Source organism: Ammospiza caudacuta, chromosome 25 (genome assembly GCF_027887145.1).
Source record: "Ammospiza caudacuta isolate bAmmCau1 chromosome 25, bAmmCau1.pri, whole genome shotgun sequence".
Classification (NCBI taxonomy): Eukaryota; Metazoa; Chordata; class Aves; order Passeriformes; family Passerellidae; genus Ammospiza; species Ammospiza caudacuta.
This window is the reverse complement of record NC_080617.1, coordinates 5,964,424-6,068,332: the sequence shown is the minus strand read 5'-3', so window position 1 is coordinate 6,068,332 and position 103,909 is coordinate 5,964,424. Positions and strand designations below refer to the sequence as shown.

Below are 103,909 nucleotides of genomic sequence, written 5' to 3'. Positions count from 1 at the left end.
GGGGTCTGGGGGCTGCAGGGATGGGGACAGCCCTTGGGGACAGCCCAGAGATGCTTTAGGGTCTGGGGGCTGCTCCTATGGGGTCTGGGGGCTGCAGGGATGGGGACAGCCCTTGGGAACAGCCCAGAGATGCTTTAGGGTCTGGGGGCTGCTCTTGTAGGGTCTGGGGGCTGCAATGATGGAGACAGCCCTTGGGGACAGCCCAGAGATGATTTAGGGTCTGGGGGCTGCCCCTGTAGGGTCTGGGGGTTTTCCTGTTGGATTTGGGGGCTGCAGTGATGGGGGCAGCCCTTGGAGACAGCCCAGAGCTGATTTGGGGTCTGGGGGCTGCTCCTATGGAGTCTGGGGGCTGCAATGATGGAGACAGCCCTTGGGGATAGCCCAGAGCTGGTTTAGGGTCTGGGGGCTGCCTCTGTAGGGTCTGGGGGCTGCAGTGATGGGGACAACCCTTGGAGACAGCCCAGAGCTGATTTGGGGTCTGGGGGTCACCCTTATGGGGTCTGGGGGCTGCCCCTGTGGGGTCTGAGGGTTCTCCTTTGGGGTCTGGGGGTTCCAGTGATAGGGACAGCCCTTGGGGACAACCCAGAGCTGATTTAGGGTCTGGGGGTTGCCCCTGTGGGGTCTGGGGGTTCTCCTGTAGGGTCTGGGGCCTGTCCCTTCCATCCTGCAGCACTTTGGCCTTCCCAGGACGTGGAAATTCCCCTGGGATGTTCCAGATGTGCATCCCATGGGGTTCAGCGTGAAGGGGCTGAGCTCCCTCAGCTGCAGCAGGAAAATCCTCAGGGCTGGGGGATTCCTGGTGGGAACAGCAGGAGCAGGGATCTGTGACCTGAGCCATGCAGGGAATCTCTGATCTGGGCCAAGCAGAAATCTGTGATCTGAGCCAAGCAGGAATCTCTGATCTGGGCCAAGCAGGAATCTCTGTCCTGGGCCAAGCAGGGAATCTCTGATCTGAGCCAAGCAGAAATCTGTGATCTGAGCCAAGCAGGAATCTCTGATCTGGGCCAAGCAGGGATCCCTGTCCTGGGCCAAGCAGGGAATCTCTGATCTGAGCCAAGCAGAAATCTGTGATCTGAGCCAAGCAGGAATCTCTGATCTGAGCCAAGCAGGATCTCTGTCCTGTTCCAAGCAGGGATCTCTGCCCTGGGCCAAGCAGGAGCTCTGGGCACAGCTCCTGAGCTCTGATTTGCACCTGGGAAAATCCTCCTGGGGCAAGCCCAGCTCTCCTGGGAATCCAGCAGGGTTCCCAAATCCTTCCTGCCCCGGGCAGGGCTCCAGCCCGGGAGGCCGTGCAGAGGCTCTGCCTTCCCATAGAAACCATGGAAGGGCCTCTTCTTGTGTTTGCCAGAGCCCCAGCCACGTCTGGCTGTGCAGATCCCACGGCAACCAGCGCCTCCTCAAACTGCCCTGCTCTTCTGGGCAGCTTCTCTCTCCTGTGGGATCGTCCCATGGGATCAGCCCTGCTGTCCTGGGCTGCTTCTGCCTCCTGTGGGATCATCCCATGGGATCTGCCCCAGCCAGGGCCTTTCCCAGCCCCTCAGCCCTGCCCCGCTCCTGCTGGAGGTGCTGGGAGTGACAGAGCAGGGAAAGAGAGAGGAATCTGCTCTGTGTCTTATCTCGGAGCCCATCTGCTCCTCCTTGGGGTCAGGAGTTGGGATCTTTGTAAACAGAGCCCAGTCCCAAACTCAGAATTGGGATTTTGCAAACAGAGCCCAGTCCCAAACCCAGAATTGGGATTTTTGCAAACACAGCCAGGTCCCAAACCCAGAATTGGGATTTTTGCAAACAGAGCCCAGTCCAAAACTCAGAATTGGGAATTTTGTAAATAGAGCCCAGCCCCAAACCCAGAATTGGGATTTTGGCAAACACAGCCAGGTCCCAAACTGCGAATTGGGATTTTGGCAAACACAGCCAGGTGCCAAACCCAGAACTGGGATTTTTGCCAACAGAACCAGGCCCCAAACCCAGAATTGGGATTTTTGCAAACAGCGCCCAACCCCAAACCCCTCCAGGCTCCCCCTCAGGCCAGACTGTGCACCCCAAGTGACAATGGGGACACCGTGTGACACTCTGGGGCATTTTGGGGATCAACACCCCCACACTTTCCTTTCCCAGCCCGCAGATCCCTCTGGCACAGCACAGGAACCCCCCAAGGCCCTGGCCCGGGCACTGCGCTCATCCCCCGTCCCTTATCTCCCTCTCCCGGCTGATAAGCGCCGCCTGACCCTGAGCCGCGCTCGGAGCTCTGCGGAGAGCCGGGAATGTTCACCCAGCGGGGCTGGGAGGGCTCGGCTGCCCTGAGCGGGCAGGGAGAGCGTCCCGAGCATCCTCGCTGCCCTCGGGGGAGTTGAGAACGGGAGCGAAGGCCAGGCCCGCTCCAAGTGCGGCTTTTCCCGTGCTGTTTCCTGGCTCCCGCACGCCATGGAGACACAGGGCCGGGCAGGAGGGGTGGGTGTGATTTGGGATCCCGATATCCCGATATCGCAGCCAGCCCCACAGATCCCATGGATCACACAGACCCTGCAGACCCCACAGATGTCACAGATCCCACAGACCCCATGGGTTCCATAGATCCCACAGATCCGAGAGACCCCATGGACCCCACGAGTCCCACAGACTGCACGGACCCCAGAGATCCCACAGACCCCACAGGTCCCATGGACCCCACAGATCCAGCAGACCCCACATAATCCATTGGCCCCACAAGTCCCACGGACCCCACAGGTCCAACAGATCCCAGAGATCCCACAGGTCCCACAGACCCCACATATCCCACAGACCCTATTGACCTCACAGGTCCCACAGATCCCAAAGACCCCCACTGATCCCACAGGTCCCATAGACCCCAGAGATCTCACAGACCCCAGAGATTCCACAGACCCCATGGACACTCCAGACCTCACAGGTCCCACAGGTCCCACAGGTCCAGCAGACTCCACAGGTCCCATGGATCCCAGAAACTCCCAGAGATCCCAGAGACCCCATGGACCCCCCAGACACCACAGACTCCACAGACCCCACAGGTCCTACAGATCCCACAAACCCCACAGGTCCCATGGACCGCAGAAACCCCCAGAGATCCCACAGGTTGCACAAACCCTACAGACACCACAGGTCCCACGGCCCCACAGACCACAGAGATGCCACAGGTCCCACAAACCCCACAGACCCCACAAACTCCACAGGTCCCACAAATCCAACAAACGCCACAGGTCTCACAGACTCTACAGACCCCACAGATCCCGTGGACCCCAGAGATCCCACAGACCCCACGGACCCTCCAGACCTCACAAACTCCACAGGCCCCACAGGTCCAACAGATCCCACAAACCCCACAGACCCCATGGAGGACCCCACAGGTCCCATGGACTCCAGAGACCCCATGAACCCCACAGACCCCACAAGTCTGACAGATCCCACAGACCCTACAATCCCCAGAGACCCCATGGGCCCCACAGACTCCGTAGGTCCCATGGATCCTACAGGTCCCACAGGCCCATGGACTCCACAGACCCCAGAAAGTCCCAGAGATCCCACAGGCCGCACAGACCCTACAGACCCCACAGGTGCCATGGACCCCAGAGACCCCATTGACCCCACAAACCCCACAGACCCCTCAGACACCCCACCGCGCCCTTCCCGCCACTTTTGCCCCGTCCCCGGTGCCGGTGACCGCCACGGGCCGGGAGTGGGCCCGGAACCGGGCACTGAGGGACAGGGAATGGGGCAGGGACCGGGACCGGGCACTGAGGGACAGGGAACGGGGCAGGGACCGGGACCGGGCACTGAGGGACAGGGAACGGGGCAGGGACCGGGCACTGAGGGACAGGGATCGGGGCAGGGACAGGGATCGGGCACTGAGGGACAGGGAACGGGGCAGGGACAGGGAACGGGCACTGAGGGACAGGGAACGGGGCAGGGACCGGGCACTGTGGGACAGGGAACGGGCACTGAGGGACGGGGAACGGGGCAGGGACCGGGACCGGGCACTGTGGGACAGGGAACGGGCACTGAGGGACAGGGAACGGGCACTGAGGGACAGGGAACGGGGCAGGGACCGGGCACTGAGGGACAGAGATCGGGGCAGGGACCGGGACCGGGCACTGTGGGACAGGGACCGGGCACTGAGGGACAGGGATCGGGGCAGGGACAGGGATCGGGCACTGAGGGACGGGGAACGGGGCAGGGACAGGGAACGGGCACTGAGGGACGGGGAACGGGGCAGGGACCGGGACCGGGCAGGGACCGGGCCCGCTCTGCCTCCCCCGGGAGCCCCGCCGTGTGAGGGCCCCTTTCTCCCCGGTCTCAATGCGGGTTTTTGTTGCGCTGCCGGGGCCGATAGCGCCGAGCGGGGCCAGACAATAGGAGCCATTGTTCCCTTTCAGCCACATCTGACGGGCCCGGGCGCGGGGAAGAGGCCGCTGTGTGCCCGGCATGAGGGGGGAAGGGACAGCACGACGGACAGGGACGCACAGACCGACCCTGGGTGTCAGCAGAGGGATGCTGGAGCCTAAAATCACCTCGGTGTGGGTTGGAAAGGAGTTTGGGGAGTGTTCGGGTTTTGTTTGTGGTGCTGGGAAATCATCCCCGAGAGCCACGGAGTTCCCACCCCGCTCATCCTGGTGGAATATTAATTATCAAATTAAACCTGCGACATCGACGCCACCAACGCTCCCCTTGCTGCTCCCTCTCCCCCAGGTCCTGAGGGAAATCCAGGGAAAAACCTCACCCCGAAATCCCAAAAACCCCGCACGGGTGGAGTTCGGGGGCTGCAGAGGAGCCGTGAGCGGAGCCCGGGCTGGGGAATCCCGGCCGTGCCAGGGCTGGCTGCAACTTCCCACCAGAAATCCCCTCCTTCCCTCCATGCCGGGCTGTCCCCGGCCGGGATTGCTCCATCGCCGCCCTCACAATTCCCCCTTGGCCTCCGAGAGCTCGGGGGGGGCTCCGGGGGGGTTTTGGGGAGCGCTTTGCCCTCCCAGCCGTGCCCTGGGAGCTCCATCCCCCTGCGATGGGGCACGGAGGGGTTCCCAGCCCCACATTCCCGCTCGGCTTTCAGGGTCGCGGGGTCCCCAGCGGTCCCCCCGGCTCTGGGCGAGCCCCCGAGGGGTCTCCAGGAGGGTTTGGGGTCTCTCGGGCCGGGCTGGGGGCAGCGGGGCCGTCCCCGCCCCCACGGCTCGCTGGGATGCAGCGGCGGATGCAGCTCGGCCGTAACCATGGCAACGGCAGCGCGGGGGGATGCGGGGGGTGGGAGGGGATGCGGGAGAGCCGGGGGGACCGGGGGGACCGGGGGGACCGGGGGGAACCGGGGGTAACCGGGCAGAGCGGGGCGGCAGCGCTGCCATCGCACCCAGGGCCGGCTCGGCCGCCTCTGGGGTCACCCCACATCTGGATTTGCTCACATCTGGATCCGGCTTTTCCCGGGTCTGGATTCACCCATTTTTGGATTTATCCACGTCTGGTTTAACCCAGGTCTGGCTTTTCCCGGGTATGGGCTCGCCCAGGTCTGGTTTTGCTCCCCATCTGGGTTCTCCCCACATCTGGGGTCACCCTACATCAGGTTCGTCCCCCATCTGATCTTTGCCAGGTCTAGGTTCGCCCCCCAATCTGTTTTTGCCCATGTCCAGATTCACCCCACGTCTGGGTTCGCCCCCCATCTGTTTTTTTTTCCCCGTGTCTGGGCTTCACCCCACACCCGGGGTCACCCCACATCAGGATCCCCCACACATCTGGCTTCTCCCAGCTCTGGGTTCGTCCCCCTTTTGGCTCTCCCCAGCTCTGGGCTCACCCCACATTTCTGTCCCCCACAGGCCTCCCTTCACCCCACATGTGCCACCACCCCAAACCCTCCTTGTCCCCTCTCCGTGTCCCCCCGGGCGGGTTCCCCGCCCTCCGCAGCGCCCACACGGGGTTTGCCCCCATTGTGCCCCCATTGTGCCCCGTTCCGGGGTCCGGGGCGGTTCAGAGGGCACAGAGGGCACCCATGGGTGCCCCCAAAGCCGCCGCTGTTTGCTTTGGCGCGGCCGCGCTCGGGCTCCTCGCTCCCTTTGACCCGCGGCCGTTTTTCCTCCGCAGGACTCTGAACCTCGGGGTGCTGCCCTGAAAAGCGGGGTGCTGCCCCCCTTAACCCCCCCAACACCATAGGAGCTGCAGAGACCCCTCCCCACAATTTGGAACAGCATCCCCGAGGGGATCGCGCTCCTCCCCGCTTTGGGGACACCACGGGGACGCTGGGGGTGGCAGTGCCAGCCCCGCGCTGCCCACCTGCCCGCCCCCCTTGCCCGTGCCAGCCCCAGCGCCGCCAGCCCCGGCCGCGTTTGGCAGCGCAGCGGCTGAGCTGGAGAAAAGCCTGCGGCGCTGGAGTGACCCACTAACCTTCTTCTGCTGAAAAATGCATGAAATGCAGGCGGGGGCTGCACACGCAGCGCGGCGGGCACGGCAGGGTGGGCACCGGGGCGGGCACGGGCGGGCACCGGGGTTGGAACGGCAGGGTGGGCACCTGGGTGGGCACGGAAGGGTGGGCACCGGGGCGGGCACGGCAGGGGGCTCCGTGGGCACCGGGGACTCGGGTGGGCACCGGGGTTGGCACGGGGGAGCCCTTTAGGGAATGGAAGGAGGGAAAGGGGGGTGCGATGCTCTGGCTGCCCAAAATTTGCAGCAGATTTTGGGGTGAGGTTTTTCCCCTGGGGCTGGCGGGGTTTGAGTTGAATTTGGCGGGGGTGGCACGGCGCTGCTGGCAGCACCATGTGGGCACGGCATGGCAGAGCGAAACCCCCCCCGGAACGTCAGCAGAGAGCTCCAGGGACACCCCAAAGCGCCATCCCAGCTCCTCGGTGCCAGGGAGGGTGGCACGGCAGGGTGGCACGGCCCTGGCACAGCCATCCCAGCCCTGACCTCGTTTCTCTGCGGCTCCTCCTCGCCTCCAACACGGCCGGAGCAGATGGCAGCGAGCCGGGAGGGGCAGCGGGGGGGACACCGAGCCCCCCGTGTGCCCCCCCGGGCTGGCAAGGGTTAACAGCTCCTGTCGCATGAATTGAATTCGGGTCTCTTTGCGTGGCTGATCGCGGCTGGAGACGCGCGGGGATTTTTGGCCGCTGCGGCTGCGGCCGAGCCACCCCCGGGGCTGTGTCCGACCCCGGCTGTGTCCCCTCCGAGCGGCACAAACACCCCCGGCCTCGGCTGGGAAGGGAGGAGGATTTGCAGGATTAAAGTTTCGCCTTTGTTCCTGCGGTCACAGCCCTGTCTGGAGAACGAGAAACAACCTCGGGAAGCGGCAGCAGCGCAAGCTGGATGGAGTAAACAACTCCGGATCCGTGTTTCCCATCCCTTTCCCTCCCAAATTCCCAGCCTGGCCTCCGAGTGCTGCTGCTGCCGGCGCCCGAACAGGCTCAGAAATGAGGAAATCACAGCGCGGGGGTTTCCGGGGCGTTTCGGAAATCCCGGGGGCTTCCTGCGGGGTCTCAGCCCTGGCTCAGCGCGGGGAGCTCCGCGCTCCTGCCCTGACACCCCCAGCCCCACGCGTGTCCCCCCCCCCCTTCCCCAGCCAGGCGGCAGCGCCAGCAGCGTCTCCACTCCCTCCCCCCCCACGGCTAATTAACATGAGTTGACGCTGATTAATTAACCGTCCCGCCTCATTAGAGCCCGGATGCGCATCCTGGGAGCAGCAGGCGGCCGAGCCCCGTTATCAGCTCACGGGGACCGCGTCCCACCCGTGCCAAGCACCGGGCACCGCTGTCACCCCCCCCAGCCCTGTCACTGTCCCCATCCCACGGCCCTTGCGACACTGCCAGCAGCGATAACGAGATTGGCTCCTAATCCACTTATTCGTGGCTGGAGCAGCCGCTCCCAACACCCGCAGGGCGCTGGGAGGGGGAAAACCAGAGACCAGGAGGGGTAAAAACGCGGCTGGTCCCGGTTCGGGAGGGGCCGGTGGCGCCCCCGGAGCGCTGAACCCTCGGGGATGGCGCCACCATCAGCAGCGCGGCCCTGGGGAGCAGCAGGATGAGCAAATCTTGGGAGGGAGATAAGAGCCCGGCCCAGCCCTCAGGCGGGTGCAGGGGAAGGTCACCCCAAGGCGGTGACACCCAGCTCGGCGGGAGGAAGGAAAAGGAAAAAATTTTCACTTCCCTGTTCGCCGGTCCCGTCCGGGGCTGAGTCACCGCTTTGGTCACCGTGTCCCCCGCGTGTCACCGGTTTGGGGGGCTCAGCGTGGGAATGTCCTGCCCTGAGCAGCCCTGGGGGTCTCAGCTCCCCCAAATCTGCGCGCTGGGAGGGTGGGGATGCTCTGGGAAAGATCCCGCTCGTTCCCAGCGACCTGCGAGCCATCCCCGAGCGGGGATTGGAAACTGGGGCAGCGGGGGAGCTCCAAAAATGATTGGGATTGGGAATTGCAGCTCCCTGGGGTAAACCCGGGGACAGATCCGTGCTTTTCCCGATGGGCTGGGAGGAAGCTGAGGGAGGAACGGGGACAGGTCTCACGTGGAGCTTTGGGGTTCGAGAAGGGCTCAGGGACCTGGGACAGCGTTGGGGACACACATCGAGGCCTCGCATCCCCCTGCGTGGGGCTCGGGAAGGATGGAGAAGCCGGGAACGCTGAGCCGGCGGGCAGGAAGCGGGGCCGGGGCAGGAAGGCGGCTCCGGGCTGGGCGGAAAAGCGGAGGAAGAGCGGAGGAAATGCGGAGGGGGGACCAGGGGCGGGAGGATCCATCTGGCCCCGGCCCGGAGCCGCCATCTGGTCCCCAGGAGCCATTGAGGGGAGCCGGGGCGCTGCGGGCGCTGTCCCCGCTGTCCCGCAGGGGTTTGGTGGCCTCGGGTCCCCTCCAGCTCCTGGGGCTCCTTTGAGTGAGGAGATGAGGACGTGGCTGTGATTGTTAATGAGGATGTGTGGATGCTAATTAAGGGTTTGTAATTACGGCAGGATGGGTTCGTGGCCTGCCCAGGTTTTACCCAGCCCGGCTCGGTGCAGCAGCTCCGAAATTTGGGTGTCCCAAGGGGACCCCGCGGCTCTGGGGATGCTCAGGGGTCCCCTGACAGGATCAGCTCTGGGGTATTTTCCCCTCCCTGATGCTTTTCCCCACCTTTGTCTCACCCCAAACCTGCTGCAGCGTGAGTAAATGAATCCCTAATTAACCACTTCGGGGATTTGGCTTTATTAATGTAAAATATATTTATTAGCGAGGAATGTAAGCTGCCAGTCTCTGGGTGCAGGGTGGAACCGTTCAGGTGGCATCACCTTGAGTTTTGGGGGATGTTCCTGTCCTTTCCCACCTTCTTGTCCCCATCAGGAGCTGCTGGGTGCTGGATTTGGCAGTGAAGCAGCCAGGGATGGGCTGGGGGGTTTGGGAGGACCCCAGTGAGGGGGTTGAGCTGCAGGATCCCCCAGAAATCCAGCAATCCTCCATCCGTGCCGAGCTGCGTGGAATTGGAGGCTGGAATTGGAGCTCCCAGGAATTGGGATAAGAGTGGGAACCGCGGCTTCCCAGGAATGCTGGGACGGGATTTTAGGGGAAAACAAACATTTCTCATCAGCTGCATCCGCTGCGAAGCGGGAGGGGATTCCCGGGGGCAGCAGGAGGGTGAAGCTTTCCCATTTTGGAGGGAATTTCTGCCGGGAATTTTGCTCCAGCGCGGCCGCTGCGCTTGGGGACACCCCAGGCTGGCTCCTGGCAGATGTGACCTCCCTGCTGGGAGCCCAGGCTGGGGTGGGATCGGCCGCAATTCCCGCGCTTTGATGCCACCTCCTCCTCCCCAGGGATCCTCGCTACCTGCGGCAAACCTGCCCGGGGCATCTGGCTGCTAATCCCGGGATTAGCGGGGCGGGAGCGGCAGATGGAGCCGGGACCCCCCCGTGGGGACAGCCCGCGACCCCCGGGGTGACAACGGCAGCGGAGCCGCCTCCGTGGTGTGCCGGGGGAATTCCCAGCGGGATCCCCCTCTCATCCCGGGGCATCATCCCCGCCCCGGGAAAGCCCCGGTTCACGGGAAATGAGGCGGTGACAGCCCCCGGTGACAGCTCTGCGCGGCGTTTCTGGGAAAGCCGAGAATCCCCGTGCCCAGCCAGAAATACCCGCGGCGCTCTCGGGGTGGGAAGAAGGGAAGGCGAGGAGGAAATGGCCGCGTGTCTCCATCCTGCGCCCCCTCCCCAAATCCAGCTCCTTCATTCTCGGTCAGAGAGGGGAATAAGGAGATGCCCCCAGGGTTGTGTCGGGGGGCTCTGCCCCCCAATTCCCAGCCAGGCCCCCCGTCCCGTCCTGTGCCCCACGGCTGCGTGCTAACCCCAGGGTCCCCGCTCAATGGGAGGAAGGAAATCCTCATCCTCGGGAAAGGCTGGACACGGCCGTTTCCTCCCGCCGTGCCCCGACATCACCGGGGTGGAAATCCCGGCCGGACACCGGGCTCGGTGCTGCTGGGGCCACACGGGAAACGGGGACAGGCGGGGGGGCCGCTCTGCGCCCCCAAACCCGCAGCATCTGCCGGAGCCGCTCGGTGTCCCCGGGAATGGGGGATCCCGCTCGGTGCCGGTCCCGGTCCCGGTGCGGGGCGGGGGTGAGGGAAGGCGCAATCCCACGGAGGGCGAGGCCGAGTCTGGCTCCCCTCCAGCCTTCGCCGTTCCCGCTGCTCCTTCCTCCTCCTCGCCCTTTGCCCGCTGACGGCAGCGCTGAGAAACGGCGGCGGCTCCGCTCCGGTGGCCTCCGGTACCGCCCTGTCCCCGCCGCGTCCCCGCCGTCCCTCGGGGCTCTGCCGGGCACCCACACCCCCGTTCCGCTCCCCGGGCCACAGACGATGCTGCTCCCGGTCCCGGTCCCGGTTCTGCTCCCGGTCCCGGTTCCCCGGACCCGTTCCGATGCTTGTTCTCCGCTTTCAGCGGCAAAAATTCCCCCGGCGTGGTCGGGGCTGAATCGGGAGCGGTGTCGGAGGCGGGACCGGGACCAGAACCAGGATCGGGATGAGAATCGGGACCGGGACGCGAACCGGGATCGGAATCCGGATTAGGATGGGGGTGGGAATCGGGACCGGGATCAGGACCGGGACCGGGATCAGGATCAGGACCAGGACCGGGACCGGGATCAGGACCGGGATCGGGATCAGGATCAGGACCGGGATCAGGACCGGGACACGCGCCCCTGGCGCCCCCTGGCGGCCGCGTGGCCCTGCCGGAACAAAGGCCGGAGCCGGGACCCCCCCCGAGCCCCCCGGGACCCCTTTGGGACCCCCAGAACCCCTTTAGGACCCCCGGGACCCCTTCTGGGACCCCTCGGGACCCTCCCAGGGCAGGGGGAGCCCGGAGCCCCCGCAGCGGGGACGGTCCCCGGGCCGCGGCTCTCGGGGATGCGCTGCGTCCCTTCCTCCTCATCCCCCTCCTCTTCCTCCTCTCTTCCTCCCCCTCGTCCTCTTCCTCCTCCTCCTCCTTCCCCGATCCTGACGGGCCGGAGGAGCATGGGGAGAGCACCCAAACCGCGGTAAAGGAGCAAAGGGGGCGCTGGGGGTCCCCCAAACCCCCTCAGCTCTCACCGTGTCCCCTCACCCACAGGGGACCCCTCAAACCAAGGCACTGCAGCAGTTGGGGCTCAGCAATTTGAAAATAAACATCTCAGAGAAATTACATCACCTTTCCTTACACAGGGCATGGGGAGGGGGCACATGGGGACCCCCAAAAGGACAGGATGAGGGTTCACCCCCTCCTAAAGGAACTCATTTGGGAGCTTTAACACACCTGTAACTCTCACCTTCCTCCTCCCTCTCCACCATTAAAAAAAATCCCCTCCTCACACCCAAACAGCAGCAAACCTTCTGTCAGAGGCGAATCCAAACAACAAACACACAAACAACTTGTTGGGAGTAAAAAAATATGTTTTTTCTTTTTTCCTTTTAATTACATCAGTTATCAAAGAAAACGACAACAAAAAAAAAAGCAGTGGTAACAAAAATACAAAGCTCTGAGGGTTTCTCGTTTTTTGTTTGTTCTGTAATAGGCTGAGAGAGAGCATCAGTGCAATTGTTTTAATTTAACTTCTGCTCTGAGTCCCTGCTGGCAGCATAGGAGTAGGCTTTGCCCAGCACCAGGCGGTCCCGCAGCAGCTTGAAGAAGGCGTAGTAATTGCTGAAGAGGATCAGAGCCAGGGAGATCGTCTGGTGCCACTTCTCCGAGGAAATCAGCGAGTAGAGCTGGTAGAAGATGACAGCTCCTTCCAGCAGGATCAGGATGTTGAGGATTCGCAGTGGTTTGCTGAAAAAGAACTGTGGGGGAGCGGGGTGAGGCACCGGGCGGGAGGGGAAAGCTCTGGGTGAGGATTGCTCTGGCTCTGGATGGTGGTTGAGATGCCACCCTGGGCACTGCCACCCCCGGCTCCACCAGCCTGAGGTGGCCAGGCCAGCAGGAAGGAGCAGGGCCCTGCTGGGGGATCCCTGTGCCAGGAGGGACGGGGGGCCTTACGTGGAATCTGAAGTGCGACACGTCCGAGGGCACGGCCACGTTGTAGTGACCCACGGCCTTGTAGACGTTCTTGCTGTGCTTCACCAGCACCCCCTGAGGCCACATGCACTCCTCAGTCCACCTGCAGGGCACAAGAGATGCTTTAATCCCACCTGTAGTGACCAAGAGATGCTTTAATCCCATCTGCAGGGCACAAGAGATTGTTTAATCCCACTTGCAGGGGACAGGAGATGCCTTAATCCACCTGCAAGGGGACAAGAGATTCCTTAATCCATCTACAGGGGAAAAGAGATTCTTTAATTCCACCTGCAAGGGACCAAGAAATTCCTTAATCCCACCTGTAGGGAATAAGAAATTCCTTAATCCACGTGCAGGGGACAAGAGATTCTTTAATCCCACCTGCAAGGGACCAAGAAATTCCTTAATTTCACCTACAGGGACCAAGAGATGCCTTAATTCACCTGCAAGGGACCAACAGATTCCTTAATCCACCTGCAAGGAGCAAGAAATTCCTTAATCCCACCTGTAGGCAACAAGAAATTCCTTAATCCCACCTGCAAGGGACCAAGAGATGCCTTCATCCCACCTGCAAGGGGACAAGAAATTCCTTAATTCCACCTGCCAAGGGACAAGAAATTCCTTAAATCCCATCTGCAGGGGGCAGGACATGCCTTAATGCCACCTGTAGGGACCAACAGATTCCTTAATCCACCTGCAGGGAACAAGAAATTCCTTAATCCCACCTGTATGGGGCTCTGCTGCCTCCCTGCCAGCAGTGAGGAGTATGGGAATTGTGCTCCCATTTGGAATTGTCACCATGGCAGTGACAACCTGCAGGCAGCTGTGGCCAGGAGCAGCAGGCACCGTGCCAGAAACCAGCCCTGCCTGGCAGGGACAGTGCCCAGAGTGTTTGTGCTGCTGGATGTGTCAGCCAACACCTCTGCTCTCACTTTTCCCTGGTTTATTTCAGGCTGAGCTCCCCACCCACCCACCCACCCAGCAAAGGGAGAACTCCAGGAGAGAATTCCTTACTGGTGCTGCAGCACGTTGGAGCAGAGGGCAGGATCCACCTTCTGCCAGCAGCCCAGGTGTGCTGCAGCCTTGTGGAGCAGGTCACAGTAGCGGGCAGGGAGCAGGTACTGCATGAGGATCACCGAGGTGCTGATGGAAACCAGCAGGAAGAGCTCGCAGGACCAGCGCTTGTCGTAGTACTGCGTGTTCTGGGGGGACAGATGGGACACTGGGGGACACTCTGGACAGCCTCAGCTGCCCAAGGTACCACCACACAAAGCACTCAGGTAGGTAAAGCATGGGCTGTGTGGAGCTGTTGATACAGTGTGGAAAGGAAGAGCCCATGTGGGATGGAGAATTCCTGCAAAATATTTGTGCCATCAGCACCAAAACCTGGGAGGCAGCTCCTGATGCTCAGCTGATGGAGCACCAGCACCTCAGGGCACAGGGACTCACCCCATTCACCACCAGACATTCAGAATTCAACCACCACAAGGAAGGCCTGTGACCCCTCATGGTGCCCCTGTGTCACCACAAGCAAGGACTGTGACCCCTCATTGTGCCACAAGGAAGGACTCTGGCCCCTCATTGTGCCACAACCACCACAAGGAAGAACTGTGGCCCCTCACTGTCCCCCCAGTGTCACCACAAGGAAGGACTGTGACCCCTCATCGTGCCACAACCACCATAATCAAGGACTGTGACCCCTCATTGTGCCACAACCACCACAAGCAAAGACTGTGACCCCTCCTTGTGCCACAACCACCCACAAGGAAGGACTGTGGCCCCTCATTGTGCCACAGTCACCACAATCAAGCACTGTAACCCCTCATTGGCCACAATGACCACAACCAAGGACTGTGGCCCCTCACTGTGCCACAACCACCACAAGCAAGGACTGTGGCCCCTCCTTGTGCTACAATCACCACAAGGAAGGACTGTGGCCCCTCCTTGTGCTACAATCACCACAACCAAGGACTGTGGCCCCTCACTGTGCCCCTGTGTCACCATAAGGAAGGACTGTGACCCCTCCTTGTGCCACAACCACCACAACCAAGGACTGTGACCCCTCACTGTGCCCCAGGGTCACCTCCCAGCCAGGCCTCACCTTGACAAACCACACAGGCACGAAGGCCACGTAGTAGGCACTGAGCATGGAGCTCACCAGCACCTCCTTCATGCGCCAGTTGAAGTCCATCTTCAGGAACTCCACCTCGTTGCGGATCAGGTCCGGGGACAGGCAGCAGGCGTGGCTGGGCATGGCCTCCATGCCGTACATCTGCCTCGTGTGCTGCTTCCAGGTCTCCTTGAGCACTGTCAGGTAGTCCCTGCCCCGGGCTGTCACCTCTCCCGTGTCCCTGGGGCCAATGTTGGTGACCTGGGTGAAGAGCCCGGCCTTGCGAAAGTCACAGTTCAGCTGGAGGAAGGGGATGTACATCCCAAACCTGGAAAGCACAGAGCTCTGGGATCACCATCCTCAGTTCCCCTGTGGGGTTCTGGAAAGCACAGAGCTCAGGATCTGCATCCCATCCCATCCCATCCCATCCCATCCCATCCCACTGGGATCACCATCCCCAGTTCCCCTGTGGAGTTCTGGATGGCACAGAGCTCAGGAGCTGGAAATGTACAGAACTCAGGATGTGCCTTCCATCCCACTGGGATCCCATCCCAAATTCCTGTGGGGTTCTAAAAAGCACAGAGCTCAGGATCTGCATCCCATCCCATCCCATCCCATCCCATGCCATGCCATCCCATGCCATGCCATGCCATGCCATGCCATGCCATGCCATGCCATCCCATCCCATCCCATCCCACTGGGATCACCATCCCCAGTTCCCCTGCGGGGTTCTGGAAAGCACAGAGCTCAGAATCCGCCTCCCATCCCACTGGGATCACCATCCCAAATCCCTGTGGGGTTCTGGATAGCACAGAGCTCAGGATCTGCATCCCATCCCACTGGGATCCCATCCCAAATTCCCCTGTGAGGTTCTGGAAAGCAAAGAGGTCTGGAGCTGCTTCCAATCCCACTGGGATCCCATCCCAAATCCCTGTGGGGTTCTGGAAAGGCACAGAGCTCAGGAGCTGCATCCCATCCCACTGGGATCCCATCCCCAATTCCCCTGTGGAGTTCTGAGCTGGATGAGTTCAAGGTTTGGAGCAACCTGGGATAGTGGAAGGTGCCCCTGCTACTGCTGAATAATCCCAAACCAGTCTGGGATTTCATAATTCCAAAGGGAAACTCCCAAAAAGAGCTCTGAGCTCAAACACAGGCAGCAAATCTCTGGGGATATTTCCCCTTCCAGCAAATCCCTGTGGATGTTTCCTCCTGCAGCAAATCTTTGGGATGTTTCCTCCTGCAGCAAATCTCTGGATGTTTCCTCCTGCATCTACCAGGGAGGAGGGATCCATTTCCACTCCCAACATTTCCTTTTGATAAGTAACAAAACCCAGGAGCTGTTTGAACCCCTCCACCTGGCAGAGGAGCCCAGGAACAAAGGGAAAACAAAGCCCTGAGTTTTGTCAGCGCCATGGGAAAATCACACAACCCTTTTAGTGAGTAATAATTAATGCTGACATCAAGCTGAAAGAGAGGTGAGTGTCACAGATGTGTCCTGCCACCATGGAATGTGGCACAGCAGGAGGGAGAGGTGCAGGATAAACTCTGCGTCCATGGGCAGGGACACCTTCCACAAGCCCAGGCTGCTCCAAGAACCCCACATTGCTGCAGGGAGCCTCCCCCTGGATTTTTGGGGGGGATCCCCCATCCCTGAGGCAGGGATACTCACGGGTAGCACAGGAACAGGAGGTTGAGGAAGGAGTAGGTTCTGAAGAGGTGGATGATGGAGCGACACAAGCTCCAGCCCGTGCCCGTGAGCACGGCGAAGCGAGTGAGCACCAGCAAGATGGAGCGTGGCAGGGACACCTTGCCACTCTGGGAAGCCTGTGGGACACAGGGGACATCAGGGCACAGCTGGGCACTGCCTCTTCTTAAGGAGAAAATACTGTGTAAAATCATGGCTAGGAAGGAAATGGCAGTGCCCAGCTGGCACCAGGACAGGGAGGGTTTCTGTGGAATTTGGGCTCTCCAAAACCTCTCTGGAATCTGGGAGTGAGGAGGGATTCCAGGTAAGGTCTGGAAGGTTTCTGTGGAATCTGGGCTCTCCAAAACCGCTCTGGAATTTGGGAGTGAGGAGGGATTCCAGGTAAGGTCTGGAGGGTTTCTGTGGAATCTGGGCTCCCCAAAACCTCTCTGGAATTTGGGAGTGAGGAGGGATTCCAGGTAAGCTCTGGAGGGTTTCTGTGGAATCTGGGTCTCCAAAACCTCTGGAATCTGGGAGTGAGGAGAGATTCCAGGTAAGGACTGGTAGTCACCAGTGCCCAGCACACTCTCCTGGCACTGCTCCCCATGGGATGATTCCAGTGAGCATCCCTGGGGAAAGCTGGAGTGATGGAGAGAGCAGGAAAAGAGGCAAAAGGAAGGAGAGAATCAGTCACTACAGTCTGGCTGAGACAGAAATTCAGAGACAGACCCAGCAGGTCTGGGGAGCTCAGTTCTGTTCTCTGCTCCTCCCACTGGAAACCTCACCTGAGATTCTGACTTGGGAACACCACAGAGGTGTTTAGGGGAGGATGGAGGGGTTTGGAATGGCAAAAGGGACCCAGAGCTTTCCAAATCTCTGACTTTACCTCCTTGACGACAGCACCAATGAGGCGCCGTGCCAGGACGATGGTTGTCACCGTCAGCACGTTGAAGTCAATGAGGTGAAAGTTCTGTGGGGACAAAACCAAAATGATTCCATTTCCACCAGCACCAGGAACCCACATTCAACACAGAAATAGTCCCAAATTATTCTCTTTGGGAATCTCTCTTCCAAGAGAATGCCAAAAAGACAACAAGAGCCCAAAATGTGGGAAACGGAGTGAAGGGTCAGCTAAGTTTTTATCAAACATTATCTCTAAAACTTTAGGTTTTGTGACCTAAAAGACAGCCTGGGAGCTCCAGCTGCCCTTTGGTGCTTACCAGGGAGGTGTGAGAAGGAGGGTGGGAGGGAGGGTACCACCACACTGTCTTGTAGATGTTGATGTAGTGGACGAAGAGGGCGACCAGGTGGCAGAAGAAGAGCTGCAGCTCGAACAGGACGCTCCTCTCCACGGGCAGCTCGGGGATCTTGCAGTGCCGCAGGGGGACGACGGTCTGGGCTGCCAGAGGGGGGCTGGACAGGCCTGTCCCCGAGCCACTCCTGCCAGGGGGAGCCAAGAGTGAGCAGGGGGATGTCCTCCAGCTCCCCCCACAGCTCTGAGACTGATGGGGAAACTGGAGCTGTCAGTGGTTGGCAGAAATTACAAATTTCAATCAGATGCGAGCAGGGGTTTGCCCACACAAAATTCCCGGATCCACGAGGGAGAAATATTTGGACCCAGGACATTTGATAACAAATCCTCTGTGATGTTCAGAGCCAGGGCTGAGCAAGGAATGTCCTCCAGCTCTGAGATTGATGGGAAAACTTGAGCTATCAGTTGCTGGCACAAATCACAGATTTCAATAATATGTGAGCAGGGATTTGCCCACACAAAGGAATATTTGGACCCAGGACATTTGATATTAATTCCCCTGTGTTGTTCAGACCCAGGGTTGAGCAGGGGAACATCCTCCAGGCTCCCTCCACAGCTCTGAGATCAGTGGGGAAACTTGAGTTATCACTGTTTGGCACAAATCACAAATTTCAATCAGATGTGAGCAGGGATTTGCCCACACAAAGCAACATTTGGACCCAGGATATTTGATATTAAATCTCCTGTGCTGTTCAGACCCAGGGTTGTGTTGTGCTACTCAGTGGCTCTCTTAATTAATTGGAAGCTTTCAGAGCTCAAGTTGGTGTTTACATATCTAAGAGTGCTTGAACATGAAAGGCAGAGCAATTACACACAAGCCCTTGTTCATTCTTCACCTTCTGTTCACCTGAGGAGGAAAAACGAGTTTAGCCAGAGGAGCCTCTTCGTGTGTGAGCAGGCACAGGATCCCAGACTGATCCTCTACATCAAAGGGAATTAATATCTCCCAGATTGAGCTGCAATCTCTAAATAAAAACAGGCAAAGGAATCTGGGTGTGGGCCTCAAAGGAACTGCAGAGCACAAAGTGTCCCCGTAAACTCCCAGATTGAATTTGGGATCCAGGGGGATGCAGGGGGATCAGGCCATGGTTTAAAAGAGATGGAGAACATGAAACAAGGCCATGAGTGAGGGGAAAGCTGAGGAGTCTCCCTGAAATGCCCAGATTCCCAAAGTCATGGACTGATAAACCATGGAATCACAGAGTGCTTTGGGCTGGAGGGGACATCGGGGATCACCCAGGCCATGGGCAGGGACAGCTTCCCCTGTCCCTGGTGGCTCCAAGCCCCAGCCAGGTCAGAGAATGGGATGGGCTTTAGGATCAGGGAATGGGATGAGATTTATGGCTGGGGAATGGGATAAATGCTAAGGTCAGAGAATGGGACAAGCTTTAAGATCAAGAAACGGAATGAGCTTTAAAATCAAGGAATGGGATGAGCTTTAAAATCAGGGAATGGGATGAGATTTAAGGGAATGGGACAAGTTTTAAAACCAGGGAAGGGGATGAGCATTAGGGTTGGGGAATGGGATGATATTTAAGGTCAGGGAATGGGACAAGTTTTAAAATCAGGGAATGGGATGAGCTTTAAGACCATGGAATGGGATGAGTTTTAAGGGAATGGGACAAGTTTTAAAATCAGGGAATGGGATGAGCTTTAAGACCATGGAATGGGATGAGATTTAAGGCTGGGGAATGGGATGAGCTTTATGGTCAGAGAATGGAATGAGTTTTAAGGTTGGGGAATGGGATGAGCTTTAAGATTAGGGAACAGGATGAGCTTTAAGATCAGGCAACGGGATCAGTTTTAAAGTTGGGAAATGGGACAAGCTTTAAGGTCAGGGAATGGGACAAGCTTTAAGACCAAAGAATGGGAGAAGTTTTAAGATCAAGGAACGGAATGGTCAGAGAATGGGATGAGCTTTAAGATCAGGGAATGGGACGAGCTTTAAGACCAGAGAACAAGACAAGTTTTAAGATCAAGGAATGGGATGGTCAGAGAATGGGATGAGCTTTAAGCTCAAGGAACAGGATGAGCTTGAAGGTCCAAGAATGGGATGAGTTTTATGATCAGGGAATGGGATGAGCTTTAAGATGAAGAAATGGGATGAGGTTTAAGGCTGGGGAATGGGATGAGCTTTAAGATGAAGAAATGGGATGAGGTTTAAGGCTGGGGAATGAAATGAGCTTTAAGATGAAGAAATGGGACGAGGTTTAAGGCTGGGGAATGGGATGAGCTTTAAGCTCAAGGAATGGGACAAGCTTGAAGGTCAGAGAACAGGAAAAGCTTTAAGGTCAGAGAATGGGATGAGCTTTAAGATTAGGGAATGGGACAAGCTTTAAGATCAAGGAATGGGATGGTCAGAGAATGGGACAAGCTTTAAGATCAGGGAATGGGATGAGTTTTAAGGTCAGAGAACAGGACAAACTTTAAGGTCAGGGAATGGGATGAGCTCTGAGATCAGGGAGAAGGACAAGATTTAAACTCAAGGAATGGGATGAACTTTAAGGTCAGAGAATGGGATGAGCTTTAAGGTTGGGAAATGGGACAAGCTTTAAGATTAGGGAATGGGACGAGGTTCAAGACCAGAGAACGGGACAAGTTTTAAGATCCAGGAACGGGATGGTCAGAGAATGGGACAAACTTTAAGGTCAGGGAATGGGATGAGCTTTAAATACAGAGAACAGAACGGGATGAGCTTTAAGGTTGGGAAATGGGTCGAGCTATAAGGTCAGAGAACCGGACAAGCTTTAAGATCAGGGAATGGGAAGAGCTTTAAGACCAGAGAACAAGACAAGTTTTAAGATCAAGGAAGGGGATGGTCAGAGAATGGGATGAGCTTTAAGCTCAAGGAACAGGATGAGCTTTAAGGTCAGGGAATGAGATGAGTTTTAAGGCTGGGAAACGGGACAAGCTTTAAGGTCAGATAATGGGAAGAGCTTTAAGGTTGGGGAATGGGAAGAGCTTTAAGGTCGGGGAATGGGAAGAGCTTTAAGGTCAGGGAATGGGATGAGCTTTAGGCTTAGAGAATGGGACAAGCTTTAAGATCAGGGAATGCGATGAGCTTTGAGATCAGGGAGAAGGACAAGACTTAAACTCAAGGAATGGGAGGAGCTTTAAGGTCGGGGAATGGGATGAGCTTTAAGGTCAGGGAGTGGGATGAGCTTTAAGCCTGAGGAATGGGACAAGGTTTCAGAGCAAGGCCCAAGAGGAGGTGCAGCCCCCATCCCAGCCCTGCCCCGTGCCGTACCTGGTGCGGGAGCGCACGCCGGTGACCGAGGAGCCCGAGGAGTGCCCGGCAGCCCCGGCAGCCCCGGGCTCGCACAGCGGGTTCCGGCAGTAGGAGCTCCTGTTGGGACCCCGGCGTCCCCCGGCCATGCCCGGGACTCAGGGGGGTCCTGGCTGCTCACTGAGGGCTGGGCTCAGCCCCCACCACTGCAGGGACACACCAGAGGGCTTAATTAGCAGGGATTCATTAGCGTTCCTTATGGAGCCTCGCTGTCACCACCCCGTCGATCCCAATTTCTCCAAATTCGATTTTCGGAGCTCGTCGCTCCACGACGATCCAAATTTCTACAAATTCAATCCTTAGAGCTCATCACTTCCATGATAATCCAAATTTCTCCAAATTCAGTTTCTGGAGCTCAATGCTCCAAGTTAATCCAAATTTCTCCGCCTATTTTTTCCCTGTCTCCCACATTTCTCCAGGTCAAGGATGCAAAATCAGGGAGCTCCGGCCTTGCTGAGGTGCTGAGATTTGTCACTTTACAGGGAATTCCATCTGCACCCCTGTGGTGGAATCATCAGGGTGTGTGGTCATCCCTGTTTTCCATATTAATGAGCATGTATTAATTAGCATTTCTTATGGAGCATTCCAGGCCTTGCTGTCACCAGGACAATCCCAATTTCTCCAAATTTCATTTCTGGAGCTTGTCACTCCAGGATAATCTAAATTTAATTCGTGGAGCCTGTCACTCCAGGATAATCCAAATTTTTCTGCCTATTTTTTCCTTTGTCTCCCACATTTTCCAGACTCAAGAAATGCTCAACAATTTGCCCCAAAAATTCAGAAATTTGGGATATTTTGGTATCATTTAGTGTTGGAACTGAAGGTCACAGCTTTTTAAAATTGTTATTTTATTTTTGGCTCTTTAGGATGGGAAGCAACAACACATTTTTAGGGTATTTGTTGATTTTTGTTTTGATGGCACTGAGCTCAATGGGGTGAGCCCAAATTCAGCTTTCCCAGTCCTTGTTTGCCACACATAAAACTCATCCCAAGCTTTTCCAAACTTCCTCTGGATCCTGTTAACCTCAGGAGAATCCACAGCAGCGATAAAAAATCCCCATTTCCCAGTGAAACCTGAGCTGGGAGGGGAACTCAGGCACATTCCTGCTCCTGGTGGATCATTTCCAGCTTTGGAACTTGCAGCTGGAACCACAAAATGTGTGCTGGAAGTTTAGAAACCCATCCCAAGGGGGTTTTAAAGCTGAGTTCTCCAAAATCCCCGTCCTGGAGCTGGAGCTGGAGGGAGCTGCTGATTTTAGGAGACGCTGGGATGGATTTGGGGAGCTCTGGGAGCAGTGGAAGCTCGGAGGGCAAACAATGAGGGGAATTTGGGGTCCAGGAAGGAGCCAGGAGGCTCCAGGAGGGAAACTGGAAACGTGGGGGCTGTAAAGGGAAATTTGGGGGTAAAATTTGGGGTCTGGGGGAGCAGCTGGGGCTGTGCAAGGGAAATTTGGGGGCACAAATGGGGGTGCAGGGGAACACTGGGGGTCCCAGGAGCGGTGAGGGAGAAATTTGGGGGCTCTGAGGAGAGCACTGGGAGCTCTGGGGGAGCTGTGAGGGAGAAATTTGGGGGCACAAATGGGGGTGCAGGAGAACATTGGGAGCTCTAGGGGAGAAATTTGGGGGCACACGTGGGGCTGCAAGAGAACTTTGGGGATCCCAGAAGCTCTGAGGGAGAAATCTGGGAGCTCTAGGGGAGAAATCTGGGGGCTCTGAGGAGAGCACTGGGAGCTCTGAGGGAGAAATTTGGGGGCACAAATGGGGGTGCAGGAGAACACTGGGAGCTCTAGGGGAGAAATTTGGGGGCACAGGTAGGGCTGCACAACACTGGGAGCCACAGGAGCTCTGGGGGAGCTCTGAGAGAGAAATTTCGGGACACAAATGTGGCTGCAGGAGAACACTGAGGACCCCAGGAGCTGTGAGGGAGAAATTTGGGGGCTCTGAGGAGAGCACGGGGGAGCTGTGAGGGAGAAATCGGGGGTACAAGTGGGGCTGCAGGAGAACAATGGGGACCCCAGGAGCTCTGAGAGAGAAATCTGGGGGGACTGGTGAGGCTGCAGGAGAGCACTGGGACCTCTGGGGGAGAAATTTGGGGGCACAAATGGGGGTGCAGGAGAACTCTGGGGACCCCAGGAGCTCTGAGGGAGAAATCTGGGGGCACACGTGGGGCTGCACAAAAGCTCAGAGGGGCCCTGGCGCTCTGAGGGCACACCGGGACCCACAGCGGCTCTGAAAACCCCACCGAGCTGCTCCGGACCCGCCCGGGAGCGCCATGGAAAGCTCCGTGAGGGCTCCCTGAGCCCGCGGGGCTCTGAGGGGCTCCGGGCGAGGCCGCAGCGCGGGAGCCGCCCCCATCCCCGAGGCGGGGCGGGGCGAACCGCGGGGCTCTCCCGCGCTCCGCCCGCCGCCCGTGCCGCTCCCCGCCGGCTGCCGGGCGGGTTCCCCCCCTCAGCCCGTTCCGCCCGTTCCCTCCCCGGCCGCGCTGCCCCCGGCCCGGCCTCCCTCACCCATCGCCGGCCGCCGCTCCGCCTGCGCCGGGCACAATATGGCGGGCGGGGCGCGACGGCGGCCGGCGTGGGACAAGCTGGTGCGGGGCGCGAACGCGCGGAAAGCCACGCCCCCTTTGTGTGGCCACGCCCATCGGGCAGCGCGGTGTCACCTCCCGGTGTCGCCTCCCGGTGTCACCTCCCGGTGTCACCGATGGGAACGGCGGCAATCGCAGCCGCCAGATGTCCCGGCAACCCGTTATGGCAAGGGATGAGTAATCCTGGCACCTGCGCGGCTCCACCTCCGCTCCTGGAGGGGTTTCAGCATCTCTGCAATTTTGGGTTTTTTACCCCAATTATTTGTTGGGATTTGTGGGGTTGGTGGTTCAGCACTGATGGTTTCAGAAAGATGAGAGACAGCCCTGCTTAAGGTGGAGGAAAATCAGCCCTGGAATGAATGGACTTGCAGAAAGTTTGCTGGATTTTTGGTATTTCTTTTTTTAGCTGGAGCGCCCAGCCCTGGAGGTGTCCAAGGAATGACTGGTCACAGAGCTTGGAGGGCTCTTCCAACTTATATTGATTCTGTACAAAAGCATAAAAAATCAGGAGTGGCCACACACCTGATGTTTAAGGGAATCCTCTAAAGGTACCAGGATATCCCTAAAAACCCAGTCAGGCCAAAAAATGCATCTGGAACATGATGGATGAACCTTTTTTGCTCCAAAATCAGTGGTAAAATTCCAAATTCAGCGGTAAAATGAACACCTCCACCGGGAAACAGTTTATATTTCAGTTTTCCAACAGGCAGCTGGAGATCCAGGGGAGTTCCCAGGATCCAAGGGAGGCTCTGGTGTTCTCCAACACTCCCAAGAAAAACCTGGCAGATTCCCATTTTCCACTCACAGCAAACAGAGCTTGAACCGATCCTCTGGAATCAGCTCCCTCTTGGCAAAAGGAGCAAAAGGAGCGTGGAAAAACATTCCCATGGGAACATATGGAGGGCTCAGCTGAGCTGTGCTCACAGCAGGGAGATTCCTGAGGGGAAAAATGAGGGAAAAACATCTCCATGCCAGCTGGGAGCCCCATGGACACTGCCCAGCCCGCAGGAATTCCTCCCCCTCATCACCCACAGCTCATCTGAGGGGCTGGAGGTTGATCCATGGCGGAGAAATTTCCTTATCCATGAGGGTGAATTTCCTTATCCATGAGGGAGGAATTCCTTGATCCATGAGGGAGAAACTCCCAGATCTATGGAGGAGAAATTCCATGATCCATGAGGGAGAAATTCCCTGATCCATGGAGGAAAAATTCCTTTATCCATGGAGGAATTCCCTTATCCATGGAAGAATTTCCCTGATCCATGGAGGAGAAATTCCTTGATCTATGAGGGAGGAATTCCCTGATCCATGAGAGAGGAATTTCCTGATCCATGAAGGAGGATTTTCCTGATTCATGAGGAAGAAATTCCCTGATCCATGGAGGAGGAATTCCCTGATCCATGGAGGAGGAATTCCTTGATACATGAAGGAGAAATTCCTTGATCCATGGAGGAGGAATTCCCTGATTCATGAGGGTGAATTTCCCTGATCTGTAAGGGAGAAATTCCCAGATCCATGGAGAAGAAATTCCCTGATCCATGAGGGAAGAATTCCTTGATCCATGGGGGAATTCCCTTATCCATGGAGGAAAAATTCCCTGATCCATGAGGGAGAAATTCCCTCATCCATGCAGGAGAAATTCCCTGATTCATGGAGGAAAAATTCCCTGATTCATGAGTGAGAAATTCCCTCATTCATGGAGGAGGAATTCCTTGATCCATGAGGGAGAAATTCCCAGATCCATGAGGGAGGAATTCTCTGAATCATGAGGGAGGAATTCCCAGATCCATGAAGGAGAAATTCCCTGATCCATCAGGGAGAAATTCCCTCATCCATGGAGGAGAAATTCCCTTATCCACAGTGGAGAAATTCCCTGATTCTTGGAGGAATTCCCTGATCCATGAGGGAGAAATTCCCTGATCCATGGAGGATGAATTCCCTGAGAAATTTTCCTTCCCAAAGCTCCAGCTGGAGCCTTCCCTGCTCTCCTCCTCCTCCTCCAGGGTCTCTCCACGCTGCTGGAACCCCCCTGATCCCAAATTTTCTTTGGGAGAGCAGCAGGAGGGGTTAAGGAGGTAAAAATGCACATTTTTTCCCTTGGCTCTGCTGGTGGCAGATGCTCTCATCTAAAATTCAAATTTGTTCAGATCTGGACAGGGAATCCAGCTGTACTCTCCAGCTCTGCTGATCCAAGCTGGAATTTTGGGGGTAAAATATCAAACCACTGTGCTTTCAGTGAGGCTGGGAGAAAAAAAAAAATCCCAGAAAAGCTGTGAAATTCCCATTCCTGGAGTGCTGGGATAGTGGAAGTGGCCCTGCCATGGGGACTGGAGCAGCTTTGAGGTCCCTCCCACCCCAGAGCATTCTCTAAATTCATGATTCCATAAAATAAAGCTCGGAGCCACTGGTTTTATTGAAATAATGCAAACAGAAAATGGAAGGCAGGGGTAAGGAAGGGGCAGGGGATGAGGCTCCTTCCAGGAAAAGCTGCTGGGGACACCTCTGGAATTCCAGCTGGAGCGTTTTCCTTGGATTCACTCCTCACAAAGGACAAAATGCAGCTTTGGGCCAGCTCAGAGCAAGGCCAGGCTGGGGTTTTACACCCCAGGGCTGCACTGGAGCTGTTCCCACCCAGGGAAAAGGTGAAATGAAATTTCACCATGAAATTTTCTAAAAAAATCCCTTTGCCACGATTTTTCTCCTGAGAAACTGAGAAACCTCAGAAAAAAATATAAACAATAATTATCTGATTGCTTAGAATGTAGTCTGGAGGTTACCAACAAGTGCATCTTGGATTAGTTCCATGTTAATTTTTTTTAATTAATGATCAATCTCAGCCAGCTGTGTCAGACTCTGGTCAGTCATGAGTTTTTATTATCATTCTTGTTTAATCTTCTGATGTCTCTTTTTCTTTAGCATAGTTTTAACATATAATTTTTAAAAAATATAATATCATAAAATAATAAATCAGCCTTCTGAAAACATGGAGTCAAATTCCAATTTCTCACCTCACAAACACCACAACAGCCTGGGAATGCTGAGCCATGGAGCAGGGGGGTGTTCCCAGCCTGACAAAACCAGGATTTTATTGGGAAACACTTCTAGAGATGTGAACAGAGCCAAGAACAATGGGGGGATTCTCTCTGGAATGGGGTCTTGCCCAAAATCCTACAAAAATAACAAGATGTGGATGGGAAAACAGGGAGAGGAAAAAAATCCCTGGCACTTGGGAGCAGAATTCCAAAAAAATCCCAAAATTTGGGAAGCACAGAACCTTCCAGATTTCTCTGTGATTCCATGAAATCCCTGCATCCCAAAGCACAAATCCCATCCCAAAAATCCCTTAAAATCCCCCAAAAACTCAGCTCAGGAGCCTCCTCCACGCTGTGACCTCAGGGAAGCAGCTTCTCCCTTTTTATTTTTTGGTGTGGATCCAAGGAAAAAAAATTGGAATTTGGCAGCTCAGATGGTGCCACCCCCACGCTGGGAACTCAACAAGGGGTTGTAAAAAAATCCCCCAAAACTCAAAACTCACCCAGCTGGTGCTGGCCCTGCTCTTCCTCCTCCTCCTGTTGAGTCACAGCCCCAAATTCCTGCAAATCAAAGGAAAAAAATTGTGAGGATCCTCGTAAAGGGATGCAAAAAATTAATTAAAAATAAAATAAAAAAAGGGAAAAGAAAGAGAGATTCCTGCATGCAATTACACATGAAGGAAAAACATGCAACTTCAGCTGAGCTATGGACATTTCACAGGAAACAGCAATTCTGGGGGGGCTAAAAATTGAGATTTTCAAACAACTGAGCAGAATTTGGGTTTGGTTTTTTTTTGTTGTTTTGGCAGTAGCAGGACTAGCTTGGATTCATGTTCATTTTACATCTTTTATCCTTTCAAAATGCAGGATATTTAAAGATCCCTTTTGGCCCACATTCCATCCCAGTGCATCTGCCAAGGGCACATTATTAAAAGTTATTGCTAATTTATGCCACGTGGGTTGGTTTAAATCTTTATATTTAAAACATTTTTTTTTTCTTTTTTCCCTTTTTTTGGTTTTTTTTCCCCTTTTACATGAAATTACCATCTGAAGGGTCGGCTGGGTAAGAAGTTTACGTCACAGGTTTATGGAAAAGAGAAATGTGCTGGATTAAAATCAGACATTTAGGGTTTTACCTTTTGGGCTTTGCGGTGCCTGTTTTACACATCCTGAATTCTCCTGCTGATAATTTTCCTTTAAAAGGGGGGGCATAGGCTGAGCTTTTCATCACATTATGCCCTGAAAGCTGACTCCAAACCAGTGTTGAAAATTCAGTTATTTGCATTTTAATAACAATCTACAAATACAACTTTTGTGTGTGGTTTTTTTTTTTTTTTTAAATTATTTTTAAATATTCCCCTCCGTTCATGCGCTGCAGTTTTTGGTTTTTTTTGTGATTTTTTTTTTTTTTCCCTAAAATTTTATTTTTCACCCCCGAGCAGTTTAATCCTCTTCCCCTTAACATTCCAAATTCATCTGCTGGATGGGAAATAACAAACCAATGAAGCATTGATTTTTTAAAAAATAGAAATATTTTTTTAATTAAATATCTCTACATGCACACCCTCTCACAAAGGATTTAAGGAGCAGCTGCAGCACTGTCCACCACCAAATATTTCATTTTTTAAGGGTCTTTTCCAAGGAAAAGCAGCAAAGGGGGGGGTTACAGAAAGGAAATTCCTTGGAATTCTCAGCATTCCTACTTAAACCAGCCTCTGGAATATTCTCTGAGGCCACCTGAAATCTGAATCATCAAGCAAAGAACCATCAAATGCTTCCCCAAATTCAGATTTCTGGCTCCAAAACTGCTTTCAGCAACTTCCAGGGGGTGAAAAACAATTTTTTTTTTTGGTATTTTTCATATTTTTTAAAGTAAATTTAAGCTCGACAAGCTCGAAAAATTTTTGTTTTGTCACGAGAATTACCAAAAAACCACCATGTTTTAGAAATGCCTCCACAATTTTAAATGAATAAAAATAATAACAAAATAAGAATAATAATAAAAAAAGACAAATTAAGTTTAGCATGGATTTAGAGTTGTTTGAAAAAAGAAAAAAAGAAAACCTCCAAAAACAAATGACAATTCATCACATTTACTTTGATTAAAAAAGGACTAAACTTTATTGACAGATTGAGACAGACATTTTGACACGTTTTGAGCTACCTAGTTAGGCAGACTTTACACAAAATGTTGCATTTTTCTCTTCCAGAACAGAGTGGGAGGACAGTGTAACAAATCCAATTAGGACTTTATCTTTATGTACAAAGTGAAATTTGGGTTGTTTTTTGTCTGTTTTTTTTTTAATTTTGTTTTTTTTTTTGTTTTACAGCTGCAGTGTCCCTTTTTATGCAAAGCTCGTGCTGAGATACACTTGAAGAAGTGGCTGGGACTGCTTGAAAATGAGATTTTTTTAGAGTGAGGTTGAAATTTTCATCATTTTCTGCCTCAATGGGCTACAAAAAACCAGAATTTTACAGGTCTACACATGGAATATTCTTTTTATCAAACACTGGGTAATCAGAGCCATATTTTGGTTTTTTTCCCTCAAAAATTGTTAATTTAGAATTAAACTAAAACCCCTTTCCACTGGAAAAATATTCCCAAGCATATCTCAACACTGCAGGGGGGGCTAGATTTCAAAATCCACATAAGAAAAGTCAATTTTTTACCAACCTAATTTTTCTTTTTAAGTCAATTCTCTTTAGAAAATGCTATTTAATTTGTTTGGAGGATCCTTTGGGTTAAAATTTAAACTTCAAGATTCACCAGCAATCTCCTTTTTAAAGGTTTGGCATCTGAAGTTATTTTTTGGTTTGTTTTTTTTTTTGTATTTTGTTTTTTAAATGGTGGCAGCCACTACTGTTACATTATGATTTTAATTCTTAAAAAATAACCCTGAATTTTGAAATGTAGCCTACTTTGGGATTCTGCAACTACAACCTTTATGGGTTCCTTTAAAACAAACTTTAAAAGTTTTAACAAAACCTTAATTTCAGCACTAAGCAAAGCATGTCACTTTTGGAAACTAACATTTTTTTTAACTCGCTTTTTAGGATATTTTTTTTTGTCTTTTTTTTCCTTAAAAAAGGTACAGTTTGTTTTTTTTTTTTTTTTTAACCTAAAAACGACAAAGAAAGAAAAGCCATCTACACACTGAAAGAAGAAAAAAAAAATTAAAAATAATAAAAATTAAAAAGTTGTTGTTGTGTTTTTTTGTTTTTTTTTTTTTTCCCCCCCTTCTAAATCTATTTGAAAATTCATCAAGAAATCACTACATACAGAAGCCAAAATGCAGGGTGAGGATGGAGTGGGAGGAAAAAAAGGGCCGGGAAGAAAAACAGGGAGACAATTACTTGTCTGCTGTGGGTAAAGCAACGGGAATCCTGGGAGATACAAGAACCAGAAACAAGAGTTTGCTCCTAAATTGGGGTTTTTGGCCCCGTTTTTGGGGTCAGTAGCGGCCATAGGGGTGCTCTCTGTAGCCCCCCTTGACTGGCCGGGCTGGGGGCGCCTTCAGGGAGGGCCGGGTTCCATTCCAGTCGTCTTGGCCTGTGGGGAGAAGGAGAGAGAGAGAAAAGGTCAGGGTTGGGTGGAGGGAGGTGGGAAAGGGCTGGAAATGGGGTGGGAGATGGAGGAGGGAAGGTGGGGATGGGGGAGAATGGCTGATCAAAATGGCTCCTCAAAACAGGACCCACAAAACAGCTCCTGATCCCCAAAGCCAGCTCCTGATTCCTCAAAATAGCTCCTCGAAACAGCTCCCCCAAACGAGCTCCTGATCATCCAAAAACAGCTCCCCCAAAACAGGTCCTGATCCTCCAAAAACAGCTCCCTAAAACCAGCTCCTGATCCCCCAAAAACAGGTGCCTAAAACCAGCTCCTGATCCCCAAAACCAGCTCCTGATTCCTCAAAACCAGCTCCTCAAAACAGCTCCTGATTCCTCAAAATAGCTCCTCAAAACAGGTCCTGATTCCCCCAAAATAGCTCCTCAAAACAGGTCCCACAAAACAGCTCCTGATCCCCAAAACCAGCTCCTCAAAACAGCTCCCCAAAACCAGCTCCTGATCATCAAAAACAGCTCCCCCAAAACAGCTCCTGATCCCCAAAAATAGCTCCTCAAAACAGCTCCCCCAAAACAGGTCCAGATCCCCAAAATCAGGCCCCCAAAAACAGCTCCTGATCCCCCAAAAACAGCTCCTCAAAACAGGACCCACAAAACAGCTCCTGATCCCCAAAGCCAGCTCCTGATTCCTCAAAATAGCTCCTCAAAACAGCTCCCCAAAACCAGCTCCTGATCTCCCAAAAATAGCTCCCCAAAACAGCTCCTGATCGCCAAAGCCAGCTCCTGATTCCTCAAAATAGCTCCTCGAAACAGCTCCCCCAAACCAGCTCCTGATCATCAAAAACAGCTCCCCCAAAACAGCTCCTGATCCTCCAAAAACAGCTCCCCCAAAACAGGTCCTGATCCCCCAAAAACAGGTGCCTAAAACCAGCTCCTGATCCCCAAAGCCAGCTCCTGATTCCTCAAAATAGCTCCTCCAAAACAGCTCCCCAAAACCAGCTCCTGATCTCCCAAAACCAGCTCCTGATTCCTCAAAATAGCTCCTCAAAACAGCTCCCCAAAACCAGCTCCTGATCATTAAAAACAGCTCCCCCAAAACAGGTCCTGATCCTCCAAAAACAGCTCCCTAAAACCAGCTCCTGATCTCCCAAAAATAACTCCCCAAAACAGCTCCTGATCGCCAAAACCAGCTCCTCAAAACAGGTCCTGATCCCCCAAAACAGGTCCTCAAAACAGCTCCCCAAAAAACAGGTCCTGATGCCCAAAACCAGCTCTCCAAAACAGCTCCCCAAAACCAGGTTCTGATCCCCAAAACCAGCTCCTCAAAACAGGCCCTGATCCCCCAAAATAGCTCCTCAAAACACGTCCCACAAAACAGCTCCTGATCCCCAAAGCCAGCTCCTGATTCCTCAAAATAGCTCCTCAAAACAGCTCCCTAAAACCAGCTCCTGATCTCCCAAAAACAGCTCCCTAAAACCAGCTCCTGATCCCCCAAAAACAGGTGCCTAAAACCAGCTCCTGATCCCCAAAACCAGCTCCTGATTCCTCAAAACCAGCTCCTCAAAACAGCTCCCCCAAACCAGCTCCTGATTCCTCAAAATAGCTCCTCAAAACAGGTCCTGGTCCTCCAAAACAGCTCCCCCAAAACAGGTCCAGATCCCCAAAATCAGGTCCCCAAAAACAGCTCCTGATCCCTCAAAACAGCTCCTCAGAAACAGCTCCTGATCCCCCAAAACCAGCTCTTGATTCCTCAAAATGGCTCCTCAAAACAGGTCCTGATTCCCCCAAAACAGCTCCTCAAAACAGGTCCTGATTCCACCCAAAAACAAAAAACAAACCTGATCCCCAAAAACAGCTCCTGATTCCTCAAAATAGGTCCTGATCCCCCAAAATAGCTCCTCAAAACAGGTCCCACAAAACAGCTCCTGATCCCCAAAACCAGCTCCTGATTCCGCAAAATAGCTCCTCAAAACAGGTCTTGATCATCACAAACAGCTCCCCCAAAACAGGTCCAGATCCCCAAAATCAGGCCCCCAAAAACAGCTCCTGATTCCCCAAAAACAGCTCCTCAAAACAGGACCCACAAAACAGCTCCTGATTCCTCAAAATAGCTCCTCAAAACAGCTCCCCAAAACCAGCTCCTGATCTCCCAAAAAGCTCCCCAAAACAGCTCCTGATCCCCAAAAACAGCTCCTGATCCCTCAAAACACCTTCCCAAAACCAGCTCCCCATTCCCCAAAATCCAGCTTGTGACCCAGCAAAACATCTTGACCAAAACAGCTCCTGATCCCCCCAAATCCAGCAAAACAGATGCCCCCAAACAGCTCCTGATCCCCCAAACAGCTCCTGATCCCCCAAACAGCTCCTGATCCCCCAAACAGCTCCTGATCCCCCCTAACACTTCCTGATCCCCCAAACACTTCCTGATCCCCCAAACAGCTCCTGATCCCCCAAACAGCTCCTGATCCCCCCTAACACTTCCTGATCCTGTGACTGTTCCAGCCACATGGAACTCCACACCTTTGGCAATCTGGGATGTCACCTGGGCAGGAAATTTGGGGTCTCCTCCCAAATTCCCTGTGTGAGGAGCAGGAACGGTTCTGGATGTGCCCAAACCCTGCCCAGCAACAACAAAACTCCAGAGCCAGTCCCAGAGCAGCCCTGGGGAGGGAAATGAACTCTGGCCAGCCCAGAGCACCTCTGGGGACAGGGGACAATGGTTCCCTCTCTCTCTGTCACACCCAGATGCCATCCCCAGCCTGGAGATGGGAACTGCTCCCAAAAATAAATAAATGGGGACAGGGGACAATGGTTCCCTCTCTCTCTGTCACATCCAGATGCCATCCCCAGCCTGGAGATGGGAACTGCCCCCAAAAATAAATAAATGGGGACAGGGGACAATGGTTCCCTCTCAGTGCCACATCCAGATGCCGTTCCTAGCCTGGGAATCCCCTCAAAAATAAATGGGGACAGGGGACAATGTCTCCCCCTTCTCAATGCCACTCCCAGCCTGGAGATGGGAACTGCCCCCAAAAAAAATCAGAGCAGCCACAGCTGAAGGCAGCAGGAGGCAGGGAGGGACCTCTGGAATGTCTTCCCAAGGAATTCCTTGGTTTATTTTGCCTTTTTTTTGGTGAATTTTATCCCAGCTCGTTCCTCCCCTCACTTTTACCCTCCCAATTCTCTCCCTATGGGTGGGGAGTGACAGCAGGGCGTGGTGGCCCTTTGGGGTTAAATCACCAAATTTTGGCTCAGCCCAGCTTAAATTGGGAGTTTTACATAATTGAGATTAGCTAAGCTTTGCTTACTGAGTCAAACTGGCTCCAGAGAGCCAAGGAGAGGCTCCCTCATGACATTTAAATCCAATTTTTAAGCAGATTCACAGAGTCAGGGTTTGTGAGGATAAAGGAAGCAGATGGAACCACATAAAACCCAGCCCATGAAAATCAGACTGCAGCACAAGTGCTGTGGGTGGAAATCCAGACCTCCTGAAATATTCTAAAGCTACAAGGAAATTTAAACATTTCCAAAGATAAAAAATGGATTTTTTTTTAAAGAAAAAAAATCTTGATTTTGAGAAAATCAAGCTTGAGAAGAACCTAAACCCACAGAAAAGTTGTTCAAACCTAAATAAAAACACCCCTCAATTTTTTATATCCAGACATTGGAAAACAGCAAAACTGACCACAAGCAATTCCCAACCCCTCCCTTATCCCAAAATTCCCAGACATACCATAAGCTTCATAGGTTTCCTGTGCCTCCCCATGTCCATAATCATAATATTCTGTATCCCTGCAAAAACAACGAGGTGGTTACACACAGGGAAATCCCATTCCCACACTGCCACCAAAAACAGGGAAAGAGAAAATGCTCTGAGCCCTGGATTCAAGCAGAACTCTGCAGCTCCACTGGCTTCAAGTGGGATTAAAAAAGGGAAAAAAAGGGGGAAAAAGGGGGAAAAGGGGAAAAAAAGGGGAAAAAGGGGAAAAAAAGGGGGAAAAAGGGGAAAAAGGGGAAAAAAGGGGAAAAAAGGGGAAAAAAGGGGAAAAAGGGGGAAAAAGGGGGAAAAAGGGGGAAAAAGGGGGAAAAAGGGGGAAAAAGGGGGAAAAAGGGGGAAAAAGGGGGAAAAAGGGGGAAAAAGGGGGGAAAAGGGGGAAAAAAGGGGGAAAAAAAGGAAAAAGGGGAAAAAGGGGGAAAAAGGGGGGAAAAAAAGGGGAAAAAGGCCATGCAGGATTCCTTTGGGAAGAGGGAATCCAATTCACCCTTGGCCCCGGCTGTAGCAGCTCAGGAATGTTTCCATTGGTTTCAAATGGGATTTAAAAAAAAGGGAAAAGAGGGAAAAAAGGGAAAAAAGGGGGGAAAAAAGGGGGAAAAGGCCATGCAGGATTGCTTTGGGAACAGGGGATCCAACCCACCCTTGGCCCTGGCTGTAACAGCTCAGGAATGTTTTCATTGGCTTCAAATGGGATTTAAAAACAGGGAAAAGAGGGGAAAAAGGGGAAAAGAGCGGGGGGAAAGGGAAAGAGGGGAAAAAAGGGAAAAGAGGAGGAGAAAAAGGGAAAAGAAGGGAAGAAGGCCATGCAGGATCCCTTTGGGAAAAGGGAATCCCACTCACTCCTGGCCCTGGCTGTAGCAGCTCAGGAACGTTTCCATTGGCTTGGAATGGGATTTGAAAAAAGGGAAAAGAGAGGGAAAAAGGGGAAAAAAGGGAAAAGAGGGGAAAAAAAGGGGGAAAAAGGGAAAAAAAGGCCATGCAGGATTGATTTGGGAAAAGGGAATCCCACTCACCCTTGGGCCTGGCTGTAGTAGCCCTCGTAGCCCTCATAGCTCTGCTCTGCGTACGCGTCATCGTAGCCCTGTGAGCATGGGGACAGAAAAGTGTCACCACCCCAACACCATACCAGTGGTCCCTGGTGATCCCAGAACCATCCTAAAGGTTTCTGGTGATCCCAGAACCATCCCAATGGTCCCTGGTGATCCCAGAACCAGGAGTCAGCGGGATCCCAACACCATTCCCAGCAGTCCTTGGTGATCCCAGCCCCACCCCACTGATCCCTGGTGATCCCAACCCACCCCACTGATCCAACATTATCACACTGATCCATGGTGATCCCAACACTATTCCCACTGATCCATGGTGATCCCAACACCATCACACTCCCCCCTGGTGATCCCTGGTGCTTCCAGGCCTATCCCACTGATCCCTGGTGATCCCAGAAATACCCCACTGATCCCTGGTGATCCCAGCTCCATCCCACTGACCCCTAGTGATCTCAGCACCACCCCATTGATCCCTGCTGATTCCAGCATTATCCCACTGATCCCTGGTGATCCCAACACTATCTCACTGACCCCTAGTGATCTCAGCACCACCCCATTGATCCCTGCCGATCCCAGCACCATCCTACTGATCCCTGATGGTCCCAACATCATTCCCACTGATCCCTGGTGACCCCAGCCCCATCCCACTGATCCCTGGTGACCCCAGCCCCATCCCACTGATTCCTGGTGACCCCAGCCCCATCCCACTGATCCCTGCACCATCCCACTGATCCCTGGTGATCCCAGGACCACCCCATTGATCCCTGGTGACCCCACTGATCCTTGGTGATCCCAACCCCATCCCACTGATCCCTGGTGATCCCAGCTGATCCCAGCACCACCCCATTGATCCCCGGTGATCCCAGTGCCACCCCAGCGATCCCACTGATCCCCAGTGACCCCAGTACCACCCCAGCGATCCCACTGATCCCCAGTGACCCCAGTACCACCCCAGCGATCCCACTGATCCCCAGTGACCCCAGTACCACCCCAGCGATCCCACTGATCCCCAGTGACCCCAGTACCACCCCAGCGATCCCACTGATCCCCAGTGACCCCAGTACCACCCCAGCGATCCCACTGATCCCCAGTGACCCCAGTACCACCCCGCTGATCCCACTGATCCCCATCCCACCACCCCCCCACCCCCCCACGGCCATCATTAACCCACGAATGCCCACAATGAAGCCCCGCTCACGTATTCCTCGTAGCTCTCCGGCACGGGGGGCGGCGGCAGGGGTATCCTCTGGATGCCAGCTGCCCGTGCCCGGGGGGCAGGGGCTCCCCTCACGGCCGGGGGCGGGGGCACCCCCCGGGCCATGGCAGCGCCCCGGGCCAGGGCCCCGCGCACGGGGGCGCCCCGCACCAGGGCACCCCTGGGAGGAGGAGGAGGAGGGGGCCCGACCCCACGGCCCCTGCGGAGACACAGAGAGGTTGGGCAGGAGCTGCTGCTGCTCTGGGGAGACCCAGCATGGGATGTGTCATTGTCATGTTCTCTGGAGAGTCCCAGCATGGGGATGTGGCACTGTCATGTTTCCTAGAGAGTCCCAGCATGGGCATGTGGCACTGTCATGTTTCCTAGAGAGTCCCAGCATGGGCATGTGGCACTGTCACATCTCCTGGAGAGCCCCAGGATGGGCATGTGTCACTGTCCTGTTTTCTGGAGAGCCCCAGGATGGGGATGTGTCATTGTAATGTTTTCTGAAAAATCCCCTTTGCCCAGGATTGGGATGTGTCACTGTCCTGTTTTCTGGAGAGCCCCAGGATGGGGATGTGTCATTGTCATGTTTTCTGAAAAATCCTCTTTGCTCAGGATGGGGATGTGTCACTGTCATGTCTTCCAGAGAGCCCCAGGATGGGGATGTGTCACTGTCATGTTTTCCAGGATGGAACCATGGATGGAACCATGGATGGAAACCATTGATGGAACCATGGATGGAAACCACTGATGGAACCATGGATGGAACCATGGATGGAACCATGGATGGAAACCATGGATGGAAACCATGGATGGAACCATGGATGGAACCATGGATGGAAACCATTGATGGAAACCATTGATGGAACCATGGATGGAACCATGGATGGAACCAAGGACAGAACCATGGATGGAAACCGTGGATGGAACCATGGATGGAACCATGGATGGAACCAAGGACAGAACCATTGATAGAACCATGGATGGAACCATGGATGGAACCATGGATAAAAGCATTGATGAAACCACTTATGAAACTATTGATGGAACTATTGATGGAAACCATGGATGGAACCACTTATGAAACTATTGATGGAACCATTGATGGAACCATGCACAAAACCATTGATGAAACCATGGATGGAAGCATTGATGAAACCACTGATGAAATTATTGATGAAACTATTGACGGAACCACTGCTTAAACCCAGCCCAAATCCCCCCCAGTGTTGGAAGACACCCCAAACACGATGCCCTGGGCCAGAAGCCCAAAGCCAGGCCTGGCCAAGCAGCAGTTTAACCCCTGTGAGAGCCCAGCTGAGGGTGAGGGCAGCATTCCCAGGCTGGCATTTTGGGAATACCTTGGCACAGGGGGAGGGGGAGGTGGGGCTGCCCCCCGGCCCCGCCCGGGGACGCCTCGGCCGCGGTTGGGCTCCGGGACCCCGTTGAGATAGGAGAGCTCCAGGAACTGCTCCTGGCAAATATCATCCATCATGTCCTGAAATGAGGATAAAAATGAGGATAAAAATGAGGGTAAATAAGGAGATAAAGAAACAGCTCTGGGATATCACAGCCTGGGATGAAACAACTGCATGGGCCTCAGGAAAATCTGCTTTTAGTGGGATTGGCTGCAGCTTTCTCCAAGGTTCCAGCCCTGCAGCTCCAGGTGGTGTTCCCAGAATGCCAGGAGGATTTATGGGGACAGCCCAGGTAGCTCTGAGCCCACAGCTCCTGTTAAAGGGGCAGTGAGCCCACGGAAGGTGACCCTGCAGTGCTCCCACTCCCAAAGGAAAGGGTGGGATGCAGATATCCCTTCCCAAACCCAAGGGGGGTTTTCAAATTCTGAGGGGTGCAGAGTGTGCCGGGCAGATCCCTGCAGATCCCTTCCCTGGGGACCAAGGGCCAGAGGAGATCATCCAGAACCATCCCAGTGATTCCCAGTGATCCCAGAACCATCCCAGTGACCCCAGCAGTTCTTGGAGGTCCCAGAACCATCCCAGTGATTCCTAATCCATCCCAGAGCTCCCTGGAGATTCCAAAACCATCCCAGTGATCCCAGACCCATCCCAGTGCTCCCCAAACCATTCCAGAGCTTCCTGGTGATCCCAGGACCATCCCAGCGATCCCAAAACCATCCCAGAGCTCCCTGGAGATCCCAAAATCATCCCAGTGATTTCTGAACCATTCCAGTGATCCCTAGAGATCCCAGCACCATCCCAGTGGTTCCCAGTGATCCCAGCACCATTTCAGTGCTCCCTGGAGATCCCAAAACCATCCCAGTGGTCCCTGAACCATCTCAGAGCTCCCTGGAGATCCCTGAACCATCCCAGTGATTCCTGGAGATCCCAAAACCATCCCAGGGCTCCTTGGAGATCCCAGCATCATCCCAGAGCTCTGTGGACATCCTAAAACCATCCCAGTGATCCCAGCATCACCCCAGAGCTTCCTGGAGAAGCCAGAACCATCCCAGTGATCCCTGGACATCCCAGACCCATCTCAGAGCTCCCTGGAGATCCCAAAACCATCCCAGTGATCCCAAAACCATCCCAGAGCTCCCTGGAGATCCCAAAACCATCCCAGTGCTCCCTGGAGATCCCATCATCATCCCAGAGCTCCCTGGAGATCCCAAAATCCTCCCAGTGGTCCCTGAACCATCCCAGAGCTTCCTGGCAATCCCAAAACCATCCCAGTGATCCCTGGAGACCCCAAAACCATCCCAGTGGTCCCTGGAGATTCCAGAATCATCCCAGTGATCCCAAAACCATCCCAGTGCTCTCTGGAGATCCCAAAATCCTCCCAGCGGTCCCTGAACCATCCCAGAGATCCCTGGAGATTCCAGCACCATCCCAGTGATCCCTGGAGACCCCTAAACCATCCCAGTGGTCCCTGGAGATCCCAAAATCCTCTCAGTGGTCCCTGAACCATCCCAGAGATCCCTGGAGATTCCAGCACCATCCCAGAGCTCCCCGAAGATCCCGGTGATGATCTCCCAGCCGAAGCGCGAACCTCCCCATTTCCCCCCCCCCGAATTTTAACACCCAATTTGAATTTGAATTTGAATTTTGGAAGAAGCTCCCTGAAGGAGCAGGGAACTCACAGGGACCAGGAACTTCTTGACCTCCTCCATGGCGTGGGCCATGAGGGCGTAGGCCTCGCACGGGGGCCCGAACACCTCGATGAACACGTGCAGGTCCATGTGCAGGTGCGCGTACTTGGGGTCACCGCCCTTGCGCAGCTCCTCCTCCTGCAGAAACCCCACAAATTCACAAAAAATGGAATTTGTAAGGAGTTTTTAAATTTTATAGGAATTAGGAATGAGAATTGATGGAAACCATTTTAGATGGTTTTGTACATCTGTGGGCAAACACTGAGATATATTGATATTTGGGATCCTCCCCTTTGCGCAGCTCCTCCTCCTGCAGAAACCCCACAAATTCACAAAAAATGGAATTTGTAAGGAGGTTTTTAATTTTATAGGAATTAGGAATGAGAATGGATAGGAAACCATTTTATATGGTTTTGTACATATGTGTGCAAACACTGAGATATATTGATATTTGGGATTCCTCCTTTGCGCAGCTCCTCCTCCTGCAGCAACCCCACAAATTCACAAAAAATGGAATTTGTAAGGAGGTTTTTAATTTTATAGGAATTAGGAATGAGAATTTATAGGAAACCATTTTAGATGGTTTTGTACATCTGTGTGCAAACACTGAGATATAAATATATTTGGGATTCCTCCTTTGCGCAGCTCCTCCTCCTGCAGCAACCCCACAAATTCATAAAAAATGGAATTTGTAAGGAGGTTTTTAATTTTATAGGAATTAGGAAACCATTTTATATGGTTTTGTACATCTGTGGGCAAACACTGAGATATATTGATATTTGGGATCCTCCCCTTTGAGCAGCTCCTCCTCCTGCAGCAACCCCACAAATTCACAAAAAATGGAATTTGTAAAGAGGTTTTAAATTTTATAGGAATTAGGAATGAGAATTGATGGAAACCATTTTAGATGGTTTTGTTCATCTGTGGGCAAACACTGAGATATATTGATATTTGGGATATCCCCCTTTGTGGAGCTCCTCCTCCTGCAGAAACCCCACAAATTCATAAAAAATGGAATTTGGAAAGAGGTTTTTAATTTTATAGAAATTAGGAATGAGAATTGATGGAAACCATTTTAGATGGTTTTGTACATCTGCGTGCAAACACTGAGATTTACTGATATTTGGGATATCCCCCTTTCTGGAGCTCCTCCTCTTGCAAAAACCCCACTAAATTATAAAATTAATTTTATTCATTATTTTACTTCTTTATTTTATAATTTTTTTTCAAGATACCTTGAAGATATTTCTCTTTTTCTGGCTGTTTTGCAGTTATTTAAGAAGCTACAATCTGAAAGTACAAAACCTTTTTGTGCTGCTCAAGTAAAATCAGAATTAAGCTACAGCTCTGTTCAAAATAAGCAGGAAAAAATAAAAATAATATTTTTCCCATTTTTAAAAATATTTTTTTGCTGTTTGAAAACCTCTCCTGGTACTTTGTGACCCAAAATTATTCAAATTTTGGTAACCAAAAATTATGAGGAACACATTGCTCCAACATCCCCACTGAACCAGAAGAATTTAAAGATTTCAGAGCAGCTAAAAAAGGGATTTTTATCTTTTTATAGACAGGAAAAATATCCTTTTAATGAATGGCTCTTGAGAAGAAGAATCCTTATTTTATCAATTTTTTAATTAATCTTTAATTGAAGTTTTTTCTAGTTTAATTTTTAAGAAAAACGCTTGGAGAGCTGTTAATTCTCACCAAAATAAATGGAATTTTGGTTTTCCTCACCTTGGCTTTGTCCCTCATGGAGCCTTTCCCCAGCACAGAGATTTTAGCACCAGTTTCTTCCTGAAGTCTCTTAATGGTGTTGCCTTGGGGTCCCAAAATCTTCCCAACAAAGTTGAACTAAAAATTAAGGAAAAAACAAGAAAAATAAATCAGCTCCAAAACTCCAAAAATGTTTCTGAATCTTCTGTTGGTTGACCAAAAAAAAAAAAAAAAAAAAAAATCACATTCCCACAGGAAAATTGAAGTTTTGAAAGGAAAATTTCAATTTCAAATGGGAAATTCAAGTTTCAAAAGGAAAAATTAAGTTTCCAAAGGAAAATTCAAGTTTCAAGAGGAAAGTTCAAATTTTAAAAGGAAAATCCAAGTTTCAAAAGAAAATTCAAGTTTCCAAAGGCAAATCCAAGTTTCCAAAGGAAAATCCAGCTTTGAAAGGAAAATTCAAGTTGTTTCCAAAGGAAAATCCAAGTTTCTGAAGGAAAACTTAGGATTCCAAAGGAAAAATTAAATTTAGAAAAGAAAATTCAAGCTTTGAAAGGAAAATTCAGGTTTCAAGAGGAAAATCCAAGTTTTAAAAGGAAAAATTAAGCTTTGAACGGAAAATTCAAGCTTCCAAAAGAAAATCCAAGTTTCAAAAGGAAAATCAAACTTTGAAAGGAAAATTCAAGTTGTTTCCAAAGGAAAATTCAAGTTTCAAGAGGAAAATTCAGGTTTTTAATCTTTCTTTTAATGAAAAAGCCAAATGTTCTAGCAGAAAAAAATAAGTTGAATTAAGTTGTTCAACCCCAACATCTGCAGCAGCTTTCCAGCAAATCTTTAAGGAATTAAATGTAAAATAAATATAAAAAAAGCTCCACCCATGGAATTGTCTGTTCCAGCAATCCAAGATCCCAACGTGCGTCACCACTCATCCCAAAATATTCCAAAAATTCAATATATTACAAATAAAAACCCAAACTACTCCTTATTTTTCCAAAGAAACCTCTTGAATTTTGGTTGGAAATGAAGATTTCACTCCTGCTGCCACAAAATCCCACAGAAAAGAAGAAAATCTCAGAGATTTGGTTGATTTTTTCTGGCCTCACCTTGGGGTATTGTTTGACAGGGATCAGAACTCGTTCCTTCAGCTTCATATTCTTGTGGGAAAATAAATCCAGGTAGTTTTCCTCCTCATCCTTCTTTGTTGTCTCTCCTTTCTGAATTTTTTCAATTTCTAAATAAAAATAAATCAATATAAATAATAAAATTAATATTAATAATAATATAAAATTAAAATAACATTAAAATATTATAATGGTAAATATAAATATAACAATAGGATTATAAAATTTATAAAAATAATATAAATAATGATATGAAAACAAAATAAATATATTATTATAGATAGAAATGATAGTATTATAAATAATCATGCATAATTAATAACATACATTATAATTAGTAATATAAATATAATAATATAATAAATATAAATATTATAAATAGAAATAATGATCTAAAAATTGGTTTTTATTTTCCTTAAACAAACATCAGATCACAGATGGAATCACAAGGACAGAACCCTACAAATACCACAAGGAAATTCCTCTGCTTTCCCCTAAACCCACAAAGAAACCACCCCAAAATACATTAAAATTCAATATTTTTGCTAAATCAGGACAAAAATCAGGAAGAATTTGATGAAAAGAAAACAAAATTTAAAAAGCAGCAGCAGAGGAATTCCAAACTTTGGGAATTCCAGGTTCGGGGAACTTTGAGAATTCCAAGATCTGGAAATTTCAGGCTTTGGGAATTCCAAATCTTGGGAATTTCAGGCACTGAGAATTCCAAGATCTGGGAATTCCAGGCTCTGGGAATTCCAAGTTTGAGAATTCCAGGCTCTGGGAATTCTAAATTTTGGGAATTCCAAATTTTGGGAAATCCAAGTTTGAAAATTCCAAGCTTTGGGAATTCCAGGCTCTGGGAATTCCAAGTTTGGGAATTCCAGGCTCTGGGAATTCCAAGTTTGAGAATGCCAAGCTTTGGGAATTGCAAGTTTTGGGAATTCTAAATTTTGGGAATTCCAAATTTTGGGAAATCCAAGTTTGAGAATGTCAAGCTTTGGGAATTCCAGGCTCTGGGAATTCCAAATTTAGGGAATTCCAAAATTTGGGAAATCCAAGTTTGAGAATGCCAAGCTTTGGGAATTCCAGGCTCTGGGAATTCCAAGTTTGAGAATGCCAAGCTTTGGGAATTCCAAGTTTGGGAATTCCAAGTTTTGGGAAATCCAAGTTTGAGAATGCCAAGCTTTGGGAATTCCAGGCTCTGGGAATTCCAAGTTTGGGAATTCCAGGCTCTGGGAATTCCAAATTTTGGGAATTCCAAGTTTGAGAATGCCAAGCTTTTGGAATTCCAGGCTCTGGGAATTCCAAATTTAGGGAATTCCAAAATTTGGGAAATCCAAGTTTGAGAATGCCAAGCTTTGGGAATTCCAGGCTCTGGGAATTCCAAATTTAGGGAATTCCAAAATTTGGGAAATCCAAGTTTGAGAATGCCAAGCTTTGGGAATTCCAGGCTCTGGGAATTCCAAGTTTGAGAATGCCAAGCTTTGGGAATTCCAAGTTTGGGAATTCCAAGTTTTGGGAAATCCAAGTTTGAGAATGCCAAGCTTTGGGAATTCCAGGCTCTGGGAATTCCAAGTTTGAGAATTCCAGGCTCTGGGAATTCCAAATTTTGGGAATTCCAAGTTTGAGAATGCCAAGCTTTTGGAATTCCAGGCTCTGGGAATTCCAAATTTTGGGAAATTCAAGTTTGAGAATGCCAAGCTTTGGGAATTCCAGGCTCTGGGAAATCCAAGTTTGAGAATTCCAGGCTCTGGGAATTCCAAATTTTGGGAATTCCAAGTTTGAGAATTCCAAGCTTTGGGAATTCTAGGCTCTGGGAAGGAAAGGTGAGATTTGGGATGGGGCACAGAGGGAGAAACTCCTGGGATGGCAACGGGAATGGGCACTGAGGTGGGAATGGGAGGGGAGAATGGCCACTGAGGTGGAACAGGAGTGGCCACAGCTCTGGGAATGGTCACTGAAGTGGGAATGGGCACAAAGGTGGGAACAGGAATGACCACAAAAGGGAGAACGGCCACTGAGGTGGAATAGGAGTGGTCACAGCTCTGGGAATGGCAACAGAGGTGGAACAGGAATGGCCACTGAGGGGGGAACGGGAATGGCCACTGAGGTGGAACAGGAATGGCCACAAAGGTGGGAAGGGGAATGGCCACAGCTCTGGGAATGGGAATGGCCACTGAGGTGGGAGTGGCCACAAAGGTAGGAATGGGAATGGCCACAAAGGTAGGAAGAGGAATGGCCATTGAGGTGGGAAGGGGACGGGGCAGAGCTGCAGGAATGGCCACTGAGGTGGGAATGGGCACGGCCACAGCTCTGGGAAGAGGAATAGTCACAGCACCAGGAATGGGAATGGCCACAAAGGTAGGAAGGGGAATGGCCACTGAGGTGGGAATGGAAGTGGCCACAGCTTTGGGAATGGCCACTGAGGTAAGAATGGGAATGGCCACAGAGGTGGGACAGGAGTGGCCACTGAAGTGGGAACGGCCACAAAGGTGGGAATAGGAATGACCACAAAGGTGAGAATGGCCACTGAGGTGGGAATGGGAATGGCCACAGCTCTGGGAATGGGAATGGTCACTGAGGTGGAACAGGAGTGGCCACTGAGGTGGGAATGGCCACAGCAGCAGGAATAGCCACAAAGGTGGGAAGGGATATGGCCACAGCTCTGGGAATGGCCACAAAGGTGGGAATAGGAATGGCCACAGAGGTGGGAATGGCCATGGCCACAGCAGCAGCAATGGGAATGGCCCCACAGCACTGGGAATGGCCCCTGAGGCAGGAACAGGACTGGCCACAACTCTGGGAAGGGGAATGGCCACAAAACCGGGAAGGGGAATGGCCACCGAGGTGGGAATGGTCACTGAGGGAATGGGCATGGCCACGGCAGCAGGAACGGGAATGGCCCCTGAGGTGGGAACAGGAGTGGCCACAGCTCTGGGAATGGGAACGGCCACAGTAGCAGGAATGGGAATGGCCACTGAGGTGGGAACAGGAGTGGCCACAACACCAGGAAGGAGAATGGCCACTGAGGTGGGAACAGGAGTGGCCACAGCTCTGGGAATGGGCATGGCCACAGCAGCAGGAACGGGAATGGCCACTGAGGTGGGAACAGGAGTGGCCACAGCAGTGCCAGCTGTTGAGAACGTCGCCACGGTTGAACAAAACAAAAACTGAAAAGCGCAAACTGAAATGGTTTCAGAAGGACCCAGCCTGAGACAGCAGGGGACAGTGTGAGGGGGCACTCTGGGGACAGGATTTCCATGTGGAAGGACAGGAATGAGGGAACCTCCACCAGGAGAGCCTGCACTGCACTGAAGGAGCTCCAGGGTGAGCCCTGCACCCTCAGTGCCCTCAGCCCAGCCTGGATCCAGCAGGGAATCCCTTGTGGGATCTCAGCACCTCAGGATGGAGGTGCAGAGAGGCCGAGACCACCCTTGGGGGGCTCGGGAATCCTGGAATGTTGCCAGAAGCGTCTGGTGGCAGGATTTTGATCCTACACAGGAGATGAGACCTGTATGAGGACTGGGAGGAATTCACTGGGTGAATGGTGAAGGGATAAGTTAGTTAAAGTGTAAAACACAGGGTTTAGGATTTTGGTACAGGGGGGTCTAAAGAAGTAAGATGGAGGAATTGGGGCGTGTCCTGTCCTTCTTCTTCTTCTTCTTGGCCTCCATCTTCTGTGGTGATGGTGGCACTTTGGGATTGGTTATTACTAGAAGTGCACCGGTTAATAAGGGTAGAAGGTATTGGGGAGAAATGATAAATATTGTACACGTGACTTCGAGTATAAAGATAAGTGACCGCCCCGGGGGCTCGCAGTGTGCCCATGGCTGACTTGCTGTGCAGACCTCTGTCGGGCTGAAAGAAAATCTTTTAGATAAACAATTAATAAACACCAAGACCGAGACAAGATCAGAAGTCTCTCCTCGTCCTTTGAAGCGTCGGCTCTTCAAGGCCATCCCTGGGCCTTTCCAGAACACCTAAACAGCCTAAAACAGCAGCAGAAAACCTTACATTCCTGGGGGCTCCCCCAGCCCCTCCCTGCTCCCATTCCCAGCTCTCCTGGAATGACACCGCTCACACATCCCTGGGAAATCCAGCCTGGAGCTTCTCCGTGAAATAAACCCGAATAAAATTCCCAAAAATTCCCCAAAATCCCAAATCCCGCAGCTGGGATATCTCCTTTTTCCCAAAGGGAAAGCAGAGAGAGCTGTGCCCTTCACACCTCCCCTGCTCTTTCAAAAAGGATTTTCTTGTTCCTATGGGAAAGGAAGGTCACACAGACCCCAAAGCCCAGGAGGGAAATGTGGATTATATTTGAAAATGCAACAAATCCCAGATTTCAGTTTCTCTTTAGGATCACAGAACTCTCAATGCAGCCACTTCCACACCAGAGTCCATGGAATCAATAAGAATCCCAACACTGCCAGGCCCTTGCTCCCAAAAAAAGCCAAAAAATCACAATTTCCCCATCTAAAAATACAGAACCACCACAGCATTTTAGACAGCTTTAAAATGTTGTTTAAAGAAATAAATGCAGAATTTCAGCAGGGTTCCCTCCCCGAGGCAGCCTGAGCAGCTTCCACTTCTGGGAGGGGAAAATGGATGGAATGAGAATTTTGCTGACACTCAGGAGCATTTGTGGCTCTGGAAATGATTTTTGTGCAGCACAGCTTTGGCCCAGGCTGAAATTCCAAGGAATCCAGAGCAATCTGGGGCTCATCCAGGCCAAAAAATTCCCCTAAATCCATCATTTAACCTCAAATTCTTCCTCATTGTTTTCCTGCTCAGCTCACCTTGCACTGGGAAGAATTTATTATTATTATTATTATTATTATTATTATTATTATTATTATTATTATTATTATTATTATTATTATCATCATCATCATCATCATTTTATAGTAATATTATCCCAATTATTATAATATATAATAATATTATTATCCCCCCAAAAAAGTGATTTTCAAAATACCCACAGCTGGAGCCGCTCCAATTTTAAGTCCCCCACAGCTGCAATCATTACATTAATAAATTAATAAAAAATTAATTAATTAATTAAAAACCCTCCTAAATCCTTGTTACACCCTGAGGCTTTGCAGATGCTGCTCTTTGTGGGGGAATTTGCAAATTTTTTGGATTTCCTTTGCCTGGGAGGCATCAGAGCTGAGCTGGATGAAGAATCAAAACTCTGCATTTTTAAGCCCTGACACAATAAATAATTAAAAAAAAAGCAGGCGGAGAAAGAAATAGTTTTAAAAATTCAAATTAATAGCTTTTAAATTATTAATTAGAATGATTGAATGAAATAATTATAAAATAGCTTATTATTAAATAAATTACTATCAAACAATTATTGAATAAATCATTATTGAATAAATTGCTATTTAATAAATTATCGTTAGATAATTTAATTATATGTAAAATTTAATTGAAATCATGTAAATATTTCAATAAATATTTTTTAAAATCACAATAAAAAGTAATACAATTAAATAAATTACTAATACTCTTATTAATGATAGCAATGATAGCAATATTATTAACAATAAAATAGTAAGAATAAAATTAAAATAACATCAATTAAATAATAATGATAATAACAATGATAATTATAGTAATAGCAATAACAAGAATAATTGTAAAAGCGGGGGGGAAAAATTTTTTTAAAGTAGTGGTGGAAATAATAATGACAATGGTAGTAGTAATAATAATAGTAATAATAGTAATAATAAGTGGGGAAAATTTAAGCAGTGGCAGAAATAATAACAACAGGTAGGAAATAGTAATAATGATAATATTAATAGGAAAATAATAAAAATGATAATATTAATAGGAAAATGATAATAATGATAATATTAATAGGAATAAGTAACTTAAAAAATCACGGATGGAGATGAAATCTGAACAGATCCTTGCATGGAAAGCAGAGATTGGGAATTTTTAAACTGATTCCTGTTTTTGAGGGGGGGGGGAAGGGAAGGGAAGGGAAAAGGAAAAAGGGAAAAGGAAAAAGGAAAAAGGGAGAAGGGAGAAGGGAGAAGGGAGAAGGGAAAAGGGAGAAGGGAAAAGGGAGAAGGGAGAAGGGAGAAGGGAGAAGGGAGAAGGGAGAAGGGAAAAGGGAAAAGGGAAAAGGGAAAAGGGAAAAGGGAAAAGGGAAAAGGGAAAAGGGAAAAGGGAAAAGGGAAAAGGGAAAAGGGAAAAGGGAAAAGGAAAGGAAAAAGGAAAGGAAAAAGGAAAGGGAAAAGGCAAGGAAAAAGGCAAGGAAAAAGGCAAGGAAAAAGGCAAGGAAAAAGGCAAGGAAAAAGGAAAGGAAAAAGGAAAGGAAAAAGGAAAGGAAAAAGGAAAGGAAAAAGGAAAGGAAAAAGGAAAGGAAAAAGGAAAGGAAAAAGGAAAGGAAAAAGGAAAGGAAAAAGGAAAGGAAAAAGGAAAGGAAAAAGGAAAGGAAAAAGGAAAGGAAAAAGGAAAGGAAAAAGGAAAGGAAAAAGGAAAGCTCGGCTGGGCACAGAACAAAGGCTGCCATTTCCATTTCCATTTCCATTTCCATTTCCATTTCCATTTCCATTTCCATTCCAGCAGGGAAAATTCCCCGCGGCTCTTTCAGGTTCTGTTTCAGCTCCTCTGTCCCCGGGGGTGCAAGGGCTGCCCTGATTTCGCCTCCTGCTCTTCCCCACAGCTGCTTGCAGGGATTTTTCTGGGAATCACGTTTCCAGCAGCCTGGTGCGCCGCTGCCTTTAACCCTTGTGGGGAAAGGAGAGGAGATGTCCCCAAAGCAGGACAGGCCCAAAGGGACACGGCATGCCCAGGACTGGCACTGCCACCCTGGATCTGCAGGGAGCTCGGGGATGGGTGCTGAAGAATTTGGCATCAATGCTTCTACTCCCTCCCAACATCACAATTACCATTATTAGGAACATATTTACTATTACCACCATGTTTTTTTTCAATTATTAAACGTTTCTCTCACAGGTTTTCAATTATTAAATGGTTCTCTCACTGCCACCCTGGATCTGCAAGGAGCTCAGAGATGGGTAGTGAAGAATTTGGCACCAATGGTTCCACTCCCTCTAAACATCACAATTACCATAATTAGGAACATATTTACTACTACCATCATGTTTTGTTTCAATTATTAAACGTTGCTCTCACAGGTTTTCAGTTATTAAATGGTTCTCTCACTGCCACCCTGGATCTGCAAGGAGCTCGGGGATGGGTGGCGAAGAATTTGGCATCAATGCTTCTACTCCCTCCCAACATCATAATTACCATCATTAGCAACATATTTACTATTACCATCATGTTTTGTTTCAATTATCAAACGGTTTTCTCACAGGTTCTCAATTATTAAACGGTTCTCTCACTGCCACCCTGGATCTGCAGGGAGCTCGGGGATGGGTGGTGAAGAATTTGGCATCAATGCTTCTACTCCCTCCCAACATCACAATTACCATAATTAGGAACATATTTACTATTACCATCATGTTTTGTTTCAATTATTAAACGTTGCTCTCACAGGTTTTCAATTATTAAACGGTTCTCTCACTGCCACCCTGGATCTGCAAGGAGCTCGGGGATGGGTGGCGAAGAATTTGGCATCAATGCTTCTACTCCCTCTAAACATCACAATTATCATAATTATCAGCATATTTATTATTACCACCATGTTTTGTTTCAATTATTAAACGTTTCTCTCACAGGTTCTCAATTATTAAATGGTTCTTTCACTGCCACCCTGGATCTGCAGGGAGCTCGGGGATGGGGGGTGAAGAACCGGGCATCGCTTGTTTCTCCATCCAAACATCCCAATTACCATAATTAGCAGCGTGTTTACTATCACCGTCACGTTTTATTTTGATTATTAAACGTTTCTCTCACGGATTTTCAATTATTAAACGCTTCTCTCCCTGCCACCCTGGATCTGATGATCACCCATCATCTGGGGTGATGAAGAATTGGGCATCACTTCTTTCTACTCCCTGCCGACATCACAATTATTATTTATCAGCGTATTTATCACTACCATCACGTTTTATTTCACTTATTAAACGCTTCCCTCAAGGGTTTTGATTCTCTTCATTCTCCCATCTGCCTGAGGCCACACCACAAGCGCTAACACAACATAATACAGCAAAACCACCAATAAAACACACACAAAACTCGCGGCTCTGCGGATTAAGCTGCGATTACACAGGGAAATATCTCATTTTAACAGGGAAATAGCTCATTTTAACAGGGAAATATTTCAAGGAAATATCTCATTTTAACAGGGAAATAGCTCATTTTAACAAGGAAATATTTCATGTTAACGGGGAAATAGCTCACTTTAACAGGGAAATATCTAATTTTAACACGGAAATAGCTCATTTTAACAAGGAAATATCTCATTTTAACAAGGAAATATCTCATTTTAACAAGGAAATATCTAATTTTAACAAGGAAATATCTAATTTTAACACGGAAATAGCTCATTTTAACAAGGAAATATTTCCTTGTTAAAATGAACTATTTCCTTGTTCAAATCATATATTTCCTTGTTAAAATGAGATATCTAATTTTAACAGGGAAATAGCTCATTTTAACAGGGAAATAGCTCATTTAACCCCGGAGCCAGAACGGCCATGGGGCCCCGCCCGTGCCCGGTGCCGGTACCTGCGGTCAGCAGCTGCATGGCGTGCGTGAAGGACGGGTCCAGGCTGTCCTTCTCAGCCATCAGCTCGGGCAGATATTTGTTCTCGGGCTCCATCTTACCGGCGCCTGCGGCCCCACCGGACGGCGGCTGCGCTCCGCTGGCGGCCCCGCGGGCCCCTCCGCCACGGGGCGCTCGGCGCGGCGGCGGCGCGCGGCCACCGGGGCCCTGTCCCCGCGATAAGCGACCGGCGGGGTCGTCGCGACGCTGCATGAGGCGGTGGCGGGGAGGGGAAGCGGCGGCCGGGCCGGGCCGGGCCGGGCCGGGGACGGCGGCGGCGGCGGGAGCGCAGCGGCCACACCGCCCGCGCAGCGCCCGGGCCGGAAGTGCCGCGCCGGAAGCTCCGCCCCCTCCCGGTGTCGGTGTCTCTGTGTGTGTGAGGGGGATCCGCGGCGGGAGCGCCCCGCGCATGCGCCGCGTGCCCCCGCGGGAATGGCGCGGAGCCGGGAGCGGCGGCGTGAGGGGAGCTGTTGAAAAGGGGGGTGACGGATGCAGGGAGTCGTGGATGCGGGAAGGGAATAATTCATCCAGTCCGCGCAGCGCTGCTGTTGGAATCCCTCAACCGCGCCTCTAAACGCGGGGACTCCATCGCCTCTCCAAGCAGCTCCTCCCAGTGTCTGGTCGCTCGAAGGGCGAAAAAAATCTCAATTATTCTGTGAATCTGCCCTGTCTCAGCTTGAGGCCGTTTCCTCTCACTCTTCACACAGTAGAAGAGATCGGCCCTGCCTCAGCACAAGCTCCTGGCATTTTGTGCCTGGTTTTGTACGTGGTTTTGGCAGGTGCTTGTGGAGAGCAATGAGGTTTCCCTTAAGCCTCCTCTTAAGACTAAACCCAGCTCCCCCAGCCCCTCCTCACAAGGCATTTTCTTCGATCTTTCACGAACCTTTGAGGGGCCCAAAACTGTACTAGAGTCCAGTTATTATCTTTATATATATAATCTTTATCCATGGAATCATAAAATCAAAGTTGTGAGAGAGCCGACGACGGCATGGGGAGTGCGGGCGGGATTCGAACCCGCGGCCACACGGGAACCCCCGAGTGCAGGACTCGAACCCGCGGCTCTGCCCGCACTGCGCCCCGGCGGTGCCGCGCATGCGCGCTCCGCATTCCCGCCAGGCGGCGGCGCTGAGGGGCGGGAAGGGGCTGAGGGGGTACCGGGACCAGGCCATGGGGACCGAGATTTGGCCTGCCCGGGTCGCAGCGCTGCCCTGAGGTACAGGGGTAGTGCTGCTGTGAGGGCTCAGTGTGGTCCCTCAGTCTCCAGATCCCGGTCCCGCCACAGGCTCAGGGAAGCGGAAGCCGTGGGAACCCACCGGGCGGACCGAACCACTGACGGCAGTGGGGAGGAGCGGGCTGTACCACTGCACTGGCGGGGGGGGGATGCTGGCGTGGAAGGCTCCGTGTGCACGTGCGGCCAGAGGGCCGGTCCAAGTGTGGGAAGGCTGCGGGGGGGTCCGGGATGTACCAAGAGAGGACGAGTCGCCCCCGGGCTATACCAGTGCCCAAGGGGGGGGGAAGAGGCCTGTACCATGGGATATAAGGGGGAATTGCTATAAAAGCAGCGGGATGGAAGGATGCGTGCAGAGGGGGGCACCACCCGCTAGAACGGGTTGCTCAAGGTATTATCTAACCTGGGTGCGAACAATTCCAGGCTCGGGGCATTCCACGCCCCGTGCCAGTGCCTCGCCACGCTCACAGAGAGGAACTTCCTCCCAATGCCTAACCTCTATTGTTGCCTGTCTTATCACTGCAGCTCGTGACGAAGGATTTCCCTGGAGGCCCCTCCAGACACTGCAAAGTGCTACGAGCTCCTCGCGCAGCCCTCCATTCTCACTTCCCCACCCCTCTCTCCACGCCTCCAATGGTCGCGCCCAGCGCGCTGCCCCGGGGCGTGTGGGGGCGGACCGTACCACTTTGGCGGCCGTGGGTGTGAGGGGCGGGCCGTACCACGGCGCGGCGGGCGGGAGGGGGGGGGCGCGGCCTGTGCGCGAGGAGCCGTGTGGCGGCGCGCGGGCTCTCGGTGTCTCCGGCCGGACCGGGCCCAGCGCAGCCCCAGCCCCGTCACGGGCCCCGCCGCCCGCCCGCGACCCTGCCCGACCCCGCCCGGCCCCCGGCCCGCTCAATGCCCACGGTGAGGCGGCAGCCCAGGCGCTTCGGGGGGATCGGGGCAGGCCGGAGGCCCCGGAGAACGGGGAGGGGAATCCCGGGCGTGTTTGGAGGGGATTCCCCGCTCTGAGGGGGCCTCGCTGGCCTGGAGAGTCTCCTCAAGGCCTTGCGGGTGCTTTGGAGGGGTTTTGTGCTCTGGGGAGGGTTTTAGGGCTGCGGGAAGCTGAGGCGTTGGTTTGGGGTGGGCTGGAGGGTGCAGGAGGCTCCCTGAGGGCTCCAGGGGGATTTGGAGGGGATTTGGGGCTCCACGAGGCTCTGCCCTGGCACTCGGGGACTCCTTCCTGTTGTAGAGGAAATTCCCGGCCTGCGGGGTTTGTTTGGGGGGCTTTGAGGGCTCCCTGTGTGCCAGGAGGGGATTTGGGGGCAGCTCAGACCTGTGGGCTCCTTCCTGACCTTTGGGGCTCCAGAGGTTGGGGACCTTGGCCCTGACCTGCAGTTTTGGGGGTCCCATTTCCTTGCAGGGCTGTTTTATGGGCTCCTCCCTCACCTGTGGGATTTGGGGGGGCTCAGTGCCCACCCCCAGCGTTGTGGGGTCCCCCAATTCCCCCCTTGCAGCCGGTTTTGGGGGGATGATCAGGAAAGGGGGGCATTTCCTGGGGGATTCAAACAGGGAGGCCGCAGGAGGGTTGAATTTGGGGTTTGTACCTGGGTTTGGGGGGAGTTTGTGCCTGGTTTTTGAGGGGTTTGCACCTGGTTTTGGGGGCATTTGTACCTGATTTTTGAGGGGGTTACACTTGGTTTTGGGGGCAATTTTTACACCGTTTTGGGGGGGAGTTTGTGCCTGGCTTTAGGAGGAATTTGCACCTGGATTTGGAGGGAATTTGCACCTGGTTTTTGAGGGGGTTGCACCTGGTTTTGGCGGTAATTTATACCTGGTTTTGGGGGGAATTTGTGCCTAGTTTTAGGAGGAATTTGTACCTGGCTTTTGAGGGGGTTACGCCTCGTTTTGGGGGGAATTTATACCTGGTTTTTGAAGGGGTTGCACCTGGTTTTGGGGGCAATTTTTCCATGGTTTTGTGGGGAATTTGTACCTGATTTTTGAGGGGGTTTGTACCTAACTTTGGGGGGAATTTGCGCCTGGTTTTGGGGGGAATTTGTACCTGATTTTTGAGGGGGTTGTACCTAACTTTGGGGGGAATTTGCACCTGATTTTTGAGGGGGTTGTACCTAACTTTGGGGGGAATTTGCACCTGGTTTTGGGGGGAATTTGTACCTGATTTTGAGGGGGTTGTACCTAACTTTGGGGGGAATTTGCACCTGGTTTTGGGGGGAATTTGTACCTGATTTTGAGGGGGTTGTACCTAACTTTGGGGGGAATTTGCACCTGGTTTTGGGGCTACTTTGCGCCTGGTTTTGGGGGGAATTTTATCTCGTTTCCATTTTATTTTTACCTGGTATTGGGGGACATTTGTATCAGTATTTTGAGGACAGGGCTGTTACTGATTCCCGTGTACACGAAGAACAAGTTTGATAAAACCTGGGGGATTTTTTTGGGGTGAGAAAGGGAAACCTCGAGGCGACCCATAAAGGATGAAGGGATTTATTTATGTACTTATATATTTATGTATGAAGGGATTTATTTAGAGCTGGAAAAAGCCAGGGCTGCCATTTCTCAGGCTGCAGAGGGGGCAGGAAAGGAAAAGGGTGTCCAGGATGTGCTGGTTTTCCTGGGCTGGCAGCGGGGGCAGGGCTGTGGGGCCGCTCTGGCTGGGTAAAAAGGGGGTGCCCTGTGGGGTTTGGGGGGGCCGATGGATTCTGGGGTGAGGAGGGGATGGGATTTGGGGGTTTGGGGGATTTGGAGCCCAGCTGAGGCTTTGGGAAGTGCTGGAAGTGGTTCCTGGCTGTGATTAGTCACCATTTTCTGCATTTTCTCCCGGGGCACTGTGTGTGTGCTCTCTGCTGGTTTCGGGGTGAGGAGGAGGAGGAGGAAGGCAGAAATTTGGCTTTGGAAAAGCTCCTGTAGAAATGGAAACTCGCCTCGAAACTCCCCGAATGAAGCAGGCAGGGGCTGACTCAGAGCTGCAGTTAGGATTTGAAGGAGAGGAAAAAAAAATTAAATAAATAAAGATAAACCCACCACTAGCAGCAGCCAGAAAACTCTGTCTCCTTATGACTCAAAAATTAAATAAAAAAATAAATAAATAAAGATAAACCCACCACTAGCAGCAGCCAGAAAGCTCTGTCTCCTTATGACTCAACTTGGATTTAATCAGCTCAGCTGGAGTGAAGGTAGGAGTGAGGAATGTGGGTCTGGTTGTGATTTTTAATTCAAAATAAAAAAAAAAAAAAAAAAAACCCTAAAAAACCAAACTGTTGAAGTTGAGAGAGGTGAATTCCCTGCCGAGATCCATCCTCCTCTTCCTCAGTGCAGGGCAGAGAGAGCTCAGGGTGCTCCTGCCTGCACTTTGTCCCCTCTGGGATTGCAGGGCTGCTCCCTTGGAGCAGATCCAGGGGTGCAGGGCCAGCAGGGAACTTCGGGGTGAGAGGGAATTTTCAGGATGAATTTTCAGGGTGAGAGGGAATTTTGGGGTGAGAGGGAATTTTGGGATGAGTGGGAATTTTCAGGGTGAATTTTCAGGGTGAGAGGGAATTTTCAGGGTGAGAGGGAATTTTCAGGGTGAGAGGGAATTTTCAGAGTGGGAGGGAATTTCAGAATGAGACGGGAATTTTCAGGGTGAGAGGGAATTTCAGAATAAGAGGGAATTCCAGGATGAGAGGGAATTTTCAGGGTGAGAGGGAATTTCAGGGTGAGGGGGAATTTCAGGATGAACAGGAATTTTCAGGGTGAGAGGGAATTTTGGGATGAGAGGGAATTTCCAGGATGAGCAGGAATTTCCAGGGTGAGAGGGAATTTCAGGATGAGCAGGAATTTTCAGGATGAGCGGGAATTTCCAGGGTGAGAGGGAATTCCAGAATGAGAGGGAATTTTCAGGGTGAGAGGGAATTTCAGAATAAGAGGGAATTTTCAGGGTGAGAGGGAATTTCAGAATGAGACGGAATTTTGGGATGAGTGGGAATTTTCAGGGTGAGAGGGAATTTCAGAATAAGAGGGAATTTTCAGGGTGAGAGGGAATTTCAGGGTGAGGGGGAATTTCAGAATAAGAGGGAATTTTGGGATGAGAGGGATTTTCAGGATGAGCAGGAATTTTCAGGGTGAGAGGGAATTTCAGAATAGGAGGGAATTCCAGGATGAGAGGGAATTCCAGGATGAGAGGGAATTCCAGGATGAGAAGGACACCTCCACACCCTGGACCCCCTTTTCCTTTCCTGCCCCCCTCCACCCTGAGAAATGTCACCCCTCAGTCCTGAACATTTTTCCAGCCCTAAACACAAAAATAAACCCTTCACCCTTCACAGCCACCTCGAGGTTTCCTTTTCCACCCAAAAAACACTGACAGAAATTTGGATGTGAGGGAAGGAAGAATTCCCAGTGAGGTGATGAAGGATGGGATTAATTCCCAAGTCCACTGGAGTCACCTGGAACTGTTCTAAACCACCTGAACCGTGCTAGAATTCCAAATTACGTTTGTGGGTTGTGTATTTTGGGAGGAAAACCCCATTTTTAGGGGCACGGGGGCGTTGCTGATTCTTGTGTGGATGGGGAACAAGTTTGATAAATCTGGGGATTTTTTTGGGGTGGGGGAAAGGGAAACCTCGAGGGGTGAAGGGTTTTTTGGGGTGCCATTTCTGAGGCTGGAAAATAAACACAGAAATAAACTATTCACCCTTCACAGCCACCTCGAGGTTTCCTTTTCCACCCAAAAACCACTGCCAGAAATTTGGATGTGAGGGAAGGAAGAATTCCCAGTGAGGTGCTGAAGGATGGGATTCCCAGAGAAGCTGTGGAATTAATTCCCGAGTCACCTGGAACTGTTCTAATCCAAATTACGTTTGTGGGTTGTGTATTTTGGGAGGAAATCCAAATTTTTAGGGGCACAGGGGCGTTGCTGATTCTTGTGTGGATGGGGAACAAGTTTGATAAATCCGGGGATTTTTTGGGGTGAGGAAAAGGGAAACCTCGAGGTGATGTGTGAAAGGTGAAGGGTTTTTTGGGGTGCCATTTCTGAGGCTGGAAAATAAACACAAAAATAAACTCTTCACAGCCACCTCGAGGTTTCCTTTTCCACCCAAAAAACACTGACAGAAATTTGGATGTGGGAAAGAATTCCCAGTGAGGTCATGAGGGGTGGAATTAATTCCCAAGTCCACTGGAGTCACCTGGAACTGTTCTAAACCACCTGAACCGTGCTAGAATTCCAAATTACGTTTGTGGGTTGTGTATTTTGGGAGGAAAACCCCATTTTTAGGGGCACGGGGGCGTTGCTGATTCTTGTGTGGATGGGGAACAAGTTTGATAAATCTGGGGATTTTTTTGGGGTGAGGAAAAGGGAAACCTCGAGGTGATGTGTGAAGGGTGAAGGGTTTTTTGGGGTGCCATTTCTGAGGCTGCAGGGGGCAGGAAAGGAAGGAAAAGGGTGCCCAGGATGTGCTGTGGGTGCTGTGGGTGCCTCTGGTTTCCTGAGAGCATTGGAAATGAAGGGATTTATTTAGAACATTGGAAATGAGCCCCATGGCCTGGAGCTCGCTCTTTTAAATGAGAAATCCCAAATCCCCTTGGAGTGTCCGTGCCCTGCTATCGTTGTCATCTCCCCTCTCTGTGCTGCTTCTGCGTGTGAAATGTCCTTTCCCAGCCCTCAGAGCTCCCAGCTTGGCTCTGCTGTCACTTGGAGCTTTTTGTTACCTCTCGTTTCTCTAAAAAACTTCATCTCTGTGCTGGAAACGCCGAGGATGGGCCGAGCCTGGGAACAATTGGGACTTTGTGGAGGGCAGGGACATTTATCAGCAGCCCCAGGCTCAGCTGTCAGCCCGATGGAAACCCGAATCAGGGTGTGAGTGACTCAGCTCTGCGCTTTCTGTGTTTGCTGCTGATTTCTGGAGTTGCTTTCAAGTCCCGCTCCGCTCGTTAATGGCTTTTGCTGCTGGGTTTGATATTTCGTGTGAGGATGTTTAGGCAGGGCCTTGTTTTCAAAGCCCAGCTTAGACAGCTCAGCCCTCTGATTTTTAGGAAAATACTTCTTGATGTTGCAAACAAATTGCTGCAAGTTATTTTGATTTCGCTTGAATGTAATCCGTGGTTTAAACAGGATTGTGGCTCAAGTTTTATTTTTTTTTAGCAGCAAAGCCTTTTGCTTTTGACTTCAAACACGTTAAACAACTTTGACTTCAAACACTTTTAGCAACTTTCAACTTTTAGCAACTTTCAGCTTTTTGGGTATGGAATGCAAATACCATTCAAACACGGTAATAAGTGATGGGTGGGGAAGGTGTTTTGTGTTTTTTTAAAGAATAATCCCAGTGTCAGAGCAGCAACAACAGGGAAGAGCGTGAAGCATTTCCTGGAGGAATTGTGGCAGTGTCCAGCTATTCCCAGGGTGACTTTTCCATCCATTCCCGTCAGGAATTCAGCCCAGCTTTGGCAGCTTTGCCTCAGCCTTGTCCCCTCCATGAGGTGACAATTGTCACCATTTCCTGAGTGTCACTCGAGGCTTTCTTTGAGGCTTTTTTGTTCCTGCTGGGGCAGATCCGTATCCACACTTATTGCTGAAAGTAATTTTTGATTTCACTTGACTATAATCCATGGTTTAAACAGGATTGGAGCTCAAGTTTTAATTATTTTTTTTAGCAGAGCCTTTTGCTTTTGACTTCAAACACGTTAAACAACTTTGACTTCAAACACTTTTAGCAACTTTCAACTTTTAGCAACTTTCAGCTTTTTGGGTATGGAATGCAAATACCATTGAAACACGGTATGAAGTGATGGGTGGGGAAGGTGTTTTGTGTTTATTTAAAGAATAATCCCAGTGTCAGAGCAGCACCAACAGGGAAGAACCGTGGCAGTGCCCAGCTGTTCCCAGTGTTCCCAGGGTGACTTTTCCATCCATTCCCAGTCAGGAATTCAGCCCAGCTTTGGCAGCTTTGCCTCAGCCCTGTCCCCTCCATGAGGTGACAATTGTCACCATTTCCCGAGTGTCACTCGAGCTTTCTTGTTCCTGCTGGGGCAGATCCATATCCACACTTATTGCTGAGAGTTATTTTTGATTTCACTTGAATCAGACAGGATTGGAGCTCAAGTTTTAATTATTTTTTTTAGCAGAGCCTTTTGCTTTTGACTTCAAACAGTTTAAGCAACTTGGACTTCAAACACTTTTAGCAACTTTCAACTTTTTGGGTATGGAATGCAAATACCATTCAAACATGTCCTTTAAATACTAAAGTGATGGGTGGGGAAGGTGTTTTTATAAAGAATAATCCCAATGTCAGAGCAGCATCAACAGGGAAGAGCATGAAGCATTTCCTGGAGGAGCTGTGGCAGTGTCCAGCTATTCTCAGGATGAATTTCCCAGGGTGATTTTCCCATCCAGGATGAGTTTCCCAGCTGATTTTCCCATTCAGGATGAATTTCCCAGGGTGATTTTCCTATCCAGGTTAAATTTCCCATCCAGGTTGAATTTCCCAGCTGATTTCCCATCCAGGTTAAATTTCCCATCCAGGTGGATTTCCCAGGTGATTTCCCATCTAGGATGAGTTTCCCAGCTGATTTTCCCATCCAGGTGAATTTCCCAGCTGATTTTCCCATTCAGGATGAATTTTCCAGGTTGATTTTCCCATCCAGGTGGATTTTCCAGCTGATTTTCCCATCCAGGTGAATTTCCCAGCTGATTTTCCCATCCAGGTGAATTTCCCAGCTGATTTTCCCATTCAGGATGAATTTCCCAGCTGATTTTCCCATCCAGGTGAATTTCCCAGCTGATTTTCCCATCCAGGATGAATTTCCCAGCTGATTTTCCCATTCAGGATGAATTTCCCAGCTGATTTTCCCATCCAGGTTAAATTTCCCAGCTGATTTCCCAGTTGATTTCCCATCCAGGTGAATTTCCCAGCTGATTTTCCCATCCAGGTGGATTTCCCAGCTGATTTCCCACTCAGGGATTCAGCCCAGCTTTGGCAGCTTTGCCTCAGCCCTGTCCCCTCCATGAGGTGACAATTGTCACCATTTCCTGAATGGCAGGTGACAATTGTCACCATTTCCCGAGTGTCACTCGAGGCTTCTCTGAGGCTTTCTTGTTCCTGCTGGGGCAGATCTGTATCTGCAGAGGAAACGAGTGAGTCAGCCCCGGACTGGGAGGGGGTGGACAGGGTGGATCAGTGACATTTTTTGACCTCGCCCCTCTGCAGGCACGTGGCAGTCTGAGCAAGCTTCCTTCAGCCCGGAGTTCACCCTGAACCATTCAATTCCAGCTGTTTTTTCTCCTTGAGAGGATATTTTAGAATTTTTTTTTTTTTTTTTTTTCTGGCTGATTTCATGTGTGAATTTCCAGAGATTTCGGGGAAAAGGAAAATCCAGCAGCTCAGGAATTCAATGTGGATCCTCCCTTAGGGGAACAGAATGATTTGGGATTGCCTGAGGCCCTCAGAGGAACAAAATGGTTTGGGATTGCCCATCCTCCCTTAGAGGAAAGAAATTATTTGGGGTTGCTCATTCTCCTCTAGAGGAACAGAATGATTTGGGATTTCTCATCCTCCCTTAGAGGAACAGAATGACTTGGGATCCTTTAGAAGAATGAAATGATTTGGGATTGCCCATCCTCCTTTAGAGGAATGAAATTATTTGGGATTGCTCATTCTCCTGTAGAGGAACAAAATGATTTGGGATTGCCCATCCTCCCTTAGAGGAATGAAATTATTTGGGATTGCTCATTCTCCTCTAGAGGAACAAAATGATTTGGGATTTCTCAGCCTCCCTTAGAGGAACAGAATGACTTGGGATCCTTTAGAAGAATGAAATGATTTGGGATTGCCCATCCTCCTTTAGAGGAACAAAATGATTTGGGATTGCCCATCCTCCTTTAGAGGAACAAAATTATTTGGGATTGCCCATCCTCCTTTAGAGGAACAAAATGATTTGGGATTGCCCATCCTCCTTTAGAGGAACAAAATTATTTGGGATTGCCCATCCTCCCTTAGGGGAACAAAATGATTTGGGATGGATTATTATCATTATCCCTCAGAGGAACAGAATGGTTTGGGATTGCCCATCCTCCCTTAGAGGATATTTTAGAAATTATTTTTTTTTGCTTCTTGGCTGGTTTGTGGTTTAGGTTTTAAGGCTCCTTTTGGAGGTTTCACACAGAAAATGGTGCAGGTGGAATATTTTGGCAGTGTGGGGATAGAGAGGGGAATTTTCAGGAAGGGGAAGTAAAACCTGGCATGGGCAGAGTGGAGGAAAAGCCAAAATCCTGAGGCAGGATGGAAATGTGATGGGATCCACTCATGGTGCTGATTTCATGTGTGAGTTTCCAGAGATTCCAGGGAAAAGGAAAATCCAGCAGCTCAGGAATTCAATGTGGATCCTGCCTTAGGGGAACAGAATGATTTGGGATTGCTCGTTGTCCCTTAGAGGAACAAAATGATTTGGGATTGCCCATCCTCCTTCAGAGGAACAGAATGATTTGGGATTTCTCATTCTCTCTTAGAGGAACAGAATGATTTGGGATTGCCTGAGGCCCTCGGAGGAACAAAATGATTTGGGATTGCCCTTCCTCCTTTAGAGGGATGAAATGATTTGGGATTGCCCTTCCTCCCTCAGAGAAACAGAATGATTTGGGATTGCTCGTTATCCCTTAGAGGAACAAAATTATTTGGGATTGCTTATTCTCCCTCAGAGCAACAAAATTATTTGGGATTGCTCATCCTCAGAGGAACAGAATGAATGATTTGGGATTGCCTGAGGCCCTCCCCAGGCTCCCTTGAATTCTCAATAACAAATTAGCAGCCGTGCTGTGCATCCTGTGCCGGGGGGAGGATCCCGGTTCCCTTTGCAGGGGAATCCTGTTCTGCATTCCCTGCATTCCCTGCATTCCCTGCAGGCTGCAGCTGTTCTGGGCTGTTCCTTGTGGTGGAACTGGGAATTCCTCACGTTGTCATTCCCTGGGTTTCCTCACGTTTTCATTCCCTGGGTTTCCTTTCCCCTCACGTTTTCATTCCCTGGGTTTCCTCACGTTTTCATTCCCTGGGTTTCCTTTCCTCTCACGTGTTTTCATTCCCTGGGTTTCCTTTCCCCTCACGTTTTCATTCCCTGGGTTTCCTTTCCCCTCACGTTTTCATTCCCTGGGTTTCCTTTCCTCTCACGTGTTTTCATTCCCTGGGTTTCTTTTCCCCTCACGTTTTCATTCCCTGGGTTTCCTTTCCCCTCACGTTTTCATTCCCTGGGTTTCCTTTCCCCTCATGTTTTCATTCCCTGGGTTTCCTTTCTCCTGGCTCTGCTGCAATCTCACATTTAGGAATCCTAAACTGGAGATTGTGGATTTTTGGGGTTTCACTCCCAGCCATCTCCAGCAATAATTAATGTCTCTCCTGATCAGTTGTCACCTTGATTAATTAATTTATGCTGCTTAATGCCTGCCCTTCCCAGAGCTTTCCAGCTCAGTTTTGAGAAGAAATTCCTCTCCGATTTACCTCGGTCAGGCTGGGAGTGAGGGGAGGGATCTGAGTGTGTGTTCAGCTAAAAAATCCCAAAATCCTTCCCACCTGGATGGGGCAGGGGACACCTGGATGGGGCAGGGGGCACCTGGATAGGGAAGGGGACACCTGGATGGGGCAGGGGGCACCTGGATGGGGCAAGTGGGACCAGGATGGGGCACGGGGCACCTGGATAGGGAAGGGGACACCTGGATGGGGCAGGGGGCACCTGGATGGGGCAGGGGACACCTGGATGGGGCAGGGGACACCTGGATAGGGAAGGGGACACCTGGATGGGGCAGGGGACACCTGGATAGGGAAGGGGACACCTGGATGGGGCAGGGGACACCTGGATGGGGCAGGGGACACCTGGATGGGGCAAGTGGGACCAGGATGGGGCAGATGGCAGCTGGATTGATCAGATGGGACCTGGATGGGGCAGGGGGCACCTGGATGGGACAGGTAACAGCTGGATTTATCAAGTGGCCCCTGGATTGATCAGATCCCACCTGGATTGATCAGATAACAGTTGAATTGATCAGGGGGCCCCTGGATTGATCAGATCATATCTGGATTGACCAGATCACACTGGATTGATCTTGTCACACTTGGATTGATCAGATGGCCCCTGGATTGGTCAGGTCACACCAGGATTGATCGATAAGCTGGATTGATCAGATAACGGTTTAATTGATCAGGGGGCCCCTGGGTTGATCAGATCACACCTGGATTGATCAGATAAAAGCTGGATTGATCAGGGGGCACCTGGATGGGGCAGGTGGCACTTGGATGGGGCCCCTGGATTGATCAGGTCACACCTGGATTGATCAGATAACAGTTGAATTGATCAGGGGGGCCCTGGATTGATCAAGTAGGACCTGGATGGGGCAGGTGGCGCCTGAATTGATCAGGTGGGACCTGGATTGATCAGATCACACCTGGATTGATCAGGTGGCACCTGGATGGGGCAGGGGGGCCCTGGATTGATCAGATAACAGCTGGATTGGGGAGGTAACAGCTGGATTGATAAGGTGGCACCTGGATTGATCAGGGGGCCCCTGGATTGATCAGGTGGGACTTGGATTGATCAGATAACAGCTGGATTGATCAGATCACACCCGGACTGATCAATTCTCACCTGGATTGATCAATTCTCACCTGGATTGATCAGATAACAACTGGATTGATCAGGTGGCCCCTGGATTGATCAGCTCACACCAGGATTGATCAGAATTTTTAATTTTCTTAATTAGAATCATGATTTTTCTGTTTGAACTCAATATCTGTCAGCAACCCAAACTTTTTGAATTAGCAATGTGTGCTACTGGAAATAACTTTATTCAGCCTTAAATGCAGTGTTTTATTGAAACCACATTTTTAATCACTCCTGAGCTGGGAGCTAATTAAATATTTCAGGAATATTCCTGTGGGAAGGGGAGCTGGTGTCACTCCTGGAAGCTGCTGGCTCCTTGCACACATGGAAATGAAATATTCCAATTTTAACCACTTGGAAAATTGTTTGTACAACTGCCTTTTGAAATAATTGGGGTGAAATTCCCTCTTTTATTTAAAAATGGCCCTGATTTGATACAAATTCCAGGGCAAAAATCAAGGATGGAACAGAGAGCTCTGGGTGAGGCTCTTCAACCAAACCTGATGCTGAGGAGGAAATCCAGGAAAGGAAATTCTCCTTTCTCCTCATGCAATTATTTATAAAAACATTTTTGTTAGCCTTAATTAAGTCCTAATTAGGCTTTCTAATTTTCTTTCTCTTAATTTTCTGTGATCTGTGAATTGATAAATGAATAAATTGATCGAGGCTTGGTGTGTTTGGAGGGGGTTTTTCCATCCTGAGGGTGAAACATTCCAGGATTCCTGGTGGAAATTTGGATTTCAGTCCCTCAGGGGAGGTGACTGAAAACAGCTTTTCATAAAAGGATTTTATTTTTATTTATCATTAGCCTTATCACAATGTGTGTTATTAGGCCTGTCAGGGCTTCCATTTATTTGGTTATTTTTAGATTATTTTTTTGAGTTTCTCTCTGGGGGATCACTGCTGGGAACAGAATCCACCAACACTTTCCCCACTATTTTTCCACTTTTCCAGGTGTTTCCATTATTTATCATTAGGCCTATCACAATATTTATGGTTAGACCTATCTGGACTTTGATTTATTGGGGATTTTAATGATTATTTTAACTTGGGTTTATTCCCAATATTTATGATTAAGCCTATCAGGACTTTGATTTTTTGGGTTTTTTTTTAATGACTATTTTAATTTGAATTTATTCACAATACTTACAATTAGACCTATCCAGGCTTTGATTTATTTATTTTTTTCATGATAATTTTAATTTAAGTTTCTCTGGGGGGGATCACTCTGGAACCAGCACCCACCAACCCTTTTCCCTGTGTTTTCTCCCCATTCCAGGTGTTCCCATTATTTATGATTATTTATCATTGGACCTATCACAATATTTATGATTAGGCCTAAATCACTTTGATTTATATTTTTTTTAAATTATTATTTTAATTTGAGTTGATTCACAATATTTATGATTAAGCCTATATGGACTATGATTTACTAGGTTTTTTTAATGACTATTTTAATTTGCATTTATTCACAATATTTATGATTAGGCCTATCAGGACTTTGACTTATTTTGGGGTTTTTTTTAAATGATTATTTTAATTTGAATTTATTCACAATATTTATGATTAGACCTATCCGAACTTGGATTTATTTGGTGATTTTTTAATGATAATTTGAATTTAACTTTCTCTGGGTGTGATCACTGCTGGGAACACAACCCACCAACCCTTTTCCCTGTGTTTTCTCCCATTCCAGGTGTTTCCATTATTTATGATTATTTATCATTGGACCTATCACAATATTTATGATTAAGCCTATATGGACTTTGATTTACTAAGTTTTTTTAATGACTATTTTAATTTGAATTTATTCACAATATTTATGATTAGACCTATCCAAACTTGGATTTATTTGGTGATTTTTTAATGATAATTTCAATTTAACTTTCTCTGGGTGGGATCACTGCTGGGAGCACAACCCACCAACCCTTTTCCCTGTGTTTTCTCCCATTCCAGGTGTTTCCATTATTTATGATTATTTATCATTGGACCTATCACAATATTTATGATTAGGCCTAAATCACTTTGATTTATATTTTTTTAAATTATCATTTTAATTTGAGTTGATTCACAATATTTATGATTAAGCCTATTGGGACTTTGATTTACTAAGTTTTTTTAATGATTATTTTAATTTGAATTTATTCACAATATTTATGATTAGGCCTATTAAGACTTTGACTTATTTTGGGTTTTTTTTTTAGTTTTTTTTAAAATGATTGTTTTAATTTGAATTTATTCACAATATTTACAATTAGACCTATCCGAACTTGGATTTATTTGGTGATTTTTTAATGATAATTTGAATTTAACTTTCTCTGGGTGGGATCACTGCTGGGAGCACAACCCACCAACCCTTTTCCTGCTGTTTTTCCTTCTTCTATTCCAGAAGCAGGAATTACAAAAATCTGAAGAACATTCACAATATTTATGATTAAGCCTATATGGACTTTGGTTTACTAAGTTTTTTTAATGATTATTTTAATTTACATTTATTCACAATATTTATGATTAGGCCTATTAGGACTTTGACTTATTTTGGGTTTTTTTTTAGTTTTTTTTAAATGATTATTTTAATTTGAATTTATTCACAATATTTATGATTAGACCTATCCAAACTTGGATTTATTTGGTGATTTTTTAATGATAATTTGAATTTAACTTTCTCTGGGTGTGATCACTGCTGGGAACACAACCCACCAACCCTTTTCCCTGTGTTTTCTCCCATTCCAGGTGTTCTGTTGGAGGATCCTTGGCACATTTATGGCGATTCTGAGCGTCAGGGCAGACTTCTGCCAGGCCCAGCACAGCACCCTGGCTGCCAAGTGAGCTCACAGGGGGCTCCCCAACCTCTTTGTGCTGCCACAATTCCCCATTTTTTTTAATTTTTTTTTTGATTATTTTCCCCCTCCAAGACTCCTGGAGCCGGCTCAGATTTATGGGATTTCTCCTGGCCCTTGGCAGCAGATTCCTGGCCCAGGAAAACACCAAACCCCTGCCCTCACCTCACCAGTGCCTCCATGCAGGACAGGCTGCCCTGCCTGTGCTCTGCTCTGGGAATTTGGGGAGCCTGAAGGAAACCACCCTGCCAGCAACTGAGCATTTGGAAGCAAACCTGCTTTTTCTAGGAACAAACCCATCAAAGCAAGCTCTGATCAATCCCAGGAATTATTTGTGCTCTTTTTTGATGTTTTCTGCTGTGAAACGTTTCCAAGGTCATTGATTTTTTTTTGTTGTTGTTTTGTTTTATTTTGCCCCCCCTTTATTTTGATTTTTTTATTATTATTTTTTGGGGGTTTTATTTTTATTTTTTGGCCCCTCACACGATTTTTTTTGCCATTATGAACCGTCCAGCCCCCGTGGAAATTACTTATGAAAATCTGCGTTTTCTGATCACTCACAACCCAACCAATGCAACCCTCAGCAAGTTCATCGAGGTAAGGAGCCCAAAAAATCCCCAAATCCCTCAAAATTCCTGGCCAGGAATCTGCTGAACACTCCTTCTTCATCTCTGGAAGGAAATTTAAGGATTTTTTCTCAATTTCTGCATTTTTTGGCTTGGATGAGCTTCAATTTTGAGATACAAACCTTGCCACCAAGGATTTGCTCCTTGGACAAAAATGAGTCCAAAAATTCCCAAATTCCTCAAAATTCCTGGCCAGGAATCTGCTGAACACTCCTTCTTCATCTCTGGAAGAAATTTAGAATTTTTTTGTCTTTTTATTTTTCACATTCTCTTCACAATATGAGAATCAATGCTGATTTTTTTCTCAATTCCTGAATTTTTTTGGGATACAAACCTTGCCACCAAGGATTTGCTCCTTGGACAAAAATGAGTCCAAAAATTCCCAAATTCCTCAAAATTCCTGGCCAGGAATTTGCTGACCAGTCCTTCCAAACCTCTGCAAGGAAATTCAAGGATTTATTCTCAATTCCTGCGTTTTTTGGCTTGGATGAGCTTCAATTTTGAGATACAAACCTTGCCACCAAGGATTTGCTCCTTGGACAAAAATGAGTCCAAAAATTCCCAAATTCCTCAAAATTCCTGGCCAGGAATTGCTGACCAGTCCTTCCTCACATCTGCAAAGAAATTTAAGGTTTTTTTTGTCTTTATTTTTCACATTTTCCCCACAGTATCATCTAGGATTCCAACACCCCAATTATTGAGAGTTTTGATTTAGAATTTTCTCTTTTTCCATCACTCTTCAATGGATATTCCTGCTAATTCTGAGGTGCAATTCCACCCCAAACAGCAGAGAAAATTCTGATTTTTGAGCCTTCAGAGTGAGCTGGAGCAGCTTTTGTTTGATCCTCTGGTTCTTTATCTGGCACTGAGTGCTACTTTTAGTGCATTACCAGGAAGCTGGAGCGTGGTGGGGTGTGTGTTCTGTTCCTCCAAATGTCAACACTGGCTGGAGCAAACAGTCCCAGCTTCTATTTAAAGAGGAGAAGAAGCTGCATGGAGCATTTAAACAGCTATTTTAGTACTTTTATAATTGCAATTTTCCTCTCATAATTCCAATTTTTCCCCCCTCAGAAACGTTTCTCTTTTTTCCTGTCCCTCACAAATTTTATCTGTTGCTCCTTCCATGTCCACTCACTTTGGTGCCCTAAAAGTGTGGAAAGTGTTGATTTTTATAGCTGATAAAAAGAGATTTTTTCATTATTCAGTGCCTCAGGTATTTTATTTTCTCTTCAGGAGCTGAAGAAGTACAGGGTGACATTTTTCCCCCTCAGAAACATTCCTTATTTTTTCTGTCTCTTAAATTTCCTCACAAATTTTAGCCTTCCACGTGCACTCACTTTGGTGCCCTGAAAAAGTGGAAAATGTTGATTTTTCTAGCTGATAAAAAGAGATTTCTCCTCATTCAGTGTTCAGGTGTTTTATTTCTCCTCAAGGAGTACAGGGTGACATTTTTCCCCCTCAGAAACATTTCTTATTTTTTCTGTCTCTTAAATTTCCTCACAAATTTTAGCCTTCCACGTGCACTCACTTTGGTGCCCTGAAAAAGTGGAAAATGTTGATTTTTCTAGCTGATAAAAAGAGATTTCTCCTCATTCAGTGTTCAGGTGTTTTATTTCTCCTCAAGGAGTACAGGGTAACATTTTTCCCCCTCAGAAACATTTCTTATTTTTTTTGTCTCTTAAATTTCCTCACAAATTTTATCCTTCCACGTGCACTCACTTTGGTGCCCTGAAAAAGTGGAAAATGTTGATTTTTCTGGCTGATAAAAAGAGATTTCTCATTATTCAGTGTTTTATTTTCTCTTCAAGGAGCTGAAGAAATATGGGGTGACAACCTTGGTGCGAGTTTGTGATGCCACTTACGATCAAGCTCCAATCGAGAAAGAAGGAATCCAAGTTCTAGTGAGTTGCCTTTAAAACTGGCTAAAAATGTGAATTTTCACCTCTAGAACTTGTGGGGATCTCTCTTCAGTGCTGGGGGATGGTCCAGCATGGCCAAAAAAATGTAGCACCAGGTAAAGGTGGGTTTAAAAAACTCAGTGGATTTTTGTGTGGTTTTGGATTTGTTGCGATATTTTTGTGTGTTTTTTAGGGATTATTTTGGTGATATTTGGTGCTCAGCCCTGTGGTTGAAGCTTGGTTTGGTCCTTGTCTCTGACCTGACAGCATTTTTTTGTTTCTTTTAGCATGTGGATAAAATTCCCTCTCATTGCTGTTACAGAAAGTGCCACGTTTCGGCCTGTGGGTGACAAATTGCCACAAATTTCTGTGGCAGGAGGGAACCATGGAATCCTGGAATGTTTTGGGTTGGAATTCTTAAATCTCATCCACACCATGGCCAGGGACACTCCCAATATCCAGATTAATCCAACCTGGCCTTTAATTCTCTTGGAGCAGCCACAAATTCTGTGGGAAATCCATTCCCAAAACCCCCTCCTCATCCTCAGAGGGAAGAATTCCTCCCAAAATCCCTTCCTGACCCCTGAGTTGCCACAAATTTCTGTGCCAGGAGGGAATCATGGAATCCTGGAATGTTTTGGGTTGGAATCCTTTAAAATTCATCCACACGGTGGCCAGAGTGTGGATGAACTATCCCAATATCCAGATTAATCCAACCTGGCCTTGAATTCTCTTGGAGCAGCCACAGATTCTGTGGAAAATCCATCCCAAAAACCCCTCCTGACCCCTGAGTTGCCACAAATCTCTGTGCCAGGAGGGAACCATGAAATCCTGGAATGTTTTGGGTTGGAATTCTTGAAGTTCATCCACTCCATGGCCTGGGGGACACTCCCAATATCCAGATTAATCCAATCTGGCCTTGAATTCTCTTGGAGCAGCCACAAATTCTGTGGGAAATCCATCCCAAAAACCCCATGGGCAGCCACAAATTCTGTGGAATACCCATCCTAAAAACCCCTGCTCATTTTCAGAGGGAAGAATTCCTCCCAAAATCCCCTCCTGACCCTTAAGTTGCCACAAATCTCTGAGGCAGGAGAGAACCATGAAATCCTGGAATGTTTTGGGTTGGAATCCTTAAAGTTCAGCCTGTAGGTGAGAAATTGCTACAAATTTCTGTGGCAGAAGGAAACCATGGAATCCTGGAATGTTTTGGGTTGAAATCCTTAAATCTTATCCACTCCATGGCCTGGGGGACACTCCCAATATCCAGATTAATCCAATCTGGCCTTGAATTCTCTTGGAGCAGCCACAAATTCTGTGGGAAATCCATCCCAAAAACCCCAGGGGCAGCCACAAATTCTGTGGAATACCCACCCTAAAAACCCCTGCTCATTTTCAGAGGGAAGAATTCCTCCCAAAATCCCCTCCTGACCCCGAGTGGGGCTCAGCAGGTGGAATTCCTGCCCTGCTCACTCCCATTTCATTGTGCAATGGTGTCTGCCTGACCCAGGGAGGTTTTTTTAAGAGGTGTGTGCTCACCCCGAGCTTCCAGGCTGTGTTTTTCCAGGCAATACTTAGGAATTATTAGAGTAACTGATAAAATCAGTTTATTTTGTTGGAGTGAGTAATAACAGCCTGGTGTTGTATTGCACCTCAGCCTTCCTGCAGCTTTTCGTGGCTCAGCTGCAGGAAAACTCCTGCAGTTTTCCATGAGGGGAAAATAAAATTATTGTGGCTTATCAATGAAAATTCCACATCCAGGTGAGTCAGGTTGCTTGGCTTCTACAGGAAAAATGCAGTTTTCCATGAGGAGAAAAAATTTTTATCCTGGCACATCAAATTCCAGGTCCAGTTGAGCCAGGTTTTGTGGCTTCCATAGGAAAACTCCTGCAGTTTTTCATGAGGGAAAAATAAATTTATTGTGGCTTATCAGTGAAAATTCCACATTCAGGTCAGTCAGGTTTCTTGGTTTCCACAGGAAAAATACAGTTTTCCATGAGGAGAAAATTTTTTTTTATCCAGGCATATCAGTGAAAATTCCAGGTCCAGGTCAGTCAGGTTTCATAGTTTCCATAAGAAACCTTCCACTGCATTTTCCTGCAGTTACCCATGAGGAGAAAAAATATTTATTGTGGCATATCAATGAAAATTCCATGTGCAGATCAGTCAGGTTTTTTGGCTTCTACAGGAAAAATGCAGTTTTCTATGAGGAAAAGAAAATTTTATCCTGGCATGTCAGTGAAAATTCCATGTGCAGGTCAGCCAGGTTTTGTGGCTTCCACAGGGAAACCCCTGCAGTTTTCCATGCAGAAAAATACCCCAAAAACATGGAAAACTCCTGCAGTTTTCCATGAGGAGAAGATAATTTTATTGTGGCATATCAGTGCAAATTCCACGTGCAGGCCAGATTTCCTGGCTCCCAGCCCTGCTGAGCTTTTATTCCAGTTCCAGGCATCCACGTGGTTGGAAAAGTCCCTCCTTGCAGGGCTGCCCTCTGGAATTGTGATTTTCCTCCTTCCAGAGGACACTGGGACACTCCTCAGGGCTGGGAGGATTAAATTAAATTAAATTAAATTAAATTTGTGCTGTGCAATCCCTCTGAGCCCTGGGTTAAGCTGGGGCTTGGGAGAGAATTCCTGTTCCAGAGGGGAAATTCTTCCCAGGGCAGCCGTGGGATGGAATTCCCACCTTCTCCAGGCCTTGGAGTTTGTATTTCTAAAATAATTCAAGTTTTTTGCTTCTCAGGAAGCTTTAAAACCTCAATTTTGAACAGAAAGCTGCACTTTGATGAAGCTTTGCTTAAAAACAAAACTGGAAATGGGGTTTGCTGCAGCTCTGCCCTGGTGTGGAGAGCAAAATCTCCTTTTTGAAGATATTTCAGCCTAAAAAGCTTCAGGATGGTACTCCAGGAGGGAGATAAATCCAGCTCCTTTTCCCCATGAATTCCTGCTTTTTATTTTCCAGCCAGAATCGTCCTCTTGCTGCTCTGAAATGGGATTGAGTAACCCCCAGCTGAGAAAATAACACCTCACTATTTCAGGCTAATATTTGCCTGTGAAAAATAACATTCAACATTAAAAACGCAGCCTGGGGCAAGATTAGTGCCTCGTTTAGCACCATTTAATGGCTATTTTAGCACTGCTGAGGTCAAAAATGTGGTGGAAGCCCTGAAAATGGAAATGTTTTGGCAAACCTGGGTCATGGGTAAGATGTGGTGGCTCCAGAGTTTTTATTTAGATGGCAGAAAAGAGGGAATGAGCTGTTCCTGAGGCAATTCCCCGCAGGGATGGATTTAATTCCTTGGGCTGCACAAAATCAGGAAAACCAGGAAATTTTGGGGTTTTTTTCTGAGGATTTTTGACTTCTAGAGGGGCTGTGGTGGCTTTGTTCATCTTCAATATTTTCTTTTTTTTTTCTGAGGGGATTTTTGGCACATTTTGGCTTCCAAAGGTGGCTTTGTTCATCTTCAGTATTTAATTTTTTCCGAGGGGATTTTTTGCCTTCCACAGGTGGCTTTGTTCATCTTCAGTATTTTTATTTTTTCCTGAGAGGATTTTTGGCTTCCAGAAGGGCTGTGGTGACTTTGTTCATCTTCAATTTATTTTTTCTGAGGGGATTTTGGGCACTTTTTGCCTTCCACAGGTGGCATTGTTCATTTTCAGTATTTTCTTTTTCCTGAGGGGATTTTTGGCACTTTTTGCCTTCCACAGGTGTCTTTGTTAATCTTCATGATCCAAGGGATATTTCCTTGTCTTTTTCTCACTCTTTAATTTATTGAATCAGATTTTTTACCCTTTTTTGCCCCCCAAGAGCCTCCATGAGGATGGCACAGGGAGATGGGAATTCCTTGGAATTCCTAAATCCAAGATTTTTGAAGAAAACTTCTTTATCACCTCAAACTTCTGTCACTTCACCACCTGTGTTGCTGTTGTGCCATCCCAAAAAAAAGGGAAAAAATGATAAATCCCTTTCCTGCCTCTCCCATTTGTGCAATCCTGGTTTTTAATCACTGTGCACTTCATAATTTGGTTTTTTTCCCCTGTCCAACAGCAACCCAGAGGTGGCAGAGCTCAGAATAAGGAAAATTTCCTGCAAAACTTTGCTGCAATTCCATCCCTGATACCAGAATTATTTTATCAGTGCTGGGATTGATTCAGGAGTTGTGTGGATAGGAAGGAAAAGGTTTAATTTCAATTAAACACAGAAAATCCTTTTTTAAAAGCAGCATCCTGCTGTCTGTCCCTCTCTTCCTGGGACAGGGGGTGCCACAGACCTGAAATAACCCAGCAGCACTGTGGGATCGGCTGGAAAACCCCATAAAAACCTTTTATTAGAAAGAACAAATTCTGATTTGTAGTTTTATTCCTGTGGCCTTTCCCTTTGTTGTGTTGTCCCAGATATTTTTAATTTTCCAAGTACTTTAACAAAGGATTTCTCTGCACTCTTCAGGCTCGGTGAATTAATCCCATATAAAATTATTTTGATATTTTGGGTTTTTTTTTACTGAGTTCCCACCTCACAGCACATTTAAAGTGCTCCAGAAAAGAGATTTTTAGTCCTAAAGAGGGGAGATTTTATAAAGCAATTTCCTTCCATTTTCAGAAGTTGTGGAATAATCCAGGACCCTGCCATGAGCTTTACTGCTAAAATACATCACAGTCATCTAAAGAAAAGTGATAAATAATTATTAAATACTATTTTATAATTACTAAAAACTATTTTTTCCCTTTACATCCTTTTCCAGCACTCCCAACATCTAAATTATAAACTGTGGGATGTTGTGCTTGGGCCTGAAAGGAAAGATGTGAAATTCCAGGAAAGTTCTGTGAGGACAAATGGAAGCTGCTTCCATGGCAAAAATATCAATTTTTAATTATTGATATTTAATATAGCCTGGATTTAACGGTGGCTATCCATTCAGCAGCAAAAAATGTGAATTTCTGCCATTATTTGAGCACCTTTCTGCTCATAAAATTGGGGAAATTTTTGTTTTTTCAAATTTAAAACACCCAGGGGATTGGGAACTCCCTGAATTCCAGAAGGAGCTGCTCCTCTGGAATTGGGAATTTTTGGGAACAACTTCACCCCCTCAGAGCCTGAATGGGATTTTCAGAGGGTGCCACGGACACCAGCAGAGCAAAAATACCAATTTTTGATTATTGGTATTAAATATAGCCTGGATTTAATGGGTGCTGCCCCTTCAACAGCAAAAAATGTGAATTTCTGCCATTTTTAAGCACTTTTCTCCTCATAAAAGAGGGGATTTTTTGGGGGTTTTTTTCAAATTAAAAACACCCAGGGGATTGGGAACTCCCTGAATTCCTGGAGGATCTGCTCCTCTGGAATTGGGAATTTTTGGGAGCAACTTCACCTCCTCAGAGCCTGGAGTGCAAATTTTGATTATTGATATTTAATATAGCCTGGATTTCATGGTGTCTGTCCCTTCAACAGCAGAAAATGTGAATTTCTGCCATAATTTGAGCACATTTCTACTTATAAAAGTGGTCATTTTTGGGGGTTTTTTTCCCAAATTGAAAATTCCCTGAGTTCCTGGAGGAGCTGCTCCTCTGGAATTGGGAATTTTTAGGAGCAACTTCACCCCCTCAGAGCCTGGAGCAGAAATTTTGATTATTGATATTTAACATAGCCTGTATTTAATGGGAGCTGCCCCTTCAACAGCAAAAAATGTGAATTTCTGCCATTTTTGAGCACCTTTCTGCTCATAAAAGAGCATTTAAAAGAGCAAAAAAATTAAATTGTTTTCAAATTAAAAACGCCCGGGGGATCGGGAACTCCCTGAGTTCCTGGAGGAGCTGCTCCTCTGGAATTGGGAATTTTTAGGAGCATTTTCAGCCCCTCAGAGCCTGGAGCACAAATGGGATTTTCAGCCAGCAGCAGAGTTCTCTCTCCCGTGTTTATCTGAAAACACCTATTGATTTTCACATCTTTTTTTAATAAACTGCCATTTCAAGGGCAGGGATTTCTCTTAAAAATCCTGAAATTTTCTCTTAAAAACTCCTCTTTATTGCAGATGAGTTCAGGTGGGGCTGCAGTGCCAAGTGCAATTCAATGGTTCTTAAACATTTAATGGTGCATTTTATCCACCTGCAAACCTGAAAAATACCCAAAAATTGTGTTTATTATCCTGTTTTTGGTGTTTATTATCCTTTTTTTTGTACTAAATGCAGGATTGGTGGGTTTAAAGGATTTTCTCCCCTCAGGACTGGCCGTTTGATGATGGAGCACCACCCCGCCAGCCAGATAATGGTCGTTAAAACATTCAATGGTGCATTTTGTCCACCAAACCTGAAAAATACCCCAAAATTGTGTTTATTATCCTTTTTTTTGTGTTTATTATCCTTTTTTTTTTGTACTAAATGCAGAATTAGTGGGTTTAAAGGATTTTCTCCCCTCAGGACTGGCCGTTTGATGATGGAGCACTACCCCACCAGCCAGATAATGGTCATTAAAATGTTCAATTTTGCATTTTATCCACCTGCAAACGTGAAAAATACCCCAAAATTGTGTTTATTATCCTTTTGTTTTTGTGCTAAATGCAGAATTGGTGGGTTTAAAGGATTTTCTCCCCTCAGGACTGGCCGTTTGATGATGGAGCACCACCCCGCCAGCCAGATAATGGTCGTTAAAACATTCAGTGGTGCATTTTGTCCACCAAACCTGAAAAATACCCCAAAATTGTGTTTATTATCCTTTTTTTTGTGTTTATTATCCTTTTTTTTTTTGTACTAAATGCAGAATTGGTGGGTTTAAAGGATTTTCTCCCCTCAGGACTGGCCGTTTGATGATGGAGCACTACCCTGCCAGATAGATAATGGTCATTAAAACGTTCAATTTTGCATTTTATCCACCTGCAAACCTGAAAAATACCCCAAAAATTGTGTTTATTATCCTTTTGTTTTTGTACTAAATGCAGAATTGGTGGGTTTAAAGGATTTTCTCCCCTCAGGACTGGCCGTTTGATGATGGAGCACCACCTCCCAGCCAGATCGTGGAGGATTGGCTGAACCTTTTGAAAAGCAAATTTCGGGAGGAGCCCGGGTGCTGCGTGGCTGTGCACTGTGTGGCAGGGCTGGGAAGGTCGGTGCCCTGAAATTGGCTTAAAATATAATAAATTTAATGAAAATCTTAATAAAATATAATTTATTTTATTATTAGATTTATTATTAATTGGTGTTATTAATTTAGTGTATTAAATAATAAGTGTAAATATCAACATTATTGCAATTATTAAGAATTACGTGTTAATAAACCAATATTATTAATTTAATAATTAATATTAAAGCAACTAATCGTTTCATTATATTAAATTTAAATTACATTTCTAAATTCAAATAAATAAATTACTCTGTAGTAAATTTGTTATTAATAAATTTAAATACAAAATTAATATATTATTAAGAATTTTGTATTACTGAATCAATATAATTAATATAATAATAGTAAATCAACAAATTATTTAATTATATTAAATGATAAAGTTAAATACTAAATTAATATAATTTTTAACAATTCTATGTGAATAAATCAATACTATTAATTTAATGATTAATAGTAAATCAACTAATTAGTTATATTAAATGTATTCGTTAAAATAAATAAATTTGTGTTGAATTTATTAATAAATTTAAATACGGAACTAATATATTATTAACAATTTTATGTTAATATAATTAATATAATAATAGTAAGTCAAAGAATTATTTAATTATATTAAGTTAAATTTATTAGTTAAAATAAATAAATAATTCCATATTAAGTTTATAGATACATTTAAATACGGAACAAATATAACTAACAATTTCATATTAATACATCAATATAATTAATATAATAATAGTGAACAAGCTAATTATTTACTTATATTACATAATAAAGTTAAATGCGGAATTAATATAATTATCAACAATTTTATATTCATTAAAAATATAATAATAGTAAATTAACTAATTATATAGTTATATTAAATTTATTAAAATAAATAATTTTTGTGTTGAATTTATTAATAAATTTAAATACGGAACTAATATGATCATTAACAATTTTATATCAATAAATCAATAGAATTAATATAATAATACTAAATCAGCTAATTATTTAATTATATTAAATAATAAAGTTAAATACTAAATTAATGTAATTTTTAACAATTCTATGTGAATAGATCAATATAATTAATTTAATAATTAATAGTAAATCAACTAGTTAGTTATGTTAAATTTATTAGTTAAAATAAATAAGTAATTTTGTATTGAATTTATTAATAAATTTAAATACAGAACTAATATATTAACAATTTTATATTAATAAATCAATATAATTCATATAATAATAGTAAATAAAATTATTAATTATATTAAATTAAGTGAAATATATTAGTTAAAATAATTTAATAAATAATTCCATATTAAGTTTATTAACAATTTTATATTAATGAATTAATATAATTAATATAATAATAGTAAATCAACTAATAATTATATGAAATAGTAAATATAAATACTAAATATAATTGTTAATACTTACATGTTAATTAATCAATATAATTAATATAATGATTAATAGTAAATCAACTAATTATTTAATTATATTAAATAATAAATTTAGATATTAAATCAATATAATTATTATTAGATTTTCTGTTAATAAATTAATATCATTTATATAATAATTCAGATAGTTATTTAACTATATTAAATAATAAATTTAATAAATATAATAATAAATTTCATGTATTTGGTAGGAAAGTGTTTAACAAACTTTCTTTGCTTTTTCCCAAATAACTTAAACCAACATCAAATTTGTGTCATGCAAACAACAGGCACTTAATGCAGGTTAAAAATATTAATTAATTCATTCATTAATTTAATAATTAATTATGACATTATTATATGCATACAACATATTATATTCATACATTATATGAATTAATTTATTTATTTCATAAGTGATTAAAAGCCTTGGAGGACCCTTGTGTCAATCATGAATTGTGTCCATCAGAGTGTTGTGAATTGATCAAATTCCCCCTTGGAGAATGAATAATTGCATTTATTCAGGTACAGGAGTTATTAACTAATAATAATAGGAGTTATTAACTAATAATAATAGGAGTTATTCCTCCTGAATTTTGTTATTTTACCCACAGGAATTGGCAATTCTGGCACCTCTTTAATTCTTTACTCCACCCTTAGAGGTGCCCCTTGCTCTGTGGGGTGGAGAAATCCAATTTATTTGGGGATTCCTGGCTGTTAAAACCCCATTTTTTTACCCTTAAGTGACTTCTGAAATGAAGATCCCACAGCAGAAAATTCTGCTTCTCGCTGCTCCTTGACAGAATTAGTTAAAAAAGAAAAATATAGAAATATCTCTAAAGCCATAGCTCAGTGTCTGCACCGCTGACTCCACACTCAGAAGCATTTAGGAGATGTCAAAACCCAGAAAATGAGGTTAAAGTGGGATAAAACCCAGAATTATTCTCACACCCCAACCACTAAAGAGCTGCTATTGATTTTTATTTCCTTTGCCAGCAGAATCCTTCAAAAAAAAAGTCATTTTACATCGGGCAAAACACCTTTGTGTGGGAAACACTGAGGGAAAAAACCCTTCAGTGCTTGTCTGGGGAGAGGAATTGGATGAAATGTGAAGGATTCCATTTATTATTTCTTTAATATTTATTATTTCTGTGCTTCTCCCTTAAATATTGATTTGTTCCTGCAGGGCTCCCGTTCTGGTGGCGCTCGCTCTCATTGAATGTGGAATGAAGTATGAGGATGCAGTTCAGTTTATAAGGCAGTAAGTGGAAATTCTTCTTTTTTTTTCCTTCCCAGGAATCTTTTATTCTGTGCTTTTTCACCTGCCTGAACCTGTTAAGGAAGAGATTTAAGGTTTTTTATGAGTTTTATCCTAAAATAAATATTGTCTCATTAAAATTTGCGTTTAAATGTGAAGAAAAAGCTCAAATATTTTGAATTTTGTGAGGTGAAAATCTGCCTGAAGTGAGCAAAATGGTGCTTTTTTTTTTTACCATTGATATCCACCTTTTTTGTGGTTTTTTTTTTAGGAAAAGGAGGGGAGCTTTCAATAATATTTATTCTTTAATATGTTTTAACTATCATTAAATATAAAAATAGTATTTAAAATATTAATTAATTAAAATGAAAAGGAATCTGTGAGCAAAATGGTGCCTTTTTACCATTGATATCCACCTTTTTTGTGGTGTTTTTTTTTTTTTAGGAAAAGGACGAGAGCTTTCAATAATATTGATTATTTCATATATTTTCATGTATTTTGAATATTCATTATAAAATATTATTAAAATATTAATTAAAATGAAAATGAATTTGTGAGCAAAATGGTGCTTTTTTTTCCATTGATATCCACCTTTTTTGAATTTTTTTTTTTTTAGGAAAATGAAGGGAGCTTTCAATAATATTTATTATTTATTATATTTTGAATATTATTAAATATAAAACATAATTAAAATATTAACTAATTAATATTAAAACTAATCTGCCTGAAGTGACCAATAAGGTGCTTTTTTTTCCATTGATATCCAGGTTTTTTTGTGGGTTTTTTTAGGAAAAGGAGGGGAACTTTCAATAATATTTATTTAATATATTTTGAATATTATTAACTATAAAACTATTATTAAAATAATTATTAATTAAAATTGAAACTACTCTGCCTGAAGTGAGCAAAAACGTGGGGTTTTCCCATTGATACCCATCTTCTTTATGTTTTTTTAGGAAAAGGAGGGGAGCTTTCAATACATTTTGAATATTATTAAATATAAAATATTATTAAAATAATTAAAATTAAAACTACTCTGCCTGAAGTGAACATAAAGGTGCTTTTTTTTTTTTTTTTTCCATTGATATCTACATTTTTTGTGGTTTATTTTTTAGGAAAAGGAGGGGAGCTTTCAATTCCAAACAGCTGCTTTATCTGGAGAAATACCGGCCCAAGATGAGATTACGCTTCAAAGATGCCAACGGTCACTGCTGTGTTCAATAAATAAACACAAAAACCAAAATATTGATCTCAAAAGGAAGGCAGAAGTGAGCGGGGGGCTCTTCTCTGGACTCTTGGCACCTGGAAATGTGAATCTGGAATCAAAAAAAAAAAAAGAAAAAAATGTCATTAAATTAGTGGTGGAGTCAGTGCTCCTCAACCTCTGTCCTTAAAAAAAAAAAAAAAAAAGGGTGATGATGATTGAGAGGGAAAAAACCCCAAATTAGAAAATTATATAATAATAATAATAATAAAAAAGCCAATTAAGAGAAACATTTCAGTGAAGGATTGTTTTCTCCTTAAGCTGCAACCTGCAAGGAGAAAAGCAGTTTCTGAACCTTCTGTATTTTTAACTTTTTAAGAAAAGAAATAAAGTCAACTTTATGTCTAAGGAAAAGCAGCAGAGCATTGCCTTGTGCAGAAAGGATTTTCTCGAGGTGAGAAAAGCACCCCCAGCCAGGAATGTGAATTCCTGAGATGTGAATTCCTTTTTTTTAAACTCTTTAAAAAAAGGAAATTTTTGGTTTTTAACCAGGGACACGAGGAGGAGCTGGCTGGGAACAGCCTGACAGCCTTAAGCCCCTTTTTGGGCACATCCCAGGGATTTTGGGGGATGTTTTCCATGGAATTCTGACTCCTGGGGGGCTTGAACAGGACCCTCACTGCCTAAACCCTGTGGTGAATCTGTTTTTTGGGAGTGTGTGTGATTCTCTGTGTGTGTCACTCTGATTTTTACCCAAAGAATTCGGCTGAAATGTTAATTTTAGACAGAAAATCCATCCTGCCACACAAGACTGATGTTCCAAAGTGTCCTGGGTGAGCGAGGGGTGATTCAGACAAGGGTTTAAAATTAATTTCTCTGTCAGAAAGATGGAAAAGGCTTTTTTATTTTGATTTTTTTTTTTTTTTTTGCTGCTGTCCACATTCCCAGCCTTGCTGAGCACAGGGAATTGGGATTTTGAGGGAAGCCTCACTTGGTGTGAGGAGGAATTTTCTCAGCTGAGCCTCCAGTTCTTTTTTATTGGGGTTTTTTGGATTTCCATCCCAAAATCCTGACACAATTCATCATCAAACCCTAAAAATTTGGATTTAGTGGAGCTGTTGGGGTACGAATTGAAGGATTTCAGGAGCCATTTTGGCCAGGCTGCTCCTACCAAACACATTTTTGATTTTGGCTGCTTCAGGTGTGATCTTGCACCTTTTCCTGGATAATTTTCCATCATATTCATATTTTTTCCCATAATATCCATCTTTTTTCCATAATACCCATATTTGGAAGGGTTTGGATCCACCCTGCTGAGCACAGGGAATTGGGATTTTGAGGGAAGGCCTCACTTGGTGTGAGGGGGAATTTTCTCAGCTGAGCCTCTGATTGCCTTCTTATTTGTTTTAGGGGTTTTTGGGAGGGAGAATCCAAATTTCCACCCCAAAATCCTAATACCCTTCATCAGCAAACCCTAAAAATTTGGATTTTGTGGGGCTGCCAGTGAATAAATTAAGGGATTTAGGAGCAGGCCACGCTGTTCCTACCGGACACATTTTTGTAGTGCCCCAGGAGTGATCTTGCACATTCTCGTGGGTAAATTTCCATTATATCCATATTTTTATCCATAATATCCATATTTTTCCCATAATACCCACATTTTTTCCACAATACCCAGCCTTGGAAGGGTTTGGATCCAGGTTTCAGGCCCTATTCCCTCAGGATATTTTGAAATTTCGGGTTTTTGGGCTGTACCTGCAGCAGGTTTCGTCCCCATCCCTTCCTCATCCTCCTTTCCCAGGATTTCTCCTTTTCCCAGACTCCCACAGGAGCCTTTCCAGAACACAGAAAATGAATTTTAGGAATCCCAACCTTGGCAGAGATTTTATAAATTGACCCAGAAAAAGTCAGTGTTTGTCAAAGCCCCTCAGGAGAGCTCCCCAACCCTCCCTGCCTCCAGGTTGTGCTGAATCCCCTCCTCCCTGTGGAATATTTTGATTTTTCCATGGATCAAGGAGAGCTGGGAGTGTTTTTTGGGGTGGGTGCTGCCCTGGGGAGGGAGGGAAATGGTGCTGAAATCACAATTCTGCCCTTTGCCTTCCCCTCCCACCCTCAGAGCATGAGGAGTCAATAAAAATGAACCTTTCTGCAAAGGAAAAAATTGAATTTTTAGCCAAAGGTATCCTGGTTTTTAAACCAATTTGATAAATTCTGGAATTCAGATTAGAGGGGAGGGTGCTGAGCTGAACGCAAACCCCAAATCCTCCTGAAGAACAATGAAATAAACCAAATTTTAAATGCTCCATGTACAACTTCACATTCTTCCCCCTGCTCCCCTCATTCCCCCCCTTGATTTGTGATGTCCTAATTATCATATCCAGCCTTAATTAGCGGGGGAAATGCAGATTGTCCCGGTGTCCCCAGGAGCTGGGGGTGTCACCGTGCCCCAGGCACAGCTCCTGGCTCAGCTCTTGAACCTGGTGCAATAAAGTTCTTGCAGTAAAATCTCTTTTTTCCTCTGCTTCTCGATGCATTTATTGCAGCTCATTCATGGTCAATAATCACCTTTAATTTGGTTTAATTATCTCCGAGAGTTGGTGCCCCGTGCTTTGGAGTTGCTGCTGAGAAAAGCTGATTTTAACAGGGCAAACGGAACAATTCTCTTCTTTTATCTCTAAAATTTCTTTTAAAATTCTTTTAAAATTCTTTAAAAATTATTTTCTTTTAAAATTCTTTAAAGTTTCTTTAAAAATTCTTTTATCTCTTAAAAAAAATAAAGTGGAAACTTACCTTGAACCAACCCAAACAACAGCTCTGACCTTTCCCAGGAGCTTTTGCCAAAACTTTTCTGAACAAAGCTTGACCTGGCAGCACCTGAATGGGGGAATTGTTTTGGGGTAAAAATAGGGGAATTTTGGGGTCCTGAACACCAATATTTTCTCCTTTTTTACCACTGGAATGCTGTTGTTCAATTTAATTAATTTAAATAATTTCAGGTGCTTTTTTTCCTGGATTTTTTTTTTTTTTTTCACAGAAGTGGAGCTGTTTAATTTATTTAAATTGATTTCAGGTGTTTCTTTTCCCTGATAATGATCAGCTCTGCTCTGCTGCCATCGGAGAAATCTCCTCTTTGCAAATGGGTTTTGGATTTCCAACATTTATCAGATTTTTCCCATCCCAGAACAAATTTTTAGTCCCTGTTGGCTGTGAGAGAATAAAACCTCAGCAGGATTGATCCCAGCCCATGGGGAAGTTTTTTTTTTTCCCTTGATTGCTGTTTAATTAACAACAATTCACGCATTTGGAATGGCCCAGAGGGGATTTTTTTTTTTCCCAGCTCTCTGTGCTTTATTCCCGAGTCTGGGATGGGTTGATCCCTCAGAATTCCCTGAAATTTCAGAAAATTCACTTTGGGAAGCAGCCCTGGGTAATCCACAGACACAGAAGGGTCAGGGACAAATCTGGGACATTTCAGGCAGCGGGGAGAGAACAAAATTTCATCCGAAGGGGTTTTTATTTCTTTTTTGAATTCCATAGAGAAACTGATAATGAAGCTCCCTGCTTCCCAAAGCGTTGCCATGGCAACAATCGGGATGCAGGGATGGATGGGAAGTGTCACCCTCGGCGGGGAGTGGGGACAGCTGCTGCCTTTGGGCCACCTGGGATGGGGGTTCAGGTGGAAAAATGGGGTTAAAAAGTGGAATAATGGGGTTACAGGGGGGATAAAGGGGTTAAAGATGGAGTAAAGTGGTGACAGATGGAATAATGAGGTTGCAGGTGAAGCAGAGATGGAATAAAGGGGTTGCAGGTGGAATTAAGGGGTTACAGATGGAATAATTGGGATACAGGTAGAATAAAGGGGTTACAGGAGGAATAATGGGGTTACAGGTGGAAAAAAAATGGGTTACAGGTGGAATTAAGGGGTAACAGATGGAATAATGGGGTTACAGATTGAATAATGGGGTTACAGATTGAATAAAGGGGTCACAGGGGGAATAAAGGGATTAAAGGTGGAATAATGGGGATACAAGTGGGATAATGGGGTTCCAGGTGGAATAACATGGTTACAGATGGAATAATGAAGTTGCAGGTGGAATAATGGGGTTATAGGGGGAATGAAGGGGTTAAAGGTGGAATTAAGGGGGTACAGGTGGAATAATAGGGGTACAGATGGAATTAAGGGTTTTAGGTGGAAAAATGGGGTTCCAGGTAGAATTAAGGGGTTCCATGTGGAATGATGGGGTTCCAGATGGAATGAAAGGGCTAGAGATGGAATTAAGGGGTTACAGATGGGATAATGGGGTTCCAGGTGGAAAAATTGGGTTACAAGTGGAATTAAGGGGTGACAGATGGAATAATGGGGTTACAGATTGAATAATGGGGTTACAGATTGAATAAAGGGGTCACAGGTGGGATTATGGGGTCACAGGGGGAATAAAGGGATTAAAGGTGGAATAATGGGGATACAAGTGGGATAATGGGGTTCCAGGTGGAATAATGGGGTTATAGGGGGAATGAAGGGGTTAAAGGTGGAATTAAGGGGGTACAGGTGGAATAATAGGGGTACAGATGGAATTAAGGGTTTTAGGTGGAAAAATGGGGTTCCAGGTAGAATTAAGGGGTTCCATGTGGAATGATGGGGTTCCAGATGGAATTAAAGGGCTAGAGATGGAATTAAGGGGTTACAGGTGGGATAATGGGGTTCCAGGTGGAAAAAGTGGGTTACAAGTGGAATTAAGGGGTAACAGATGGAATAATGGGGTTACAGATTGAATAATGGGGTTACAGATTGAATAAAGGGGTCACAGGTGGGATTATGGGGTCACAGGGGGAATAAAGGGATTAAAGGTGGAATAATGGGGATACAAGTGGGATAATGGGGTTCCAGGTGGAATAATGGGGTTATAGGGGGAATGAAGGGGTTAAAGGTGGAATTAAGGGGGTACAGGTGGAATAATAGGGGTACAGATGGAATTAAGGGTTTTAGGTGGAAAAATGGGGTTCCAGGTAGAATTAAGGGGTTCCATGTGGAATGATGGGGTTCCAGATGGAATGAAAGGGCTAGAGATGGAATTAAGGGGTTACAGATGGGATAATGGGGTTCCAGGTGGAAAAATTGGGTTACAAGTGGAATTAAGGGGTGACAGATGGAATAATGGGGTTACAGATTGAATAATGGGGTTACAGATTGAATAAAGGGGTCACAGGTGGGATTATGGGGTCACAGGGGGAATAAAGGGATTAAAGGTGGAATAATGGGGATACAAGTGGGATAATGGGGTTCCAGGTGGAATAATGGGGTTATAGGGGGAATGAAGGGGTTAAAGGTGGAATTAAGGGGGTACAGGTGGAATAATAGGGGTACAGATGGAATTAAGGGTTTTAGGTGGAAAAATGGGGTTCCAGGTAGAATTAAGGGGTTCCATGTGGAATGATGGGGTTCCAGATGGAATTAAAGGGCTAGAGATGGAATTAAGGGGTTACAGGTGGGATAATGGGGTTCCAGGTGGAAAAAGTGGGTTACAAGTGGAATTAAGGGGTAACAGATGGAACAATGAGGTTACAGATTGAATAAAGGGGTTCCAGCTGGGATAAGGTGGTTCCAGGCGGAATAAGGGGGTTCTAGGTGGAATAAAGGGGGTTCCAGGTGGAACAAAGGGGGTTCCAGGTGGAACAAAGGATTCCAGCTGGGATGAAGGGTTCCAGCTGAAGGACACCTTGCAGGGGAGCAGTGCTGATCCCAGCTCCTGCTCCATCCAGGGAGGAAGAGCCTCCCTGTGCTTCCTCCACCCCACGACACCCCCTGAGCTCTCTGATATTCCGGATTTTTATTTGTTAATTTTTTCCCCCCACTCCTGAGAGGAGCTTTGGGATCAAACTCAGCACTTTAAACCATTCTGTGAACCAGAGCCAGGTCCAGGAATCCAGGAGGATGAGGATCCAGTGGGATCCCATCCCAAATCCCAGCTGCGAGTGGCACCGTGCCACTCTGGGCTGTCACACAGTGCCACCGATGGGGACAAGGCAGGAGCCGCTCAGAGCAGGTGAAACATCCAGGAACAGCTTTTTTCCCTGGGAATGGCTGTCAGGAAGCAGCAGGAGATGGAAAGGAGCCAGCCTGGAGCTGCTCAGGGCTGGAGCCAGGCCCGGGAGGCTCCCTGAGAGGGGCAGCAGCTTCTCCCTGGCTCTCGCTTTTCCAGCTTTTCCTCCTGTTAAAAACGCTGGAAAATTCCTGGAAAATTCCCTCCAAAGGCTGAAATTGCAGAGTTTGGAAGGGCTGAAGATCTCCTCTTTGCCTGCTTGCTGTGGGGTGAAAGATAGAAAATAAATCCGGGAATCAGAGCAGGGAAAACCCCTCCAGGATCAGAAATTGGGAATGTCCTGAGGGGTGTGATGGATTTTCCTGGTTATCCCCCAGCCTGGCAGCATCCCTGCCCTCGTGTCCCCGATTGTCAGGGCTGGAATGGGGATCTGGGAGAAGCTCCTGGATCTCCTGCAGAGGCAGGAGCTGTCACAGAGCCAGGGGCTGGAGGCAGAGCAGATGGTGACCTGGTTTCCCAGGGTGGGAATCTTGGGAGCAGGATTTGGGATTCATCCCAGCCAGCTCAGCCCCTGCCTTTTGGAAAAACAAATCCTCACAGGCCTCAGTTTGTAACCCTTGGGTTGGGGTTTGTGGCTTTGGTGTGGGCACGTTGATCCATCAGGTGTTAAATCTCCAGGTGTTCCCAGAAAAACTCCTGGAAAAATGGCCCTTCCCTGGCCAGGCCCCTGTTCCATATCCCAGACCCTAAATCTGTATTCCAGACCCAAATGTCACATTCCAGACCCCAATTCCATGTTCCAGATCCCAATTCCATGGTCCAGACACCAATTCCATGTTCCAGATCCCAAATTTTACATTCCAAACCCAAATTCCACACTCCAGACCCCAATTTCCCATCCCAGACCCCAAATTTCCCATTCCATTCCCCGATTCCACATTCCATACCCCAATTCCATGTTCCAGACCCCAATTTCCCATTCCAGACCCCAAATTTCCCATTCCAGACCCCCATTCCACATTCCAGATCCCAATTCCACACTCCAGACCCCAGTTCTACATTCCAGATCCCAATTTCCCATTCCAGACTCCAATTCCATGTTCCAGACCCCAATTTTTACATTCAAAACCCAAATTTTACATTCTGGATCCAAATTTCACATTCCAGATGCCAATTTCCCATTCCATTCCCCAATTCCACACTCTAGACCCCAATTTCCCATTCCAGACCCCAATTCCATGTTCCAGATCCCAATTCCATGTTCCAGACCCTGATTTTACATTCTAGACCCCAAATTTTACATTCAAGACCCAAATTCCACTTTCCAGACCCCAAATTTCCCATTCCATTCCCTGATTCCACATTCCAGACCCCAATTCCACACTTAATTCCCCAATTCCATGTTCAAGACCCCAATTTCCCTTTCCAGACCCCAAATTTTACATTCCAGACCCAAATTTCCCATTCCATTCCTCAATTTCCACATTCCATTCCTCAATTTCACATTCCATCCCCGAGTTTCCCATTCCAGACCCCAAGTTTTTGGGGAGGTAATGATGGGAGGCAGGGAAAGTCCACAGATCTAGGAAACCAGGAACACTCTGGAATGTTCTGTTGGAAAATGGGGATTTTTTTGGGAGGTAATAAAGGAAGGCAGAGGGAGCATTCCCAGGTCTGGAGAGGCAGGAAAACTCTGGAATTTTCTGCTGGAAAATGGGGATTTTTGCTAGGCAAGGAGCATTCCCAGGTGTGGAGAAGCAGGAACCGTCAGGAATTTTCGGCTGGAAAATTAGGATTTTTATGGGGTAATAATGGGAGGCAGGTAATGTTCACAGATCTAGGAAGGCAGGAAAAAATAGGAATGTTCTGCTGGAAAATGAGGATTTTTTAGGGGGTAATAAAGGGAGGCAAGGAGCATGCCCAGGTCTGGAGAAGCAGGAAAACTCTGGAATTTTCTGCTGGAAAATGGGGATTTTTATGGGGTAATAATGGGAGGCAGGGAATGTTCACAGATCTAGGAAAGCAGGAAAATTTGGGAATATTCAGCTGGAAAATTAGGATTTTTTGGGGGATAATAATGGGAGTGTTCCTAGGTCTGGAGAGGCAGGAAAATTTGGGAATATTCTGCTGAAAAATGGGGGTTTTTAGGGGGTAATAAAGGGAGGCAAGGAGCATTCCCAGGTGTGGAGAAATAGGAATAGTCAGGAATTTTCTGTTGGAAAATGGGGATTTTGGGGAGGTTATAATGGGAGACAGGAAAACTCTGGAATGTTCTGGAAAACGGGGCCGTGCAGGGAGAGAGAGCAGAGGCTGAGGAGGGCTGTGGCAATTAGGGCAGGGATTAGGGAAATCTCGGCAGGATTATTCCAAAGGAAAATCCAAAATCCGGCAGCTGCTGGCTCTGGGCAGGGCAGGGACACCTTCCCCTGTCCCTGCTCATTCCAAACCCAGCCTGGCCCTTCTGCCAGGAAAATCCATCCACAAACAGCAGAGGTTTGTGTCCAAAAAGGAGGCAGAGGAGTCCTGGAACTTTATTCCAATAAAGGCAGAGGCCGTGGGGCATCCCCTGGGGTCTCTCCAATTTCTGGGGGACGCAGCCTCCTTTTTATCCCAATTTCCCAGCTGCATTTCCCTTCTCTCTTTCCCCATTTCTGAGGTGCTCGAGAGGTTCAGACTTCCAAATCTTCTGAATCCCAAAGATTCCCTTCTAAAATACAACCCTCCCTTTTAATTTTTAATTCTTACAGAATTTAGGGTTTTTCTTCCCCATTTCTGAGGTACTTGAGAGGTTCAGACTCCCCAGTACACCTGATACCAAAGATTTGCTGAAGATTTCCTTCTAATGTACAACCCCTCCCTTTTGATTTTTAATTCCTATGGAATTTAGGGGTTTTCCCCATTTCTGAGGTACTTGAGAGGTTCAGACTCCCCAATATGCCTGATCCCAAAAATTTCCCCTCTGATGTATAACCTTAATTTTTAATTATTAATTCCTATGGAATTTAAGGGTTTTCCTCCATTTCTGAGGTACATGAGAGGTCCAAACTTCCCAGAACACCTGATCCCAAAGATTCCCCTCTAATGTACAACTCTCCCTTCTAATTTTTAATTCTTGTGGAATTTAGGGGTTTTTCTTCCCCATTGTTTCTTTCGTATTTCAATGTCTAATTTCTCAGCAAACCTGAAGTTTATTTGTAAAATCAAACATCTTTTCCCATTCACCAATCAGTGAAATCCTTCCCATTGTTCCTTTTCTCTCCCAGTGCTGGTTTTATCTCCCAGCTGGTTTGGAAAGATAAATTTGCTTTTCCTGTCACTTCCAGGGATGTTTGCAGGGCTGGAAGGGACAATCCCTGAATCCCTCCTGTGTCCCCGCCCTCCTCGTCCCATTGGCACCTCCCAAAAAACCCCATCCCTCATTCCAGAGGGATTTTCCAGTGCCTTTCATCCCTGCCTGGGGTGGTGGCACTTGGTGATGTCCCCAAAGTGCCACCTCCTGTCCCTGGGGCTGTGCCCTTTGCCCGGCAGACATCTCCCGTGACTGTGTAAATAATACCAATTAATTAAAAGGGGAAATCAAATCTAGCCTCGTTTATAATGAGATCATCCACGGGCTTGATTAATTATGTTAATAGGGCCTGGGGAGACGTGCAGGGATGGGCACGGTGGGATTGGGAGCAGAGGGAATTTGGGATGTGTGGATGGGGGGGGCTGGTCCCCACATGGGGGTGTCACTGGTCCTGTCCCTGCTGTGGGGACTGGTGGGGACTGGTGGGGACTGGTGGGGACTGGTGTCCTTTTCCCACCCATGGAATGAGGCTCATCCCTTCCCAAGGGGGTTCAGCTGATGGAGTTTCCCACCCCCATGGGGTTTGGGCTCTTTCTTTGTGGTCCACCCAGACCCCTCGCTGTGTCCCTGTGCCCCAGTTCTGCCTCTCCTGGGAATGGGACACTCCCGGGACATGGAGGGACATGGAGGGACATGGAGGGACATGGAGCAGCTCCTGGCTCCTGCAGAGCATCCCTGGGCTGGGCTGGCAAATTGGCCTGGCTGGGGTGGGGAGAAGCTTTGTCCTGGATCCCAGAGCATCCTGATCCTAAATCCCAGAGGAGCCTGTCCTGGGATCCAGAGCATCCTGTTCTGGGATCCCAAAGCAGCCTGATCCTAAATCCCAGAGCAGCCTGGTCCTGGGATCCCAAAGCAGCCTGATCCTAAATCCCAGAGCAGCCTGGTCCTGGGATCCCAAAGCAGCCTGATCCTAACTCCCAGAGCAGCCTGTCCTAAATCCCAGAGCATCTTTGTCCTGGGGTCTGGAGCATCTCTGATCCTGGAGGGCAGGGCATCCCTGCCCTTGGGTCAAGGCCATCTTTGTCCTGAAATCCAGAGCATTCTTTACCCTGGGATCTGGAGCATCTCTGACCCTGGATCCCAGAGCACCCTCGTCCTGGAGTCTGGAGCATCCTGGACCACAGGACATCCCTTTCCTGGGGTTAAAAACATCCTTGTCCTGGAATCCAGAGCAGCCTGACCATGGACTCCAGAGCATCCCTGATCCTGGTACCCAGAACGTCCTTGTCCCGGGCTCTGGAACATCCCTGACCCTGGATCCCACAGCATCCTTGTCCTGGGATCCAGAGCACTTTTTTTGGGGTGCAGAGCCTGCCCATGGTTCCCACAGCAGCTGAGCCGTGCTGGGAGCAGCTGGGTCCCATCAGGAGCCTTTCCCAGAGCAGCGGCTGTCCCGGGAGGAGCAGTGCATTCCCAGAGCAGCATTCCCAGAGCAGCATTCCCAGAGGAGCAGCATTCCCAGAGGAGCAGCGCATTTCCCGGCAGCAGCATTCCCAGATGAGCAGTGCATTCCCAGAGGAGTGAATTCCCAGAGCAGCAGTGCATTCCCTGGCAGCAGCTGTCCCAGAGGAGCAGTGAATTCCCAGGCCAATGAATTGCCGGGAGGAGCAGTGAATTCCCAGAGCAGCATTCCCAGGACTGGCAGTGAATTCCCAGAGCAGCAGTGCATTCCCAGAGCAGCATTCCCAGATGAGCAGAGCATTCCCAGAGGAGCATTCCCAGAGCGGCAGTGCATTCCCAGAGAAGCATTCCCAGAGCAGCAGTGCATTCCCAGAGGAGCATTCCCAGAGCGGCATTCCCCGAGCAGCAGTGCATTCCCAGAGGAGCATTCCCAGAGCAGCAGTGCATTCCCAGAGGAGCATTCCCCGAGCAGCAGTGCATTCCCAGAGGAGCATTCCCCGAGCAGCAGTGCATTCCCAGAGGAGCATTCCCCGAGCAGCAGTGCATTCCCAGAGGAGCATTCCCCGAGCAGCAGTGCATTCCCAGAGCGGCATTCCCAGAGCAGCATTCCCCGAGCAGCAGTGCGTTCCCAGAGCAGCAGTGCATTCCCAGAGGAGCATTCCCAGAGCAGCAGTGCATTCCCAGAGCAGCATTCCCCGAGCAGCAGTGCGTTCCCAGAGCAGCAGTGCATTCCCAGAGGAGCATTCCCAGAGCAGCAGTGCATTCTCCGGCAGCAGCCTCCCCGCGGCAGAGGGCAGCAGCAGCCTGGGCACGGCGGGCGGCCGGAGCCTTTGCCGCGGCTTTGGGGGCTCTGGGACGCGGGATGGGCACCCCGGGATGGGGTTTGGGTTCCCAAGGGGGGATTTGTGGCAGGGGGAAACTCAGAGCCTGCAGCAGAACAGGGGCTGAGCTTCCCTGGGCTCGGATCTGTCCCCTCCTGTCCTAGGAGAGGTGTGGGCACAGCAGGATGTGATTCCTTTCCTTCCCTTTTCCTTCCCCTTTCCTTTTCTCCTTCTCCTTTTCCCCTTCCTTGTCATTTCCTTCTCTTTCCCTTTTCCCCTTGTTCTTTCCTTTTCTCCTTCTCTTTTCCCTTTCCTTTCCCTTCTCTTCTCTTTTTCCTTTCCTTCTTCCTTTCCTTTCCTTCTTCCTTCTTCCTTTCCTTTCCTTTCCTTTCCTTTCCTTTCCTTTCCTTTCCTTTCCTTTCCTTTCCTTTCCTTTCCTTTCCTTTCCTTTCCTTTCCTTTCCTTTCCTTTCCTTTCCTTTCCTTTCCTTTCCTTCTTTATAGCCCAAAACTCCATAAAAGCAGAGCCAGAATTACCTCGTTCTCCTTGGGAAACGATTCCAGGTTTTATCTGCGGATAATAAAAGGCGATGATTGTTCCGTGTAGTTAAATATATATTTATTTTAATATATATTATTTAATCTTTGTGGATCTGTGCCGTTCTGGCAGCCTCCCTGGGACTGGGAGTAGGATTTTGGGAGAAAATTTGGGATTGTGATTAGGAGCTGGAGACCTTCCCAGCTCGGCAGGAAAAAGGGGATGGGGAGAAGGATTTGGGGGGAATTTGGGGCTGTAATAATGAGCTGGAGGCTTTCCTATTTTTCCTTATCCCGGTAGGAGAAAAGGAATGAGGAGAAGGATTTTGGGGTTGTGATAAGGAGATGGAGACCCTTCCCAACCTGGCAGGAAAAAGGAGATGGGGAGACGGATTTTGGGAGGAATTTGCGGCTGTAATAATGAGCTGGAAACTTTCCTATTTTTACTCATCCGGGCAGGAGAAAAGGAATGGGCAGAAGGGTTTTGGGGCTGTGATAAGGAGCTGGAGACCTTCCCAGCTTTCCTGGGATAAAGTTTAAGGAGTGGGAAGGATCCCGACGTGGCCGCGCCCACTCCGGAGCCGCGGCGCTGCTCTAATCCCAGGTAATTGGATTTACAGGCAGCGCTGGATCCAATTACAGGGCCCTAATTAGCTGCCCGCCGTTACGAGTGTGCTCGCAGCAGTTGGGATTAATTCTTCCAGGATCCACAGGCGGCCGCTGAGGCGGGATCCGAGCGGAATGAGGAAAATCCAGCGCGAGGAGGAGGCCCAGGCACTGCCAGGGGTGATGGGCACAGCCCTGGAGTTCCAGGATCTTGCTGGATCCTCCCTGGAGTGATGTGGAATTGATGGAGCGAATCCAGAGGAGGCCGTGGGGATGCTCCAGGGATGTTCCCCTAGAAAGGAGAAGGATCCAGGGAGAGCTGGAGAGGGACTGGGAACAAGGGATGGAGGGACAGGACACAGGGAATGGCTCCAAACTGGGAAAGGGGAGATTGGGGTGGGATACTGGGGAGGAATTCTGGAAACGCTGCGGCTGCCCCATCCCTGGGAATGTCCAAGGCCAGCTTGGAGCAGCCTGGGATGGTGGGAGGTGTCTGTGTCCATGGAAGGAGATGGGTTTTAGGATCCTTTCCAACTCATTTAGGATCCTGTACAACCCATTTAGGATCCTTTCCAAACCATTCCACAGCTCTGTGATGAAGCCCTGGAATTCCCAGAGACCCCCATGGATATTCCCATACAAGGACACACCAGATCCCCATGTGGGGCACCCCCTTTTCCGCCCTTCCCAGCCCCTCTCCAGCATTTCCCATCTTTTCTGGGGGTGTTTATTCCTCATCCCTCCCTGCTGGACTGAGCCATTCCCAATAAAAGGCTAAATTTGGGAATTGCTTTATTCCATGGCAATCCTTGGCTGTGGAGCTGCTGCAGCTCCAGGTCTCTGCCCTATAGCAGTGCTGGGATTCATCCTCTGGGAAAAAAAATAAAATTACAAAGTTACAAAAGGTCAAGGGATTTTCATCATTTCAGCACTCCCTGGGGTTTTCCTGCATCCCAAGGGACAACAGGGCTCTGGGATTCCCTGCCAGGCATCAGTTGCCCCATTTCTGGGTCAGGAAAAGGGAATTGTCCAAAAAATCCTGGAGTTCCTGGCCTGGAAAAGCAGTGGGATCACTTCTCTGTGTGCAGCTCCTCATTAGGATGTTCCCGAGCATCCTCCAGCTCCCAGCTCGGGACACGAATCCAGCAAAGCCAGAGGCTTATCCAAACAGGCAATCTTCCTCGGTGGTTCCAAACTAAACTTGATAAATCCTTCATAAAAAGAAGAAGATATTTCATAAAAGAAGAAGGGATTTCATCTCCAAAGGGTCCACGAGGAGCTGGGGAGGGATAACAGCTCTGGAGCTGCACGTCTTCATCTGATCCTGGATTCTCCTCCAAGCTGCACATTCCCTCCTGTTCCCAATGGATTTTTTCCAGCCTGGGGATGTCCCCAAGGCCCTGCCCCTGGTTTTGGTGTCCCACAGGAGCTGGGATTTGCTGCTGGATCTTGGGGGTGTGTGGGGAGCGCTGATGGACTTTAGCTCGTCCTTAATTAATTAACATAATTAATCAAGCCTGTGGATGATCTAATTATAGACGAGGCTAGGTTTGATTTCCCCTTTGGATTAATTGGTATTATTTACACAGTCACGGGAGATGTCTGCTGGGCAAAGGGCACAGCCCCAGGGACAGGAGGTGGCACTTTGGGGACATCACCAAGTGCCACCACCCCACTCTGAGCTCCAGGCAGGGATAAAAGGAAAATCCCTCTGGAATGAGGGATGGGGTTTTTTGGGAGGTGCCAATGGGACGAGGAGGGCGGAGATGCAGGAGGGATCTCAGGATCCTTTCTGGGATCATCCCACCATTGTGACAAGTGGGGACATCTGCAAGTGTCCCTGCCCACCCTGAGCCCTCTATTCCCAGATTTGGGAGTGTCAGGATGGGAAAAGCACCGAATTTGGTGACAGGGACATTCCTTGGCTGCTCTGGGGAAGCTCCAGCAGGTCCTCAATCCGCATCTCCGGCCTCTCCATCCTTTTATTGCCAACCCTCTCTGCCTTCCTCTCCCTCCCCGAGCCCCCCCAGCTCCTCAGGCAGGGCTTTGATCTCCAGCAAGCCCCTTCCTCTCCCTCGGAACCCTCTGGAATTCTCATTAAAATGGATGAGCTCCCTTTGATCGCCGCCCGTGCTCGCAGGACCTTTCCCGGCTCAGCTCTTCACTTTCATCCCTGCTCCAGGAGCTGCTCCCCATTCCCGGGAAATCTGGGGGATCCCAGGCTCTGGGGAGCCCACAGGGTCCTGCTGGATCCCTGGGAGCTCGGCAGGGAAAAGCTGGAGGGGATTTGGGGAGCTTGGAGGTGCTGCTGGAACTCCGGGGAAAACGGGAAAGGGGAAGATGAAAACGATCCCGGGGAGAAAAAAAGGAAAAGGTTGGGGAGGAAAAGGAGGAGGAGGCCAAGGGCGGCTGCTCCACCAGGGCGAAGCTTGTCAGGCCTTTGGCTGGGTTGGATAAATCAGGAATAATTAATTAATTGATTAATTAATCATCTTCCTGTTCCCATCCCTGGATTTGGGGTCTGGGTGCTCCCTGCTCTGAGAGGGGCTGCGGGAGCTGAGATGGGAACGGGGCTGGGAATTGGGGAGATGGGGCTGAGGGTGCAGGGACACGGGGATGCAGGACATGGGGATTTGGGGGTGCAGGGAATGGGAATGAGGGGTGCAGCTCCCAGGGTTTGCAGATGCAGGGATGTGGGACGTGGGTGACATTCCTTTGTCCCACCTCGGCCTTTTGTCCCATCATTGTCCCTCTGTCCCTCCAGGGTCCCCTTATCCCACCAGGGTCCTTTGTCCCATCATTGTCCCACCATTGCCTCAATATTGTCCCATCATTGTCCCAGTATAATCCCAATATCATCCCACCAATGGTCCCAATATTGTTCCATCATTGTCCCATCATTATCTCTTGTCCCATCACTGTCCCACCATTGTCCTTCGATTGTCCCAATATTGTCCCATAATTATCCCACCATTGTTCCTTGTCCCATCATTGTCCCTCCATCCCATCACCTTCCATTGTCCCATCATGGTCCTGATATTGTCCCAATATTTTCCTATCACTGTTCCTTGTCCCATCATTGTCCCTCTGTCCCATCATTGTCCCAATATGGTCCCAATATTGTCCCACCACGGTCCCTTGTCACCTCATTGTCCCGATATTGTCCCATCATTATGTCTTGTCCCATCATTGTCCCGATATTGTCCCATCATTGTCCGTCCATCCCATCACGGGCCTCTTGTCCCATCATTGTCCCATCATGATCTCTTGTCCCAATAATGTCCCATCATTGTCCTCTGTCCCATCACGGTCCCTTGTCCCGATATTGTCCCATCATTATCTCTTGTCCCATCATTGTCCCACCATGGTCCTAGTAATGTCCCATCATTGTCCCCGTGTCCCAGCATGGTCCCTCGTCCCCTCATTGTCCCACCATTGTCCCTTGTCCCCTCATTGTCCCATCGTTCTCCCTCCATCCCACCACGAACCCAGTAATGTCCCATCCTTGTCCCCTTGTCCCATCACCGTCCATTATCCCACCACTGTCCCCTCACTGTCCATCTGTCCCAGCTCGGTCCCTTGTCTCCTCATTGTCCCCTCATTGTCCCACCGTTGTCCATCTGTCCCAGCTCGGTCCCAGTAATGTCCCGTCATTGTCCCTCTGTCCCATCACGGTCCCTTGTCCCCTCATTGTCCCATCGTTTTCCCTCCATCCCACCACGATCCCAGTAATGTCCCATCATTGTCCCTCTGTCCCAGCGCGGTCCCCTGTCCCCTCATTGTCCCCTCATTGTCCCGGTGTTGTCCGTCTGTCCCAGCGCGGTCCCGGCTGGCAGAGCCCGCGCCGAGCCCTTAATAAGCCGTGATTCACACCCCGCGCTTAATTAGCGATTCAGTTAACGGTTTGTAATTCAGGCACGACCCTGATTGCATCCGAACGCTGCTTTATTTCTTCTCTGCCGCTCGCATTCTGAGCACTAATTACGCCTCTTTGGATGCTAATTGCTTCCCAGCCCTCTGCCGCTGTCTTTCCTCGGCAACATTTATTTTTCATGCGTCCGTGTGTTTAAACTGAGAGAGAGGAGCCGGGAGGGAGTGGGAGGAGGGAACGCTCCGAGGCTTCTGAGGGATCAAACGTGCCCGGGAAGGTGGGCGTGGGAAAGAGAGGGATGCCTCCTCCTCCTCCTCCTCCTCCTCCTCATCATCATCATCATCCTCCTCCTCTGCTCCCAACCCCTCTGTGCCCCGCGGGATGGGGGGCCCGGGATTGATCAGGGATTTATTGGGTTCTTTTGGGACATCCCGGAGTGGGAAGGGTTAATTCCATAGGGATGGAGGCCTGGGGGATCGGGAGGGGACCCTGGATTAGGGGTGAAATCCTGGGGAAATGAGGATGGGGCGCAGGATTAGGGATGAAATCTTGGGGGGATCAGGATGGAGTGCAGGATTAAGGATGGAGCCCTTGGGGATCAGGATGGGGCGCTGGATTAGGGATGAAATTTTGGGGGATCAAAACGGGGTGCTGGATTAGGGATGAAACCTGAGGAATTAAGGACGGGGTGTTGGATTAAGGACGAAACTTTGGAGGGGTAAAGATGGGGTGCAGGATTAGGGATGAAACTTTGGGGGAATCAGAATGGGGTGCTGGGTTAGGGAAGGACCCTTGGGGGGATCAGGATGAAGTGCTGGATTAGGGATGGAATTTTGGGGAAATCAGGATGGGGTGTTGGATTAAGGATGGAATTCTGGGGGATCAGAATGGTGTGCTGGATTGGAGCTGGAAATTTGGGGGATCAGAATGGGGTGCTGGATTAAGGATGGAGCCCTGGGGGATAAGAATGGGGTGCTGGATTAGGGATGAAATTTTGGGGGATCAAGATGGGGTGCTGGATTAGGGATGAAGCCTGGGAATTCAGGCTGGGGTGCTGGATTAGGGATGGAATTTTGGGGGGAATCAGGATGGGGTGCTAGGTTGGGGAAGAAACCTTGGGGAGCTCAATCTGGGGTGCAGGGTTAGGGATGAAATCAAGATAGGGTGGAGGATTAAGGATGAAACTTTGGGGGGCATCAGGATGAGGTGCTGCATTAGGGATGAAGACCTGGGGTATCAGGTTGTGGTGTTGGATTAGGGACAAAACCCTGATGAGCTCAAATTTTGGTGCAGGATTTGGGATGAAACCCTGGGGGGATAAAATTGTGATGCAGGAGTAGGAATGAGGCCTTGGGGAGCCCAGCCTGGGGTGCTGGATGAAAGATGAAATCTGGGGGGATCAGGATGAGGTGCTGGATTTGGGATGAAGCCCTGGAGAGGGTTCAGATTTTGGGTCTGGATTTGGGGTGAAGCCCTGGAGACTCAGGCTGGGAAATTCTAGGGATATATCAGGGATATTTCAGGGAAATTCAGGGATATTCCAGGGAAAATCAGGGAAATTCTAGGGAAAATCAGGGAAATTCTAGGGAAAATCAGGGAAATTCTAGAGACATTCAGAGATACTCTAGGGAAATTCAGGTATATTCCCAGGTGCTGAGGATTGTGACTACCCAAGGTCACCCCTGGGTGTCCCACTGCCCCTAGCCCCCCAAAATCCGGGAAGGTGAAGGCACAAATCCATATTTTCCTGCCTTTTCCAGCATTTCAGCCCCTGGCATGGCCCGAGAGGATGGGGTGGCCGATGCCAGGCCTGAGGTGCCCATTCCTGGGCCAAACCCTCGGAATTTGCATTTTCCTGGCGTTCAGTGAATGGTTAATGGTGAGAGGCCACAGGAGGGTCCGGCAGCAGCGGGGAAAACATCTCATGAATATTCAACAGCCAGGAGGATGCAGGCAGGAATGGCTTTGAGTGACAGCTGTCAATCACTCGGCCCTGGGCACCCCTGAGGGGAGGACGTGCCTGGCACGGGGATGGGGGGGTCCTGGAATGGGGATTTAGGGGGTCTTAGCACTGGGATTTGGGGGATCTTGGCTGAGGGGTTTGGGAGATCCTCGAATTGGAGTTTGGGGGGTCCAGGCACTGGGATTTGGAGGGTCCTGGCATGGGGACTTGGGGTGTTGGTATGAGAATTTGGGGGGTCCTGGCAATGGGGTTTGGGATCTGGGCACAGGGGATCCTGGCACTGAGGTTTTTGGAGTCCTGGAGCAGGGATTTGGGGGATCCAGGCATTGGGATTTCGGGGGTCCTAGTGCTGGGATTTGGGGGGTCCTGGCACTGAGCTTTTAGGGGTCTTGGCACTGGGATTTGGGGGATCCTGGCACGGGAGTTTCAGGTTCTGGCAAGGGGATTTGGGGGGGTCCTAGCACAGGGATTTGGGGGATCCTGGAAGGGGAGTTTGTGGGATCCTGGCTTGGGGATTTGGGATGCTGGTACGAGAATCTGGGGGAGTCCTGGCAGTGGAGTTTGGGATCGGAGCACTGGGATTTGGCGGATTTTGGCTTGGGGATTTGGGGTCCTGGCACAGGTATCTGGGGGGTCCTGGAATGGGGGTTTGGGATCCGGGCACTGGGATTTGAAGGGGTCTTGGCGCAGGGATTTGGGGAATCCAGGTACTGGGATCTGGGGAGACTTGGCGCAGGGATTTGGGATCTGAGCACTGGAATTTGGGGGATCCTGGCTTGGAGATTTGAGGGGTCCTGGCACTGATGTTTTAGGGGCCCTGGCACGGGGATTTGGGGGATCTTGGCCTTGGAGATTTGGGGTCTTGGCACGGAGATTTGGGTGGTGCAGAAAGCGGCACCAACCTTCCAGCACCGAGATTTGGGATTCAGGATCTCCATGAGAAGCCGAGCACAATCCAGGAAGGTTCAAAATCCAGGATGGATGCGGGAGATGGGACCAGCAGCCATTAATTAGCGCCTGCACTGCGGGCCATTAACGCTGAGCTTTATTAATCCGCTCTTTCCCAGCTCATTCCCGGCTTTCCTAGGACCGAACTCGGGCTCATCCCGCCGTGTTCAGGGCTGGAATTGGAGCTGGAGCGCACCTGCGAGGCTCCCGCTGCTCTCCATTGACGCAATCCTGTTTATTTATTTAAAATATTTGGCAGCGGCCGAGGGAGCCCGGGAAGGAGAAAATCCCATTTGCATCGGATTCCTGCGGAACGGCCCCGCCACCCTGGCGGGCTCGGGCCAATTAAAAATCCATCAGGAGCGAGGAAAACAAACTCCTGGATGCACGGGAAAAGTTAATAATGGAGCATCTGCAGAGGGAGAGGGGAGCTTGAGGAGGGCAGGGAAGGGAGGAGAGAGGAATTAATGGGCAGGAAAAATGAGGGGAGAAGTTAGGGGAATCGTGGAATGGTTTGGGGTGGGAAGGGATATAAAGCTCCCGTGCCACTCCTGGCAAAATTTCAGCCCCCCCAGAGTCTGATCCCAAAATTCTGGGATTTCTGGAGCCTGATCCCAAAATCTCCAGAGCCCAATCCCAAAATCTTGAGATCACCAGAGCCTGATCCAAATACTTCCAAAGTCTGATCCCAAAATCTCCAGAGTCTGATCCCAAAACCCTGAGATCCCCAGAGCCAGATCCCAAAATTCTGGGAGCTCCAGACCCTGATCCCTAAATTTCAGCGTCCCCAGAGCCTGATCCCAAAACTCTGGGGTCTCCAGAGCCTGATCCCAAAACTCTGGGATCCCCAGAGCCTGATTGCAAAACCTCTAGATCCCAATCCCAAAATCTTGGGATCCCCAGAGCCTGACCCCCAAAACCCTGAGATCCCCAGAGCCTGATCCTAAAATCTTGGGATCTCCAGAGCCTGATCCCAAAATCCCAGCATTTCCAGAGCCTGATCCTAAAATCTTGGGATCCCCAGAGCCTGATCCCAAAATTCTGAGATCCCCAGAGCCTGATCCCAAAATCTGCAGAACCTGTTCCCAAAACTGTGGGATCTCCAGAGCCCAATCCCAAAATCTCCTGAGCCTGATACCAAAATCTCCAGAGCCCAATCCTAAAATTTCAGCATCCCCAGAGCCTGATCCCAAAATCTCCAGAACCCGACCCCAAAATCTTGCGATCCCCAGAGCCTGATCCCCAAATCCCCAGAGTCTGATCCCAAAATCTCCCAATCCCAAAACCCTGGGATCCCCGGGATTCCCACCAGGCACGTTTGGCAGGAAGGGAGAGATAAATTAGACTCAGTTTTAACAAAGCCGGGCTCGTTTGCAATCAAGGCCAGAGCGATTTTTCTCCGGCCTCTCCATGCGGAGCGGATTTCCCCTGAAAAATGGGGGAATTTTCATCTCCCACGGCTGGAAATGAATTAATTCCTGCCAGCCGTGGTGTTTAATGGGGATAAAAACCCCATTAATTCTGCCCCAGACAGTTCCCTCCAGGCTGGATTATCCCAAATCCTCCCCCCAGTGAAACCCCGAGAGAGGAGGGGATGGGGAATCTCCATCTGCCCCTTTTCTGTCCCTGTGAGGGGAAATTTGGGATTTGGGGTGGATCCAAACCCCCAAATTTGGGTGGGAAAATGTGGGACTAGGGCCTGGATCCAGAACCCAAATTTGGTGGGGGAAATGTGGGATTTGGGGCTGGATTTGGTGGATTGAAAACCAAAATTGGGTGAGGGAAATGTGGGATTTGGGGTGGATCCAAAATCCAAATTTGGTGGGAAAAAATGTGGAATTTGGGGCTGGATATAGAACCCAAATTTGGGGGGTGAATTGTGGGATCTGGGGGTGGATCCGTGTTTCGGTGGGTCCAAAACCCAAGACGCCAAATTTGATGGGGAAAATGTGGGATTTGGAGTGGATCCAGACCCTAAATTTGGAATTTGGGGGGGGGGGAAATGTGGGATTGGGGGTGGATCCAAAATCCAAATTTGAGTGGGAAAATGTGGGATTTGGGGCTGGGTCCAACCCCCATATTTGGGTGGGAAAATGTTGGATTTGGGGCTGGATCCGTGTTTTGGTGGGTTCAAACCCCAAAAAACCCCAAATTTGGTGGGAAAATGTGGGATTTGGGGCTGGATCCAAAACCCCATTTTGGGTGGGAAAAGGTGGGATTTGGGGGTGGATCGAAATCCTAAATTTGGGTGGGAAAATGTGAGATTGGGGTGGATCCAAACCCCAAATTTAGTGGGGGAATGTGGAACTTGGGGCTGGATCCAAAGCCCAAATTTGGAGGTGAAAATGTGGTATTTGGGGCTGGATCCAACTCCCAAATTTGGTGGGGAAAAACGGATTTGGAAGTGAATCCAAAATCCAAATTTGGGTGGGAAAATGCGGGATTTGGGGCTGGATTTTTTGGATCTAAAAAATTAAATTTGATGGGGTCAATGTGGGACTTGAGGGTGGATTCCAACCCCCAAATTCATGTGGGGAAAATGTGAGATTTGTATCTTTCAAACTTTAAAAGCCACCCCAAAACCTCTTTTATTTTTATTTAAAATATTTTTAAAATCTCCTCTGCCCCCCTGAGGTGGGGGCTCCTCACCCCCGACCCCCCTCCAAGGCGCCGCTGCTGCCGGGAAAGGTTCCTTTAATCAGGGCTAATTAGGTGCCTCATTAATGGCAGGGCCTTCTTGATTAGAGGGAAGGAAAGTTCAGCTGAGGGGAAGATGAAAGGAGGAGGCGGTTGGGGAAGGGGGTTTGGGGATATTTTGGGGGGGAGTTTTGGGGATTTTTTTTGGTGTTTTGGGGTTTTATTGGAGAGTTGTTTTGGCGGGTTTTTGGGGGTTTTTTTTGAGAGGGGTTTGGGGTTTTATAGTTTTTTAGGGTTTTTTTTGGTTTTTTTTTTTTTTTTTGAGGGGTTTTCTTGGGGTTTTTGGGGGTGTTTTTTTTTTTTGTTTTTTTTTGTTTTTTTTTTGTTTTTTTTTTTTTTCTTGGAGGGTTTTTTTGGGGGTTGGTGGCCAGGGTGACAGGATGTGCTACCAGGTCACTCCTTTGGGATCCATTTCCATCAGGATATTTGGGATAAAGGGGCTCTTCTCATGCTTAACCCATTGGGGTTGGAGGCAGGACTCTATTAAAAAACCCTGATAGAAACAGGGTAAAAACCCTGATAAAAGGGACTTTATAGGATAAAATCCCTGATAAAAATAGGGTAAAACCTCTGATAAAATCCCTGATAAAAATAGGGTAAAACCTCTGATAAAAACCCTGATAAAAGGGGCTTTATAGGATAAAACCCCTGATAAAAATAGGGTAAAACCTCTGATAAAAACCCTGATAAAAGGGGTTTTATAGGGTAAACCCCCTGATAAGAATAGGGTAAAACCTCTGATGAAAACCCCAATACAAGGTGCTTTATAGGGTAAAACCCATGATAAAAAGGGTTTTATAGGGTAAAACCCATTATAAAAACAGGGTAAAATCCCTGATAAAAATAGGGTTATACCACTAATAAAACCTCAATAAAAGGGGTTTTATAGGGTAAAACCCAGGATAAAAGGGATTTTATAGGGTAAAACCCCTGATAAAAATAATATAAAACCTTGATAAAACCCGGATAAAAAGGGGTTTTATAGGGTAAAACCCCTGATAAAAACAGGGTAAAACACCTGCTATAGCCCCAACAAAAGGGGTTTACCCTATAAAACCCCTGATAAAAATAGAGTAAAATCCCTGATAAAAAACCCAATAAAAGGAGTTTTATAGGGTAAAACCCCTGATAAAACCCCCAATAGAAGGGGTTTTATAGGGTAAAACCTCTGATAAAAAACCCAATAAAAGGGGTTTTATAGGGTAAAACCCATTACAAAAATAAGGTAAAACTTCTGATAAAAACAGGATTAAATGCCTGATAAAAATAAGGTAAAACCCTTGCTAAAAACCCCAATAAAAGGAGTTTTATAGGGTACAACCCCTGATAAAAATGGGGTAAAACGCCTGAGAAAACCCCAATAAAAGCAGTTTTATATGGTAAAACACCATTAAGCCCAGGAGATCCCTCGGGGATGGCGATCCTGGGGCTGGGAAGGGGAACAATCCCCACAATCCCGCTGCTGCCAGGTGTGGGGACAGCGGGGACGGGAGTGGTGCCCGTTGTCACCTCTGTCACCTCTGTCACCGGGCGGGCTCGGAAATGCCACAGGAGTAAAGGTGGATGTTTAATTAAATCTCATTTTCCCCCTCCTTCATCCCCTCCTCTTGGCCCGGTGTCCATCCAGAAGTTTGGAGTGCCAGCTCCAAACTTGGGAGTAAAATAGAAAATAAAATAAAATTAAAAAAAAAAAATTCTCCAAAAGTTTATAAAATTATAAAATAAAATAACCCCAAAAGTTTATAAAAATATAAAATAAAATGAAATAAAATCCCCAAAGGTTTATAAAAATATCAAATAA

General features: G+C 48.1%; 3 protein-coding genes across 5 annotated transcripts; 1 reads left to right on the top strand and 2 right to left on the bottom strand.

Annotated features, from left to right (window-relative positions):
• Positions 1-11,842: 11,842 nt before the first annotated feature.
• On the bottom strand, positions 11,843-23,385 carry TMEM39B (transmembrane protein 39B). Of its 2 annotated transcripts, XM_058819957.1 has the most exons (9): positions 23,348-23,385; positions 20,802-20,986; positions 17,463-17,682; positions 17,129-17,212; positions 16,228-16,382; positions 14,550-14,886; positions 13,463-13,650; positions 12,431-12,551; positions 11,843-12,234 (listed from the first exon to the last, which is right to left on the bottom strand). In XM_058819957.1, the coding sequence occupies exons 2-9, from the start codon at positions 20,927-20,929 to the stop codon at positions 11,998-12,000; spliced, it is 1,470 nt and encodes a 489-aa protein (XP_058675940.1). In that variant the 5' UTR covers positions 20,930-20,986; positions 23,348-23,385; the 3' UTR covers positions 11,843-11,997. The 2 variants fall into 2 exon arrangements, with proteins under 2 accessions (XP_058675940.1, XP_058675941.1); XM_058819958.1 differs by lacking the exon at positions 23,348-23,385 and having other exon boundaries at positions 20,802-21,010.
• A 3,569-nt stretch (positions 23,386-26,954) lies between these two features.
• KHDRBS1 (KH RNA binding domain containing, signal transduction associated 1) lies at positions 26,955-50,877 on the bottom strand. Of its 2 annotated transcripts, XR_009275695.1 has the most exons (10): positions 50,626-50,877; positions 41,959-42,086; positions 40,877-40,993; positions 39,134-39,280; positions 37,398-37,534; positions 36,037-36,253; positions 34,806-34,873; positions 33,751-33,809; positions 29,811-30,006; positions 26,955-27,017 (listed from the first exon to the last, which is right to left on the bottom strand). XR_009275695.1 is itself a non-coding variant. In XM_058819971.1 (9 exons), exons 1-9 carry the CDS (start codon positions 50,873-50,875, stop codon positions 29,909-29,911), a joined length of 1,221 nt encoding a protein of 406 aa, XP_058675954.1. In that variant the 5' UTR covers positions 50,876-50,877; the 3' UTR covers positions 28,730-29,908. The 2 variants fall into 2 exon arrangements, 1 of the variants encoding a protein (XP_058675954.1); XM_058819971.1 differs by lacking the exon at positions 26,955-27,017 and having other exon boundaries at positions 28,730-30,006.
• Positions 50,878-52,597: 1,720 nt separating this feature from the next.
• On the top strand, positions 52,598-80,111 carry PTP4A2 (protein tyrosine phosphatase 4A2). The gene is made up of 6 exons (XM_058819996.1): positions 52,598-52,793; positions 66,234-66,937; positions 68,775-68,867; positions 75,832-75,962; positions 78,600-78,674; positions 79,787-80,111. The coding sequence occupies exons 2-6, from the start codon at positions 66,842-66,844 to the stop codon at positions 79,893-79,895; spliced, it is 504 nt and encodes a 167-aa protein (XP_058675979.1). The 5' UTR covers positions 52,598-52,793; positions 66,234-66,841; the 3' UTR covers positions 79,896-80,111.
• The last annotated feature ends 23,798 nt before the right edge of the window (positions 80,112-103,909 follow it).

Excerpts from the sequence above, each read along its gene's own strand:
- PTP4A2 (XM_058819996.1), top strand. The coding sequence starts at position 66,842 with ATGAACCGTCCAGCCCCCGTGGAAATTACTTATGAAAATCTGCGTTTT. Across the intron at positions 68,868-75,831 it reads AAGAAGGAATCCAAGTTCTA|GACTGGCCGTTTGATGATGG; the intron begins GTGAGTTGCCTT and ends TTCTCCCCTCAG. Across the intron at positions 75,963-78,599 it reads TGTGTGGCAGGGCTGGGAAG|GGCTCCCGTTCTGGTGGCGC; the intron begins GTCGGTGCCCTG and ends TTGTTCCTGCAG.
- KHDRBS1 (XM_058819971.1), bottom strand. The coding sequence starts at position 50,875 with ATGCAGCGTCGCGACGACCCCGCCGGTCGCTTATCGCGGGGACAGGGC. Across the intron at positions 34,874-36,036 it reads CGGAGAGCTACGAGGAATAC|GGCTACGATGACGCGTACGC; the intron begins GTGAGCGGGGCT and ends CCATGCTCACAG. Across the intron at positions 30,007-33,750 it reads GGAAACCTATGAAGCTTATG|GCCAAGACGACTGGAATGGA; the intron begins GTATGTCTGGGA and ends TTCTCCCCACAG.
- TMEM39B (XM_058819957.1), bottom strand. The coding sequence starts at position 20,929 with ATGGCCGGGGGACGCCGGGGTCCCAACAGGAGCTCCTACTGCCGGAAC. Across the intron at positions 14,887-16,227 it reads CTCCTGTTCCTGTGCTACCC|GTTTGGGATGTACATCCCCT; the intron begins GTGAGTATCCCT and ends TGTGCTTTCCAG. Across the intron at positions 12,235-12,430 it reads TGTCGCACTTCAGATTCCAC|TTCTTTTTCAGCAAACCACT; the intron begins GTAAGGCCCCCC and ends GCTCCCCCACAG.